General features: G+C 43.8%; 4 protein-coding genes and 1 long non-coding RNA gene across 9 annotated transcripts in view; 1 reads left to right on the forward strand and 4 right to left on the reverse strand.

The window, feature by feature from the left end:
* Positions 1 to 18,749: 18,749 nt before the first annotated feature.
* Positions 18,750 to 65,964, reverse strand: LOC145536637 (uncharacterized). The gene is made up of 3 exons (XR_014075941.1): positions 65,449 to 65,964; positions 54,936 to 55,060; positions 18,750 to 22,642 (listed from the first exon to the last, which is right to left on the reverse strand). It is a non-coding gene; the product is annotated as an uncharacterized LOC145536637 (long non-coding RNA).
* LOC145536632 (histone-lysine N-methyltransferase PRDM9-like) lies at positions 22,373 to 37,428 on the forward strand. Of its 2 annotated transcripts, none has more exons than XM_081566153.1 (11): positions 22,373 to 22,545; positions 23,422 to 23,520; positions 23,909 to 24,032; positions 24,341 to 24,448; positions 28,505 to 28,554; positions 30,579 to 30,735; positions 31,567 to 31,668; positions 31,885 to 32,156; positions 32,638 to 32,705; positions 33,827 to 34,020; positions 35,780 to 37,428. In XM_081566153.1, the coding sequence occupies exons 2-11, from the start codon at positions 23,446 to 23,448 to the stop codon at positions 36,994 to 36,996; spliced, it is 2,367 nt and encodes a 788-aa protein (XP_081422279.1). In that variant the 5' UTR covers positions 22,373 to 22,545; positions 23,422 to 23,445; the 3' UTR covers positions 36,997 to 37,428. The 2 variants fall into 2 exon arrangements, with proteins under 2 accessions (XP_081422279.1, XP_081422280.1); XM_081566154.1 differs by having other exon boundaries at positions 35,783 to 37,428.
* A 6,208-nt stretch (positions 65,965 to 72,172) lies between the features above and the next one.
* LOC145536634 (histone-lysine N-methyltransferase PRDM7-like) lies at positions 72,173 to 84,805 on the reverse strand. The gene is made up of 10 exons (XM_081566157.1): positions 84,643 to 84,805; positions 83,668 to 83,766; positions 83,156 to 83,279; positions 82,740 to 82,847; positions 78,634 to 78,683; positions 76,450 to 76,606; positions 75,517 to 75,618; positions 75,029 to 75,300; positions 74,480 to 74,547; positions 72,173 to 73,358 (listed from the first exon to the last, which is right to left on the reverse strand). Exons 2-10 carry the CDS (start codon positions 83,740 to 83,742, stop codon positions 73,112 to 73,114), a joined length of 1,203 nt encoding a protein of 400 aa, XP_081422283.1. The 5' UTR covers positions 83,743 to 83,766; positions 84,643 to 84,805; the 3' UTR covers positions 72,173 to 73,111.
* A 30,168-nt stretch (positions 84,806 to 114,973) lies between these two features.
* Positions 114,974 to 127,521, reverse strand: LOC145536635 (claudin-34-like). Of its 4 annotated transcripts, none has more exons than XM_081566159.1 (5): positions 127,301 to 127,521; positions 119,378 to 119,500; positions 118,796 to 119,118; positions 118,210 to 118,248; positions 114,974 to 115,841 (listed from the first exon to the last, which is right to left on the reverse strand). In XM_081566159.1, the coding sequence occupies exons 3-5, from the start codon at positions 118,936 to 118,938 to the stop codon at positions 115,154 to 115,156; spliced, it is 870 nt and encodes a 289-aa protein (XP_081422285.1). In that variant the 5' UTR covers positions 118,939 to 119,118; positions 119,378 to 119,500; positions 127,301 to 127,521; the 3' UTR covers positions 114,974 to 115,153. The 4 variants fall into 4 exon arrangements, with proteins under 4 accessions (XP_081422285.1, XP_081422284.1, XP_081422287.1 ...); XM_081566158.1 differs by adding an exon at positions 120,789 to 123,140 and having other exon boundaries at positions 118,796 to 119,500; positions 127,301 to 127,492; XM_081566161.1 differs by lacking the exon at positions 118,210 to 118,248 and having other exon boundaries at positions 127,301 to 127,501.
* Positions 127,522 to 143,580: 16,059 nt separating this feature from the next.
* The window catches only part of LOC145536506 (uncharacterized), a 2,271-nt gene continuing 1,672 nt past the window's right edge, over positions 143,581 to 144,179 (reverse strand). Inside the window, 1 exon segment of the mRNA XM_081565865.1 lies at positions 143,581 to 144,179. This exon segment is cut by the window's right edge and continues 111 nt beyond it. Coding sequence (XP_081421991.1) covers positions 143,581 to 144,179 — 599 coding nt within the window.

Consider the following 144,179-nt stretch of genomic DNA (forward strand, 5'->3'; position numbering starts at 1 on the left):
CACACATATGAGAGAATGCATCTAGAGTTTACGTCACATTCATAGTCATTCTTCTATTTCTCCACGAGAGGGCAGCAGAAGCACAGTAAATATTTATTCATACACACATATGAGAGAATGCATCTAGAGTTTACGTCACATTCATAGTCATTCTTCTATTTCTCCACGAGAGGGCAGCAGAAGCACAGTAAATATTTATTCATACACACATATGAGAATGCATCTAGAGTTTACGTCACATTCATAGTCATTCTTCTATTTCTCCACGAGAGGGCAGCAGAAGCACAGTAAATATTTATTCATACACACATATGAGAGAATGCATCTAGAGTTTACGTCACATTCATAGTCATTCTTCTATTTCTCCACGAGAGGGCAGCAGAAGCACAGTAAATATTTATTCATGCCCACATATACTCGGGAGAGTCCCTTGGACTGCAAGGTGCTCAAACCAGTCAATCCTAAAGGAAATCGGTCCTGAATATTCATTGGAAAGACTGATGCTGAAGCTGAAACTCCAATCCTTTGGCCACCTGAGTGCGGAGAATTGACTCTTTAGAAGAGACTCTGGTGCTGGGCAAGATTGAAGGCAGGAAGACAAGGGGATGACAGAGGATGAGATGGCTGGATGGCATTACCCACTCTACGAATATGAGTTTGAGCAGGCTCCAGGAGTTGGTGATGGACAGGCTCGCAAAGAGTAAGACTCGACTGAGGAACTGAACTGAGCTGACTGACATATACATAGAAAATTCTAATACAGTGTCAAAAGGGACACACTATGCCAACAGTGGTGTACTACACGTTTTCATAATACATCCAGAAAATAACCACAGATGAATACCTCTATGTATCGTTAAAAGGATACAAGAATCTGTACAACTACAACAATGCAGCCATTTGAGTCAACGTGCACGGACTGAGAGATGATCATATTAAGCTAAGTGAGTCAGACAGAGAAAGACAAACATGAAATGATATCACCTAAATAGTGGAATCCAAGATATGACACAAATGAACATCTGTATGAAACAGAAGCACACTCACAGACGTAGAGACAGACTTGTGGCTTCAGAGGCAGAGACAATTGGAGGAGCGATGGAGTAAGAGATTGGGGTTAAGAGATATAAACTTCAGTATATGAAATTGATGGGCAAGTTCCTACTGTAGAGCACACAGAACTATATTCAGTATCCTACGATCAATCGTAATGGAAAAGAATACATATGGGACTTCCTGGTGGTCCAGTGGTTAACTCCTCCACTGTTGGTGGGAATGTAAGTTGGTGCAGCCACTATGGAAAACAGTATGGAGGTTCCTCAGAAAAGTAAAACTAGAATTATCGTATGATCCAGAAATTCCATTCCTGGGCATAAACCCAGACAAAACTGTAACCTCCAAAGATACATGCACCCCGATATTCAGAGCAGCACTATTCACAGGAGCCAAAACAGAAACGCATCCTAAATGTCCACTGACAGATGAATGGATAGAGAGAAGTGGTACATATATAGAACAGAAGAGTACTCAGCCATAAAAACTGAAATGATGCCTTGTGCAGCAACATGGATGGACTGAGAGAATGTCAAACAAAGTGAAATAAGTCAGACAGAGAAAGACAAATAGCAGATGATACCACTTATATGTGGAATCTAAGTATGACACAAATGAACATATCTATGAAACAGAGACAGACTCATGGAAACAGCAAACAGACCTACGGTTTCCAAGAAGGAGGGGGGTGGGGAGGGAGGAGTAGGAGGGTGGGGTTAGCAGATGCAAACTATTCCATATGAGATGTATAAACAACAAGGTCCTACTGTAGAGCACAGGGAAGTATATTCAGAGTCCTATGATAAGCCATATTGGAAGAGAATAGAAAAAAGAATATATATGGGACTTCCCTGGTGGTCCAGTGGTTAAGACTCCACACTTCCACTGCAGGGGGTATGGGTTTAATCCCTGGCCAGGGAACTAATCCCACACACCCTGCAGCATATTAGAAAACAATAAGATTAAAGAAAAAAAATATATATATACATATATATACACACACACGCAATGTATATACACAAATATATGTATATAACTGAATCCCTTTGCTGTAAAGCAGAAATTAACACAGTATTGTATACTTCAGTAAAAAAAATTAACATGACTGGGATAAAAAGATTAGTATATTTCATTGTTTGTAAATTTTATATCCAAAGAAAAGTACTGTAAACAAATACAGCTGACCACTTCATGGCAGGCTTGCTGAAATACTTATGGAGGTGCATACTGATGTCTGAAATTTATCACCAAATACACCAAGGAATAAGATGGATTGATGGCTGGATAGTGGGATGGACAAATGGGTAGACACATGAGAAAGGAAGTATTGTAAAATAGTTACAGTAGAAGCTAGGTGGGAAGTCTTTGTGTATTAGCTAGAAAACATGTTCAACCTCGTTGAATGTTTGGAAATTTTTATAATAAAGTGTTGGGGAAAGTACAGAGCAAAGAGCAATGAAAACCACAAGCACACGAAGTACAATTTCAACTTTACAAATATGAGCTGAAAAAAGATGCAGAGGAGAGAGGCTAAAATATTGTGCACTCAATCACTCAGTCGTGTCTGGTTCTTTTGCAACTGAATCGACTGTAGCCCACCAGGCTCCTCTGTCCATAGGATACTCCAGGCAAGAATACTGGAGTGAGTTACCAATCCCTTCTCCAGGGGATCTTCCCGACCCAGGGATCTAACTCCTGTCTTCTGCATTGGCAGGTGGGTTCCTTACCACTGAGCCCCCAAGGAAGCCCCAAAATATGAACTGTAGTGAAACTAAACATGGCTTTTACTTACTTTTTCACACTCCGTGCACTGACCAAGTTCTTTTCCCAATATCCACAGACTACATTTTTCATAATAAAAGTAGCATCACCTTCCCTCTGGCCCAAGGGAGACAGGCCTGCCGGGCAGCATCATCGCCCTGCTTGTGCTCCCCTCCTCCTGACCCTGGCTCCGAGCACCTGCTGGGGCTCCCAGAGTCCTCCAATCACAGCTCGAGCTGTGTTCCTGTTGGCTTCACAGGGCTGACCAAGCCTATGGCTGACTCCTCTGTTTGGAGTCCCAGATGCAGCCCCATCCATCCTGGCTTCATCTTGGCCCATCTTGGAGCTACCCGCCTCCACTTCAGTTTTGTCTCTTATATTTGAGGGTAAAGTAAGAAGCTTATTGAAAAGTACATGTGGAAAGGCACCCAGGTGAACTCAGAGAGCGTTGCCTCCTCCCAATTCTTTTAACCCACACCCTGTAACGTCCTAGAGTTTTTGCCCGTTATTTAAATTTCTTATTTTATGTGATCATTGTCCAGGAGCTAAAAAAGGGAAAATTTACATAACTTTCTTTGCAGTAAAATTCCTGCATGGCTAATAAACAATAAACAAGGGATTATAAAATGACAACTGAGAAATATGTGGAAGATACCTGACAAAGGGCTCATTTACCTAATTTATGCAGAGTCCAAAGTTAAAATAAGAGACGAAAAATCTAATAGAAGACAAACATGAAGTAAACAAAGGGTACAAAGAAATACAAATTACCCAGAAAATACAAAAGAAAAATTACCAAAAACCAGGAAGAAATGTTGAACCAAACTGGGAATAACAGGAATGCAAACCAAAACAATAATGGAATACGACTTCTCACCATGCAAACTGCCAAAAGTTCAATGAGAAAGTTGAAAGATACCAAATTTTCCCTCCACACTGAGGATGAGGGTTTAGAAAACGAGTGCTCATGCATTGCTCTGAAAGCATAAAGTGATGCAACTTCCTGAAGGACAATTTGACAATAACTAGTCCATTCATAAATGCATGGAGCCACTTAGCAAGACCCTGTGTGGAATTTACACTGCAGAAATATTTATGCAAGTACACCAAACTTATATATATGTTATATATATATGATGGTTACTGCAATATTTATTTTCCCATCATCCTAGAAAATCGCTTTGGGACTCTTCCCCACACTGTCCTTCTCCCATGCAAGTTCCCATGATAGAACTGAGAACCCCTGTTAGATTAGTTTTGCCTCACCTAGAACATTGTATAAATGGAGCCCACAGCAGGTACACGTGTAGAAGCTTTACAATGTTGTGTTACTTTCTGCTGTACAGAAACGTAAATCAGCTGTGCCTATGTGTGTGTGTGTATATATCCCCCCTTGTTAAAATTTCTTTGCCATGTAGGTCACCACAGCGCATTGCGGACAGTTCCCTGTGCTACCCAGATGGTTCTCATTCATTCAGCTCAGCTCAGTTCAGTTCAGTCACTCAGTCGTGTCTGACTCTTTGCGATCCAATGGACTGCAGAAGGCCAGGCTTCCCTGTCCATCACCAACTCCCACAACGTACTCAAACTCATGTCTATAGTGTCAGTGATGCCATCCAACCATCTCATCCTCTGTCGTCCCCTCCTCCTTCCATCTTCAGTCTTTCCCAGCATCGGGGTCTTTTCAAATGAGTCAGTCCTTCGCATCAGGTGGCCAAAGTGTTGGACTTTTAGCTTCAGCATCAGTCCTTCCAATGAATATTCAGAACTGATTTCCTTTAGGGTGGAATGGTTGGATCTCCTTGCAGTCCAAGGGACTCTCAAGAGTCTTCTCCAACACCACAGTTCAAAAGCATCAATTCTTTGGTGCTCAGCTTTCTTTATAGTCCAACTCTCACATCCGTACATGTCTACTGGAAAAACCATAGCTTTGACTAGACAGACCTTTGTTGGCCAAGTAACGTTTCTGCTTTTTAATATGCTGTCTAGTTGGTCATAACATTCTCCCAAGGAGTAAGTGTATTTTCATTTAATGGCTGCGGTCACCATCTGCAGTGACTTTGGGGCCCCAAAAGATAAAGGGTGTCACTGTTTCCACTGTTTCCCCATCTATTTGCCATGAAGTAATGGGACCAGATGCCGTGATCTTCATTATCTTAGACTCTTAGCTTAGCTATCCTTAATTAGCACTCCTTATCTTAGCTCAGCTCTCCTTGGCTTAGCTCACCTTAGCCCTCCTTAGCAAAACTCTCCTTAGCTCAGCTCTCCTCAACTCAGCTCTCCATAGCTCTCCTTATCTAAGCTTTCCTTAGCTCAACTCTCCTTACCTTAGCCCTCCTTAGCTCTCCTTTCACAGTTCTAGTCAGCTCAGCTCTCTGTAGCTCTCCACAGCTCTCCTTAGCTCACCTCTCCATAGCTCAGCTCTCCTTAGCTCTCCATAACTCTCCTTAGCTTAGCCCTCCTTAGCTCAGCGCTCCTCAGCTCAGTTCTTCATAGCTCTCCTTAGCATAGCTCTCTTTAGCTCAGCTCGCCATAGCTCAGCCCTCCTTAGCTTAGCTCTCCTTAGGGTAGCTCAGCTGTCCTTAGCTCAGCCCCCTTTTTCTAGCTCTCCTTAGCGAAGCTCAGCATTCCTTAGCTCTCCTTAGCTTACCTCTTCTTAGCTTAGCTCTCTTTATCTTAGCTCTTATTAGCTCTCCTAGAGGGCTATGGAGAGCTAAGGAGAGCTGAGCTGAGCTGAGGAGGGCTAAGCTAAGGAGAGATGAGTTAAGGAGGGCTACGAGGGCTGAGCTTAGGGGAGCAGAGCTAAGGCGAGCCACTTAAGGAGAAGTGGCTTCCTTATGCAGGAGTAATTAAGTAAGTAATTACTTAAGGAGTAGTAATTAAGTAAGTAATTCCTTACTTAAGGAGAAGTAATTAAAGAGAGCTAAGGAGGGCTGAACTAAGGAGAGCTATGGACAGCTTAGCTAAGGAAAGCTAAGCTAACGAAAGGAGAGCTGAGTTAAGGAGAGCCACGCTCAGGAGAGCTAGGAGGGCTGAGCTTAGGGGAGCTGAGCTAAGGTGAGCTAAGCTAAGGAGAACTGAGCTATAGAGAGCTACAGAGAGCTAAGGTAAGGAGAAGTAATTAAGGAGAGCTATCCTAAGGAGGGCTGAGCTAAGGAGAGCTTAGCTAAGGAGAGCCAAGCTAATGATAGCTAAGCTAAGGAGAACTGAGCTAAGCAGGCTGAGCTAAGGAAAGCTGTGGAGAGCGAGCTGGGTAGGGCTAAGCTATGGAGAGCTACAGAGAGCTAAGCTAAGGAGAAGTAATTCAGGAGAGCTATCCTAAGGATGGCTGAGCTAAGGAGAGCTATGCTAGGGAGAGCTCAGCTAAGGAGAAATAATTGAGGAGAGCTCTCAAAGAAACAGAGGGAAACAATAGAAAGGCAAAGACTGGAGATCTCTACAATAAAATTAGAGATACCAAGGGAACATTTCATGCAAAGATGAGCACAATAAAGGACAGAAATGGGATGGATCTAACAGAAGCAGAAGATATTACGGAGAGGTGGCAAGAATACACAGAAGAACTATACAAAACAGATCTTCACGATCCAGATAATCATGATGGTGTGATCTCTCACCTAGAGCCAGAGCCAGACATCCTGGAATGTGAAGTCAAGTGGGCTTTAAGAAGCGTCACTATGAAAGAAGCTGGTGGAGGTGATGCAATTCCAGTTGAGCTATTTCAAATCCTAAAATCTGATGCTGTGAAAGTGTTGCACTCAACATGCCAGCAAATTTGGAAAACTCAGCAGTGGCCATAGGACTGCAAAAGGTCAGTTTTCATTCCAGTCCCAAAGAAAGGCAATGCCAAAGAATGCTCCAACTACCGCACAATTGCACTCATCTCACACGCTAGTAAAGTAATGCTCAAAATTCTCCAAGCCACACTTCAATAGTACGTGAACCATGAACTTCCAGATGTTTAAGCTGGATTCAGAAAAGGCAGAGGAACCAGAGATCAAATTGCAAACATCCGTTGGATCAACAAAAAAGCAAGCGAGTTCCAACAAAATATATACTTCTGCTTTATTGACTATGCCAAAGCCTTTGACTGTGTGGATTACAATAAACTGTGGAAAATTCTGAAAGAGATGGGAATTCCAGATCACCTCATCTGGCTCTTGAGAAATCTGTATGTAGGTCAGGAAGCAACAGTTAGAACTGCATGTAGAACAGCAGACTGGTTCCAAATAAGGTTCTATATCGTCACCCAGTTAATTTAACTTATATGCAGAGTGCTGCTGCTGCTGCTGCTAAGTCGCTTCAGTCGTGTCCGACTCTGTGCGACCCCATAGACGGCAGCCCCCCAGGCTCTGCCGTCCCTGGGATTCTCCAGGCAAGAACACTGGAGTGGGTTGCCATTTCCTTCTCCAATGCATGAAAGTGAAAAGTGAAAGTAAAGTCGCTCAGTCGTGTCTGACTCTTCGCGACCCCATGGACTGCAGCCTACCAGGGTACGTCATGATAAACGCCGGCCTGGATGAAGCACAAGCTGGAATCAAGATTGCTGGGAGAAATATCAATAATTTCAGATATGCAGATGACACCACCCATCTGTCAGAAAGCAAAGAAGAACTAAAGAACCTCTTGATGAAAGGGAAAGAGGAGAGTGAAAATGTTGGGTTAAACCTCAACATTCAGAAAACTAAGATCATGGCATCTGGTCCCATCACTTCATGGCAAATAGATGGGGAAATAGTGGAAACAGTTACACACTTTATTTTCTGGGGCTCCAAAATCACTGCAGATGGTGACTGCAGCCATGAAACTGAAAGATGCTTACTCCTTGGGAGAAATGTTATGACCAACCTAGACAGCATATTAAAAAGCAGAGACGTTACTTGGCCAACAAAAGTCTGTCTAGTCAAGGCTATAGTTTTTCCAGTAGTCATTTATGGATGTGAGATTTGGACCACAAAGAAAGCTGAGTGCCAAAGAATTGATGCTTTTGAACTGTGGTGTTGGAGAAGACTCTTGAGAGTCCCTTGGCCTGCAGGGAGATTCAACCAGTCCCTCCTAAAGGACATGAGTTCTGGACGTTCATTGGAATGACTGATGCTGAAGCTGGAACTCAATAGTTTAGCCACCTGATGAGAAGAACTGACTCCTTTCAAAAGACTCTGATGCTGGGAAAGATTGAAGGAGGGAGGAGAAGGGGACGCCAGAGGATGAGATGGTTGGATGGCATCGCTGACTCAACGGACATGAGTTTGAGTCAAGTCTGGGTGTTGCTGATGGACAGGGAGGCCCAGCACACTGCAGTCCATGGGGTCACAAAGAGTCGGACAAGACTGAGCAACTGAACTGACTGACTGAAGGAGAGCTGAGCTAAGCAAAGGAGAGCTAAGCTAATGAGAGGAGAGCTGTGTTAAGGAAAGCTAAGCTAAGGAGAGCTGAGCTAAGGAAAGCTATGGCGAGCCGAGCTAATGACAGCTATCCTAAGGAGGACTACACTAAGGAGAGCTAGGAGGGCTGAGCTTAGGGGAGCTGAGACAAGAGCTTGAGGAGAGCTACGGACAGCAGAGCTATGGAGGGCTAAGCTAAGGAGAGTGAAGGTAAGCAGAGTTGCGCTAGGACAGCTACACTAAGGAGAGATAAGGAGAGTGACGGGACACCAGGTTTGGTGGCTTCTCTGGCTCATCCTACTCTCATGTACAGCCAAGCATGACAAAAACTCTAAGACAACAGTAGCCATCCTAAAAGAGAGGGAATAAAAAGACCTTGCAGCATGGAGGCTTTTCTCTGTAACCTCAGCCTTCAAACTATCGCTGATGGACACCTGATATTCACAAGGCCGCCGGACTCGACATACCACTACCTTTCAACATGTCAGGGGAAACACATAAAAAAAAAACATACTAATAAAAACAAGCAAACAAACAAAAAGCCAAAACATAAACGGGACACACTCAGGAAGTAAACATCACTAGATAAATACAATTCAAGGGGCTTTCAAAAAACACAAACCCCATGAATAATGTTCAACAGGGTTTCTTATCAGAGATACGAAATCTAAACTGCTACGAGACATCTACTCTGAGCACTGGAAAAGGCCACCATTGAAAACGGTCCAGATCAGAAACGGTAGCTTAATATTAGTACCCAAACAAAAGTGAAATGGATTACACTCCTGGTAAGAAAAGTACAGTTAGCAAATGGTGTCGATGGTTAGAGGCCGAAAGGTGAAGGCTGGAGTAAACTTATTCCCACAAATACCTATTCATAATCCACATGGACCTCCTGTATCAGGAGACATGTCCTGAACAGATTCTAAAAACATAGCTGTGACAATAACTGCAGCTGAATACCTCCAGGTATCTGTGGAAGGGTAGGAGAATCTGTTTACCTGCAATAACTACAACGGTGTAAATAGTCTTAAATAAGAAATAAAAGTTTCACTTAAAGAGAAAACCTCAAAGGCTAAAGAGAGACAAGCTTTTGGTGGCTTCCAGTGTCTCATTTTACTCTCATTTACAACCAGGCCTGGGATAACCTCAGAGGCTGCTGTTACCATAGCAACAAGGGGAGGGAATGAAGAAATGCTGCCTCCTTGTGGACACTTTCTCCAACAGCAACCTTAAAATGCTTGCTGATGGCCACGCTATTCACAAGGGTGCTGAGCTCCAACCGATACCAACCCTTAACAAATTACCAGGGCTCACAGAGGGGAAGCAATGGCACCCCACTCCAGTACTCTTGCCTGGAAAATCCCATGGACGGAGGAGCCTGGTGGGCTGCAGTCCATGGGGTCGCTACGAGTCGGACACGACTGAGCGACTTCACTTTCACTTTTCCCTTTCATGCACTGGAGAAGGAAATGGCAACCCACTCCAGTGTTCTTGCCTGGAGAATCCCAGGGACGGCGGAGCCTGGTGGGCTGCCGTCTATGGGGTCGCACAGAGTCGGACACGACTGAAGCGACTTAGCAGCAGCAGCAGCAGCACAGAGGGGAAAAAATATAAAGTAAACACAGGAGAAGCTAACAGGTAGAGGAGATGAACAGGTAAACACAATTCCATGTTTCTTTTAAAAAGCACATGACAGTTTGCACATTAGGTGAATTCTAAGAGATACAAACATTGAAGTTGCGTGGACATTATCACCTCTGCCTGAGCATGGAACAAGGCCACTGTCAAAAGCTGGACATGGCGTCAATGGTAGAGTACCATTGCTACCGTGGACGCTTTAGGGTACTGATGGGATGGACCTGGTAAGAGCCATATGAGCACGACTAGAAACGTGCAGTCCCATGAGAGAAAAATAAATAAATAAAGAGGTAGAGACAGCATGATAAAACAGATCGCCTCCTGGAATATTTCAGAAACGAACAGATTTCAAACACCACACACCCCAAACCGGATCCCTTGGCACCATTCAGAACACTGAAGAGATGAAAGTAAAGATAGCGTACCTGGAGAGAGCAGTGGATAAACAAACGTGATGCAGGTCTAGAATGAATTTTGAATCAAGGATTGAAATACGAATGTAGGCCGTTGTTGTGGTCCTTTAATGGACCGGAACTTGGGGGTACAGAGTCGACCGATAAGAAAGTGAAAGAAGGAAGAAAAGAGGCTGAGCCGCATGAAGGGGACAGAGGAGAGAGAGGGAGAAGGTTGGGGGGAGAGACACGGGGACCAGTGCTCTGATGGAACAAAGGCATTTATTCAACATATTGTGGGCATATATATACTCGCTTACCAGATAGCCCTTTTTAGCAGAGATAGGGATCAAAAATCTAGCAAGTCATCTAGAAAGCCGGAGGCTAGAATTATTTTCTAGAGAGGGGGTTGTAAAAGTAACGTTACATATCAGAAAGGAGGAGACTTGTAAATGGCTGCTGTTCACCATATGGAATTTCCATACGAATGAGATACATGAATTTCTATTATCCCCAAAAGCCGGCTTGCCAGCTCTCTGGCACCTGTATTCAGGTGCTGTTAAGGAACATAGAATTCATGCAAGACTGAAAACAGCACACAGGAAGCCTCCTGTTAAATGTATCGTGACAGGCCGTCTTCAGAGATAGAGATAAATACAGACATCATCACACTGAGTGAAGGAGGGTTCATTCAAAGAAACATCATGGGATGCAATAGACAGGTGGGATACAAAAATTCAGAGCAGTGAGCAGCCACACAGAGGTGACGTGGACATCTAACCTGGCATGAAACGTATGGGCAGTAGAGGACCCTGGTGGATGGAAGGGATATATCTGGAGCTTGGTATTAATTTCTTCCCACAGATACATATAAAATAGAGAATCCATGCAAACCTACTTCAGCAAGAGTGGTAGACGAAACACACTCTAATAACATGTAGGTGAAAACAAGCACAGCTGAATACATCAAGTACTCTCAGTGCCACGGAACAGGAATCTGTACACATAAAAGAAATGCATCCTTGTCAATCAACTTAAATAGAATAGGGACTTTTACATAAAATAAAATCCAAAAGTGAGCAGTCCACCAGGTTTGATGGCATCCTCTGGATCTTTCTACTCTCATATACAACCAGGCCTGACCAAAACCCTCAGACGGAGCAGGCCATCCTAAAATAGGACAGAATACAGAAACCTTCCAGCGTGGAGGATTTGCTCTGAAACCGCAGCATGAAAACTATCACTGATGGACATCTGATATTCACAAGGCCGCTGGACTCGACATGACACCTACCCTTGAACACATCAGGGGTCACACACCCAAAATTAAATAAATAAATAAACACACACACACACACACACACAAAGCAAAACTGGAACAGTCTCAGGAAGAAAACATCACTAGGTAAATACAATTAAAGTGCTTTCAAAGAGCAAAAAGCCCATGAATAGTACTCCATAGGGTTTCTTATCAGAGATACAAAATCCAAAAGACCACGAGACATCGACACTGAGCACTGGAAAAGGCCACCACGGAAAACGGAACAAACCAGAAATGGTAGATTAACATTAGTCAGCGGGATCCTTTTATAGTAGTGAGGGCATATCAGTGGGAGGAGCCAGTATAAGAATCACTGTCCACGTGCCTTTATAGAAAAGAATTAGACAATATGACAGGGCCTTTCCACTCCTATGATACTTCAGAAATACACAGATTTTGAAAACCACACACCCCAGAGCATGCACTGCAGCAGGATTCCCAATGCCCAGAGATGAAACTAAAGAAAGTACATGGGGACGGAGAGATGAATGGATCAAGGAATGAAATATGGGTTCACGATGGAATATGACTCAGGCATTGAAACAAGGAAATAATGTCATTGTCAGAGGTACAGATAAGTGTGGTGATAATCAGGGTCAGTGAAGAAGGGCAGATGAGAGCTGTGTCATAATATTTACCTCTCAAATGGGACAGACAATATTGCTGGCAGTGAGTACCCCGACCAAGGTATAATGGATGCTCAGTGATGGGAACTCCATGATGCTTAGCAGAGGGGGTGGGTGAGAGGAAGGCTTGCTTTGCAAGGCTGAAATTCACGGATTCCCACAAATACCTGTCAAATACATAATCCACAGGGACCAACTTAGCAAGAGTGATGTACCACACACTTTCAGAGAGCAGGCCAGAGGAAATAAACACTGCTGAATGCCTCTGTGTATGGGTGTAAGGGAGCAAGAATCAGTACAGCCAAAACAAAGGCAACTCTGTACATCAGCTTCGTCCAACATGAAATATGAACTACAGTAAAACTGGGAAGGAAGGAGACACAAGCTTTGGGGGGGGGGCGGGCGGCGGGCTTCCTCTAGCGCATGCTAGTCTCCTTTACAACTGGAAATGGCACATACCTCTAAAGATGCAGTTACCATAGTAACAAGAGGAGGACCCGAAGGAATGCTGCCGCCTTGTGGCTGCTTTCTGGAGCAGCAACCTTCAATTTTGGCCTGATGGACACTGCCTATTCACAAGGCGGCCGGGCTCTAAATGACACCTACCTTTATGAATTGGCCGGGGGTCCCACACCAAAATAAAAACCAGAACAAACCACATGATCAGGAAGGACACTTCAACAGGTAAACACTTAGTTGATGCTTAGAAAGAAGCCTCCGGAAATGTGCTTCATTTGCTCTGTTATCAGTGATACGAAAAGTTAAACTGCAACACGATATCACTACTGAGAAATGAAACAGGCGACTATCCAAAACTCTACAGACAAGGAAGAGCAGAGCAGTATTAGTAAAGGGGACCCTTGGATGCCACTGGTGGGAGGTAAGTGGTCAGAGGCTTCATGAGCATGACTGTCAAAGGGCCTTGGAATCACAAAATGAGACAGATGATGTCATATGGCAGTTCCACTCCCAGGGAATTTGAGAAATCAACAGATGGTGGAAAACACTCGGCCAAACCCCCACCTGCACAAACATGCACTGCAGTAGCACTTACAACACCCAAGAGATGAAAGGAAAGAGAATCATTGGGTGCAGACGAAAGGAAAGAAATGGGACATAGAGACACAACAAAATATGACTCAGACATTATGAAAACGCAAAAAATGCCATTTTCAGGGATATGCAGAAATCTACAGAGAATCACAGTAAGTAAAGAAGGGTGGATTAAAGACATATCAAAACATATACCTTCCAGAAGGGATTAAAAAAACATATTGATGGCTGTGAGTACCCAAACAAAAGTGAAATGGACTTACACTCCTGGTAAGAAAATTACAGTTAGCAAAGGGTATCGGTGGGGGCAGGGCCGAAAGGTGAAGGCTGGAATAAACTTATACCCACAAATACGTATGCAATTCATAATCCACAAGGACCTCCTGTATCAAGAGACATGTGCTCCACTGATTCTAAAAGATAGCTGTGACAATAACCACAGTTGAATACCTCCAGGTATCTGTGGAAAGGAAGGAGAAACTGTTTCCCTGCAACAACTACAGTGGTGTAAATAGTCTTAAATAAGAAATAAAGTTTGACTTATAGAAAAAACTCAAAGAGTAAAGAGACAAAAAATTTGGTTGAGTCTTGTGTCTGCTTCTACTGGCATTTACAACCAGGCCAGGGATAACCTCAGAGGCTGCTGTTACCATAGTAACAAGAGGACGGAATGAAGAAATGCTGCCGCCGTGTGGACACTTTCTCCAACAGCAACCTTAAAATGCTTGCTGATGGCCACGCTATTCACAAGGGTGCTGAGCTCTAACCGATACCAACCCTTACCAAATAGCCAGGGCTCACAGAGGGGGAAAAAACTAAAGTAAACACAGGAGAAGCTAACAGGAAGAGGATATGAACAGGTAAACACAATTCCGCGTTTCTTTAGAAAAGCACACAATTTGCACACAGGATGAATTCTAAGAGATACAAACATCTAAGCTGCGAGGACATTATGACCTCTGCCTCAGCATTTAAAAAGGCTGCTGTCAAAAGCTGGACATGGCGTCAATGGCAGAGTAACACTGGTCCGGTGCACGCTTTAGGGTACTGGTGGGATGGACCTGGTGAGAGCCACTATGAGCATGACTAGAAGAGTGCAGTCCCATGAGAGAAAAACAAATACATAAAACGTAGAGACAGTATGATAAATCAGGTCCTCTCCTGGAATATTTCAGAAATGAACAGACTTCGAACACCACACACCCCAAACCGGGCCCCATGGCACCATTCACAACATCGAAGAGATGAAAATAGAGATAGCATACCTGGACAGAGGAATGGACAAAGAAATGTGATATAGGCCTAGAATGAATTTTGAATCAAGGATTGAAATCTGAAAGTAGGCCGTCTTCACAGGTAGAGATGAATCCAGAGATCATCACACTGAGTGAAGGAGGGTCGATTCAAGAAACATTATGGGATGCAACGGACAGGTGGGATACAAAAATCCAGAGCAGTGAGCACCCACACAGAGGTGACATGGCCATTCAACCTGGCAAGAAACTTATGAGTAGCAGAGGACCCTGGTGGTTGGAAGGGATATATCTGGAGCTTGACTTTTGGGTCTTCCCACAGATACATATAAAATACAGAATCCATGAAAACCTACTGCAAAGAGTGGTAGACCAAATATGTTCTAATAACATGTAGGTGAAAACAAGCACAGCTGAATACATCAAGTACTCTCAGTGCAACGGAACAAGAATCTGTACACGTAAAACAAATGCATCCTTGTCAATCAACTTAAATAGAATAGGAACCTTTACTTAAAATAATCCAAGAGCGAGGAGACACCAGGTTTGGTGGCATCCTCTGGCTCGTTCTACTCTACTGTACAACCAGCCCTGACAAAAACTCTCAGGCAGAGCAGGCCATCCTAAAATAGGAGGAAATAAAGAATCCTTGCAGCGTGGAGGCTTTTCTCTGTAACTGCAGCCTTGAAACAATCACTGATGGACATCTGATATTCACAAGGCCAATGGATTCAACATGACACCTACCCTTGAACGAGTCATGGGTCACACACCCAAAATTAAATAAACAAATAAATACAAACAAAGACACACACACAAAACAAGACTGGGACACTCTCAGGAAGAAACCATCAACAGGTCAATACAACTCAAAGTGCTTTCAAAACCGAAAAGCCCATGGATAGTTCCCAACAGGGCTTCTTATCAGAGATACCAAATCTAAACTGCCAAGAGACATCAACTCTGAGCAGTGGAAAAGGCCGCCATGGAAAACGGTCTAGACCAGAAAGGGTAGGTTAACATTAGTCAGGGGGGTCCTTTTATACTAGTGGGGGCATATCAGTGAAAGGAGCCAGTATTAGAATCACTGTCCACGTGCCTTTATAGGAAAAAAAGAGACAGAAAGTATAACATGGCCTCTCCACTCCTAGGACGCTTCAGAAATACTCAGATTTTGAAAACCACATGCAAGAGGGCATGCACTGCAGCAGCATTCTCAATCCCCAGAGATGAAAGTAAAGAAAGTACACAGGGATGGAGCAATGAATGGATCAAAGAATGTGATACGGGTTCATGATGGAATATGACTTCAGCATTGAAACAAGGAAATACTGTCATTGTCAGAGGCACAGGTAAGTGTGGTGATAATCAGAGTCAGTGAAGAAGGGCAGATTACAGACAGGTCACTTGATTTGCCTTTCAAATGGAACTGACAATATTGTCGGCAGTGAGTGCCCCAAGCGAGGTAAAATGGACACCCACCCAGTGCTGGGAATTCCCTGATGCTTAGCAAAGGCGTTGGGTGAGAGGAAGGCTTACATTGGAAGGCTGAAATTCACGGATTCCCACAAATGCCTGTCACATACATAATCCACAGGGACTGACTTAGCAAGAGTGATGTTCTACACACTTTCTGAGAGCAGGTTGGAGTAAATAACCACTGCCGAACGCCTCTGTGTATCGGTGTATGGGAGCCAGAATTGGTACAGATTCATCAAAGGATCACCTTTGTCAAACAAGACATACAAACTACAATAAAACTGAGAAGGAAGGAGGCACAAACTCCAGGAGTTAGTAACTGACAGGGAAGTGGGGCATGCTACAGTTCATGGGGTCCCAAAGTATTGGACACGGCTGAGCAATTGAATTGAAGTGACTGACACATACATATAAAATCCTAATACAGACTCAAAATGGACGTACTATCCCAAGAGTGGTGTTCAACACACGTTTTAATAATATACTCATGAAAATAACCACAGATGAATACCTCTATGTATGGTTAAAAGGATACAAGAATATGTACAGCTACTAAAATAAGGCCATTTGCGTCAACGTGCACGGACCAAGAGATGATCATACAGTGTGTCTCACAGAGAAAGACAAATACCAAGTGATATCATTTAAATGTGGAATCTAAGATATGACACAAATGAATATATGTTTGAAACAGAAGCACACTCATGGACATAGAGAACAGACTTGAGGCTTCCAAGGCAGAGAGAATTGGGGGAGCAATAGAGTAAGATATTGGTGTTAAGAGATATGAACTAGAGTATATGGAATGGATCGACATGTTCCCACTGTAGAGCACAGAGAAATATATTCAGTATCCTATGATAAATCATAGTGGAAAATAATATATATGGGAATTCCCTGGCAGTCCAGCGGTTAAGACTCCACACTTCCCCTGCAGTGGATACAGGTTAAAATCCTGGTCACAGAACTAATCCCACAGGCTGCACAGTGCAGCCGAAAAAAAAAAAAGATTAAATAAAAGAATGTGTGTGTGTGTGTATGTGTGTATATATATATATACACATATATGTGCATAACTGAATCACTTTTCTGTAAAGCAGACATTCACACAATGGTGTAAATCAAATATACTTAAGTTAAAAAGAAACACGACCGGGAAAAGAAAAGATTGCTTTATTTCATTGAATCTAAAGTTAAAATCCAAAGAAAATTGCTATAAACAAATACAGCTCACTACTTAATGGCAGGCTTGCTGAAATACTTATGGAGACACATATTGATGTCTGAAAATTACCACAAAAAGTGACAACGAAAAAGATGGACTGCTGATTGGAAACAGGGATGGACAAATGGATAGATAGGTGGCAAAGGAAGTATTGTAAAATGGCTACAAAACAAGCTGTCTACAAGAGACCCACCTCAAACCAAGGGACACATACAGAGTGAAAGTGAAGGGCTGAAAAAAGGTATTTCGTGCAAATGGAGACAAAAAGAAAGCAGGAGTAGCAATACTCATATCAGATAAAATAGACAGAAGTAAAGCCCGTGAAACGAGAAAATGAAGGCCAGGCCACTACACAATGATCAAAGGGTCAATCCAAGAAGAAGGTATAACAATTATAAATATATATGCACCCAACATAGGACCGCATCAATATGTAAGGGAAATGCTAACAAGTTTGAAAGGGGAAATTAACAGTAACGCAATCATAGTGGGAGACATTAATATCCCACTCACACGTATGGATAGATCAACCAATCATCTCCAAAATATACAAGCAGCTCATGCAGCTCAATAACAGAAAAATAAACGACCCAATCAAAAAGTGGGCCAAAGAACTAAACAGACATTTCTCCAAAGAAGAAATGCAGATGGCTAACAAACACATGAAAAGATGCTCAACATCACTCACTATGAGAGAAATGCAAATGAAAACCACAATGAAGTCCCATCTCACGCCAGTCAGAATGGAGGCCACCTAAAAGTCTACAAACAATAAATGCTGGAGAGGGTGTGGAGAAAAGGGAACCCTCTTACACTGTTGGTGGGAATGCAAACTAGTACAGCCACTATGGAGAACAGTATGAAGATTCCTTAAAAAAACTGGAACTAGTACTACCATACGACCCAGCAATCACACTACTGGGCAAACACACCAAGGAAACCAGAATTGAAGGAGACACCCATACCCCAATATGCATTGCAGCAGTGTTTACAATAGCTAGGACATGGAAGCAACCTAGATGTCCATTGGCAGACGAATGGATAAGAAAGTTGTAGTACATATACACAATGGAGTATTACTCAGCTATTAAAAAGAACACATCTGAGTCAGTTCTAATGAGGTGGATGAAACTGGAGCTTGTTATTCAGAGTGAAGTAAGTCAGAAAGAAAAACACCAAAACATTATCTTAACGCATATATATGGAATTTAGAAAGATGGTAACAATGACCCTATACACAAGAGCAAAAGAGACACAGATGTAAAGAACAGACTTTTGGACTCTGTGGGAGAAGGCGAGCGTGGGATGATATGACAGAATAGCATTGAAACATGTATATTATCATATGTGAAATAGATGACCAGTCCAAGTTCGATGCATGAAACAGGGCACCCAAAGCGGGTGTACTAGGACAACCCAGAGGGATGGGATCGGGAAGGATGGGATTGGGAGGGATGTGGGAGGGGGGTTCGGGACAGGGGGACACATGTACAACCGTGGCTGACTCATGTCAACATATTGCAAATATTGTAACGTAATCAACTGCCAATTAAAATAAGTAATTTTTTTTTTTTTAAGTAGCAAGTCGAGATACCTGGAGTAACAGGTAAGTTTGGCCTTGGAGTACAAAATGAAACAGGGCAAAGGTTAACAGAGTTGTGCAAAGGAAACGCACCGGTCATAGGAAACACCATCTTCCAACAACCCAAGAGAAGACTCTACACTCGGACATCACAAGATGGTCAATACTGAAATCTGATTGATTATGTTCTTTGCAGCCAAAGATGAAGAAGCTCTATACAGTCAGCGGAAACAAGACCGGGAGCTGACTGTGGTTCATATCATGAACTCCTTATTGCAAAATTCAGACTTCAGTTGAACAAAATAGGGAAAATCCCTAGGCCACTCAGGTATGACCTAAATCAAATCCTTATGATTATACAGTAGACGTGACAAGTAGATTCAAAGAGTTAGATCTGATAAACAGAGTGCCTGAAGAACTAAGGACGGAGGTTCCTAACATTGTACAGGAGGCCATGATCAAAACCATCCACCAAAGTGAAATGCGGAAAGGCAAAACACTTGTCTGAGGAGGCCTTACAAATAGCGGAGAAAAGAAGAGAAGCTAAAGGCAAAGGAGAAACGGAAAAAGATATACCCATCTGAATGCAGAGTTCCAAAGAACAGCAAGGAGATATAAGAAAAACCTCTTAAGTGAACAATGCAAAAAATAGTGGGAAACAATAGAATGGGAAAGACTAGAGATGCCTTTAAGAAAATTAGAGACACCAGGGGAACATTTCATGCAAAGATGGGCACAATAAAAGATAGAAATGGTATGGACCATTTCTGAAGCAGTAGATATTAAGAAGAAGTGGCAAGAATACACAAAAGAACTATGCAAAAGAGGTCTTAATGACCCAGATAACCACGATGGTGTTATCACTCACCTAGAGGCAGACATCCTGGGATGTGATGCCAAATGTGCCTTAGGAAGCATCAATATGAAGAAAGCTAGTGGAGGTGATGGAATTCCAACTGAGCTATTTCAAGGCCTAAAAGATAATGCTGTTAAAGTGCTGCACTCAATATGCCAGCAAATTTGGAAAACTCAGCAGTGATCACAGGAGCGGAAAAGGTCAGTTTTCATTCCAATCCCAAAGAAAGGCACTGCCAAAGAATGTTCAAACTCTTGCACAATTGCACTCATCTCACATGCTAACAAAGTAATGCTCAAAATTCTCCAATTGATGTTTCAACATATGTGAACCAAGACCTTCCAGATGTTCAAGCTGGATTTTGAAAAGGGAGAGGAACCAGAGATCAAATTGCCAACATCCAGTGGATCATAGAAGAAGCAAGAGAGTTCAGAAAAATATCTACTTCTTATTTATTGACCATGCCAAAGCCTTTGACTGTGTGGATCACAACAAACTGTTGGAAAATTCCCAAAACATGGGAATACCAGACCACCTTACCTGCCTCCTGAGAAATCTGTATGAATGTCAAGATGCAACAGTTAGGAGCAGACATGGAACAACAGACTGGTTCTAAATTGGGAAAGGTGTATACCAAGGCTGTATGTTGTCACCGTGTTTACTTATGTGCAGAGGAAATCATGCAAAATGTCGGGCTGGATGAAGCACAAGCTGGAATCAAGATTGCCCGGAGAACTATCAGTAACCTCAGATATGCAGATGATACCATACTTATGGAAGAAAGTGAAGCAGAACAAAACAGCCCCTTGATTAAAGTGAAAGAGGAAAGTTAAAAAGCTGGCTTAAAACTCAGCATTCAGAAAACGAAGATCATGTCAACTGGTCCCATCACTTCATGACAAATAGATGGGGAAACAATGGAAACAGTAACAGACTTTCTTTTCTTGGGCTCCAAAATCACTGCAGATGGTGACTGCAGCCATGAAATTCAAAGATGCTCGCTCCTTCGAAGGAAAGCTCTGACCAACCTAGACAGCATATTAAAAAGCAGAATCATTACTTTGCCGACAAAGGTCCGTCTAGTCAAAGCTATGGGTTTTTCAGTAGTCGTGTATGGATGTGAGAGTTGGACTATAAAGAAAGCTGAGTGCCGAAGAATTGATACCTTTGAACTGTGGTCTTGGAGAAGACTCTTGAGAGTCCCTTGGACAGCAAGGTGGACCCTTAATGAACATGTCTGTAAATTTAAAGTGTTAGTCACTCACTCATGTCTGACTTTTTGCAACCTCATGGACCACCAGGCTCCTCTGTCCATGGGATTCTCCAGGCAAGAATAGTGGAGTGCATTGCCACACCCTCCTCTGGGGATCTTCCCCACCTAGGGATTGAACCCGGATCTTCTGCTGTGGGCAGATTGCTTACCGTCTGAGCTACCACGGAAGCCTGAACATGCCTGTTCCCATAGATTAAAGCTTCCCCACCTTTGCGATTTAGAGGGACACTGCTCTGGAAAGCCGCATGGTGTTCTCCATAGTTCTGCAAGTAATGCACTTTTCCTTCCCATGAGGTTTGGCTGGGTTGTATCTTCTGGCTCAACACCCACCAAGAGGTAAACTCACTTTTCTGGTAACACTTCTCCATCCAGAGTCCGAATCACCACTAGATACTAATTCTACAGTCAGTCATCTTGCTTCCAATACATGGAAATCACCTTATTCTTCTGTGAGCAAATCGACCTAACGGCCAGAAACAGCGTCCCTGTGTTATCTTGTGAAGCCAGTAGGTGTCAAGCAAACTCAGCTCTGTGGATCCACTGTCCTCCAGCTCGATGCGTCGTTTTACAGAAAACACTTGCAAGACTTTGAGGTTTCATTTATACCTCATTTCTGAAGGCTTTTGATACCTACATTAAATACACAGATTACTCATCAGTGCCACTTCAACTTTGAGGTTAAAAATCCACCAAGTTTTTTCTAACATACCTATTCCATGCGTTACGTTTAAATCTTTGGCCATATGTTGTTTATCCTGTGTCTCATTAGAATTTGGAGAAGGCAATGGCACCCCACTGCAGTACTCTTGCCTGGAAAATCCCGTGGACGGAGGAGACTAGTAGACCATGTAGTAGTAGACTAGTAGTAGACCATGGGGTCGCTAAGAGTCGGACATGACTGAGCGACTTCACTTTCACTTTTCCCTTTCATGCACTGGAGAAGGAAATGGCAACCCACTCCAGTATTCTTGCCTGGAGAATCCTAGGGACGGCGGAGCCTGGTGGGCTGACGTCTATGGGGTCGCACAGAGTCGGACACGACTGAAGCGACTTAGCCACATTAGAATTTAGTTAATTTCACCGTTTTCCCCTGAAGAATGCAGTACTCACCCCATAGGAGTTTTTGCCAAAACTGGATTTGACAAGGTAGGGCACGGGTGGGCCTAGGAGAAAGTCCGGGAGCACGACTACCATCTGGTGGAGCCGAGATTCTAGTTGAGGGCACTGGAAGGAAACATCCAGCCTGAGGACAACCCGCCCACTTGAGGATACAGGCCTAAGAGGCAATGCCTGAAAACAAGCAAAAATGCCCAGGATGCATCTGCGCGATGGAGGCGTCTCGACAGACACGCCCCCTGAGCAGCCATTCCCCGAGCGGTTGGGTGGGGCCTCCTCTCGCCACACCCTCTCGACGCCTATTGGCAGGACTGCCTCCGTCACAAAGCTGATTGGTCGCTTGTGCCGCACAGGCTACAGGCTGGCTGCCCGCCCTTCACTTCGCCTCAGAGTGGGAGGACTCGCCGCCATGCCGCTCTGAACGAACCTCGGGCTGGGGTTGGCAGTGCCGCTGGACAGCTGGGAGACTGACCGGAACGCGCCCTGCACAACCATCATAAACCCTTACCGTGACTGCTTCAAATTCCAGGGTGAGAGGCCGCAAATCCCGTCCTCTTTGAAGAACCTGGGTCCTAACCTGAAGGGAGCTTGCGTCTCGTCAGCTTCAGGGACTACACGCCCCTTCACCTGCAGAAACACCGAATCCCCTAGTGCCGTGACCCTCAAATACCTAGAGTAACCCCAGTTCCCTTCAGCCTGAGGCACGCTCAAAATAGCACCCGCAGAGAGACCAAATTTCCTTAACCTCGGAGACCCTGAATACCTCAGCCTGGGAGCTCTTAAAACTCTTCGTCCTCAAGATGCCCACTGTCCCGCCTGTCAGAGACCTAAACCCCCTTAATAAGAAACCTCCGATTTCCTCAGCCTCAAAGATCCCAAGTTCTCTCACCCTGCACATTCTACATCAGCCGAAACACCCCCAGTCCCCTCTGTCTGAGTATCCCAGTTCCTTCAGCCCCTGTGTCCCAGATCGCAAGTGAAGCGACTTGTGCCTTAACCGTAGAACCCATGTTATGCCCAGATTTTTCCGAGTCCCCAGGCGGAGATCCTCAAAACCCTTCTTGGAGAAATATTCCCTCTCCTGCACTGGAACAGAGCCCTGATTTCAGCACGACCCCAGTCCAGCAGTTAGGGGCTTCCAGGTCTCCTCAGGACTCCCTCTGTCACCCACAGACATGTCCCTCCCAGTGCCTTTCCTCAGAAGGGCTGAATTGTAGGGGAACCATAGACACCAAATCTAGTTCACATTAGGCTGGCCTGTCATAGCTGGTCAGGATCCGTCCATCCCACTAACACCCTCACTCCGACTTTCTCCACACCTTCCTGCCCTGGACACTCCACCCAAGGAAGACAGACCAGGCTCTGGACAGTGGTCTGGGCTATCTCAGCATCTTCTTCTTCCACAGGCACCTTGGCATTGAGGCAGTCCCATGGCCACGATCCCGAGCAGGTCTCCAGAGGAGAGCACTGAGGGAGATGCTGGGAGAACAGAGTGGAAGCCCATGGTGAGGTGGCATAGCTGGGCTCTAAGCCAGCTTTATAAGAAGGACATGGCACCGGTCCCTGAAGGACCACAGACTGCTTGCCTCGGCAGCTTAGCGAACTTCTCTGTGAACGTACACAGGATGAGAATGCCTGGTCCTCTCTGAGAGGATGGGGTGGATTGGGACAAAACAGGACACTAGCATCATCAACTGCTCTGTGTCCAGGGAGAGTTAGGAAAATGCTCAGTGTTTGTTCAGTTAAGCAGGACACAGGCCGCAAGAACTGTCTCACAGAGACCATCCAGTAGCTTCAGGCTACTTACTCCCTGCACAAAAGGTGGAGGAGAAGTCAGCTCTAAGGTCTGACATATATTAGTAAGTCACTGATGGAATCTACTATTTTCCTTAGGCCAAAGATGCTTTCAAAGACATTTCCATATACTTCTCCAAGGAAGAATGGGCAGAGATGGCAGAATGGGAAAAAATCCGATACAGGAATGTGAAAAGGAACTACGAAACGCTGATTGCTATAGGTAACAGGAAGTGTTGGGTGCCTATGAGCCTGGGAAACATGAAACAGGTCTTCAGCCTCAGTGTTTACTTGGCCCTCTCTTAGGTGGCTTCATCTGCTCACAGTTCCCTTTTGTGTGGAGACAAACCTGGAGGAAATTTTTATTGTTTTGTACCAAAGTGGGGTTGACCCTGGCAGTGCAGAGCTCACCTCTTGCCTTGTTCTACCTTCTCCGAGCCCGTCCTACCGATTTCCCTGACTTTGTGACACTTTCCATTGCTTCTGTGCTTTGTGCCTCCTTCTTAAAACATATATTTTGCTGCTTTCCAGGTTTCAGAGCCATTCGACCAGCTTTCATGCATCACCGCAGGCAGGTCATCAAACCCCAGGCAGATGACACTGAGGATTCTGATGAAGAATGGACACCAAGGAAGCAAGGTGAGGGGCCAGGAGGACTTAGAGGTGTCAAGAAACCAGCCTGGGCTTAGGTCTCAACTGCATCTCAGCCATTAGCAAACAAAACATAATTTTCAGCATTCTGAAGTGGTTGTGGCCGAATATTGACATAAGCCTGAATGGAGGTGAAGGTATAGGTTTTCCAGTGTAACTCTCAGAAGTTTTATGTTTAAAATTTATCATTCTTTGTAAAAAGAATTATTTTTGCAAAACATCCTTAATGAAAGGCAATTAAACATACCTTAGACTATAAATTCACCAAAGAGATTTCTAATACTAATCTCATAATAATTCGGTTATTGGATTAAATCTCTTAGAAGAGGAAATGATCAGCATATTATGTCAAGATACATTATTTATGTGTGTATAAAAAGTACCCCCACATGATCTTCTTACCCTAAGGTGAAACTAATTCTTTGTTTTGATTCCTGGAAAGGGTTTGAGAGAACTATTTATTCTCCCTGATCTTTTCCACATTTCACTGATCAGAGACAGCATCAGGTAAATAAAAATTGAAGTACAATCATTATAAAATAGAAGTGAGCAGCTCACTTCCTCTTCCACTGCTCAGAGAGTTTAGAAGAGTTAATCTGCCTAGAGTAAACAATTTAGATAGTTCTAGGGCTCTCCATCTGTGGATTTCTGTTTTCCCAGATTTCTAAAAATGATTTATTTAGTTTTGGCTGCACTGGGTCTTCGTTGCTGTGCACGGGCTTTCTCTGGTTGTGGTGACTGGCTTCTTGCTGCAGACCACATGCAGGCTCAGTAGTTTGTGACACACAGCCTTAGTTGCCCCGCAGAAAGTGGAATCTTCCTGGACCAGCGATCAAACCTGTGTCCTCTGCATTGTCAGGCAGATTCTCATCCACTGTGCCACCAGGGAAGTCCATCTGTTCCCTTAGGTTATTAAAACTAGTGTAAGAAACATGAGAACCAAAGGTTTTGACATGAAGAGAGATTCTTCATAGGGAATAATACCCCATGGTTCACCGTGCCTCTACACATCTTTACCTTCTTAATTTATGAGTGTATGGTACACTATTGCTAACTATGTACACATTGCTCTACAGCAAATCTGTAGAACTTTTTCATCTTACAAGCCTGAAGCCCTACACCCATTTAGCAACAATTCTCCAATTCTTCCTCCTCACAGACCTTCCCAACCACGATTATATTTTATGTTTCCATAGATTTGATTAATTTAGATACCTCACAGAAGTGGAATCTTGAAATATTTGTCTTTTTCTGATTGGTTCACTTCACTTAGCATAATATCATCAAGGCCCATCTTTGATGTAGCATATGACAAAACTCTAATATTTTAAGGCTTCAAAACATTCCATTGTGTGCATGTGTATATAATATATAAAAGATATACATAACTTTTACCTGTTTATCCACCAATGAGCATTTAGATTGCTTCCACATCTTGCCAACTGGGAATAATGCGGCAGTGACCATAAATGTGCACATGATTTATTCAAGATCTCGCTTAACATTTTTATGGAAATATACTCGGGAGTTGGATTGCTAGATCATAGGGCAGTCCTAATTTTCTGAGGAAACGCCATACTGTTTTCTATAAAGCTTGCAAGATTTTACATTTCCAGCAACAGTGTATAAGGGTTCCAGTTTCTCCATATCCTTACCAAACTTGCTATTTTCTTTTTATTCATATTGGCCATCACAGAAGGTATGAGATAATTTCCATTGTAGTTTTAATTTCTATTTCCCTATTGATTAGTAATCTTGAACATCTTTTCATATGTTTGTTGGCCATTTGTGTATCTTCTTTGGAGAAATGTCTATTCAATTCCTTCTCCCACTGTGTTAGTCAGCTCAGGCTGCCATAGCAAACAGACTGCATAGCTTAAACCACAGAAATTTGTTCTCTCGCAATGCTGGAGCATAGAAGCTTGATATCAGGGTGCCATCGTGGTCAATCAGGTTTTCTTCCTGGCTTATACGTAGCCTTCATACTGGTGTATGCTTATTAACCCCTTATCAGATACATATTTTACAAATAATTTCTACTGTCCTGTAGGATGTCTTTTCACTTTGTTCCTTTGTTTCACTCTGTTCCTCTGTTTCACTCTGTCTCCTTTGCTGTACAGAGGTTTTAAGATTCATAGTCTCATTTGTCTATTTTTACTTCATTACTAATACTTGTGCACTTGATATCATATCTAAGAAATCATTGCTGATTCAATGTTGTGAAGCTTCACCCTTGTTTTTTTCCCTAAGAGTCTTATCAAGTCTTACATTTAGGTCTTTAATCCATTCTGAGTTGACTTTTCTTCATGATGTAAGATCTTCATTATTTTGCATATGGATATTTTGTTTCCCCAGTGCCACTCGTTACAGGGATTAAACTGTCCATGTTGTCTCGACACCCTTGATGAAGATCATTAGACCATGTATACAGGAGTTTATTTCTACCTGTCTATTCTTTTCCATTTATTGGTATGTCTGTCTTTATGCCAGTGGGCTTCCTCAGTGGCTCAGCAGGTGAAGAGTCTGCCTTCAATGCAGGAAACACAGGAGATGTGGGTTCAATCCATGAGTTAAGAAGATCCCCTGGAGAAGGAAATGGCAACCCCCTCCAGTATTCTTGCCTGAGAAATCCCCTGGACAAAGGAGCCTGGTGGGCTACAGTCTATAGGGTCGCAGAGAGTCAACATGACTGAGCAACTAAGCATGTGCTTTATGCCAAAACTACACTTTTTGGTTACTGTACCTTTGTGATATGTTCTGAAATCAGAGGCCTCCAGCTTTGCTGTTCTTTCTAAGATTGTTTTGCCTATTTAGGGTCCTCTGAGATTCCGTATTAACTCAAAGATGGATTTTCTATATCTGAAAAAAATTCCATTGGGATTTTAATAGGAATTGCATTGAATCTTTAAATTGCTTTAGGTAGTATGAACAGCTTAATAATAGTAAGTCTCCAAATCCATAAACGTGAGACACCTTTCTATTTACTTATGTCAGATTCCTTTCAGCAATACTTTGTAGTTTTCAATCTATAAGTCTTTCATCTCCTTATGTTTACTCCCAATTATTTCATTCTTTCTGATACTATTATAAATAAGATTATCGGGACTTCTCTGGTGGCCCAGTATCTTAGACTCCACACTCTCAGTGTGGAGAACTTGGGTTCAATCCCTGGTCAGGGAACTAGATCCCACATGCCACAACAAAGACCTGGCACAAATCAATAAATAAATATAATAAAAAAAAAACAACTTAGCTCGTGACTATAGCTTTAAAAAGTAAAACATAAATAGGATTGTTTTCTTATTTTCCTTTTTGGAATGGTCGTTCTTCATGCATGGAAAGATACTTGACTGTTGATTTTGTACCGTGCAACTTTCTGTGCAGGTTTTGTGTGTGTGTGTAATTTTAAAAACAAATACAATATTGTAAAGTCAAAAAATAGATAAATAAACCAATTTAAAATAAACAAAAAAATAAAAGCAAAAATAAAAATTTTCTGCACATAAAATCATGTCCTCTGTGAACAGACATAGTTTTACTTCTTTCCTTCCAAATGGAAGCCTTTGGTTTCCTTTTCTGATCTAATGCCCTGGCTAGAACTTTTAATATTATGTTGAATAGAAGTGTTGAGAATGGGCATCCTTGTCTTTTTTTCTTGATCTTAGAAGTTTTCAGCTTTTCACTGATGACTATGATGTTAGAGATAGACTTTTCATATATGACCTTTATTATATTGCAGTCACATCCTTCTATTTTTAATTTGTTGAGTATTTTTGTCATGAAAGTCTAGTAAATTTATTAGATACTTTATGGACATCAGATGAAGCACAGATGAAGTTTCACTTTTTTTTTTTAATGTTAATAAAGTTATGTAATGCTCCCAGTGGAAGTATAGGAGTTGATGATACAGAAATCACTTTCCATTCCTCCTTTGTAAATCCTCGTCCTTGACACTCTCTGGCTCAGAATTCTGTGTCCTTAATTAGAATGCCCAGAGTTTGGAAACATTTACCAACCAAAACACTGATTCTCATCATTTTTTAGGTAAACCTTCTGGGAAGGCCTTCAGAGGGCAGCACAGGAAACACCAGAAGGTGAGTATTTCCCAAATCCTGTTGACAAAAAGATCCTCCTCATGGATCCAGTCACAGGTGAGAATAGGAGAAAACACGGAGTTCCTGGAGACTGCTGCCTTCCTGTCCTGCATCTTTAGCACAATGTCTGATACCATCACCATCTTTATAGTTAGTAAGAACAGCAACAACAGTAGGCTGTTCTATTGTTACACTGTTTTCACAATATTTCAGACTTTGAGCATTTTATGTGAATAAATTTACTGAAACCTTAAAACATTCCTACAGTACCTATAAGTAGGTATATAGCTATCACCATTATAGATCAAGAAACTGAGGTACAAAAATGTTTGATTACATGCGTGAGATCACAGTATCACTGGTGGTACAAGCTAATCCAAAGCACCTTCTATAACCCCCTTACCAACTGGTTAGAACTTCCATAGTTCTATAAAGTTTCTTCATACATCTTTATATCATTCATCTGAGAGATGTTTTCAACCTCAGTTCTTTCGTGTTGTGCCAGTGAGGGATCTCGGACTAAGGGAAGCTTAAGGACATGTTGGGCAGTTTGTAGAGTGGACGGTCCAAGATGAAGAAGGTGGCATGATCCCTACCTCAGAGACTCCTACTCCAATAAGAGGAAGTAACTCACAGCCCTGACAAGCCTCAGGTTTATGACTCAAAAACAACAAATAAGAAAATAACTGAAGGACTTCACATAGGTTACCTGCTTTTGAGTAGAAACTCATCATCTGGACATGATTTCAAATGCTCATTCTTGTAGGAGGAAGTAACAAGTCCTTCCTCTGAGCTCTGATTAGACAACTCTCCTGTTTGGAATCGTTTGTTTAGCCTGACCCTGTTTTGTGAGCTTTGAGAGCGTAGCCCATACCCGTTAATTCTCAGAAGTCCAGGCCCAGCTCAAAGCACCCGAGGGCCCTCTGAATGTTTCGTCAATGAGTGACTCCACATGTAAACATTCATCTAAGAATAAGAAGGTCAAGGAATACTGAAGATAGTATTTGTGAGCTAGACTTCAAATATAGAGGCAGTTGAGGGGATATATTGATGGTAGGGATGTACGCTCACATTCATACTGTATTAAATAGCTCACACAACGATTTGTTGAAAGTTGTTAAATTTCATGTCAACTATAACATTAAGACGGAGAAAGCAATGGCACCCCACTCCAGTACTACCGCCTGGAAAATCCCATGGACGGAGGAGCCTGGTAGGCTGTAGTCCATGGGGTCGCTAAGAGTCAGACATGACTGAGCGACTTCACTTTCACTTTTCCTGTTCATGCACTGGAGGAGGAAATGGCAACCTACTCCAGTATTCTCGCCTGGAGAATCCCAGGGATGGCGGAGCCTGGTGGGCTGCTGTCTATGGGGTCGCACAGAGTCGGACACGACTGAAGCGACTTAGCAGCAGCAGCAACAGCATAACATTAAGAATTAGCATGTATACCAATTTATGGATCAGGAAACTGAGGAGAAGCAGCTAGTCGTACAGCCTTCTTCAAGGAGAATTGATGAGGCCAGCTACTTTAATTCCAAACATTGTCTCTAGGACGTGGCAACCTGCAACATTCTGCTCATTTTCTTTATTGTCTGAATGTGTTTTGTGGATCATCTTTTCTCTTCTCAAACTCACTGCTTTGTCACCTTATTTTCCAGATGTGTTTCGTCCCCTCTAATTTTCCCTACTTCCTTGTCCATCAAAGGTCCACTAATTAATAGGAAACCTCACGTATTTCTCTATGAGCCCTTACCCTCTTCCTTCCCTGACCTCCAGCTGTTCTCCCTGCCTTGCTCTCACTTTTATGCAGAAAGTTGAAGGGAAAGAACCTTAAGATGTGAATTCTAGTTTTGATTCACTACCCACTTAGGTCCTTTTTTTTACACTGCAGTGTTCAGACCCCGCCTCCACCAGGTATTTCCAACAATTGTCAAAGTATTAACTAAAGTCATCCATGTGAAAACACTTCATACAGTCCTAAAGAACTAAAGAAATCATGTTGTCTTTTACTCACATGGAAGAGAATGTCCAGGGGACCATTAAATAAGGGAAATAGTTTGAAGAAATTGTCGGGAGCAGCAAAATTGCTGAAGAAAAGTGGCTCCAAGCAGGCTCAGAAACCAGCGCCCCCTCCCAGAGAAGCAAGGACCCCTGGACAGCACCCCAGACACCAAGTCGGTAAGAGAAAAATTGGGGAGTTCCTCTAATTAGTTCCTCCAATCTCTATGGAAAAGCTAATAAGTATGGCCTAGGTGTGTGGTGTGGACTTTGGATAGGCGTGGGTTTAAGCTGGACTGATCTGAGACACGAAGTTAGCACTGAGGCCTTGGGAAAATCTTATACATTTTCTGAGGTCCTGATTGCTCATCTGTAAAGTGAAGATACGGATACAGAACTCATACAGAGTTTGGAAGCATTGCATTAAATGCAAAAGTGCTGACACCTACAAGTAGTTGAATAAATCCAGCTGTGATGATAGGGACCACGCCTTGTTAATATTTATACACAAACCTCTACTCAATGTCTTACGTGTCATGCCCTTAACATATATTTTCTGAGTACATGTGTCAGTGAACTATTTCCTAAGTAAGAAGGTTGGGAAGTTAAACCTACTAACGGGAACTGCAGGAAGCTAACACTGAACAGGGCATCTGCGCTCAGTGTGGAGCCTCAGTGTCCTGAACCAGTAGTTAAAGGGAGAAGAAACAAAGGATAGAGAAGGGACTTCCTGGTGGTTAAGTGGTTACGACTCTACACTTCCACTGCAGGAGGTGTAGGTTCCATTCCTGGTCAGGGAACTAAGATCCCACAAGCCGTGCAGCATGGCCAATAAATAAATAATGTACCATTAAAACATAAAAATACAAAAGTAAAAGTTTGAAAAATAAATGTGAAAAAGTTTTAACAAACTGTATAGATGGACAAGCAGGAGATCTCACACTTTCTGATAAAACAGGGACTAACTCCCCAGACCCATCCACCTTGCTTAGCTTCTGTTCTCCATCTTAGAACTCGGAAGAAAGGAGACTGAAGTGAAGAGGTACAGTCTACAAAAAAGAAAGGGCCATGTGCACAAAGAGATCAGCGAACCCCAGGATGATGACTACCTCTGTGAGTGACCCCACTGGCCCATTCATGGAGAAGGGGTTATGAGACCTTGGTACAATAACCTCACCTCACCATTTGGTCCCCCAGTCATCCCCTTCCTCTATGACTTGGGGTACAGGATCGAGGCCAAAGGCCGTGAGTGCCCCAGTTCTTTCTGAAGATCTTTACGACCAGCAACATCACTATACCTCCCCTCATCCCTGTTGCTCTCACCTCCAGATTGTGAGGAGTGTCAGAACTTCTTCATCGACAGCTGTGCTGCCCATGGGCCCCCAGTCTTTGTAAAGGACTCTCCAGTGGAAAAGGGGCATGTCAACCGCTCAGCCCTCACTCTGCCCCCTGGGTTAAGTATCAGAGTGTCGGGCATCCCTGAGGCTGGGCTCGGAGTGTGGAATGAGGCGTCCTATCTGCCGCCGGGCCTGCACTTTGGCCCCTACGAGGGCCAGATCACAGACAATGAAGAGGCCGCGAGCAGCGGATACGCCTGGGTGGTGAGAAATAACCCTCTTTCCCTGTCCTCTGGCCTCTAATCGCTTGTGTGTGATGGTGGGGGGTACTTCATGTTTACATGCAAGGACATCGATGGTGATGACATGGTCGGCAATGACACAGTCAGCCCTGTGTACTGTGTGCACTGGGCGTGGACACAGGACTTCTATCTAAAGGTCAGAGGAAGGTGGGAGACAGTGGTGCAGGCACACAAGACTTCTATCTAAAGAGGAGAGGAGAGGTGGGACACAGTGGTACAGGCATATAGAAGTGACTTGTGGAGCCCTTGCCTTCAATGTACCAATAGACTCAGACTTGAAATGATGATTAAGGCGCTTACTGTGTGGTCTGACTGGTGGTTGAATCCATGCAGGCTGAAGAGCACCAATGACAGCAGAGGGAAAATTCTTCTATTACTTCCTACCAAAAAATAAAATAAAATAAAATAGAGAAGAAAGCTTGTATCTCTTTTCTGACACTCAGGTCACCAAAGGGAGAAATAGCTACGAGTATGTGGATGGAAAGGACACATCTTTGAGCAACTGGATGAGGTGAGTGCAGGGAGTCTGCACTTTGTAGACATCGCTCCTCCCTCAAGTCCACACCCCTTTTCCTTCTCAGCCCGTCTCCCTCAAAAGCTTTCACATCTTTCCTCTTTTCCCTCCATATCATGCTCTTTCATTTCAAAAGACATTAGAAAGAAAGAAAGAAAAATATACCATGTGCCCTCAAAATATGTCTATATGTTCAACAAAACTGAGGTACTTGAAAACAACTTGAGGAGTCTAGATTCACCAGGGACACTTCAACTCACTTAACTGACACTTACCAAGCACTCTATGTCCCAGTTTAGACAGGGAACTTCGTTACTGAAGCAGATCACACAACCCATGTCCTTTTGGAGAACATACTGAAGACAGACATTAACCAATTGATTTTAGGAATAGTAACCTTAATTTTTCTATTTTTGAATAATGGCACAGTGCCAGGATAACCTAACATGGGAGACCTTGAGGCCATGTGGCCAACAGCCTCCCCAGGATTGGTTCCAGTGAGAAGTGGGCCGTCAGGCCTGAGAAGGAATGGGGGGCAGGATGGCCGTGAGCATGGCCGTTCTCTGAGGGCCTCTCGTTTCATCAGGGCAGGCAGAAAGTGATTCAAGTATTACTGCTCTGGGTCTCAGGCTATGTCAGAGCATTCTCCATGTTTCCATGGGAGGGGGTGGGCAAGTGAATAGGACCCTGGATACACGTGGTGAGATTGGAGAAAAGCCTCTGGAGAGAAGGCAGGCTGGGGTGAGTGCTGAGGGGTGTGTGCTAGCCTAGGAGCACCAAGTCCTGTGGAATGAAAGAGAACTTAATTTAGAGTTTAGAGGAGCTGGAAGTCACCAGTCTTACGGACAGTCCAGGTGGAGACAAGTCTGGAACTGGGCTCTGGACAATGGCTAATTAGGTAAGGAGAGAAAAGCATTCCAGCCAGGAAGAGGACCGGAAACAGGATCTGGAAATAGGAATTCACACACTCAGGTCGAAGGTGTGAACAGAAGGTCCCCATGAGGGGCGGTGGGAACCATGGCGGCCTCAGAGCCTGAAAGCAAGGAGCTGGGTGTGGTCCGACAGTGGAGGGGTCTCGTCACCTGTGGTTTCTTTCCCTTTCCCGGCCTTGACCCCAGGTATGTGAACTGTGCCCGGGATGACGAGGAGCAGAACCTGGTGGCCTTGCAGTATCACGGGCAGATCTTCTACCGAACCTGTCGGGTGGTCAGGCCGGGCTGTGAACTCCTGGTCTGGTATGGGGACGAGTATGGCGAGGAACTCGGCATCAAGCGGGACAGCAGGAGGAAGAGCAAGCTCAGGGCCAGAAGAGGTGAGCGCCGCCCCTCTTCCAGCACCCCACCCCATCCCGGGGAGCTTCCCTAGTCTGATTCTGAAGCGGAGTCCAAGCCAGTCTAAAGTCAGTCAATTAAAATGCCTCAGAATTTGATTCACTTCATAAGACTGTTAGGAAAAACATATTAAAAATATTAGTTCTAATTTTCAATATTTCATGCAAAAAATATGCAACATCACCTTCTGCTGAAAGGCTTAGAAGCAAAAAGCAAGTTTTCTAGCACCTACCAGCTCTCTCACCGTTACCAGTCTCTTCCTCATTTCCTCCGCATTTCTAAGGGACGTGCGTACAGTGATTTGCATTCAGTCACTGTTTCAGTTTGTTGTCATGTGAGTTCATACTCTGTGCCAGACGGGGCTCCATGCACTGAAACAGACAGAACCACTGCCTTGGGGGCAGCATGGGCTTCATGCTTCATACCAGACAGGGGCTGGGGCTCTGAGGAAAACCAGTGCAGGAAAAGTGCCTCGGATCAGCATGAGCAGAGAGTGGGGTGTGGCAGAGGATGGTGGGGCAGGGTCTCTGCAGAGATAACACCTGTGGGAAAGGATTCCAGGCAGGGGAGCAGCCAGTGCTGCAGCCTCAGGGCCGCGAAGAGAGGCCATGCCAGTGGTCTCAGGAGCAAGCACAGAGGGAGAGGAAGGAGGCTGGATGGAACACCGAAGCCTCAGCACCCGTGTCCATGTGCAGGCCCCAGGGGTCTTCCTGGGTGACACAGAACAACCGTGCGGCTATCAGCTGCAAGCGGCATGTTCTCTGTGCTAAGATGATGCTTCAGTTCATTTTTGGGAAGAGACAGCAGCAGGGAGTCCCCTCAGAGGTCAGTTCATTGCCAGACATGAGGGGAGAGTGGGCTGGGTGAAGATGCACGGGAGTGAGGCTGTGAGAGTCTGGCTGGAGATGTATTTTTAAGCAGGACTTCCTCGTGCATGTTAAATGGACTAAGACTGAGTGAAATAAAAGAGGTATGAATACTGGTGAGGCTTGAGAAAGGACATGCCTTTATTTTATGATCTATAGACAACTGAGAGAGGAGCAATCTGTGAACCAATTGGGGCAGCAGGAGCCAGAGACCTGTAGTCAGTGGGACCTGGGCCTCTTGGTCTCGTCCAGTCTCAAACCCACTTTCTGCAGAGTGGTTTCTTTGAAAGGCTGCTCTTTGAACAAGGAGCCTCAAATTCAGCTTTACTCACGCCTGCTCTAACCACCGCCTGTGCTGCCTCCCATATGCAGAGAGCTCCAGGCCAGGCGCCCCTAACTTAATAGACCCTTTCCCCTCATAGGGAGCCATTCAGGAAGATTCCACCTAAGTCATCAAGAGTCTTATCTCTCAGTAGGGTAAAATACCCGTGACCACCGTGACATGATTTTTCAGATACTTACACACAGGGAAAGGTCCCTGCAGATCCACCTCTATCAGGAGAGATGCTGCCTCTGATGCTACTGAAAGGTCCCTAGTCTGGGTGATATGTAGAAAAGGCCCTTGACGCAAGCTTCCTGGATTTCTGTAGATGTAAAGAGTAGAGGCCTGGGGTGCTGCAATTCATGGTGTCGCAAAGAGTCAGACACGACTGAGCTTCTGAAATGAACTGAAAGAGTAAGAATGGAATGGAAAGGTGGACTGTAAAGACACACTTGATGGGAGACAAATCGTGCACTGTCAACACTCAGGTGATTACTGGGGCAGGCTTTACCATGGCAAACCAACTACCTGACTAAAAGCTTCCTCTTTCAGCAGGACCAAAGTCCAAGATCCACCCATGTGCATCCTGCTCTTTGACCTTCTCCAGTCAGAAATTCCTCAGCCAACATGTCCAACGCAACCACCCCTCTCAGATTCTCCAGAGACCATCTGCAAGAGACCACCCCCAACCAGAAGATCCCTGCCCAGGCAATCAAAATCAGCAGCAGCAATATTCCAATCCACACAGCCCGAGTGACACACCAGAGGGTCAAGAGGCCAAGGAAAGGCCCCATCCTTTGCTGAAAGGCCCCAAACCTTGCATAAGGCTGAAGAGGATGTCAATGGCCTCTTCCTACTCACCCAAAGGACAAATGGGGGGTTCTGAGGTGCATGAGAGAATGACAGAAGAGCCCAGCACAAGCCAGAAACTGAATCCAGAGGACACAGGCAAATTATTCATGGGGGCAGGGGTCTCAGGTATTGTAAGAGTCAGGTATGGAGAGTATGGGCAAGGCTCCAAGGATAGGTCAAGTCTCATCACACATGAGAGGACACACACAGGGGAGAAGCCCTATGTTTGTGGGGAGTGTGGGCAAAGCTTCACTGTAAAGTCCAGTCTCACGAGACACCAGAGGACACACACAGGGGAGAAGCCCTATGTTTGTGGGGAGTGTGGGCAAAGCTTCAGTCAGAAGTACAATCTCAGCAGACACGAGAGAACACACGGAGGGGAGAAGCCCTATGTATGTGGGGACTGTGGGCAATGCTTCAGTCAGAAGACCCATCTCATCAAACACCAAAGGACACACACACGGGAGAAGCGCTATGTTTGTGGGGAGTGTGGGCAAAGTTCCTATGTGAAGTCCAGTCTCATAGCACACCAGAGGACACACACAGGGGAAAAGCCCTATGTTTGTGGGGAGTGTGGGCAAACATTCCATGTGAAGTCCAGTCTCAGGAGACACCAGAGAACACACACAGGGGAGAAGCCCTATGTTTGTGGGGAGTGTGGGCAAAGCTTCAGTCAGAAGTCCAATCTCAGCAGACACGAGAGAACACACGGAGGGGAGAAGCCCTATGTATGCGGGGAGTGTGGGCAAAGCTTCAGTCAGAAGACCCATCTCATCAAACACCAAAGGACACACACAGGGGAGAAGCCCTATGTTTGTGGGGAGTGTGGGCAAAGCTTCAGTCAGAAGTACAATCTCAGCAGACACCACAGGACACACACAGGGGAAAAGCCCTATGTTTGCAAGGAGTGTGAGTGAGTCTTGACCAATAAACCACATCCTAGCCACAGGAGGATTACTGCAGCCACCCCATGCCTCAGCTCTAAGGGGGCCTCAGAGCAGGTTTATGACCCATTACTGTCCCCAAGAGTATAAGGAGAGACTTCCCAGGTGGTCCAGTGGCTACAACTCCAATGCATAGACCCATGTTCAACACCTAATTGGGGAACTACCTCCCACATGCAGCAACTAAGACACAGTGCAGCCACGTAAATAAATACATAAACAAATATTTTAAAGAAACAGTGTGATGAGCACAGAAATAATTGATTAAATAGACCTTCCACTTTTATGACAGGAGAGGAGGCAGATAAACAGCAGACGGTTTCTTAAGTGTTCTGGAGATATTCATGCCAATTGCCTTCATGGTTTTTTGTACTCCTCTTCTAATAAATTTTGTCTCCAAGCAAATCTGAAGCCTAGGCTACGTACCATTCCCCCATTATTACTGACAGCAGTGGGGTCCAGTGGTAGCTGAACCCCTGGGATGGCATTATTCTGGAGCCAACTCAGTTAGCTCACTGGACAGTCACTTCCAGGGCCCAGGGAGAGGAATCTAGGGTCTGAGACAGACTCATCAGGGAAGAGGAAATTCTGGCTTTCTGGGAAGTGTGGCCTCTCCTCCTTATAGACCTAGACTCTCCTTTGGCCCCTCCTGGTTGCCCGCTGTCTTCCTCTGACTTCTGTAGCCTCAAAAGTGAAGGCCACGTGCATGTGTATGTGTGCAAGTGCGTGTGCCTCGCTCAGCCTGGGCCATCTGGTCTTCCTCACTCTGCCTTTGCCACTCCATCAGGGTCATCACAGCACCTGGGCTCCAGATTCGACCACAGGGGTCCCGTTCTCAGCCCTGCCCTCAGCAGCTGTGTGACATGGAGCAAGATGCTTAACCTCTCCTGTGTCTCTATTCTCATCTGTGATACAGGGTGGGGGCACCAGCGTTTTGGTCTGTTGCATAAGCACAGGCAGAATCTGGCAAAGGCTGGCTGAGGATGCAAGCCCTGCCATTGCTGTTATTTGTGGGGTTTTTAAATCTTTTTTTAATTTTTTAATTGGAGGATAATTGCTTTACAGAATTGTATTTTCTGCATGTCCTTCAGCCCCCACACCTTCCAGGTCTTCAGAGCTAGACGAGGAAGGGGCCGTTTAGGCACTTGGCTGCCCTGATGAGGACATGTGAGGTCAGGGATGCTAAGGGAGTGAGACCTCCCTTCCCACCACTGCCGTTTCTACTGAGCTGGGCAGCCCCAGAGCCCCTCCACACAGACAGGCAGTTGTGTGGCAGACAGGCAGTGCTGACAGTCGTCCACCCTGCCGACAAGAGAGCCTGGAGCCACATGTGCAGGAAACTCCTGTCTGGACCCCATCGCACCCCCACACGGGGCTTCCTCGAAGCCCGCACAGTGGCTTCTCTAATGCACAGGTCTTGTACGTGTCCCCACGTGCTTTGGTCAACGTTGTCGCGACCTTGAAATTCTTAACTATGGAATAGTTCATCCTTACACTTCCCTTTTATGAGTGAAGTCTGATGGACCATGGGGTGCGCTGTGAGCAGAGCAGATGCACACAGCACAGGCCCCACACAGGCTGCACGTGGGGACAAGGTGGACACAAAGCCCTCTCCCTCCCACCGGTGAGTGAAGGTGGTGACCGCACCAGGAAGCCACGCTTGCTTAGACCCAGAACTGAGTTCCAACACAGAGTGGAGGCAATGGCGTTCTTAAGAGTTGACCACACCTTCCCCTGTATGAATGTCCTCTGCTCTGTCCTGATCCTTCCAGAATGGGTTCAGGAGGCTGAAGTCCACCCGGTCTCCAGAAGACACCAAGGAGTGAGTGGGCCATAGGGCGGGGCGGGGTGTGTGTGGTAACTCCAGGACTGGGGGCAACGGCCCTCAGTTCCCTCCCTGTGCCAGGCTTGTGAAGTGTCTCTACATGAACCGTGTCAGTAATAACCACCCACTATTATTTTCTCATTTCTTTCATGCTTTCTTAAAGGAACACGTTTGTCTGTGGCTTGGTTTCCATACAGGAAGGGAAGCCATGTAAACTCCCCATCTTCCGTGGCTTGTGGCCGGGGCCACAGGAGAGAGAGAGAGTTAGGGGTGATGTAGGCACAGGGGCTTCAGCTGAAATACAGTGGGGACCCAGAAACTTTCAGGGGCTTCTCACCTTCACCCCCCATCAGAGCTGGGCCTGGAATCGCCTGGAAGCCTGGGCAGGTCAAAGCTTCTCCATTCCCTCCCCTCCCCTCCCCTCAAAAAGCTGGCTCCTTGGCCATCCCACAACACCCCCAAATCCCCCATCACCCACAGCTCTGCACAGGCCCTCCCTCACAGTAGTGGGACGACCTGCCCAGTGGCAGGGATGGTGTGTGACTCCAGAGCTGGGGTCTCAGCTGACCTTGAGCAAGGGGGCTGGTGCTTTACACACCCTCCCAGCCCAGGGGAGATGCCAGCAGCCACAAGCCATGATCTGAAGCAGAGTTGAGGGTGGGGGGAGTGTTGATGTGAGCTTTCTGAGGTCCCATCCTGTCCCCACGACAGTGGCCAGGCCTCACCTGACACCGTGACTGCCCTGCATGGGCACACAAGACAGCAGCAGTCACGGTGGCAGGACAACCAGCTGCCTCCACTACACGCTCCACTCTGACCACAGAGGCCCCACAGCTATACCTGCCCGACTTGGGCGCTGCTCTGCTTGGCTGTCAGGGCTCGGGGTCCCTGGGTGAGTAGGCGAGGGCAGAGGCCAAGCCTGTTTTCAGCCGCCAGACCCACCCTGGTCGCCAGAACCAAGAGCCCAACCAGTATCTGAAGCCAAGATGCCTTTGGGAGAATGACACCACAGACCCTGACCTCAGAGCTCAGACTCCTGAAAATTTACTAAACAGGTTGTTTTTAGTCTTTTTTTTTAAAGTAGGAGGTTGCCAGGAAGAGGGGGGGGAATGACTTCCTTGCTGGTGCAGTGGTTAAAAATCTGCCTGCCAATGCAGGAGACATGGGCTCAATCCCTGATCTGGGAAGATCCCACACGCTGTGGAGCAAATAAGCCTGTGCACAACTACTGCAGCCCAAGTGCCTAGAGCCCATGCTTCCCAACAAGAGAAGCCACAACAGTGAGAAGTTCAAGCACAGAAAGTAGAGAGTAGCCCCCACTCCCTACAACCAGATAAAAGCCCGCATAGCAACAAAGACCCAGCACAGCCAAAAATAAATAACTTTTTTTATTTTTAAATAGGATGCTGCAGCATTCCCTGCTGGTCCAGAGGCTAAGACTCTGAGCTCCCAACACAGGGGGGCCGGGTTCAATCCATGGTCAGGGCACTAGATCCCACATGCCGCAACTGAAGACTCTGTGTGCCACAACTAAGACCCAGCACAGCCAATTAAGTAAATATTTAAAAGTAGGAGGTGGGGCGGTCCTAAGATAGTGGAGGAATAGGAAGGGGAGACCACTTTCTTCCCCACAAATTCATCAAAAGATCATCTGAATGCTGAGCAACTTCCACAAATCAACTTCTGAACACTGGCAGAGGACACCAGGCACCCAGAAAGGCAGCCCATTCTCTTTGAAAGGAGGTAGGACAAAATATAACAGACAAAAAGAGAGACAGAAGAGTTAGGGAAGGAGACCTGTCCTGGGGAGGGAGTCGTGAAGGAGGAGAAGTTTCCAATCACCAGGAAACCCTCTCGCCAGCAGGTCTGTGGGGAGTTTTTGAATCGCAGAGGGCAACATAACTGGGAGGGGAAAAAAATTTCCACAGAATATGTGCCTTAACCACAACTCCCAGCGGAGAAATAGCCCAGACACTCACTCACATCTGCCACAGCAAGCATGAAAGGCGCGGGTTGCATGTTTAGGGTAAGGACCGGGCCTGAATGCCCTGAGGACAATCTGAGGGAGCTAAGGTGAGATAGCAACCCAAACTGTGGGATAGCCAGAGAGAGAGAGAACTTGCCTGTGAAAGCTCTAACCTAAGGCACAGTCTGGCCAGCTCACAGAACAAAGGACTGAGCGAACGCCAAAGGAGAGCTAGCTAGCTGCGGACTGGCCCCTCACCCCGCTGGAGGCAGAGAGGCAGGCAGGCGACAACCAGAGCTGGAAGGCGAGGGGCAATCTCGGCCCCAGAGACGGCATCCTCCACCAAACTGTGAGCAGGCTCCCAGTTGCTAACCACATCTTCCTGGGATCCTGGATGGTTGACATCTGCCAGGAGGGTCACAGCCTGAGATCAGCCCCCCAGAGGAGACATACGGCACACACGAGACAGTGCTCTTGTGGCACACACGGGACACCGAGCCGCCAGGACCAGGGAGGTGATTAAGACACATGGCCCACCTGGGACAGTGCGCTTGCCAAGCACCTGGTCGCCTGAGCTGCTCGGACCTGGGAAGGGCACAAAACGCAGGTCAAACCGAGTCTGTGCCTTTGTGGAGTACCAAAGAACCTGAACCTGAGCAGCTCAGACCTGGGAAGTGCACGAAATGCAGGGCCGGCTTTGGACAGTTCCCCTGCAGAGCAACCTGGAGCCTGAGCAGTGTAGACTGGGAAAGTACAGACCATTGTGAGCTGGGGCAAATGCCATGTGGTCCATACATCGTGAGCACTCCCCACACATGCCAGTGATATTTGTTTGCAGTGTTCCTCCCTCTCCACAACACAACTGAACAAGTGAGCCGAAATAAGTGACCACCTTCATTCCCTTGTGTCAGGGTGTTAAATTAGACACTGAAGAGACTTGGAAACAGAGGAATGTAAAATAAACAAAGAAGAGGGAGCCACTCTGGAAGTGACAGGTGCAGCAGATTAAAACCCTGTAGTTGGCATTGACTAAGCATTGGAAGGGGCCTATAGACCTTGAGAAGAAGTATAAGCTGGAACAAGGAACTATCTGAAACTGAACTGACCGACACTGCCAGCAGCAGCTCCAGAGAAATTCCTAGATATATTTTTACAACTATCATTTTTTGATTATTTTATTTTTAAGTTCTTTATTACTCCTTTAATTTTCATTTTTAAAACCTACTATTACCTTGCAAAAAAGACCCTATTTTTAAAGCAAATTTCACATATATTTTTTTACTAAGTTTTTGTTACTGATTTTGTTTTGTATTTTTAATACTGTATTTTTGAGAATGTAATCTTCAGTACCCATTCTTAGGGGTGTGATTACTAGCTTGATTGCTCTCTCCCCTTTGACTCTCCCTTTTCTCCCCCAAGTCACCTCTATCTCCTCCCTCCCCCTTCTCTTCTCTACTTAACTCTATGAATCTCTCTGGGTGTTCTGGGCTGTGGAGAACACTTAGGGAGCTGATTACTGGCTAGATTGCTATCTCCCCTTTTGACTGACCCTCCTCTCCTGGTCACCTCTGTCTCCCTCCTCCCTCTTCTCTTCTCCATATAACTCTGTGAACCTCTCTGGGTGTCCCTCACTGTGGAGAATCTTTTCACCATTAACCTAGATGTTTTATCATCAGTGCTGTATGGATGGAGAAGTCTTGAGGCTACTGTAAGAATAAGACTGAAAACCAGGGCCAGGAGGCTTAAATCCAAAACTTGAGAAAACCAGAGAACTCCTGACTCCAGGAAACATCAATCAACGAGAGCTCATCCAAAAGCCTCCATACCTAACCTGAAACAAAGCTCCACCCAAGAGCCAACAAGTTCCATAGCAAGACACACCATGCTAATTCTCCAGCAATGCAGGAACTAGCCCTGAGCATTAAAATACAGCCTGCCCAAAGTCACACCAAACCCATAGACACCTCAAAACTCACTACTGGACACTTCATTACACCCCAGAGAGAAGAGATCCAGCTCCACCCACCAGAACACCGATGTAGGCTTCCCTAACCAGGAAACCTTGACAAGCCACTCGTCCAACCCCACCCACAGGGAGGAACCGCCACAATAAAGGGTAACAACAGACTTCCAGCATACAGAAAGGCCACCCCAAACACAGCAATCTAAACAAAATGAAAAGGCAGAGAAATATTCAGCAAGTAAAGGAATGTGGTAAATGCCCACCAAACCAAACAAAAGAGGAGGAGATAGGGAGTCTGCCTGAAAAAGACTTCAGAATAATGATAGTAAAGATGCTCCAAAATCTTGACGACAGAATGGAGTTAAAGATAAATAGACTGGAGGCAAGGATTGAGAAGATGCAAGAAATGTTTAACAAGGACCTAGAAGAAATAAAAAAGTGTCAATCAATGATGAATGATGCAATAACTGAGATCAAAAGCACTCTGGAGGAAACCGACAGCAGAGTAACTGAGGCAGAAAATAGGATAAGTGAGGTGGAAGATAGAATGGTGGAAATACATGAAGCAGACAAGAAAAAAGAATTAAAAGAAATGCGAACAACCTCAGAGACCTCTGGGACAATGTTAAATGCCCCAACATTCGAATCACAGGAGTCCCAGAAGAAGAAGACAAAAAGAAAGGCCATGAGAAAATACTTGAGGAGATAATAGTTGAAAACTTCCCTAAAATGGGGAAGGAAATAGCCACCCAAGTCCAAGAAACCCAGAGGGCCCCAAACAGGATAAACCCAAGGCGAAACACCCTAAGGCACATATTCATCAAATTAACAAAGATCAAACACAAAGAACAAATACTAAAAGCAGCAAGGGAAAGCAACAAATAACATATAATGGATTCCCATAAGGATAACAGCTGATCTTGCAATGGAAACTCTTCAGGCCAGAAGGGAATGGCAGGACATACTTAAAGTGATGAAAGAGAACAACCTACAACCCAGATTACTGTACCCAAAAGGATCTCATTCAAATATGAAGGAGAAATCAAAAGCTTTACAGACAAGCAAAAGCTGAGAGATTTCAGCACCACCAAACCAGCTCTCCAACAAATGCTAAAGGATCTTCTCTAGGCAGGAAACAGAAAAGGTTTATAAACATGAACTCAAAACAACAAAGTAAATGGTAACGGGATCATACTTATCAATAATTACCTTAAATGTAAACGGGTTGAATGCCCCAACCAAAAGACAAAGACTGGCTGAATGGATACAAAAATAAGACCCCTATATATGCTGTCTACAAGAGACCCACCTTAAACCAAGGGACACATACAGACTGAAAGTGAAGAGCTGGAAAAAGATATTTCATGCAAATGGAGACTAAAAGAAAGCAGGCGTAGCAACACTCATATCACATAAAATAGACTTTGAAATAAAGGCCATGTAAAGAGACAAAGAGGACACTACATAATCATCAAAGGATCAATTCAAGAAGAAGATAAAACAATTATAAATATATATGCACCCAACGTAGGAGCATTGCAATATGTAAGGCAAATGCTAATAAATATGAAAGAGGAAATGAACAGTAACACAATAATAGTGGGAGATTTTAATACCAAACTCACAACTATGGATAGATCAACTAAACAGAAAATTAGCAACGAAACACAAACTTTAAATGATCCAATGGGCAATCAGATCTAATTGATATCTATAGGACATTTCACTCCAAAGCAATGAATTTCACCGCTTTCTCAAGTGCACACAGAACCTTCTCCAGGATAGATCACATCTTGGGCCATATATCTAGCCTTGGTAAATTCAAAAAAAATTGAAATCATTGCAAGCATCTTTTCTGATCATAATGTGGTAAGATTAGATGTCATCTATGGGGGGGGGATTTAAAACTACAAACACCCACTTCCAAAACCGCAAGATAAGACTCTACACATGGACATCACCAGATGGCCAAAACCGAAATCAGATTGATTATATTCTTTGCAGCCAAAGATGGAGAAGCAAAAACAAGACCAGGAGCTGACTGTGGCTCAGATCATGAACTCCTTATTGCCAAATTCTGACTCAAATTGAAGAAAGTGGGGAAAACCAGTAGACCGTTCAGGTATGACCTAAATCAATCCCTTATGATTATACAGTACAGGTGAGAAACAGATTTAAGGGACTAGATCTGATAGAATGCCTGATGAACTATGGACAGAGGTTCATGACACTGTACAGGAGACAGGGAGCAAGACCATCCCTAAGAACAAGAAATACAAAAAAGCTAAATGGCTGTTTGAGGAGGTCTTACAAATGCTGTGAAAAGAAGAGAAGCAAAAAGCAAAGGAGAAGAGGAAAGATACATGCATTTGAATACAGAATTCCAAAGAATAGCAAGGAGAAATAAGAAAGCCTTCCTCAGGGATCAGTGCAAAGAAATAGAGGAAAATGATAGAATGGGAAAGACTAGAGATCTCTTCAAGAAAATTAGAGACACCAAGGGAACATTTCATGCAAAGATGGGCACAATAATGGACAGAAATGGTATGGAACTAACAGAAGCAGAAGATATTAAGAAGAGGTGGCAAGAATACACAGAAAAACCACACAAAAAAGATCTTCATGATAACAACGATGGTGTGATCACTCATCTAGAGCCTGACATCTTGGAATGCAAAGTCAAGTGCGCCTTAGGAAGCCTCACTATGCACAAAGCTAGTGGAGGTGATGCAATTGCAGTTGAGCTATTTCAAATCCTAAAAGATGTTGCTGTGAACGTGCTGCACTAATATGCCAGCAAATTTGGAAAATTCAGCAGTGGCCACAGGACTCAAAAAGGTCAGTTTTCATTCCAATCCCGAAGAAAGGCAATGCCAAAGAATGCTCAAACTACCGCCCAATTGCACTCATCTCACAAGCTAGTAAAGTTATGCTCAAAATTCTCCAAGCCAGGCTTCAGCAATATGTGAACCATGAAAGTCCAGATGTTCAAGCTGGTTTTAGAAAGGGCAGAGGAACCAGAGATCAAATTGCCAACATCTGTTGGATCATCAAAAAAGCAAGAGAGTTCCAGAAAAACATCTGCTGCTGCTGCTAAGTTGCTTCAGTCGTGTCCGACTCTGTGTGACCCCATAGACGGCAGCCCACCAGGCTCCCCCATCTCTGCGATTCTCCAGGCAAGAACACTGGAGTGGGTTTCCATTTCCTTCTCCAATGCATGAAAGTGAAAAGTGAAAGCAAAGTCGCTCAGTCGTGTCCGACTGGTTGCAACCCCATGGACTGCAGCCTACCAGGCTCCTCCGTCCATGGGATTTTCCAGGCAAGAATACTGGAGTGGCTTGCCATTGCCTTCTCTGAGAAAAACATATATTTCTGCTTTATTGACTAAGCCAAAGCCTTTGACTGTGTGAATCAAAATAAACCTGGAAAATTCTGAAAGAGATGGTATACCAGACCATCTGACCTGCCTCTTGAGAAATCTGTATGCAGGTCAGGAAGCAACAGTAAGAACTGGACATGGAACAACAGACTGGTTCCAAATAGGAAAAGGAGTACATCAAGGCTGTATACTGTCACCCTGCTTATTTAACTTATATGCAGAGTACATCATGAGAAACGCTGGGCTGGAGGAAGCACAAGCTAGAATCAAGATTGCTGGGACAAATATTAGTAACCTCAGATATGCAGATGACACCACCCTTATGGCAGAAACTGAAGAACTAAAGAGCCTCTTGATGAAAGTGAAAGAGGAGAGTGAAAAAGTTGGCTTAAAGCTCAACATTCATAAAACTAAGATCATGGCATCCGGTCCCATCACTTCATGGCAAATAGATGGGGAAACAGTGGCTGACTATTTTTCTGGGCTCCAGAATCACTGCAGATGGTGATTGCAGCCATGAAATTAAAAGACGCCTACTCCTTGGAAGGAAAGTTATGACCAACCTACCCGGCATATTAAAAAGCAGAGACATTACTTTGCCAGCAAAGGTCCTTCCAGTCAAGGCTATGGTTTTTCCAGTAGTCATGTATGGATGTGAGAGTCAGACTATAAAGAAACCTGAGCACCAAAGAATGGATGCTTTTGAACTGTGGTGTTGGAGAAGACTCTTGAGAGTCCCTTGGACTGCAAGGAGATCCAACCAGTCCATCCTAAAGGAGATCAGTCCTGGGTGTTCATTGGAAGGACTGATGTTGAAGCTGAAACGCCAATACTTTGGCTATCTGATGCAAAGAGCTGACTCATTTGAAAAGACCCTGATGCTGGGAAAAATTGAGGGCAGGAGGAGAAGGGGACGACAGAGGATGAGATGGTTGGATGGCATCACCGACTCAACGGATATGAGTTTGGGTAAACTCCAGGAGTTGGTGGACAGGGAGGCCTGGTGTGCTGCGGTTCATGGGGTCGCAAAGAGTTGGACACGACTGAGTGACTGAACTGAACTGAGGGCTCTTTCCTTCTCTCTGCATCCCCTCCCTTCCCTGATTAGCACCTCTTCCAATCTGCCCTTTGGAGCTCCGGGTAGGTCATGGAGCCGGAAATCTATTCCCAACAAAGAAAAAGGGGACATGGGAAAGGCTTCTGTGCCCAGGAGCCCCACAGTGTTGCCCGATTTCACTACTAGGCCCTGACCCTACACTAACTATGGTCTTGAGCTGTCTGAGATGGCCTGAGCTTTCCCAAACTCTCCTTTTAACTCTCTCCCTAACTTAGGCCCTGATACTGGTCCTAATAAACACCCTGACAGTGTCCCTGGGACACTAAAGTGTCTTTCTCTAAGGTCTTCCAGTTTCTCGAGGCCCTGACACTCTTCCTAATTAATCCCTTAACTCCATCTTTAAGAGAAGGCCTGATGCCCTCCCTCACTCAGGCACTGATACTCTTACTAAGGCCTTGAAGAAGCCTCTATCTGAGGGCTGATACTGTCTGTAACCAATTCTCTGACTCTTTCCCTAACTAACATCCTCATTTTGCCTCTAAATAACACCCTGAGCCTCGTCCCAGTGTCCCGATGATGTCCCTAATAGCCCTCAATATGCCTACTTTTGCCATGATCCTGTCCATAACTAAGGCCCTGAATATGTACCGAAGTACGTCTCTGACGCTGTCCCTAACTAACACCCTGACGCTAGCCCTGTTAAGGTCCTGAGATGCTGCTAAGTAACAGCCTGAACTTCTTTAAGGCCCTCAAGTTATCTCTAACCGAAGCCTTGAAACTGTCTTTAACTAAGCCCCAGACACTGTCCCTAGCTAAGGGCTGAACTATATTTTATGAAGGCCCTAAGCCCGTCCCTAACCCTGACACTGCCCCTAATTGAGGCCATGATACTGTCCCTTATAGCCTAAGCTGTCACAAAATAACACCTTGATCCTATTACTAAGGCCCAGACTATGTCCCTAAGAAAGTCACAGAAGTACACCTAACTAACTGCCTGAACTATCTCTTACTCAGGCCATGAAGTTATCTCTGAGGTCCTAACACTGTCCTTAATTAAGGCCCTGTTGCTGGCCATAAGTAATGTCCTGCTGCTAAATCTGAGTCCCTGATACTCTTCCTGTTAGCCTTTGCCCTGCTAACAGAGTTTTGCCAAGAGAACGCACTGGTCATAGCAAGCACCCTCTTCCAACACTACGAGAGAAGACTCTACACAGGGACATCACCAGATGGTCAATACCGAAATCAGACTGATTACAACCTTTGCAGCCAAAGATGGAGAAGCTCTATACAGTCAGGAAAAACAAGACTGGGAGCTGACTGTGGCTCAGATCATGAACTCCTTATTGCCAAAATCACACATAAATTGAAGAAAGTATGGAAAACCACTAGACCATTCAGGTGTGACCTACATAAATCCCTTATGATTATCCAGTGGAAGTGACAAATAGATTCAAGGGATTAGATCTGATAGAGTGCCTGAAGAACTATGGATGGGGTTCATGACTTTGTGCAGAAAGCAGTGATCAAGACCATCCCCAAGAAAAAGAAATGTAAAAAGGCAAAATGGTTGTCTGAGGAGGCCTTACAAATAGATGAGGAAAGAAGAGAGGCTAAAGGCAAAGGAGAAATGGAAGATATACCCATGTGGATGCAAAGAATAGCAAGAAGAGGAAAGAAAGACTTCCTCAGTGATCAATGCATAGAAATAGAGGAAAACAATAGAATGGAAAAGACTAGAGATCTCTTCAAGAAAATTAGAGACACCAAGGGAATATTTCATGCAAAGGTGGGCTCAATAAAGGGCATAAATGGTATAAACCTAACAGAAGCAGAAGATATTAAGAAGAGGTGGCAAGAATACACAGAAAAACCACACAAAAAAGATCTTCATGATAACAACGATGGTGTGATCACTCATCTAGAGCCTGACATCTTGGAATGCAAAGTCAAGTGCGCCTTAGGAAGCCTCACTATGCACAAAGCTAGTGGAGGTGATGCAATTGCAGTTAAGCTATTTCAAATCCTAAAAGATGTTGCTGTGAACGTGCTGCACTCAATATGCCAGCAAATTTGGAAAACTCAGCAGTGGCCACAGGACTAGAAAAGGTCAGTTTTCAAATCAGGAAAGGAGTACGTCAAGGCTGTATATCATCACCCTGTTTATTTAACTTCTATTCAGAGTACATTATGCTAAATGCCAGGCTGGATGAAGCATAGTCTGGAATCAAGATTGCCGGGAGAAATATGAATAACCTCAGATACACAGATGACACCAGCCTTATGGCAGAAAGTGAAGAAGAACTAAAGAGCCTCTTGATGAAAGTGAAAGAGGAGAGTGAAAAGCTGGCTTAAAACTGAACATTTAGAAGAGTAAGATCATGGCATCTTGTCTCATCATTTCATGACAAATAGCTGGGGAAACAATGGAAACAGTGAGAGACTTTATTTTCTTGGACTCCAAAATCACTGCAGGTGGGGACTGCAGCCATGAAATTCAAAGACACTTGCTGCTTGGAAGAAAAGCTATGACCAACCTAGACAGCATATTAAAAAAGTAGAGACATTACTTTGCTGACAAAGTTCCATCGGGTCAAAGGTATGGTTTTTCCAGTAGTCGTGTACAGATGTGAGAGTTAGACTATAAAGAAAGCTGAGCACCGAAGAATTGATGCTTTGGAACTGTGGTGTTGGGGAAGACTCTTGAGAGTTCCTTGGAGTACAAGGAGATCACACCAGTCAATCCTAAAGGAAATCAGTCCTGAAGAGTCATTGGAAGGACTGATGCTGAAGCTGAAGCTCCAATACTTTGGCCAACTGATGCAAAGAACTGACTCATTTGAAAAGACCCTGATGCTGGGAAGGATTCATGGGAGGGGAAGAAGGGGATTACAGAGGATGAGATGGTTGGATGGCATCACCGACTCAACGGACATGAGTTTGAGCAAGCTCTGGGTGTTGGTGTTGGACAGGGAAGCCTGGCGTACTGCAGCCCATTGGGTCTCAAACTGTTGGACATGACTGAGCCACTTAACTGAACTGAAGCTCTCCCTAACTAAGGTCTTGATGATGACTTACCTAAGGCCCAGACACTGTCATTAATAACCTAACTCTTTCCCTATATAACACCCTAATTGTGGGCCTAACTCATGACCTGACAATGGTCCTATTTCCTTGATCCTGGTCCTTCATAAGGTCAAGAACATCCTCCTCACTAAGGCCTTGACACTGGCAGTAATAATGACCTGACTTTTCCCCTAAGTAACACCCTGATTTTGTCACTAACTAATGCGCTGACACTGGTTCTAACTACAGCTCTGATGCTGGTCCTATTGAAAGCCCTGAGATATCCCTAAGGAACAACCTTAACTGAAGCCTGGACACTGTCTCAGGCTTAGGCCTTGATGCTGTCCCTCACAGTCTAGTTCAGTTCAGTTCAGTCGCTCAGTCGTGGCCGACTCTTTGCGACCCTATAAACCACAGCACGCCAGGTCTCCCTGTCCATCATCAATTCCCGAAGTCCAGCCAAACCCACGCCCACTGAGTCGGTGATGCCATCCAACCATCTCATCCTCTGTCGTCACCTTCTTCTCCTGCCTTCAATCTTCCCCAGCACCAGGGTCTTTTCCAATGAGGCAGTTCTTTGCATCAGGTAGCCAAAGGATTGGAGTTTCAGCTTCAACATCAGTCCTTCCAGTGAACACTCAGGACTGATCTCTTTTAGGATGGACTGGTTGGATCTCCTTGCAGTCCAAGGGACTCTCAAGAGTCTTCTCCAACACCACAGTTCAAAAGCATCCATTCTTCAGCGCTAAGCTTTCTTTATAGTCCGACTCTCACATCCATACATGACTACGGGAAAAACCATAGCCTTGACTGGACGGACCTTTGCTGGCAAAGTAATGTCTCTGCTTTTTAATATGCTGTGTAGGTTGGTCATAACTTTCCTTCCAAGGAGTAGGCGTCTTTCAATTTCATGGCTGCAATCACCATCTGCAGTGATTCTGGAGCCCAGAAAAACAGTCAGCCACTGTTTCCCCATCTATTTGCCATGAAGTGATGGGACCGGATGCCATGATCTTAGTTTTCTGAATGTTGAGATTTAAGCCAACTTTTTCACTCTCCTCTTTCACTTTCATCAAGAGGCTCTTTAGTTCTTCTTCAGTTTCTGCCATAAGGGTGGTGTCATCTGCATATCTGAGGTTACTGATATTTCTCCCGGCAATCTTGATTCCAGCTTGTGCCTCCTCCAGCCCAGTGTTTCTCATGATGTACTCTGCATATAAGTTAAATAAGCAGGGTGACAGTATACAGCCTTGACGTACTCCTTTTCCTCTTTGGAACCAGTCTGTTGTTGCATGTCCAGTTCTAACCCTTGCTTCCTGACCTGCATACATGTTTCTCAAGAGGCAGGTCAGGTGGTCTGGTATTCCCATCTCTTTAAGAGTTTTCCACAGTTTATTGTGATCCACACAGTCAAAGGCTTTGGCATAGTCTATAAGGCAGAAATAAATGTTTTTCTGGAACTCTCTTGCTTTGTCGATGATCCAGCGGATGTTGGCAATTTGATCTCCGGTTCCTCCGCCTTTTCTCAAACCAGCTTGAACATCTGGAAGTTCACGGTTCACGTATTGCTGAAGCCTGGCTTGGAGAATGTTAAGCATTACTAGTGTGTGAGATGAGTGCAACTGTGTGGTAGTTTGAGCATTCTTTGGCATTGCTTTCTTTGAGATTGGAATGAAAACTGACCTTTTCCAGTCCTGTGGCCACTGCTGAGTTTTCCAAATTTGCTGGCATATTGAGGGCAGTAGTTTCCTATGCTGTCACTAAAGATCCCTCTGATCATGTCCATAACTAACGCCCTGAATATGTCCCTAAGAAAGTCTCTGAAGTGTCCCTAATGAACAGCCTGAAGTGACTTGCTAAGGCCCTCAAGTTATCTCTAAGGTCCTGACACTGTCTCTAAGGCCCTGATGCTGGCTCTAAGTAACGACCTGACACTGACCCTTACTAAGTCCTTGCCCAGGGAGTTGTCCCAGGCTGCTGGGCAGCTTTCTGTTTTCCTCATCTCTTGCCAGCTGCCTGCAATTGGCCAATCTAAGATTCTGTGATGGGGTGGTCCCACATAGGATGTGCCTGAGGAGGCTTACCTACAGGAGGATGGTCTCGGCCATTCCACCCTCCAAGGGACAGTGGCTCAGGGTGGGAATCTCTCAGCCAGTGTCTGACATCAGGTTCTGTGTCTGTATTTGGTGCAAAACCCTTGGAGTTACTTCATCAACATTTTAAAATGGATCTCCCCATCAGCATATTTATAAGATACATTTTTACTGAATTAAAATCCAGGAACAAATTTATTAGAATGAGCAGGAAGCCACAGGATGCCCCCCAATGATCTATTACTTGGAGGATTTTACAATTTTCATGAGAAAACACTCACTCTTATCACCCTTTAGGCATCAGCATGAGGTAGGAATCATCTGCATACTTTATTTATTCCTCTGATTATTACAGAACCTTTCCTTCAGGAAAAATCTCTGGGCTCTGCAGGATCTGTGAGTGGTGACTATCAGGTAAATCTGAGACTGAAAAGCAAGAGGAAAAGAGCAGGGGAGGAGATGAGAATTCTTGATGGAGAAGCAGGGGCATCCATGTTCCATCTCAACCTGTGAGTCTGAGTTAGTATCCAGTGAAAGGAAGGACCACCAGGACCTGGCCCCACTGGCCTTGTCACCTGGTGTGGGGACTGGAGACACCCAAACTGCCCTGGTCACTTTCAGGGGAATAAAAAGGTGGGAGAACACCACAGGAGCCATATTGGAACAGGTAACTGCTATGAAGTAAGATGCACTTTTCAAGAAAGTGGACGATGGTCTCTTGGTTCTCAAAGACTTGCAAAGACTCTGTGTTCTTCTGGAGACATGTTGAAGCCTCCAGTCTTTGAGGGCAGTGATGAGAAGGAACTGGGCTCAAAACCATCCGGCAATCACTCCTTGAGGGTGCTGAGGATGACCAGTGTCCAGCCCAAGGCTGTTGTGTGGCCTGAAACCCCCTTATCACCTGGGATGGAAGGGGCCCCATGGGCACCCCACTGGACCAGCGGGGTCTTGGCTTGTAGGCTACAGACCTTTATCAGGTACATGATCTGCAAACATCTTGTGCCGTTTTGGATGGCAGATCTTTTTCCTTACTCCTTTTGTGCACAACAGCTTTTGTTTTGAAGAAGTCTAATTCATCTCTTTTGTCATCTGTTGTTTGTGCTTTGGGTAGCAGATCTAAGAAATCATGGCCAAATCCAAGGTAATGAAGTTTTTCTCTCATGTTTTCTTCTATGGGGTGTATAATTTTGGTTCTTACATCTAGGCCTTTGATCCATTTTGAGTTGATTTTGTATAGCAAGGGAAGTAGGGGTCCAACTTTGTTCTTTTTCATGTGGGATCTGGTTGTCCCAGCACCTGTGCTAATTTTGGGGGGAAAATACTTGCAAATGTTGCCACCTAAAAGGTCTAATTTCCAAAATACACAAACAGCTCATGCATCTCAAAAAAAAAAAAAAAATCAAAAAATAGGCAGGTCTAAATAGACACTTCTCCAAAGACGACATACAGATGATCAACAGGCACATGAAAAGGCACTCCACACTGCTAATTAGAGCAATGCAAATCAAAACCACAATGAGCTATCACCTCATAGTCGTCAGAATGGCATCGATAATATGTCTACAAATAACAGATGCTGGTGAGGGGGTGGAGAAAACGAAATTTCCTACACTGTTGGTGGGAACTGGTGCAGCCACTGTGGGAAACAGTATGGAGGATCTTCAAAAAACTAAAAAGAGTGTTGCCATATGAATGAACAATCCCACTCCTGGGCGTATATCCAGACAAAGCTATAATTCAAAAAGCTACATTCACCACTATGTTCATAGCAGCACTATTCACAACAGCAAAGATGTGAAAGCAACCTACCTGTCCAACAACTGGTGAATGAATAAAGATGTGTGTGTGTGACTCGGTGTGTGTGTATCTATATATATATCTATCTATATCTATATGTATATATATATATATATATGTGAGTATCTCCCATGCACACGAGGTACACACATTATTTAACTTATTTGTGCAACTATGTGAAAGTAGTTAATATCACAAAACTGCATACTTAAAATGAATTAAATGGTTAATGCCATGTTTTGTATTTTTAATGACAATGAGAAAAAAGTGTAGTGGTCATAACTGTTACAACTTAAACAAATACTAAAAACGTCCTTAGTGAGAAAAGCCATACCATAAAAGGCCACCCAGATCCCAAAGTCATCTTGTCTGGTTTAAATCCATCAAGGCTGTCCAAATGAGGGGAAAACTCAGTAATGGTTCCAGGAAAAGAAAACTGGATCAGGATGGGAAAAGATATCTTCACACAGTTGGGACATCAGGTGAGAGTAGAAGTGGGCCTGTGTATTAAATTATAACACAGAATTCATGATTTCCTCATGGGGGGGGCTAGGTGTTGGGTCCTCAGGAGAGTGTCACTGTTTTGGGTAAAACACACTGAAAATTTTGTGTGAATTGGCAAATGTGAGTACTTTTTGCCATTATTAAAAGCTTTCTGTACATTTTAAATTAGCGGACAGTGAGTTAATTTTCAAAACAACCATGATAATACCATTCAAGAAATCAGGTAACACAGGCATCAAACTTTGTTATAGAGGCCAAGACTTACCAGACCAAGTTCAACCAAAGTTGTGACACTTATTTCCCTTGTAGGAGTCCATATGGTATTAGTACCAAGAGGCATCGTGGGAAGACGGTGTTAGTAGCCACTAAGTCGTGGGTCCTGTGGATGATCTGGATTGCAGGAGAAACAGTGAGATTTTAGCTTCACAATCTTTTACATTACTTCAAAAATATGTTAGAAGATAAATTCAGTAAAGTTGCAAAAATGGAATACCCACAAATCAATTTTCTTTACATACATGAATAACAAACCATCAAAAAAAAAAACTTACATGCAGAGTACATCATGAGAAATGCCAGGCTGAATGAAGCACAAGCTGCAATCAAGATTGCCAGGAGTAATATCAATAAACTCAGAGATGCAGACAACACCACCCTTATAGCAGAAAGTGAGAAGGAACTAAAGAGCCTCTTGATGAAAGTGAAAGAGGAGAGTGAAAAAGTAGGCTTAAAAGTCAACATTCAGAAAACGAAGATCATGGCATCCAGTTCCATCACTTCAAGGCAAATAGATGGGGAACCAGGGGAAACAGTGAGAGACTTTATTTTCTTGGACTTTATTTTACTGGAAGGACTGATGTTGAAGCTGAAACTCCAATACTTTGGCCACCTGATGCGAAGAGCTGACTCACCTGTAAAGACCCTGATGCTGGGAAAGATTGAGGGCAGGAGGAGAAGGGGACGACAAAGGATGAGATGGTTGGATGGCATCACCGAGTCAATGGGCATGAGTTTAGGTAAACTCCAGGAGTTTGTGATGGACGGGGAGGCCTGGCATGCAGCAGTTCATGGGGTCGCAAATAGTCGGACACGAACGAGCGACTGAACTGAACTGAACACAACACTGTTAATCAACTATACTTCAAGAAAAAGTAACATGACTGGGAAAAAAAGATTGGTATATTTCATTATATGTAAAGTTTATATCCAAAGAAAACTGCTGTAAACAAACATGGCTCACTTCTTAGTGGCAGGGTTGCTGAAATACTTATGCAGAGACATACTGATAACTGCAATTTACCAGAAAATGCACCAAGGAAAAAGGTCGATTGATGATTGGATAGAGGGATGGACAAATGGATAGATACGTGAAAAAGGAAGTATTGTAAAATGGTTACAAAACCAGACCCCTACACATGCTGTCTACAAGAGACCCACCTCAAACCAAGGGATGCATACAGAGTGAACATTAAGGGTTGGAAAAAGGTATGTCATGCAAATGGAAACCAAAAGAAAGCAGGAGTAGCAATACTCATATCAGATAAAATAGACTTTGAAAAGAAAAGCTGTGAAAAGAGACCAAGAAGGACACTACAAAATGATCAAAGGACATGGATCAATGATCCAGGACATGAAAGCAACCTAGATGTCCATCAGCAGACAGATGGATAAGACAGCTGTGGTACATATACACACTCAGCCATTAAAAAGAATACATTTGAAACAGTTCTAATGAGGTGGATGAAACTGGAGCCTATTATACAGAGTGAAGTAAGCCAGAAAGTAAAACACCAATACAATATACTAACACATATATATATGGAATTTAGAAAGATGGTAACGATAACCCTATATGCGAGACAGAAAAAGAGACACAGATGTATAGAACAGTCTTTTGGACTCTGTGGGAGAAGGCGAGGGTGGGATGATCTGAGAGAATGGCATTGAAACATGTATATTATCATATGTGAAACAGATCGCCAGTCCAGGTTTGATACATGAGACAGGGTGCTCAGGGCTGGTGCACTTGGATGACCCAGAGGGATGGGATGGGGAGGGAGGTGGGACGGGGGTTCAGGATGGGGAACACATGTAAACCCATGGCTGATTCATACGAATGTATGGGAAAAACCACTACAATATTGTAAAGTAATTAGCCGCCAACTAAAATACATAAATTAAAAAAAAATAATGATCAAAGGATCAAACCAAGAAGATATAACAATTATAAATATATATGCACCCAACATAGGAGAACCTCAGTATGTAAGGCAAATGCTAACAAGTAGGAAAGGGGAAATTAACAGTAACACAATAAGAGGAGAAGACTTTAATATGCCATTCACACCTGTGGAGAGATCAACCAAACAGAAAATTAGCAAGGAAACACAAACTTTAAATGATACAATGGACCAGTTAGACCGAATTGGTATCTATAGGACATTTCACCCCAAAACAATGAAATTCACCTGTTTCTCAAGGGCACACAGAACCTTCTCCAGGATAGATCACATCCTGGGCCATAAACCTAGCCTTGGTAAATTCAAAAAAAATTGAAATCATTCCACGCGTCTTTTCTGATCACAATGCATTAAGATTAGATGTCTACTTCAGGAAAAAAAAAACTATTAAAAATAAAAACATATGGAGGCTAAACAACATGCTTCTGAATAACCAACAAATAAGAGAAGAAATTAAAAAAGAAATCAAAATATGCATAGAAACAAATGAAAATGAAAACACAACAACCTAAATCCTATGCCATTCAGTAAAGCTGTGCTAAGGGGAAGGTTCATAGCAATAAGAGCTTACCTCAAGAAACGAGAGAAACATCAAATAAATGACTTAACTTTATACCTAAAGCAACTAGAAAAAGAAGAAATGAAGAACCCCGTGGTTAGTAGAAGGAGAGAAATCATAAAAATTAGGGCAGAAAGAAGTGAAAAAGAAACAAAGGAGATTATAGCAAAAATAAGCAAAACTAAAAGCTGGTTCTTTGAGAAGATAAATAAAATAGAAAAATCATTAGCCAGACTCATCAGGAAAAAAAGGGGAAGAATCAAATCAAGAAAATTAGAAATGCAAATGGAGAATTCACAACAGACAACACAGAAATACAAAGGATCATAAGAGACTACTATCAGCAGCTATAGGAAAATAAAATGGACAACTTGGAAGAAATGGACGAATTCTTAGAAAAGTATAACCTTCCAAAACTGAACCAAGGAAAAATAGAAAATCTTACCAGACCCATCAAAAGCACGGAAATTGAAACTGTAATAAAAAATCTTACAACAAAAAAAAAAAGCCCAGGACCAGATGGCTTCCCAGGTGAATTCTACCAACCATTTAAAGAGCTAACACCTATCCTACTCAAACTTTTCCAGAAAATTGCAGAAGGTAAACTCCCAAACTCGTTTTATGAGTCCCCCATCACCCCAATCACAAAACCAGACAAAGATGCCACAAAAAAAAAGAAAACTACAGGCCAATATCACTGACGAACATAGATGAAAAATCCTCAACAAAATTCTAGCAAACAGAATCCAACAACATATTCAAAAGATCAGGCATCAGGACCAAGTGGGCTTTATCCCAGGGATGCAAGGATTCTTCAGTATTTGCAAATCAATCAATGTGATAAATCGCACTAACAAAGTGAAAGATAAAAAACCATATGACTATTTCCATAGATGCAGAGAAAGCCTTTGACAAAATTGAACATGCATTCATGATAAAAACGCTCCAGAAAGCAGGCATAGAAGGAACACAACTCAACATAATAAAAGTCATATATGATAAAACCACAGCAAACATTATCCTCAAAGGTGAAAAATTTCAAGCATTTCCCCTAAAGTCAGGAACAAGACAAGGGTGCCCACTCTCACCACTACTATTCAACATATTATGGAAGGTTTAGCCATAGCAATCAGAGAAGAAAAAAAATTAAAGGGAATCCAAATTGGAAAAGAAGAAGTGAAACTCTCACTGTTTGCAGATGTCATGATCCACTACACAGAAAGCCCTAAAGACACCACCAGAAAATTACTAGAGCTAATCAATGAATATAGAAAAGTTGGAGGATATAAAATTAATACACAGAAACCCCTTACATTTCTATACACTAACAATGAGAAAATAGAAAGCAAAATCAAGGAATCAATCCCTTTCAGCATTGCAACGAAAAGAATGAAATAATTAGGAATAAAACTACCTAAAGAAACAAAAGACCTATATATAGAAAACGTTAAAACACTGATGAAAGAAACCAAAGATGACACAAATAGATGGAGAAATATACCAAGTTCATGGATCTGAAGAATAAATATAGTGAAAATGAGTATACTACCCAAAGCAATCTATAGATTCCATGCAATCCCTATCAAGGTATCAATGGTATTTTTCACAGAACGAGAACAAATAATTTCACAATGTGTATGGAAATAGAAAAATCTCAAATAGCCAAAGCAATCCTGAGAAAGAAGAATGGAAGAGGAGGAATCAATCTGCCTGACTTCAGACTATATTACAAAGCTACAGTCATCAAGACAGTATGGTACTGGCACAAAGGCAGAAATAGATCAATGGAAAAACATAGAAAGCCCAGAGATAAATCCACGCACCTACGGACACTTTATCTTTGACAAAGCATGCAAAAATGTACAATGGAGAAAAGACAGTCTCTTTAACAAGTGGTGCTTGGAAAACTGGTCTACCAAATGTTAAAGAAGGAAACTAGAACACTTTCTAACACCATACACAAAAATAAACTCAAAATGGATTAAAGATCCAAATGCAGGACTAGAAAACTATAAAATTTCTAGAGGAAAACATATCCAAAACACTCCCTTACCTAAATCACGGTAGGATCCTCTATGACACACTTCCCAGAGTAATGGAAATATAAGCAAAGTTAAACAAACAGGACCTAATTAAACTTAAAAGCTTTTGCACAACGAAGGAAACTATGAACAAAGTGAAAACACAGCCTTCAGAGTGGGAGAAAATAATAGCAAATGAAGCAACTGACAAAGAATTAATCTCAAATATATACAAGCAGCTTCACACCAGAAAAATAAATGACCCAATCAAAAAATGGGACAAAGAACTGAAGAGATGTTTCTCCAAAGAAGACATACAGATGGCTAACAAACACATGAAAAGATGCCCAAAATCACTCACTATCGGAGAGATGCAAATCATAACCACAATTAGGGATCATCTCCCACTGGTCAGAATGGCTGCTATCAAAAAGTCTACAAATAATAAATGCTGGAGGGGCTGCAGAGTATTGGAACCCTCTTACACTGCTGGTGCTAATGCAAACTAGAATGGCCACTGTGGAGAACAGTGTGGAGATTCCTTAAAAAACTGGAAATAGAATTGCCATACAATCCAGAAATCCCACTGCTGGGCCTACACACCGAGGAAACCAGAAATGAAAAAGACATATGTGCTCCAATGCTCATCGTAGCACTGCTTACAATAGTTAGGATATGGAAGCAACCTAGATGTCCTTCAGCATACAAATGGAAAAGAAAGCTGTGGTACATACACACAATAGAATATTACTCAGCTATTAAAAAGAATGTATTTGAATCAGTTCTAATGAGGTGGATGAAATTGGAGCCTATTTTACAGAGTGAAGTATGTCAGAAGGAAAAACACAAATAGAACATATTAATGCATATATATGGAAATTAGAAAGATGGTAATGATGACCACATATACGAGGCAGCAAAAGAGACAGAGATATAAAGAAGAGACTTTTGGACTCTGTGGGAGAAGGCCAGGGTGTGATGATTTGAGAGACTAGCTCTGAAACATGCATATTACCATATGTGAAATAGATCACCTGTCCAACTTTGATGCATGACACAGGGCACTCAAAGCTGGTGCACTGGGAAAACCCTGAGGGATGGGATGGGGAGGGAGGTGGGAGGGGTTTCAGGATGGGGAAGACATGTACACCCATGGCTGATTCAACTCAGTGTATGGCAAAAACCACCACAATACTGCAAAGTAAGTATCCTCCAATTAAAATAAATACATTAACTTAAAAGAAAAAGACCCATGTACATGCTGTCTACAAGCAATCCACTTCAGACCTAAAGACACATATAGACTGAAAGTGAGAGGATGGAAAATATACGCCATGCAAATGGGAATCAAAAGAAAGATGGAATAGCAATCCTCATATCAGGCCTTAAACTAAAGAAGGTTACAAGAGATAAGGAAGGACACTACATAATGATGAAGGGATCAATACAAGACGAAGACATAGCAATTGTAAATATCTATGCCCCCAACATAGGAGCACCTCAATACATACGACAAACACTAACAGACATTAAAAGAGAAATTGACAGGAAAACAATCACAGTCGACTTTAACACCCCACTCACACCAATGGATAGATCATGAAAACAGAAAATTCATCCAGAAACACATGTCTTAAATGATACATGAGATGAGATGAATCTCACTGATACCTGCAGGACATGCCATCCAAATGGAGAAGAATACACCTTCTTCTCAAGTGCACATGGAACATTCTCCAGGATAGACCACATCTTGGGTCCCAAATCAAACCTCAGTAAAATTAACAAAATTGAAATTGTATCAAGCATCTTCTCTGACCACAACATTATGAGACTAGATATCAATCGGAAGAAAAAAAACTGTAAGAAACACAAACACATGGAGATTAAACAACAGGTTTCTAAATAACCAACAGGTTACTGAGGAAATCAAAAATTTTCTAGAAAAAATTGACAATGAAAACACGGCAACTCAAAACCTATGTGATGTAGGAAAAGCAGTTCTAAGAGGGAAGTTTATAGCAATACAATCCTAACTCAAGAAACAACAAAAGGGGGAGAGTGGTGGGAGGGGGGTTCTGGAAGGGGAAAACATGTACACCCATGGTGGATTCATGTCAATGTATGGCAAAACAAATACAATATTGTAAAGTTAAAAAATAAAAAAAAATAAAAAAGAAACAAGAAAAGCATCGAATAGACAACCTCAATTGACTCCTAAAACAACTGATAAAGAACAAAAAAATTAGCAAAAATTAGTAGATGGAAAGAAATCATAAAGATCTGAGCAGAAATAAATGAAAAAGAAATGAAAGAAACAATAATAAAGATTAATAAAACTAAAAGCTGGTTCCTTGAGAAGATAAACAAACCTGAAAAACCTTTAGCCAGATCCATCAAGAAAAATAGAGAGAAGAATCAAATCAACAAACTTAGAAATGAAAAAGGAGAGGTTACAACAGAAAATGCAGAAATACAAAGGATTATAAGAGACTATTATGAATAACTCTATGGCAATAAAATGGATAACCTGGAAGAAATGGATGGATGCTTAGAATAGCTCAATGTTCCATGGCTGGACTAGGAAGAAATAGAAATTATGAACCACCCAATTACAAGCTCTAAATCGAAGTTGTGATCAAAAAATTCCCAAAAGATAAAAGCCCAGAACCAGATGGCTTCACAGGTGAAGTCTATCAAACATTCAGAGATGAGCAAATGCCTATCCTTCTAAAACTCTTTCAAAAAATTTCAGAAGAAGGAACACTTCCAAACTCATTCTATGAGGCCACCATCACCCTGATATGAAAACCAGACAAAGACAAGACCAAAAAAGAAAACCGCATGCCAATATCACTGATGAACATAGATGCAAAAAATCCTCAACAAAATTTTAGCAAACAGAATTCAACAACACATCAAAAAACCATGATCAAGTTGGGTTTATTCCAGGGATGCAAGGATTCTTTAATATTTGCAAATCAATCAATGTGACAGGCCATATTAACCAAAGGAAAGCTAAAAATCATATGATAACCCAAATAGATGCAGAAAAAGCCATTAAATTTAAAATTTTTAAATTATTAAATTAAAAATAAATAAAGTTTAAAAAGAAATAAACTAAAAAAGGAAAAAAGTTGAAATGACTCATATGTCCATCAACTGGTGATCAAATAAATAAAACATGCAATGCAAAATTATTTGGCCATCAAATGAATGGAGTTCTTATACAAGCTATAACATACTAGAGCTCTGAAATGATTATGTTAATAAAAGAAGCCAGGAACAAAAGGCTGCGTATTGTATTATTCCGTTCATGTGAATGCACATGTGCCAGATTAGGTAATTCTCTACAGACAGAAAATAGAGGAGTTAATGCCAGGGCCCAGATGAAGGGGAAAATGGAAAATGTCTGCCAACTGGAGAGCGTTTCCCATTGGAGTGATGAAAATATTCTAGAATGAGGCAGTGGCTATGTTTATTCAACCTATGAATAAGTTACAAATCAGTGAATTATGCAGCTTAACTGGTAAATTCATGGTACAGGTACAATATGTCAATAAATGAAATGTTTTTTTTTTTTAAATACTGAAATTAACTTCTACGTCCAGGAATATTATCCTTCAAAAACAAAGGAGAAGGAGATATTCTCATATGAACAAAAAATTGGGGAATTCATTCTCAGCAGATATCTTGTCTGTAAGAAATGTTAAAAGAAGTTATTTACACAGGATAAGATGATATTGAAGATAAACTGTGATTTAAGAAAGAGTGTTATGTTGAAGTTTGACAGAAAACAACAAAATTCTGGAAAGCAATTATCCTTCAATGAAAAATTAATTGAAAAAATAAATGAAGGCAAATTGAAATGAAGGTTTTTTTCCTTATTGTTAATTGGTAAAAGATAAATGCTTGTTTGGGCTTCTCCATCTTTGTTTTTCACTGATTATGAATCTTCATAATTAAAGTGGGTTTCATGTATACAAGATCTATTTTCACTCAGCGGTAAAGAATCCGCCTGCAACGCAGGAGCCATAGCAGACACGAATTCCATCTCTGGGTCAGGAAGATCCCCTGCAGGAAAGCATGGCAATCCACCCCAGTATTCTTGCCTGGAGAATCCCCGTGAACAGAGGAGACTGGTGGGCTTGGGGTGGCAAAGAGTTGGACACGACTCTGCAAGTAAACAACAGCAGACACATATTCCTAACAGAAACTCTGAAGATACTAGAAATAGATGAGAAAATTCTCAGCCTAAATAAGCAAAACAAACAAAAACCCTAGATAGTAGAGCTGAATTATAAAAGCTTTTAGGCAATAAAATTGTCTCCAAACAGTAGTGTAAACAGTGTGTTCCACACAAGAGAGAGGAGTAATTTTTAATACTCACTCAATAGAACAACATTCTAGTTAACATTCATAAATTAAAGGAAATAAAAATGTCAAGAAAATGAACATAGTACAAAATCTATTGATCATTTTATATCTAGTTAAGACTGTAAAACTGTAAGGGAATTAAAAAAAAAAAAAACATCTGTGAAAGTTTAAACGGCCCCCAGTGACAAGAGTTGGACACGACTGAGCGACTGAACTGAACTGAAGCAGCCCCAATGAAGGTAATTTTCTTTTCTTTTTTCCATAGTCTCAAAATAACTGACAATTAAGAATGAATTTCACTTTAAAACATATTTTTCAATTTCAGCAGGATATTCAAATATAAGATTTTTCAAGCTAAAAAAGTTTGTACCTTGTTGTGAATATTTTGTTTCATTGCTTTAGACATAAATAAAATCACATTGTGTGTCTTTACCTTGACCATCTTTGTGGTATCACTGTGCATTTAGAATCAATTGTTTGAACGTGGGGTGTGTGAATTTCTCGGGTCACCTACAGTTGAAGCCTAGCTTGAAGGATTTTGAGCATTACTTTGCTGGCATGTGAAATGAATGCAGTTGTGTGGTCGTTTGAACATTGTTTGGCATTGCCCTTCTTTGGGATTGAAATGAAAACTGACCTTTTCCAGTCCTGTGGCCACTGCCAAGTTTTCCAAACTGGCTGGTGTATTGAGTGCAGCACTTTAACAGCACCATCTTTTAGGATTTGAAATAGCTCAGCTGGAATTCAATCACCTCCACTAGCTTTGTTCCTACTGCTGCTTCCTAACACCCACTTGACTTTGCACACCAGGATGTCTGGCTCTAGGTGAGCGATCACACCATCATGGCTATCCAGGTGGTTAAGATCTTTTTTTACAGTTCTTCTGTGTATTCTTGCTACCTCTTCTCAATCTCTTCTGCTTTAGTTAGGCCCATAACGTTTCTGTCCTTTATCGTGCCTGTCTTTGCGTGAGATGTTCCCTTGGCATCTCTAATTTTCTTGAAGAGATCTCTAGCCTTTCTCATTCTATTGTTTTCCTCTGTGTCTTTGCTTTATTCAAATCCCTTGTGATTATACACTGGAAGTGACAAATAGATTCAAGGGTTAGATCTGGCACACAGAGTACCAGAAGACCTATGGACGGAGGTTCCTAACATTGTACAGGAGGTGGTGAGCAAAACCATCCACAAGAAAAAGAATTGCAAAAAGGCAAAGTGGTTGTCTGAGGAGGCCTTACAAATAGATGAGAAGAGAAAGACAAAGCAGACACGGAAAGATATAGCCACGTGAATGCAGAGTTCCGAAGAATAGCAAGGAGAAATAAGAAGGCCTTCTTAGGTGAGCCACCAGGGAAGCCCCTTATCTAATAAAAGGGATTTCTCAGTGGGATCGAAATGCACTCAGTCCCCTCCTATGGACAGTATGTCATAGTGCCTCCCCTTCCCCCAGCTGGGGGGTCACTGTCTGCTGCTCTCAGCGCCCAGGGGGAGGGGGCACCCCAGCCTCTCCCATGGGGAAGCCACAGACCCAAGAACCAGGTGTGTCTCCTTGAGGATGTGATTGTACAAATCATGCACTCACCTTTAATCATCACCTCACACCCTGCATTCGCCAAGAGACACACGGAAGACCGAGGAGACCATGGACCCTGCCACCTGGCCCCACCGCTGCAGTCACCCACATTCCGTGGACGGGCGGACAGATGACCAGCCCCGCAGGACAGGGCCGAGAAGAGCCTCCGCAACTCCCAGCTCCTCCGCTCGCCCCGAGGCGGCTTCCGGTTCAGGCTGGTGACGTCACAGGACGCGACTGAGAAGCAGCCTCCCAGCAATGCCCAGCTCCACACACACGCCGTCTGTCAGCCCCGAAGCAGCTTCCGGTTCAACCCAATGACGTCGCCAACAAACCCGTCGGCCCAGATGAAGTCGCCCGCGATGATGTTGGTGCAGCCGGCGGCCGACCCTGAGCACTGGCCCCGAACCCACGCGGCTAGGTAGGGGAGCCCCCGCAGGGTCAGATTCTCCAGGGACCAGGCCGGGTGGACGAGGACAAACTCCAGGTTCTCCATGAGGTTGATGCTGGCCATGAACAGCCTGCCTGGGACAAGAGACGGGCTGCTGTTCATGGTGCCGGCTGTAGGGTCAGCCACCCACGTGTGCGGTCACTAACCCACGGAGTCATGTGGCCAACCAACCCATGTGGTCACCAGCTCACATGGTCACCTGCCCACGTGGTCACTACCCCATGTGGTGATCCCTTCACGTGGCCACCAACCCACGTGGTCACCCACCCATGGGGTCACTAATCTGCGAGGTCATGTGGTCACCTGTCCACATGATTACCCACTCACACTGTCACCCGCCCATGCAGTCACCCACTCACCGGGTCAGCAACTCACATGGTAACCCACCCTGCAGTCAGCAACTCAAACCAGTCACCCACCCACACAGTCACCCACCCACGCAGTCACCAACCCACATGGTCTCCCGCCCATGTGACCAGTAACCCATGGGGTCACCTGCCCATGCAGTCACCAAGCTGTGCCATCACCCACCCAGACTCTGGCCTCCGCAGGGGTCAGAGCTTCAGATGTCCGACAGAGACCAGAGTTCAGACAGCAGGGGCTCACACAGGTGTTGAGTTAGGGGAACCCAGTGAGCCTTTCAGGGGGCTGGCGAGTTTGGGGGACCTAGTGAGCGTTTCAGGGGTCTGGTGAGTATCTGGGGGACCCAGTGAGCGTTTCAGGGAGCCGGCAAGTTTGGGGACCCAGTGAGCGTTTCAAGGGGCCAGCGAGTTTGGGGGACCCAGTGAGCATTTCAGGGGGCTGGCAAGTATCTGGGGCACCCAGTGAGCGTTTCAAGGGGCTGGCAAGTTTGGGGGGCCCAGTGAGCGTTTCAGGGGGCTGGCGAGTTTGGGGCACCCAGTGAGCGTTTCAGGGGGCTGGCGAGTTTGGGGGACCCAGTGAGCGTTTCAGGGGGCTGGCGAGTTTGGGGGACCCAGTGAGCGTTTCAGGGGGCTGGCGAGTATCTGGGGGACCCAGTGAGCATTTCAGGGGGCTGGCGAGTATCTGGGGGACCCAGTGAGCGTTTCAGGGGGCTGGTGAGTTTGAGGGACCCAGTGAGCGTTTCAGGGGGCTGGCGAGTATCTGGGGGACCCTGTGAGCATTTCAGGGAGCTGGTGAGTTTGGGATCCTGGGCAAAGGTCTAGGAGCCTGGTGTTCCTGAAGCCTGCTGACCATGCAGGGGACCGAGTGAGCAGGATGACAGGACCAGCTATGTGCTGGGTTTGCTGGCCCCGCATTGCTCCATCCATTCTTCACCTGAGAACTATTTCCTGATCGCCTCTGTGCCTGCCACCACCCACAGACGTGCGTGAGGTCACACAGGGCCTCTTCTGGTGTCTCACTGTGGACCCGCGGGGGCAGAACCTGACCTCACCTTCACGCGCCCCACCTGCTCACCTAAGTGGACTGAGAACGCAGAGGGCACGGCAGACCCATAGAAGGAAGCGCCCCATGGAGCAGAAGCCATCGGGGTGTGCAGGGGCACCCGGCTTGCTCCCTGGGGTGCTGTCCGAGGCCTCGAGGCTGGGTGGCACTACTGCTGAGCACTCCCAAATCTGCACTTAAGAAACCAGAGAGCTGGGGTTCACAGACAAGGAACAGAGGGTAGGTGACCCACAGGTATGTACCTGGGAGACGGGAGAGTGTCTTGCAAGTACAGGATTGGTGTTCACAGGCGATGAGACGTTATTCCTCCCATCACAGTCAACCCACCACCATTCAGGCCAGCACAAATGGGAGGATGAAGTGCTTGTGAAACACTGACCCGGATTCTGATGGATCAGAGGTCCAGGGATGTGGAGACAGGAGGGCTCATGTGTGGGCAGCTGACCTGTGTTATGGGGAGAGATGTGGACAGGACACCCAGTGGGCAGGTGACCTGTATTATGGGGACCTGTCTCCTCTGTGAGGAGAAGACAGACACACACCCACAGGTGTCCCCAGGATGGTGACACAGACGCACCAAAGGAGCCCTATGTGACGGAGCACACACATCCACAGGTGCTCCCCATGGTGCCGTGCTTGGGGTTCTGACATACTGTTTTGCTGTGTGTTCTACTTGCATCTCCTTGAATATGTGGATTAGAAAAGCGACTTTTATTCTGAAGGGTTATTGTGAAGAGGAAAGGGGACTATTACAGGAGGATAAGAGTCCTTCAGGGAGAAGGACTATTACTCTAGAGAGGGGATGGTTACATAGAGGTAGGACTTTAATTGTACGAGGGGCAATATTACTGTAGAGAGGTGACTAATATAGAGGGGAGATACAACAATAAATGGGGCTATGACCATGTAGGGGGGATGTTACTGTGGAGAAAGTGAAAGTCACTCAGTCCTGGCTGACTCTATACAGGCCAAGGAATCCTCCAGACCAGAATACTGGATTGGGTGGCCTTTCCCTTCTCCAGGGGATCTTCCCAACCCAGGGATTGAACCCAGGTCTCCCGCAGTGCAGGTGGATTCTTTACCAGCTCAGCCACCAGGGAAGCCCTACTGTGGACAGGGGACTCATAATAAAGGACGACCCTCACTGTAGTGGGGGACTATTACTGTGGAGGGGGAAAATTTATAATAGGGGGACTCTGATACTGTGGGGGCTGTTACAGTAGGAGAGAGACTATGCCAATACAGAGAACTATTATAATAAAGGGAACTATTACAATAGAGGGGGACCATTCTATAGAGGGGTACTATTACAGAAGAGGCAGAACTATTTATGAGGGAAGACTCTTACCATAGAGGGGGGCTCTTACATTAGAGGACTCTCACTGTTGAGAGAGGACTATTATAGTATATGTGAGACTATTATAGCAGAGAGTGGTCTGTCATTGTAGAGGGGGGACTATTACTGAACAGAGGGGACTACGACAAAGAGAGAGGGACTATTATAATAGAAGAGGACGATTACCTTGGGGGGGGCTATTATAATGAATGAGGGTCTATCACTGCAGACAGGGACTATTACAATAGAAAGGGACTACTGAAATTGAGGAAGACTATTACTATAGAGGGGGACTACTATGACAGAGAAGGCACTATTAATATAGAGTAGGGACAACAGAAAGGGACTATTAGTGTAGAGGGGAAACTATGACGATAGAGGCAGGACTGTTATAGTAGAAGGGGGACTTTGACTGTGGAAGGGGAATACTGACAACAGAGGGAGATTATTAGATGAGAGACTATTACCACAGAGACAGACTTATTACAATAGGGAGTGGACTATGACAGTAGAAGCGGACGTTTACTGTAGAGGGAGATTATAGCAACGGAGGACTTTTACTCTAGAAGGGGGATATTAGAGGCAGACTATTATAATTTAAGGGGATTACTACAATCAAGGAGAACTATTATTGCAGAGAGGGGACTATGACAGTACTACTGTAGAAAGGGAACTTTGACAATAGAGGGGGGACTATCACTATATAGAAGGACTATGACATTAGAGGGGGGGTTGTTTCAGTAGAGGAGAGATTTTTACTGCAGAGGGGGGGCTATTACAATAGAAAGTGAAGTATGACAATAGAGACAGGACTATTAGTGTATGGGATGGAAGACTATGACAATAAAGGAGAACTATTACTCTATTAGTTCTCTGATAGAGAACTGTTACCCTATAAGGGAAACTGTTACTATGACAATAGAGAGGAGCTAATACTGTAGAAGAGGAATTATTACTGCAGGGGGGGCTATGACAATAGAAGGGGAGTAATACAATTAAGGAGGACTATTATTACAGAGGGGGGACTATGACAGTAGAGGAGCACACTTACTGTAGAAGTGGAATTTTGAGAATAGAGGGCTATTACTCTAAACACTATGACATTAGTGTTGGTCGTTCAGTCGTGTCTGACTCTTTGTGACTCCATGGACTGACTGCATGGAGCCCGCCAAGCTCCTCTGTCCATGGGATTCTCCAAGCAAGAATACTGGAGTGGGTTGCCATGCCTTTCTCCAACTATGATATTAGAGGGGGCTATTACTATAGAAGGGGAACTATTACTGTAGAGGGGAGAGTATGACAATAGAAGGGGAGTATTACTATAGAGGGGGGACCATGACAACAGAAGGGAAATATTACTATAGAGAGGGGACCTTAAGAATAGAGACAACCCCTGTCCGTGGAGAGCAGTAAACACAAAAATAAAGGCCCAGGCATGTGTTTGCCATGAAAGGAGTCCTGATGGCATGTGGACCACAGGCCCTGACTCAGGAGGAGCTGTGAGGGGAGGCTTCTGCCCAGGCAGGGACAGTGGCTGCATTTGGGGCCGGGCAGGCGGAACCGGTGGGTCACAAGCCCATGTTCTGACTGGTCCTGGGAATGACCAGGTCAGCCCCGACTGATGATCCCAGGGAGGGAGTGGTCTGTGTGGCCAGGTTAGGGAAGTAAGGATCTGAGTCAAAGGGAGGGGTCTTTGCAGAAACTGTTTCCAGTACATGGTGGGTGAGGGAGGGGTTTCCTGGACCCTCAGATCACCTTCAATACCATGAACAGGGCTCTGTCCCCTCTCCCATGTGGAAAGACAAGCACAGAGGCTCGGGAGCAAGATCAGGGTCTGGGTGGGTGGACAAAAGTCTGCAGCCGCCACTCAGAAGTCATGGTTCATGTCTCCAGGTGATTGTGTTTTAAACCATCTCCTTGCATGATGGGATGGCCACGCTTGGCCCTACATGGGTAAAGACTCTATAGTGTTTTTACTCCTGTGTCCCCGCCCCACCAGGACACCCACCCATAATAGCAGAGAGGGGACACCCAGACCCTGACTGGAGGCATTCCCCGCTTCTTAGCTGCTCAGGTGGGTGCTTCCTCCTGGGAGCCTGTCCAATCACTTTTACTGCAGCAACACCCATCAGATGGAGTGAACGCCTCTGGGGAGTGAAGGGGGTGTGACCTAGTGCCTGGGTTCCATCGCCCCTGGGATGGAAGCCCCCATACCTGGAGACCCCACAGGCTCAACTGGGTCCCCTTACAGCCCCAAGAGGAGGGGGACCCTCTGGAGGGGGACGCCAGCTCTAGCCTCAGGGAGAACAGACTTGAGCTGCTGGGGTCTGTCTGTTGGTCCCTGTCTCCCCCCTCCCTTGCTCCCCCTCAAACCCTCACTTTACCTCCTGTGTCTCTCTCTCCCCTCGCTCTGCCTCTGTCTGTCTCTCTTCATGTCTCTGTCCATTTCTCTCTGTGGCTCAGTCTGTCTGTCTCTAGAGCTCTTCTCCCCTCTCCAGAACCCCATCCTCCTTTCTCTTGGAGAGAAGTCTGCAGTTTCCCATTTCTCAGACTTATAAGGGGATGGACACACGTCCACTCCAGGCAGGAGAGGGCTGACCTCTGGCATCAGTCACTCAGAATTCCCAACCAACATGCGTTTCTGAACTCACACCTGTACCCCTGCCCCCTGGGGTGTCTCCTGGAGTTTGGCTAAACCATGTCCCTGACACGTCTTTCCCTGTGTCCAGTTTTGCGGTGTCCAGTCCATTCTCTTGGCTGCTGGCCAAGGCACTGAATGTCTCACTCTGGCCTTGGCCCCCGGTTCCCCCACCACAGAACCCAATGACCCTTGGGGTCTGGAGATTCCATCCTGGGCCTCAGTGTGCATGTACCCTGCTGGCCTGGCACACTCCCTGGAGTACAGACCTCACACAATATTATAAGCACTGCTCTCTGCTGCTGTGCACGCACACCCATGCAAATCCGTGCACACACAGACCCTGAACACATGCACACAGGCATGTTGTGCACCTGTACCTACAGGAGCGTGTACACACACATGCACATACACACACCAGAGCAACGCCATGGCTCCGCACTGCCACTCAGGAGAGGCTGGGTCCCTTGAGAGCAGGCGCCATGCTTTATGTCTTTGTGTCGCAGGACCCCCCAACCCGTCTGTAGAGTGGCTGTGCTGAGGGAAGCCCCCACCCACGCCCCTCTGTCTCTCACTACGAGCTCACCTGCCAGCCCATCGGAGGGCGAGTCTGGGAGATCTGGGGGAGGAAATGGGGCTTTTCATACTTAAAACAGGACGTGCAGAAGACCCACTGCTGGCAGTGTGGAGGCTTGTTCAAAGAGCAGCCTTTCAAAGAAACCACTCTACAGGAAGTGGGTTTGAGACTGGATGAGACCAAGAGGTCCAGGTCCCACTGACTACAGGTCTCTGGCTCCTGCTGCCCCAATTGGTTCACAGATTGCTCCTCTCTCAGTTGTCTATAGATCATAAAATAAAGGCATGTCCTTTCTCAAGCCTCACAAGTATTCATACCTCTTTTATTTCACTCAGTCTTAGTCCATTTAACATGCACGAGGAAGTCCTGCTTAAAAATACATCTCCAGCCAGACTCTCACAGCCTCACTCCCGTGCATCTTCACCCAGCCCACTCTCCCCTCATGTCTGGCAATGAACTGACCTCTGAGGGGACTCCCTGCTGCTGTCTCTTCCCAAAAATGAACTGAAGCATCATCTTAGCACAGAGAACATGCCGCTTGCAGCTGATAGCCGCACGGTTGTTCTGTGTCACCCAGGAAGACCCCTGGGGCCTGCACATGGACACGGGCGCTGAGGCTTCGGTGTTCCATCCAGCCTCCTTCCTCTCCCTCTGTGCTTGCTCCTGAGACCACTGGCATGGCCTCTCTTCGCGGCCCTGAGGCTGCAGCACTGGCTGCTCCCCTGCCTGGAATCCTTTCCCACAGGTGTTATCTCTGCAGAGACCCTGCCCCACCATCCTCTGCCACACCCCACTCTCTGCTCATGCTGATCCGAGGCACTTTTCCTGCACTAGTTTTCCTCAGAGCCCCAGCCCCTGTCTGGTATGAAGCCCATGCTGCCCCCAAGGCAGTGGTTCTGTCTGTTTCAGTGCATGGAGCCCCGTCTGGCACAGAGTATGAACTCACATGACAACAAACTGAAACAGTGACTGAATGCAAATCACTGTACGCACGTCCCTTAGAAATGGGAGGAAATGAGGAAGAGACTGGTAACGGTGAGAGAGCTGGTAGGTGCTAGAAAACTTGCTTTTTGCTTCTAAGCCTTTCAGCAGAAGGTGATGTTGCATATTTTTTGCATGAAATATTGAAAATTAGAACTAATATTTTTAATATGTTTTTGCTAACAGTCTTATGAAGTGAATCAAATTCTGAGGCATTTTAATTGACTGACTTTAGACTGGCTTGGACTCCGCTTCAGAATCAGACTAGGGAAGCTCCCCGGGATGGGGTGGGGTGCTGGAAGAGGGGCGGCGCTCACCTCTTCTGGCCCTGAGCTTGCTCTTCCTCCTGCTGTCCCGCTTGATGCCGAGTTCCTCGCCATACTCGTCCCCATACCAGACCAGGAGTTCACAGCCCGGCCTGACCACCCGACAGGTTCGGTAGAAGATCTGCCCGTGATACTGCAAGGCCACCAGGTTCTGCTCCTCGTCATCCCGGGCACAGTTCACATACCTGGGGTCAAGGCCGGGAAAGGGAAAGAAACCACAGGTGACGAGACCCCTCCACTGTCGGACCACACCCAGCTCCTTGCTTTCAGGCTCTGAGGCCGCCATGGTTCCCACCGCCCCTCATGGGGACCTTCTGTTCACACCTTCGACCTGAGTGTGTGAATTCCTATTTCCAGATCCTGTTTCCGGTCCTCTTCCTGGCTGGAATGCTTTTCTCTCCTTACCTAATTAGCCATTGTCCAGAGCCCAGTTCCAGACTTGTCTCCACCTGGACTGTCCGTAAGACTGGTGACTTCCAGCTCCTCTAAACTCTAAATTAAGTTCTCTTTCATTCCACAGGACTTGGTGCTCCTAGGCTAGCACACACCCCTCAGCACTCACCCCAGCCTGCCTTCTCTCCAGAGGCTTTTCTCCAATCTCACCACGTGTATCCAGGGTCCTATTCACTTGCCCACCCCCTCCCATGGAAACATGGAGAATGCTCTGACATAGCCTGAGACCCAGAGCAGTAATACTTGAATCACTTTCTGCCTGCCCTGATGAAACGAGAGGCCCTCAGAGAACGGCCATGCTCACGGCCATCCTGCCCCCCATTCCTTCTCAGGCCTGACGGCCCACTTCTCACTGGAACCAATCCTGGGGAGGCTGTTGGCCACATGGCCTCAAGGTCTCCCATGTTAGGTTATCCTGGCACTGTGCCATTATTCAAAAATAGAAAAATTAAGGTTACTATTCCTAAAATCAATTGGTTAATGTCTGTCTTCAGTATGTTCTCCAAAAGGACATGGGTTGTGTGATCTGCTTCAGTAACGAAGTTCCCTGTCTAAACTGGGACATAGAGTGCTTGGTAAGTGTCAGTTAAGTGAGTTGAAGTGTCCCTGGTGAATCTAGACTCCTCAAGTTGTTTTCAAGTACCTCAGTTTTGTTGAACATATAGACATATTTTGAGGGCACATGGTATATTTTTCTTTCTTTCTTTCTAATGTCTTTTGAAATGAAAGAGCATGATATGGAGGGAAAAGAGGAAAGATGTGAAAGCTTTTGAGGGAGACGGGCTGAGAAGGAAAAGGGGTGTGGACTTGAGGGAGGAGCGATGTCTACAAAGTGCAGACTCCCTGCACTCACCTCATCCAGTTGCTCAAAGATGTGTCCTTTCCATCCACATACTCGTAGCTATTTCTCCCTTTGGTGACCTGAGTGTCAGAAAAGAGATACAAGCTTTCTTCTCTATTTTATTTTATTTTATTTTTTGGTAGGAAGTAATAGAAGAATTTTCCCTCTGCTGTCATTGGTGCTCTTCAGCCTGCATGGATTCAACCACCAGTCAGACCACACAGTAAGCTCCTTAATCATCATTTCAAGTCTGAGTCTATTGGTACATTGAAGGCAAGGGCTCCACAAGTCACTTCTATATGCCTGTACCACTGTTTCCCACCTCTCCTCTCCTCTTTAGATAGAAGTCTTGTGTGCCTGCACCACTGTCTCCCACCTTCCTCTGACCTTTAGATAGAAGTCCTGTGTCCACGCCCAGTGCACACAGTACACAGGGCTGACTGTGTCACTGCCGACCATGTCATCACCATCCATGTCCTTGCATGTAAACATGAAGTACCCCCCACCATCACACACAAGCGATTAGAGGCCAGAGGACAGGGAAAGAGGGTTATTTCTCACCACCCAGGCATATCCGCTCCTGGCGGTGTCTTCATCATCTGTGATCTGGCCCTCGTAGGGGCCAAAGTGCAGGCCCGGCGGCAGATAGGATGTCTCATTCCACACTCCGAGCCCAGCCTCAGGGATGCCCGACACTCTGATACTTAACCCAGGGGGCAGAGTGAGGGCTGAGCGGTTGACATGCCCCTTTTCCACTGCAGAGTCCTTTACAAAGACTGGGGGCCCGTGGGCAGCACAGCTGTCGATGAAGAAGTTCTGACACTCCTCACAATCTGGAGGTGAGAGCAACAGGGATGAGGGGAGGTATAGTGATGTTGCTGGTCGTAAAGATCTTCAGAAAGAACTGGGGCACTCACGGCCTTTGGCCTCGATCCTGTACCCCAAGTCATAGAGGAAGGGGATGACTGGGGGACCAAATGGTGAGGTGAGGTTATTGTACCAAGGTCTCATAACCCCTTCTCCATGAATGGGCCAGTGGGGTCACTCACAGAGGTAGTCATCATCCTGGGGTTCGCTGATCTCTTTGTGCACATGGCCCTTTCTTTTTTGTAGACTGTACCTCTTCACTTCAGTCTCCTTTCTTCCGAGTTCTAAGATGGAGAACAGAAGCTAAGCAAGGTGGATGGGTCTGGGGAGTTAGTCCCTGTTTTATCAGAAAGTGTGAGATCTCCTGCTTGTCCATCTATACAGTTTGTTAAAACTTTTTCACATTTATTTTTCAAACTTTTACTTTTGTATTTTTATGTTTTAATGGTACATTATTTATTTATTGGCCATGCTGCACGGCTTGTGGGATCTTAGTTCCCTGACCAGGAATGGAACCTACACCTCCTGCAGTGGAAGTGTAGAGTCGTAACCACTTAACCACCAGGAAGTCCCTTCTCTATCCTTTGTTTCTTCTGCCTTTAACTACTGGTTCAGGACACTGAGGCTCCACACTGAGCACAGATGCCCTGTTCAGTGTTAGCTTCCTGCAGTTCCCGTTAGTAGGTTTAACTTCCCAACCTTCTTACTTAGGAAATAGTTCACTGACACATGTACTCAGAAAATATATGTTAAGGGCATGACACGTAAGACATTGAGTAGAGGTTTGTGTATAAATATTAACAAGGCGTGGTCCCTATCATCACAGCTGGATTTATTCAACTACTTGTAGGTGTCAGCACTTTTGCATTTAATGCAATGCTTCCAAACTCTGTATGAGTTCTGTATCCGTATCTTCACTTTACAGATGAGCAATCAGGACCTCAGAAAATGTATAAGATTTTCCCAAGGCCTCAGTGCTAACTTCGTGTCTCAGATCAGTCCAGCTTAAACCCACGCCTATCCAAAGTCCACACCACACACCTAGGCCATACTTATTAGCTTTTCCATAGAGATTGGAGGAACTAATTAGAGGAACTCCCCAATTTTTCTCTTACCGACTTGGTGTCTGGGGTGCTGTCCAGGGGTCCTTGCTTCTCTGGGAGGGGGCGCTGGTTTCTGAGCCTGCTTGGAGCCACTTTTCTTCAGCAATTTTGCTGCTCCCGACAATTTCTTCAAACTATTTCCCTTATTTAATGGTCCCCTGGACATTCTCTTCCATGTGAGTAAAAGACAACATGCATTTCTTTAGTTCTTTAGGACTGTATGAAGTGTTTTCACATGGATGACTTTAGTTAATACTTTGACAATTGTTGGAAATACCTGGTGGAGGCGGGGTCTGAACACTGCAGTGTAAAAAAAAGGACCTAAGTGGGTAGTGAATCAAAACTAGAATTCACATCTTAAGGTTCTTTCCCTTCAACTTTCTGCATAAAAGTGAGAGCAAGGCAGGGAGAACAGCTGGAGGTCAGGGAAGGAAGAGGGTAAGGGCTCATAGAGAAATACGTGAGGTTTCCTATTAATTAGTGGACCTTTGATGGACAAGGAAGTAGGGAAAATTACAGAGGGGACGAAACACATCTGGAAAATAAGGTGACAAAGCAGTGAGTTTGAGAAGAGAAAAGATGATCCACAAAACACATTCAGACAATAAAGAAAATGAGCAGAATGTTGCAGGTTGCCACGTCCTAGAGACAATGTTTGGAATTAAAGTAGCTGGCCTCATCAATTCTCCTTGAAGAAGGCTGTACGACTAGCTGCTTCTCCTCAGTTTCCTGATCCATAAATTGGTATACATGCTAATTCTTAATGTTATGCTGTTGCTGCTGCTGCTAAGTCGCTTCAGTCGTGTCCGACTCTGTGCGACCCCATAGACAGCAGCCCACCAGGCTCCGCCATCCCTGGGATTCTCCAGGCGAGAATACTGGAGTAGGTTGCCATTTCCTCCTCCAGTGCATGAACAGGAAAAGTGAAAGTGAAGTCGCTCAGTCATGTCTGACTCTTAGCGACCCCATGGACTACAGCCTACCAGGCTCCTCCGTCCATGGGATTTTCCAGGCAGTAGTACTGGAGTGGGGTGCCATTGCTTTCTCCGTCTTAATGTTATAGTTGACATGAAATTTAATAACTTTCAACAAATCGTTGTGTGAGCTGTTTAATACAGTATGAATGTGAGCGTACATCCCTACCATCAATATATCCCCTCAACTGCCTCTATATTTGAAGTCTAGCTCACAAATACTATCTTCAGTATTCCTTGACCTTCTTATTCTTAGATGAATGTTTACATGTGGAGTCACTCATTGACGAAACATTCAGAGGGCCCTCGGGTGCTTTGAGCTGGGCCTGGACTTCTGAGAATTAACGGGTATGGGCTACGCTCTCAAAGCTCACAAAACAGGGTCAGGCTAAACAAACGATTCCAAACAGGAGAGTTGTCTAATCAGAGCTCAGAGGAAGGACTTGTTACTTCCTCCTACAAGAATGAGCATTTGAAATCATGTCCAGATGATGAGTTTCTACTCAAAAGCAGGTAACCTATGTGAAGTCCTTCAGTTATTTTCTTATTTGTTGTTTTTGAGTCATAAACCTGAGGCTTGTCAGGGCTGTGAGTTACTTCCTCTTATTGGAGTAGGAGTCTCTGAGGTAGGGATCATGCCACCTTCTTCATCTTGGACCGTCCACTCTACAAACTGCCCAACATGTCCTTAAGCTTCCCTTAGTCCGAGATCCCTCACTGGCACAACACGAAAGAACTGAGGTTGAAAACATCTCTCAGATGAATGATATAAAGATGTATGAAGAAACTTTATAGAACTATGGAAGTTCTAACCAGTTGGTAAGGGGGTTATAGAAGGTGCTTTGGATTAGCTTGTACCACCAGTGATACTGTGATCTCACGCATGTAATCAAACATTTTTGTACCTCAGTTTCTTGATCTATAATGGTGATAGCTATATACCTACTTATAGGTACTGTAGGAATGTTTTAAGGTTTCAGTAAATTTATTCACATAAAATGCTCAAAGTCTGAAATATTGTGAAAACAGTGTAACAATAGAACAGCCTACTGTTGTTGCTGTTCTTACTAACTATAAAGATGGTGATGGTATCAGACATTGTGCTAAAGATGCAGGACAGGAAGGCAGCAGTCTCCAGGAACTCCGTGTTTTCTCCTATTCTCACCTGTGACTGGATCCATGAGGAGGATCTTTTTGTCAACAGGATTTGGGAAATACTCACCTTCTGGTGTTTCCTGTGCTGCCCTCTGAAGGCCTTCCCAGAAGGTTTACCTAAAAAATGATGAGAATCAGTGTTTTGGTTGGTAAATGTTTCCAAACTCTGGGCATTCTAATTAAGGACACAGAATTCTGAGCCAGAGAGTGTCAAGGACGAGGATTTACAAAGGAGGAATGGAAAGTGATTTCTGTATCATCAACTCCTATACTTCCACTGGGAGCATTACATAACTTTATTAACATTAAAAAAAAAAAGTGAAACTTCATCTGTGCTTCATCTGATGTCCATAAAGTATCTAATAAATTTACTAGACTTTCATGACAAAAATACTCAACAAATTAAAAATAGAAGGATGTGACTGCAATATAATAAAGGTCATATATGAAAAGTCTATCTCTAACATCATAGTCATCAGTGAAAAGCTGAAAACTTCTAAGATCAAGAAAAAAAGACAAGGATGCCCATTCTCAACACTTCTATTCAACATAATATTAAAAGTTCTAGCCAGGGCATTAGATCAGAAAAGGAAACCAAAGGCTTCCATTTGGAAGGAAAGAAGTAAAACTATGTCTGTTCACAGAGGACATGATTTTATGTGCAGAAAATTTTTATTTTTGCTTTTATTTTTTTGTTTATTTTAAATTGGTTTATTTATCTATTTTTTGACTTTACAATATTGTATTTGTTTTTAAAATTACACACACACACAAAACCTGCACAGAAAGTTGCACGGTACAAAATCAACAGTCAAGTATCTTTCCATGCATGAAGAACGACCATTCCAAAAAGGAAAATAAGAAAACAATCCTATTTATGTTTTACTTTTTAAAGCTATAGTCACGAGCTAAGTTGTTTTTTTTTTATTATATTTATTTATTGATTTGTGCCAGGTCTTTGTTGTGGCATGTGGGATCTAGTTCCCTGACCAGGGATTGAACCCAAGTTCTCCACACTGAGAGTGTGGAGTCTAAGATACTGGGCCACCAGAGAAGTCCCGATAATCTTATTTATAATAGTATCAGAAAGAATGAAATAATTGGGAGTAAACATAAGGAGATGAAAGACTTATAGATTGAAAACTACAAAGTATTGCTGAAAGGAATCTGACATAAGTAAATAGAAAGGTGTCTCACGTTTATGGATTTGGAGACTTACTATTATTAAGCTGTTCATACTACCTAAAGCAATTTAAAGATTCAATGCAATTCCTATTAAAATCCCAATGGAATTTTTTTCAGATATAGAAAATCCATCTTTGAGTTAATACGGAATCTCAGAGGACCCTAAATAGGCAAAACAATCTTAGAAAGAACAGCAAAGCTGGAGGCCTCTGATTTCAGAACATATCACAAAGGTACAGTAACCAAAAAGTGTAGTTTTGGCATAAAGCACATGCTTAGTTGCTCAGTCATGTTGACTCTCTGCGACCCTATAGACTGTAGCCCACCAGGCTCCTTTGTCCAGGGGATTTCTCAGGCAAGAATACTGGAGGGGGTTGCCATTTCCTTCTCCAGGGGATCTTCTTAACTCATGGATTGAACCCACATCTCCTGTGTTTCCTGCATTGAAGGCAGACTCTTCACCTGCTGAGCCACTGAGGAAGCCCACTGGCATAAAGACAGACATACCAATAAATGGAAAAGAATAGACAGGTAGAAATAAACTCCTGTATACATGGTCTAATGATCTTCATCAAGGGTGTCGAGACAACATGGACAGTTTAATCCCTGTAACGAGTGGCACTGGGGAAACAAAATATCCATATGCAAAATAATGAAGATCTTACATCATGAAGAAAAGTCAACTCAGAATGGATTAAAGACCTAAATGTAAGACTTGATAAGACTCTTAGGGAAAAAAACAAGGGTGAAGCTTCACAACATTGAATCAGCAATGATTTCTTAGATATGATATCAAGTGCACAAGTATTAGTAATGAAGTAAAAATAGACAAATGAGACTATGAATCTTAAAACCTCTGTACAGCAAAGGAGACAGAGTGAAACAGAGGAACAGAGTGAAACAAAGGAACAAAGTGAAAAGACATCCTACAGGACAGTAGAAATTATTTGTAAAATATGTATCTGATAAGGGGTTAATAAGCATACACCAGTATGAAGGCTACGTATAAGCCAGGAAGAAAACCTGATTGACCACGATGGCACCCTGATATCAAGCTTCTATGCTCCAGCATTGCGAGAGAACAAATTTCTGTGGTTTAAGCTATGCAGTCTGTTTGCTATGGCAGCCTGAGCTGACTAACACAGTGGGAGAAGGAATTGAATAGACATTTCTCCAAAGAAGATACACAAATGGCCAACAAACATATGAAAAGATGTTCAAGATTACTAATCAATAGGGAAATAGAAATTAAAACTACAATGGAAATTATCTCATACCTTCTGTGATGGCCAATATGAATAAAAAGAAAATAGCAAGTTTGGTAAGGATATGGAGAAACTGGAACCCTTATACACTGTTGCTGGAAATGTAAAATCTTGCAAGCTTTATAGAAAACAGTATGGCGTTTCCTCAGAAAATTAGGACTGCCCTATGATCTAGCAATCCAACTCCCGAGTATATTTCCATAAAAATGTTAAGCGAGATCTTGAATAAATCATGTGCACATTTATGGTCACTGCCGCATTATTCCCAGTTGGCAAGATGTGGAAGCAATCTAAATGCTCATTGGTGGATAAACAGGTAAAAGTTATGTATATCTTTTATATATTATATACACATGCACACAATGGAATGTTTTGAAGCCTTAAAATATTAGAGTTTTGTCATATGCTACATCAAAGATGGGCCTTGATGATATTATGCTAAGTGAAGTGAACCAATCAGAAAAAGACAAATATTTCAAGATTCCACTTCTGTGAGGTATCTAAATTAATCAAATCTATGGAAACATAAAATATAATCGTGGTTGGGAAGGTCTGTGAGGAGGAAGAATTGGAGAATTGTTGCTAAATGGGTGTAGGGCTTCAGGCTTGTAAGATGAAAAAGTTCTACAGATTTGCTGTAGAGCAATGTGTACATAGTTAGCAATAGTGTACCATACACTCATAAATTAAGAAGGCAAAGATGTGTAGAGGCACGGTGAACCATGGGGTATTATTCCCTATGAAGAATCTCTCTTCATGTCAAAACCTTTGGTTCTCATGTTTCTTACACTAGTTTTAATAACCTAAGGGAACAGATGGACTTCCCTGGTGGCACAGTGGATGAGAATCTGCCTGACAATGCAGAGGACACAGGTTTGATCGCTGGTCCAGGAAGATTCCACTTTCTGCGGGGCAACTAAGCCTGTGTGTCACAAACTACTGAGCCTGCATGTGGTCTGCAGCAAGAAGCCAGTCACCACAACCAGAGAAAGCCCGTGCACAGCAACGAAGACCCAGTGCAGCCAAAACTAAATAAATCATTTTTAGAAATCTGGGAAAACAGAAATCCACAGATGGAGAGCCCTAGAACTATCTAAATTGTTTACTCTAGGCAGATTAACTCTTCTAAACTCTCTGAGCAGTGGAAGAGGAAGTGAGCTGCTCACTTCTATTTTATAATGATTGTACTTCAATTTTTATTTACCTGATGCTGTCTCTGATCAGTGAAATGTGGAAAAGATCAGGGAGAATAAATAGTTCTCTCAAACCCTTTCCAGGAATCAAAACAAAGAATTAGTTTCACCTTAGGGTAAGAAGATCATGTGGGGGTACTTTTTATACACACATAAATAATGTATCTTGACATAATATGCTGATCATTTCCTCTTCTAAGAGATTTAATCCAATAACCGAATTATTATGAGATTAGTATTAGAAATCTCTTTGGTGAATTTATAGTCTAAGGTATGTTTAATTGCCTTTCATTAAGGATGTTTTGCAAAAATAATTCTTTTTACAAAGAATGATAAATTTTAAACATAAAACTTCTGAGAGTTACACTGGAAAACCTATACCTTCACCTCCATTCAGGCTTATGTCAATATTCGGCCACAACCACTTCAGAATGCTGAAAATTATGTTTTGTTTGCTAATGGCTGAGATGCAGTTGAGACCTAAGCCCAGGCTGGTTTCTTGACACCTCTAAGTCCTCCTGGCCCCTCACCTTGCTTCCTTGGTGTCCATTCTTCATCAGAATCCTCAGTGTCATCTGCCTGGGGTTTGATGACCTGCCTGCGGTGATGCATGAAAGCTGGTCGAATGGCTCTGAAACCTGGAAAGCAGCAAAATATATGTTTTAAGAAGGAGGCACAAAGCACAGAAGCAATGGAAAGTGTCACAAAGTCAGGGAAATCGGTAGGACGGGCTCGGAGAAGGTAGAACAAGGCAAGAGGTGAGCTCTGCACTGCCAGGGTCAACCCCACTTTGGTACAAAACAATAAAAATTTCCTCCAGGTTTGTCTCCACACAAAAGGGAACTGTGAGCAGATGAAGCCACCTAAGAGAGGGCCAAGTAAACACTGAGGCTGAAGACCTGTTTCATGTTTCCCAGGCTCATAGGCACCCAACACTTCCTGTTACCTATAGCAATCAGCGTTTCGTAGTTCCTTTTCACATTCCTGTATCGGATTTTTTCCCATTCTGCCATCTCTGCCCATTCTTCCTTGGAGAAGTATATGGAAATGTCTTTGAAAGCATCTTTGGCCTAAGGAAAATAGTAGATTCCATCAGTGACTTACTAATATATGTCAGACCTTAGAGCTGACTTCTCCTCCACCTTTTGTGCAGGGAGTAAGTAGCCTGAAGCTACTGGATGGTCTCTGTGAGACAGTTCTTGCGGCCTGTGTCCTGCTTAACTGAACAAACACTGAGCATTTTCCCAACTCTCCCTGGACACAGAGCAGTTGATGATGCTAGTGTCCTGTTTTGTCCCAATCCACCCCATCCTCTCAGAGAGGACCAGGCATTCTCATCCTGTGTACGTTCACAGAGAAGTTCGCTAAGCTGCCGAGGCAAGCAGTCTGTGGTCCTTCAGGGACCGGTGCCATGTCCTTCTTATAAAGCTGGCTTAGAGCCCAGCTATGCCACCTCACCATGGGCTTCCACTCTGTTCTCCCAGCATCTCCCTCAGTGCTCTCCTCTGGAGACCTGCTCGGGATCGTGGCCATGGGACTGCCTCAATGCCAAGGTGCCTGTGGAAGAAGAAGATGCTGAGATAGCCCAGACCACTGTCCAGAGCCTGGTCTGTCTTCCTTGGGTGGAGTGTCCAGGGCAGGAAGGTGTGGAGAAAGTCGGAGTGAGGGTGTTAGTGGGATGGACGGATCCTGACCAGCTATGACAGGCCAGCCTAATGTGAACTAGATTTGGTGTCTATGGTTCCCCTACAATTCAGCCCTTCTGAGGAAAGGCACTGGGAGGGACATGTCTGTGGGTGACAGAGGGAGTCCTGAGGAGACCTGGAAGCCCCTAACTGCTGGACTGGGGTCGTGCTGAAATCAGGGCTCTGTTCCAGTGCAGGAGAGGGAATATTTCTCCAAGAAGGGTTTTGAGGATCTCCGCCTGGGGACTCGGAAAAATCTGGGCATAACATGGGTTCTACGGTTAAGGCACAAGTCGCTTCACTTGCGATCTGGGACACAGGGGCTGAAGGAACTGGGATACTCAGACAGAGGGGACTGGGGGTGTTTCGGCTGATGTAGAATGTGCAGGGTGAGAGAACTTGGGATCTTTGAGGCTGAGGAAATCGGAGGTTTCTTATTAAGGGGGTTTAGGTCTCTGACAGGCGGGACAGTGGGCATCTTGAGGACGAAGAGTTTTAAGAGCTCCCAGGCTGAGGTATTCAGGGTCTCCGAGGTTAAGGAAATTTGGTCTCTCTGCGGGTGCTATTTTGAGCGTGCCTCAGGCTGAAGGGAACTGGGGTTACTCTAGGTATTTGAGGGTCACGGCACTAGGGGATTCGGTGTTTCTGCAGGTGAAGGGGCGTGTAGTCCCTGAAGCTGACGAGACGCAAGCTCCCTTCAGGTTAGGACCCAGGTTCTTCAAAGAGGACGGGATTTGCGGCCTCTCACCCTGGAATTTGAAGCAGTCACGGTAAGGGTTTATGATGGTTGTGCAGGGCGCGTTCCGGTCAGTCTCCCAGCTGTCCAGCGGCACTGCCAACCCCAGCCCGAGGTTCGTTCAGAGCGGCATGGCGGCGAGTCCTCCCACTCTGAGGCGAAGTGAAGGGCGGGCAGCCAGCCTGTAGCCTGTGCGGCACAAGCGACCAATCAGCTTTGTGACGGAGGCAGTCCTGCCAATAGGCGTCGAGAGGGTGTGGCGAGAGGAGGCCCCACCCAACCGCTCGGGGAATGGCTGCTCAGGGGGCGTGTCTGTCGAGACGCCTCCATCGCGCAGATGCATCCTGGGCATTTTTGCTTGTTTTCAGGCATTGCCTCTTAGGCCTGTATCCTCAAGTGGGCGGGTTGTCCTCAGGCTGGATGTTTCCTTCCAGTGCCCTCAACTAGAATCTCGGCTCCACCAGATGGTAGTCGTGCTCCCGGACTTTCTCCTAGGCCCACCCGTGCCCTACCTTGTCAAATCCAGTTTTGGCAAAAACTCCTATGGGGTGAGTACTGCATTCTTCAGGGGAAAACGGTGAAATTAACTAAATTCTAATGTGGCTAAGTCGCTTCAGTCGTGTCCGACTCTGTGCGACCCCATAGACGTCAGCCCACCAGGCTCCGCCGTCCCTAGGATTCTCCAGGCAAGAATACTGGAGTGGGTTGCCATTTCCTTCTCCAGTGCATGAAAGGGAAAAGTGAAAGTGAAGTCGCTCAGTCATGTCCGACTCTTAGCGACCCCATGGTCTACTACTAGTCTACTACTACATGGTCTACTAGTCTCCTCCGTCCACGGGATTTTCCAGGCAAGAGTACTGCAGTGGGGTGCCATTGCCTTCTCCAAATTCTAATGAGACACAGGATAAACAACATATGGCCAAAGATTTAAACGTAACGCATGGAATAGGTATGTTAGAAAAAACTTGGTGGATTTTTAACCTCAAAGTTGAAGTGGCACTGATGAGTAATCTGTGTATTTAATGTAGGTATCAAAAGCCTTCAGAAATGAGGTATAAATGAAACCTCAAAGTCTTGCAAGTGTTTTCTGTAAAACGACGCATCGAGCTGGAGGACAGTGGATCCACAGAGCTGAGTTTGCTTGACACCTACTGGCTTCACAAGATAACACAGGGACGCTGTTTCTGGCCGTTAGGTCGATTTGCTCACAGAAGAATAAGGTGATTTCCATGTATTGGAAGCAAGATGACTGACTGTAGAATTAGTATCTAGTGGTGATTCGGACTCTGGATGGAGAAGTGTTACCAGAAAAGTGAGTTTACCTCTTGGTGGGTGTTGAGCCAGAAGATACAACCCAGCCAAACCTCATGGGAAGGAAAAGTGCATTACTTGCAGAACTATGGAGAACACCATGCGGCTTTCCAGAGCAGTGTCCCTCTAAATCGCAAAGGTGGGGAAGCTTTAATCTATGGGAACAGGCATGTTCAGGCTTCCGTGGTAGCTCAGACGGTAAGCAATCTGCCCACAGCAGAAGATCCGGGTTCAATCCCTAGGTGGGGAAGATCCCCAGAGGAGGGTGTGGCAATGCACTCCACTATTCTTGCCTGGAGAATCCCATGGACAGAGGAGCCTGGTGGTCCATGAGGTTGCAAAAAGTCAGACATGAGTGAGTGACTAACACTTTAAATTTACAGACATGTTCATTAAGGGTCCACCTTGCTGTCCAAGGGACTCTCAAGAGTCTTCTCCAAGACCACAGTTCAAAGGTATCAATTCTTCGGCACTCAGCTTTCTTTATAGTCCAACTCTCACATCCATACACGACTACTGAAAAACCCATAGCTTTGACTAGACGGACCTTTGTCGGCAAAGTAATGATTCTGCTTTTTAATATGCTGTCTAGGTTGGTCAGAGCTTTCCTTCGAAGGAGCGAGCATCTTTGAATTTCATGGCTGCAGTCACCATCTGCAGTGATTTTGGAGCCCAAGAAAAGAAAGTCTGTTACTGTTTCCATTGTTTCCCCATCTATTTGTCATGAAGTGATGGGACCAGTTGACATGATCTTCGTTTTCTGAATGCTGAGTTTTAAGCCAGCTTTTTAACTTTCCTCTTTCACTTTAATCAAGGGGCTGTTTTGTTCTGCTTCACTTTCTTCCATAAGTATGGTATCATCTGCATATCTGAGGTTACTGATAGTTCTCCGGGCAATCTTGATTCCAGCTTGTGCTTCATCCAGCCCGACATTTTGCATGATTTCCTCTGCACATAAGTAAACACGGTGACAACATACAGCCTTGGTATACACCTTTCCCAATTTAGAACCAGTCTGTTGTTCCATGTCTGCTCCTAACTGTTGCATCTTGACATTCATACAGATTTCTCAGGAGGCAGGTAAGGTGGTCTGGTATTCCCATGTTTTGGGAATTTTCCAACAGTTTGTTGTGATCCACACAGTCAAAGGCTTTGGCATGGTCAATAAATAAGAAGTAGATATTTTTCTGAACTCTCTTGCTTCTTCTATGATCCACTGGATGTTGGCAATTTGATCTCTGGTTCCTCTCCCTTTTCAAAATCCAGCTTGAACATCTGGAAGGTCTTGGTTCACATATGTTGAAACATCAATTGGAGAATTTTGAGCATTACTTTGTTAGCATGTGAGATGAGTGCAATTGTGCAAGAGTTTGAACATTCTTTGGCAGTGCCTTTCTTTGGGATTGGAATGAAAACTGACCTTTTCCGCTCCTGTGATCACTGCTGAGTTTTCCAAATTTGCTGGCATATTGAGTGCAGCACTTTAACAGCATTATCTTTTAGGCCTTGAAATAGCTCAGTTGGAATTCCATCACCTCCACTAGCTTTCTTCATATTGATGCTTCCTAAGGCACATTTGGCATCACATCCCAGGATGTCTGCCTCTAGGTGAGTGATAACACCATCGTGGTTATCTGGGTCATTAAGACCTCTTTTGCATAGTTCTTTTGTGTATTCTTGCCACTTCTTCTTAATATCTACTGCTTCAGAAATGGTCCATACCATTTCTATCTTTTATTGTGCCCATCTTTGCATGAAATGTTCCCCTGGTGTCTCTAATTTTCTTAAAGGCATCTCTAGTCTTTCCCATTCTATTGTTTCCCACTATTTTTTGCATTGTTCACTTAAGAGGTTTTTCTTATATCTCCTTGCTGTTCTTTGGAACTCTGCATTCAGATGGGTATATCTTTTTCCGTTTCTCCTTTGCCTTTAGCTTCTCTTCTTTTCTCCGCTATTTGTAAGGCCTCCTCAGACAAGTGTTTTGCCTTTCCGCATTTCACTTTGGTGGATGGTTTTGATCATGGCCTCCTGTACAATGTTAGGAACCTCCGTCCTTAGTTCTTCAGGCACTCTGTTTATCAGATCTAACTCTTTGAATCTACTTGTCACGTCTACTGTATAATCATAAGGATTTGATTTAGGTCATACCTGAGTGGCCTAGGGATTTTCCCTATTTTGTTCAACTGAAGTCTGAATTTTGCAATAAGGAGTTCATGATATGAACCACAGTCAGCTCCCGGTCTTGTTTCCGCTGACTGTATAGAGCTTCTTCATCTTTGGCTGCAAAGAACATAATCAATCAGATTTCAGTATTGACCATCTTGTGATGTCCGAGTGTAGAGTCTTCTCTTGGGTTGTTGGAAGATGGTGTTTCCTATGACCGGTGCGTTTCCTTTGCACAACTCTGTTAACCTTTGCCCTGTTTCATTTTGTACTCCAAGGCCAAACTTACCTGTTACTCCAGGTATCTCGACTTGCTACTTAAAAAAAAAAAAATTACTTATTTTAATTGGCAGTTGATTACGTTACAATATTTGCAATATGTTGACATGAGTCAGCCACGGTTGTACATGTGTCCCCCTGTCCCGAACCCCCCTCCCACATCCCTCCCAATCCCATCCTTCCCGATCCCATCCCTCTGGGTTGTCCTAGTACACCCGCTTTGAGTGCCCTGTTTCATGCATCGAACTTGGACTGGTCATCTATTTCACATATGATAATATACATGTTTCAATGCTATTCTGTCATATCATCCCACGCTCGCCTTCTCCCACAGAGTCCAAAAGTCTGTTCTTTACATCTGTGTCTCTTTTGCTCTTGTGTATAGGGTCATTGTTACCATCTTTCTAAATTCCATATATATGCGTTAAGATAATGTTTTGGTGTTTTTCTTTCTGACTTACTTCACTCTGAATAACAAGCTCCAGTTTCATCCACCTCATTAGAACTGACTCAGATGTGTTCTTTTTAATAGCTGAGTAATACTCCATTGTGTATATGTACTACAACTTTCTTATCCATTCGTCTGCCAATGGACATCTAGGTTGCTTCCATGTCCTAGCTATTGTAAACACTGCTGCAATGCATATTGGGGTATGGGTGTCTCCTTCAATTCTGGTTTCCTTGGTGTGTTTGCCCAGTAGTGTGATTGCTGGGTCGTATGGTAGTTCTAGTTCCAGTTTTTTTAAGGAATCTTCATACTGTTCTCCATAGTGGCTGTACTAGTTTGCATTCCCACCAACAGTGTAAGAGGGTTCCCTTTTCTCCACACCCTCTCCAGCATTTATTGTTTGTAGACTTTTAGGTGGCCTCCATTCTGACTGGCGTGAGATGGGACTTCATTGTGGTTTTCATTTGCATTTCTCTCATAGTGAGTGATGTTGAGCATCTTTTCATGTGTTTGTTAGCCATCTGCATTTCTTCTTTGGAGAAATGTCTGTTTAGTTCTTTGGCCCACTTTTTGATTGGGTCGTTTATTTTTCTGTTATTGAGCTGCATGAGCTGCTTGTATATTTTGGAGATGATTGGTTGATCTATCCATACGTGTGAGTGGGATATTAATGTCTCCCACTATGATTGCGTTACTGTTAATTTCCCCTTTCAAACTTGTTAGCATTTCCCTTACATATTGATGCGGTCCTATGTTGGGTGCATATATATTTATAATTGTTATACCTTCTTCTTGGATTGACCCTTTGATCATTGTGTAGTGGCCTGGCCTTCATTTTCTCGTTTCACGGGCTTTACTTCTGTCTATTTTATCTGATATGAGTATTGCTACTCCTGCTTTCTTTTTGTCTCCATTTGCACGAAATACCTTTTTTCAGCCCTTCACTTTCACTCTGTATGTGTCCCTTGGTTTGAGGTGGGTCTCTTGTAGACAGCTTGTTTTGTAGCCATTTTACAATACTTCCTTTGCCACCTATCTATCCATTTGTCCATCCCTGTTTCCAATCAGCAGTCCATCTTTTCCCTTGTCGCCTTTTGTGGTAATTTTCAGACATCAATATGTGTCTCCATAAGTATTTCAGCAAGCCTGCCATTAAGTAGTGAGCTGTATTTGTTTATAGCAATTTTCTTTGGATTTTAACTTTAGATTCAATGAAATAAAGCAATCTTTTCTTTTCCCGGTCGTGTTTCTTTTTAACTTAAGTATATTTGATTTACACCATTGTGTGAATGTCTGCTTTACAGAAAAGTGATTCAGTTATGCACATATATGTGTATATATATATATACACACATACACACACACACACATTCTTTTATTTAATCTTTTTTTTTTTTTCGGCTGCACTGTGCAGCCTGTGGGATTAGTTCTGTGACCAGGATTTTAACCTGTATCCACTGCAGGGGAAGTGTGGAGTCTTAACCGCTGGACTGCCAGGGAATTCCCATATATATTATTTTCCACTATGATTTATCATAGGATACTGAATATATTTCTCTGTGCTCTACAGTGGGAACATGTCGATCCATTCCATATACTCTAGTTCATATCTCTTAATACCAATATCTTACTCTATTGCTCCCCCAATTCTCTCTGCCTTGGAAGCCTCAAATCTGTTCTCTATGTCCATGAGTGTGCTTCTGTTTCAAACATATATTCATTTGTGTCATATCTTAGATTCCACATTTAAATGATATCACTTGGTATTTGTCTTTCTCTGTGAGACACACTGTATGATCATCTCTTGGTCCGTGCACGTTGACGCAAATGGCCTTATTTTAGTAGCTGTACATATTCTTGTATCCTTTTAACCATACATAGAGGTATTCATCTGTGGTTATTTTCATGAGTATATTATTAAAACGTGTGTTGAACACCACTCTTGGGATAGTACGTCCATTTTGAGTCTGTATTAGGATTTTATATGTATGTGTCAGTCACTTCAATTCAATTGCTCAGCCGTGTCCAATACTTTGGGACCCCATGAACTGTAGCATGCCCCACTTCCCTGTCAGTTACTAACTCCTGGAGTTTGTGCCTCCTTCCTTCTCAGTTTTATTGTAGTTTGTATGTCTTGTTTGACGAAGGTGATCCTTTGATGAATCTGTACCGATTCTGGCTCCCATACACCGATACACAGAGGCGTTCGGCAGTGGTTATTTACTCCAACCTGCTCTCAGAAAGTGTGTAGAACATCACTCTTGCCTAGTCAGTCCCTGTGGATTATGTATGTGACAGGCATTTGTGGGAATCCGTGAATTTCAGCCTTCCAATGTAAGCCTTCCTCTCACCCAACGCCTTTGCTAAGCATCAGGGAATTCCCAGCACTGGGTGGGTGTCCATTTTACCTCGCTTGGGGCACTCACTGCCGGCAATATTGTCAGTTCCATTTGAAAGGCAAATCAAGTGACCTGTCTGTAATCTGCCCTTCTTCACTGACTCTGATTATCACCACACTTACCTGTGCCTCTGACAATGACAGTATTTCCTTGTTTCAATGCTGAAGTCATATTCCATCATGAACCCGTATCACATTCTTTGATCCATTCATTGCTCCATCCCTGTGTACTTTCTTTACTTTCATCTCTGGGGATTGAGAATGCTGCTGCAGTGCATGCCCTCTTGCATGTGGTTTTCAAAATCTGAGTATTTCTGAAGTGTCCTAGGAGTGGAGAGGCCATGTTATACTTTCTGTCTCTTTTTTTCCTATAAAGGCACGTGGACAGTGATTCTTATACTGGCTCCTTTCACTGATATGCCCCCACTAGTATAAAAGGACCCCCCTGACTAATGTTAACCTACTCTTTCTGGTCTAGACCGTTTTCCATGGCGGCCTTTTCCACTGCTCAGAGTTGATGTCTCTTGGCAGTTTAGATTTGGTATCTCTGATAAGAAGCCCTGTTGGGAACTATCCATGGGCTTTTCGGTTTTGAAAGCACTTTGAGTTGTATTGACCTGTTGATGGTTTCTTCCTGAGAGTGTCCCAGTCTTGTTTTGTGTGTGTGTCTTTGTTTGTATTTATTTGTTTATTTAATTTTGGGTGTGTGACCCATGACTCGTTCAAGGGTAGGTGTCATGTTGAATCCATTGGCCTTGTGAATATCAGATGTCCATCAGCGATTGTTTCAAGGCTGCAGTTACAGAGAAAAGCCTCCACGCTGCAAGGATTCTTTATTTCCTCCTATTTTAGGATGGCCTGCTCTGCCTGAGAGTTTTTGTCAGGGCTGGTTGTGCAGTAGAGTCGAACGAGCCAGAGGATGCCACCAAACCTGGTGTCTCCTCGCTCTTGGATTATTTTAAGTAAAAGTTCCTATTCTATTTAAGTTGATTGACAAGGATGCATTTGTTTTACGTGTACAGATTCTTGTTCCGTTGCACTGAGAGTACTTGATGTATTCAGCTGTGCTTGTTTTCACCTACATGTTATTAGAACATATTTGGTCTACCACTCTTTGCAGTAGGTTTTCATGGATTCTGTATTTTATATGTATCTGTGGGAAGACCCAAAAGTCAAGCTCCAGATATATCCCTTCCAACCACCAGGGTCCTCTGCTACCCATAAGTTTCTTGCCAGGTTGAATGGCCATGTCACCTCTGTGTGGGTGCTCACTGCTCTGGATTTTTGTATCCCACCTGTCCGTTGCATCCCATAATGTTTCTTGAATCGACCCTCCTTCACTCAGTGTGATGATCTCTGGATTCATCTCTACCTGTGAAGACGGCCTACTTTCAGATTTCAATCCTTGATTCAAAATTCATTCTAGGCCTATATCACATTTCTTTATCCATTCCTCTGTCCAGGTATGCTATCTCTATTTTCATCTCTTCGATGTTGTGAATGGTGCCATGGGGCCCGGTTTGGGGTGTGTGGTGTTCGAAGTCTGTTCATTTCTGAAATATTCCAGGAGAGGACCTGATTTATCATACTGTCTCTACGTTTTATGTATTTGTTTTTCTCTCATGGGACTGCACTCTTCTAGTCATGCTCATAGTGGCTCTCACCAGGTCCATCCCACCAGTACCCTAAAGCGTGCACCGGACCAGTGTTACTCTGCCATTGACGCCATGTCCAGCTTTTGACAGCAGCCTTTTTAAATGCTGAGGCAGAGGTCATAATGTCCTCGCAGCTTAGATGTTTGTATCTCTTAGAATTCATCCTGTGTGCAAATTGTGTGCTTTTCTAAAGAAACGCGGAATTGTGTTTACCTGTTCATATCCTCTTCCTGTTAGCTTCTCCTGTGTTTACTTTAGTTTTTTCCCCCTCTGTGAGCCCTGGCTATTTGGTAAGGGTTGGTATCGGTTAGAGCTCAGCACCCTTGTGAATAGCGTGGCCATCAGCAAGCATTTTAAGGTTGCTGTTGGAGAAAGTGTCCACACGGCGGCAGCATTTCTTCATTCCGTCCTCTTGTTACTATGGTAACAGCAGCCTCTGAGGTTATCCCTGGCCTGGTTGTAAATGCCAGTAGAAGCAGACACAAGACTCAACCAAATTTTTTGTCTCTTTACTCTTTGAGTTTTTTCTATAAGTCAAACTTTATTTCTTATTTAAGACTATTTACACCACTGTAGTTGTTGCAGGGAAACAGTTTCTCCTTCCTTTCCACAGATACCTGGAGGTATTCAACTGTGGTTATTGTCACAGCTATCTTTTAGAATCAGTGGAGCACATGTCTCTTGATACAGGAGGTCCTTGTGGATTATGAATTGCATACGTATTTGTGGGTATAAGTTTATTCCAGCCTTCACCTTTCGGCCCTGCCCCCACCGATACCCTTTGCTAACTGTAATTTTCTTACCAGGAGTGTAAGTCCATTTCACTTTTGTTTGGGTACTCACAGCCATCAATATGTTTTTTTAATCCCTTCTGGAAGGTATATGTTTTGATATGTCTTTAATCCACCCTTCTTTACTTACTGTGATTCTCTGTAGATTTCTGCATATCCCTGAAAATGGCATTTTTTGCGTTTTCATAATGTCTGAGTCATATTTTGTTGTGTCTCTATGTCCCATTTCTTTCCTTTCGTCTGCACCCAATGATTCTCTTTCCTTTCATCTCTTGGGTGTTGTAAGTGCTACTGCAGTGCATGTTTGTGCAGGTGGGGGTTTGGCCGAGTGTTTTCCACGATCTGTTGATTTCTCAAATTCCCTGGGAGTGGAACTGCCATATGACATCATCTGTCTCATTTTGTGATTCCAAGGCCCTTTGACAGTCATGCTCATGAAGCCTCTGACCACTTACCTCCCACCAGTGGCATCCAAGGGTCCCCTTTACTAATACTGCTCTGCTCTTCCTTGTCTGTAGAGTTTTGGATAGTCGCCTGTTTCATTTCTCAGTAGTGATATCGTGTTGCAGTTTAACTTTTCGTATCACTGATAACAGAGCAAATGAAGCACATTTCCGGAGGCTTCTTTCTAAGCATCAACTAAGTGTTTACCTGTTGAAGTGTCCTTCCTGATCATGTGGTTTGTTCTGGTTTTTATTTTGGTGTGGGACCCCCGGCCAATTCATAAAGGTAGGTGTCATTTAGAGCCCGGCCGCCTTGTGAATAGGCAGTGTCCATCAGGCCAAAATTGAAGGTTGCTGCTCCAGAAAGCAGCCACAAGGCGGCAGCATTCCTTCGGGTCCTCCTCTTGTTACTATGGTAACTGCATCTTTAGAGGTATGTGCCATTTCCAGTTGTAAAGGAGACTAGCATGCGCTAGAGGAAGCCCGCCGCCCGCCCCCTCCCCCCCCCAAAGCTTGTGTCTCCTTCCTTCCCAGTTTTACTGTAGTTCATATTTCATGTTGGACGAAGCTGATGTACAGAGTTGCCTTTGTTTTGGCTGTACTGATTCTTGCTGCCTTACACCCATACACAGAGGCATTCAGCAGTGTTTATTTCCTCTGGCCTGCTCTCTGAAAGTGTGTGGTACATCACTCTTGCTAAGTTGGTCCCTGTGGATTATGTATTTGACAGGTATTTGTGGGAATCCGTGAATTTCAGCCTTGCAAAGCAAGCCTTCCTCTCACCCACCCCCTCTGCTAAGCATCATGGAGTTCCCATCACTGAGCATCCATTATACCTTGGTCGGGGTACTCACTGCCAGCAATATTGTCTGTCCCATTTGAGAGGTAAATATTATGACACAGCTCTCATCTGCCCTTCTTCACTGACCCTGATTATCACCACACTTATCTGTACCTCTGACAATGACATTATTTCCTTGTTTCAATGCCTGAGTCATATTCCATCGTGAACCCATATTTCATTCCTTGATCCATTCATCTCTCCGTCCCCATGTACTTTCTTTAGTTTCATCTCTGGGCATTGGGAATCCTGCTGCAGTGCATGCTCTGGGGTGTGTGGTTTTCAAAATCTGTGTATTTCTGAAGTATCATAGGAGTGGAAAGGCCCTGTCATATTGTCTAATTCTTTTCTATAAAGGCACGTGGACAGTGATTCTTATACTGGCTCCTCCCACTGATATGCCCTCACTACTATAAAAGGATCCCGCTGACTAATGTTAATCTACCATTTCTGGTTTGTTCCGTTTTCCGTGGTGGCCTTTTCCAGTGCTCAGTGTCGATGTCTCGTGGTCTTTTGGATTTTGTATCTCTGATAAGAAACCCTATGGAGTACTATTCATGGGCTTTTTGCTCTTTGAAAGCACTTTAATTGTATTTACCTAGTGATGTTTTCTTCCTGAGACTGTTCCAGTTTTGCTTTGTGTGTGTGTGTGTGTGTGTGTTTATTTATTTATTTAATTTTGGGTGTGTGACCCCTGATGTGTTCAAGGGTAGGTGTCATGTCGAGTCCAGCGGCCTTGTGAATATCAGATGTCCATCAGTGATAGTTTTCATGCTGCGGTTTCAGAGCAAATCCTCCACGCTGGAAGGTTTCTGTATTCTGTCCTATTTTAGGATGGCCTGCTCCGTCTGAGGGTTTTGGTCAGGCCTGGTTGTATATGAGAGTAGAAAGATCCAGAGGATGCCATCAAACCTGGTGGACTGCTCACTTTTGGATTTTATTTTATGTAAAAGTCCCTATTCTATTTAAGTTGATTGACAAGGATGCATTTCTTTTATGTGTACAGATTCCTGTTCCGTGGCACTGAGAGTACTTGATGTATTCAGCTGTGCTTGTTTTCACCTACATGTTATTAGAGTGTGTTTCGTCTACCACTCTTGCTGAAGTAGGTTTGCATGGATTCTCTATTTTATATGTATCTGTGGGAAGAAATTAATACCAAGCTCCAGATATATCCCTTCCATCCACCAGCGTCCTCTACTGCCCATACGTTTCATGCCAGGTTGGATGTCCACGTCACCTCTGTGTGGCTGCTCACTGCTCTGAATTTTTGTATCCCACCTGTCTATTGCATCCCATGATGTTTCTTTGAATGAACCCTCCTTCACTCAGTGTGATGATGTCTGTATTTATCTCTATCTCTGAAGACGGCCTGTCACGATACATTTAACAGGAGGCTTCCTGTGTGCTGTTTTCAGTCTTGCATGAATTCTATGTTCCTTAACAGCACCTGAATACAGGTGCCAGAGAGCTGGCAAGCCGGCTTTTGGGGATAATAGAAATTCATGTATCTCATTCGTATGGAAATTCCATATGGTGAACAGCAGCCATTTACAAGTCTCCTCCTTTCTGATATGTAACGTTACTTTTACAACCCCCTCTCTAGAAAATAATTCTAGCCTCCGGCTTTCTAGATGACTTGCTAGATTTTTGATCCCTATCTCTGCTAAAAAGGGCTATCTGGTAAGCGAGTATATATATGCCCACAATATGTTGAATAAATGCCTTTGTTCCATCAGAGCACTGGTCCCCGTGTCTCTCCCCCCAACCTTCTCCCTCTCTCTCCTCTGTCCCCTTCATGCGGCTCAGCCTCTTTTCTTCCTTCTTTCACTTTCTTATCGGTCGACTCTGTACCCCCAAGTTCCGGTCCATTAAAGGACCACAACAACGGCCTACATTCGTATTTCAATCCTTGATTCAAAATTCATTCTAGACCTGCATCACGTTTGTTTATCCACTGCTCTCTCCAGGTACGCTATCTTTACTTTCATCTCTTCAGTGTTCTGAATGGTGCCAAGGGATCCGGTTTGGGGTGTGTGGTGTTTGAAATCTGTTCGTTTCTGAAATATTCCAGGAGGCGATCTGTTTTATCATGCTGTCTCTACCTCTTTATTTATTTATTTTTCTCTCATGGGACTGCACGTTTCTAGTCGTGCTCATATGGCTCTTACCAGGTCCATCCCATCAGTACCCTAAAGCGTCCACTGTAGCAATGGTACTCTACCATTGACGCCATGTCCAGCTTTTGACAGTGGCCTTGTTCCATGCTCAGGCAGAGGTGATAATGTCCACGCAACTTCAATGTTTGTATCTCTTAGAATTCACCTAATGTGCAAACTGTCATGTGCTTTTTAAAAGAAACATGGAATTGTGTTTACCTGTTCATCTCCTCTACCTGTTAGCTTCTCCTGTGTTTACTTTATATTTTTTCCCCTCTGTGCTGCTGCTGCTGCTGCTAAGTCGCTTCAGTCGTGTCCGACTCTGTGCGACCCCATAGACGGCAGCCCACCAGGCTCCGCCGTCCCTGGGATTCTCCAGGCAAGAACACTGGAGTGGGTTGCCATTTCCTTCTCCAGTGCATGAAAGGGAAAAGTGAAAGTGAAGTCGCTCAGTCGTGTCCGACTCGTAGCGACCCCATGGACTGCAGCCCACCAGGCTCCTCCGTCCATGGGATTTTCCAGGCAAGAGTACTGGAGTGGGGTGCCATTGCTTCCCCTCTGTGAGCCCTGGTAATTTGTTAAGGGTTGGTATCGGTTGGAGCTCAGCACCCTTGTGAATAGCGTGGCCATCAGCAAGCATTTTAAGGTTGCTGTTGGAGAAAGTGTCCACAAGGAGGCAGCATTTCTTCATTCCCTCCCCTTGTTGCTATGGTAACAGCAGCCTCTGAGGTTATCCCAGGCCTGGTTGTAAATGAGAGTAAAATGAGACACTGGAAGCCACCAAAAGCTTGTCTCTCTTTAGCCTTTGAGGTTTTCTCTTTAAGTGAAACTTTTATTTCTTATTTAAGACTATTTACACCGTTGTAGTTATTGCAGGTAAACAGATTCTCCTACCCTTCCACAGATACCTGGAGGTATTCAGCTGCAGTTATTGTCACAGCTATGTTTTTAGAATCTGTTGAGGACATGTCTCCTGATACAGGAGGTCCATGTGGATTATGAATAGGTATTTGTGGGAATAAGTTTACTCCAGCCTTCACCTTTCGGCCTCTAACCATCGACACCATTTGCTAACTGTACTTTTCTTACCAGGAGTGTAATCCATTTCACTTTTGTTTGGGTACTAATATTAAGCTACCGTTTCTGATCTGGACCGTTTTCAATGGTGGCCTTTTCCAGTGCTCAGAGTAGATGTCTCGTAGCAGTTTAGATTTCGTATCTCTGATAAGAAACCCTGTTGAACATTATTCATGGGGTTTGTGTTTTTTGAAAGCCCCTTGAATTGTATTTATCTAGTGATGTTTACTTCCTGAGTGTGTCCCGTTTATGTTTTGGCTTTTTGTTTGTTTGCTTGTTTTTATTAGTATGTTTTTTTTTTTTATGTGTTTCCCCTGACATGTTGAAAGGTAGTGGTATGTCGAGTCCGGCGGCCTTGTGAATATCAGGTGTCCATCAGCGATAGTTTGAAGGCTGAGGTTACAGAGAAAAGCCTCCATGCTGCAAGGTCTTTTTATTCCCTCTCTTTTAGGATGGCTACTGTTGTCTTAGAGTTTTTGTCATGCTTGGCTGTACATGAGAGTAGGATGAGCCAGAGAAGCCACCAAACCTGGTGTCCCGTCACTCTCCTTATCTCTCCTTAGTGTAGCTGTCCTAGCGCAACTCTGCTTACCTTCACTCTCCTTAGCTTAGCCCTCCATAGCTCTGCTGTCCGTAGCTCTCCTCAAGCTCTTGTCTCAGCTCCCCTAAGCTCAGCCCTCCTAGCTCTCCTTAGTGTAGTCCTCCTTAGGATAGCTGTCATTAGCTCGGCTCGCCATAGCTTTCCTTAGCTCAGCTCTGCTTAGCTTAGCTTTCCTTAACACAGCTCTCCTCTCATTAGCTTAGCTCTCCTTTGCTTAGCTCAGCTCTCCTTCAGTCAGTCAGTTCAGTTGCTCAGTCTTGTCCGACTCTTTGTGACCCCATGGACTGCAGTGTGCTGGGCCTCCCTGTCCATCAGCAACACCCAGACTTGACTCAAACTCATGTCCGTTGAGTCAGCGATGCCATCCAACCATCTCATCCTCTGGCGTCCCCTTCTCCTCCCTCCTTCAATCTTTCCCAGCATCAGCGTCTTTTGAAAGGAGTCAGTTCTTCTCATCAGGTGGCTAAACTATTGAGTTCCAGCTTCAGCATCAGTCATTCCAATGAACGTCCAGAACTCATGTCCTTTAGGAGGGACTGGTTGAATCTCCCTGCAGGCCAAGGGACTCTCAAGAGTCTTCTCCAACACCACAGTTCAAAAGCATCAATTCTTTGGCACTCAGCTTTCTTTGTGGTCCAACTCTCACATCCATAAATGACTACTGGAAAAACTATAGCCTTGACTAGACAGACTTTTGTTGGCCAAGTAACGTCTCTGCTTTTTAATATGCTGTCTACGTTGGTCATAACATTTCTCCCAAGGAGTAAGCATCTTTCAGTTTCATGGCTGCAGTCACCATCTGCAGTGATTTTGGAGCCCCAGAAAATAAAGTGTGTAACTGTTTCCACTATTTCCCCATCTATTTGCCATGAAGTGATGGGACCAGATGCCATGATCTTAGTTTTCTGAATGTTGAGGTTTAACCCAACATTTTCACTCTCCTCTTTCCCTTTCATCAAGAGGTTCTTTAGTTCTTCTTTGCTTTCTGACAGATGGGTGGTGTCATCTGCATATCTGAAATTATTGATATTTCTCCCAGCAATCTTGATTCCAGCTTGTGCTTCATCCAGGCCGGCGTTTATCATGACGTACCCTGGTAGGCTGCAGTCCATGGGGTCGCGAAGAGTCAGACACGACTGAGCGACTTTACTTTCACTTTTCACTTTCATGCATTGGAGAAGGAAATGGCAACCCACTCCAGTGTTCTTGCCTGGAGAATCCCAGGGACGGCAGAGCCTGGGGGGCTGCCGTCTATGGGGTCGCACAGAGTCGGACACGACTGAAGCGACTTAGCAGCAGCAGCAGCAGCAGCAGCACTCTGCATATAAGTTAAATTAACTGGGTGACGATATAGAACCTTATTTGGAACCAGTCTGCCGTTCTACATGCAGTTCTAACTGTTGCTTCCTGACCTACATACAGATTTCTCAAGAGCCAGATGAGGTGATCTGGTATTCCCATCTCTTTCAGAATTTTCCACAGTTTATTGTAATCCACACAGTCAAAGGCTTTGGCATAGTCAATAAAGCAGAAGTATATATTTTGTTGGAACTCGCTTGCTTTTTTGTTGATCCAATGGATGTTTGCAATTTGATCTCTGGTTCCTCTGCCTTTTCTGAATCCAGCTTAAACATCTGGAAGTTCATGGTTCACGTACTATTGAAGTGTGGCTTGGAGAATTTTGAGCATTACTTTACTAGCGTGTGAGATGAGTGCAATTGTGCAGTAGTTGGAGCATTCTTTGGCATTGCCTTTCTTTGGGACTGGAATGAAAACTGACCTTTTGCAGTCCTATGGCCACTGCTGAGTTTTCCAAATTTGCTGGCATGTTGAGTGCAACACTTTCACAGCATCAGATTTTAGGATTTGAAATAGCTCAACTGGAATTGCATCACCTCCACCAGCTTCTTTCATAGTGACGCTTCTTAAAGCCCACTTGACTTCACATTCCAGGATGTCTGGCTCTGGCTCTAGGTGAGAGATCACACCATCATGATTATCTGGATCGTGAAGATCTGTTTTGTATAGTTCTTCTGTGTATTCTTGCCACCTCTCCGTAATATCTTCTGCTTCTGTTAGATCCATCCCATTTCTGTCCTTTATTGTGCTCATCTTTGCATGAAATGTTCCCTTGGTATCTCTAATTTTATTGTAGAGATCTCCAGTCTTTGCCTTTCTATTGTTTCCCTCTGTTTCTTTGAGAGCTCTCCTCAATTATTTCTCCTTAGCTGAGCTCTCCCTAGCATAGCTCTCCTTAGCTCAGCCATCCTTAGGATAGCTCTCCTGAATTACTTCTCCTTAGCTTAGCTCTCTGTAGCTCTCCATAGCTTAGCCCTACCCAGCTCGCTCTCCACAGCTTTCCTTAGCTCAGCCTGCTTAGCTCAGTTCTCCTTAGCTTAGCTATCATTAGCTTGGCTCTCCTTAGCTAAGCTCTCCTTAGCTCAGCCCTCCTTAGGATAGCTCTCCTTAATTACTTCTCCTTACCTTAGCTCTCTGTAGCTCTCTATAGCTCAGTTCTCCTTAGCTTAGCTCACCTTAGCTCAGCTCCCCTAAGCTCAGCCCTCCTAGCTCTCCTGAGCGTGGCTCTCCTTAACTCAGCTCTCCTTTCGTTAGCTTAGCTTTCCTTAGCTAAGCTGTCCATAGCTCTCCTTAGTTCAGCCCTCCTTAGCTCTCTTTAATTACTTCTCCTTAAGTAAGGAATTACTTACTTAATTACTACTCCTTAAGTAATTACTTACTTAATTACTCCTGCATAAGGAAGCCACTTCTCCTTAAGTGGCTCGCCTTAGCTCTGCTCCCCTAAGCTCAGCCCTCGTAGCCCTCCTTAACTCATCTCTCCTTAGCTTAGCCCTCCTCAGCTCAGCTCAGCTCTCCTTAGCTCTCCATAGCCCTCTAGGAGAGCTAATAAGAGCTAAGATAAAGAGAGCTAAGCTAAGAAGAGGTAAGCTAAGGAGAGCTAAGGAATGCTGAGCTTCGCTAAGGAGAGCTAGAAAAAGGGGGCTGAGCTAAGGACAGCTGAGCTACCCTAAGGAGAGCTAAGCTAAGGAGGGCTGAGCTATGGCGAGCTGAGCTAAAGAGAGCTATGCTAAGGAGAGCTATGAAGAACTGAGCTGAGGAGCGCTGAGCTAAGGAGGGCTAAGCTAAGGAGAGTTATGGAGAGCTAAGGAGAGCTGAGCTATGGAGAGGTGAGCTAAGGAGAGCTGTGGAGAGCTACAGAGAGCTGAGCTGACTAGAACTGTGAAAGGAGAGCTAAGGAGGGCTAAGGTAAGGAGAGTTGAGCTAAGGAAAGCTTAGATAAGGAGAGCTATGGAGAGCTGAGTTGAGGAGAGCTGAGCTAAGGAGAGTTTTGCTAAGGAGGGCTAAGGTGAGCTAAGCCAAGGAGAGCTGAGCTAAGATAAGGAGTGCTAATTAAGGATAGCTAAGCTAAGAGTCTAAGATAATGAAGATCACGGCATCTGGTCCCATTACTTCATGGCAAATAGATGGGGAAACAGTGGAAACAGTGACACCCTTTATCTTTTGGGGCCCCAAAGTCACTGCAGATGGTGACCGCAGCCATTAAATGAAAATACACTTACTCCTTGGGAGAATGTTATGACCAACTAGACAGCATATTAAAAAGCAGAAACGTTACTTGGCCAACAAAGGTCTGTCTAGTCAAAGCTATGGTTTTTCCAGTAGACATGTACGGATGTGAGAGTTGGACTATAAAGAAAGCTGAGCACCAAAGAATTGATGCTTTTGAACTGTGGTGTTGGAGAAGACTCTTGAGAGTCCCTTGGACTGCAAGGAGATCCAACCAGTCCCTCCTAAAGGAGATCAGTCCTGAATGTTCATTGGAAGGACTGATGCAGAAGCTGAAACTCCAATACTTTGGCAACCTGATGTGAAGAAATGACGCATTTGAAAAGACCCTGATGATGGGAAAGGCTGAAGGAGGGAGGAGAAGGGGACGCCAGAGGATGAGATGGTTGGATGGCATCACCGACTCCATGGACATGAGTTTGAGTAAACTCCGGGAGTTGGTGATGGACAGGGAGGCCCAGCACACTGCAGTCCATGGGGTCGCAAAGAGTCGGACACGACTGAGCGACTGAACTGAACTGAATTGAACTCGTCGATTGTAGCACTTAATGTTTGTGTTTCCTTTTAAATTTTCTGTTTGGTTGATCTGTCCATAGGTGTGAGTGGGGTGTTAAAGTCTCCGAGTATTATTGTGTTACTGTTACTTTCCCCTTTCCTACTTGTTAGCATTTGCCTTACGTATTGAGGCACTCCTATGTGGGGTGCATATGTATTTATAACTGCTGTATCTTCTTGGACTGATCCTTTGATCATTATGTAGTGTCCTTGTCTCTTTTCACGGCCTTTATTTCAAAGTCTATTTAATCTGATAAGAGAATTGCTACTCCTGCTTTCTTTTGGTGTCCATTTGCACGGAACATCCTTTTCCAGCCCTTCCTTTTGACTCTGTATGTGTCCCTTGGTGAGAGGTGGGTCTCTTGTAGACAGCATATATAGGGGTCTGGTTTTGTAACCATCTTACAATACTTCCTTTGTCACCCATCTATCCATTTGTCCATCCCTCTTTGCAATCAACAGTCCATCTTTTTCCTTGGAGCATTTTGTGGTGAATTGCAGACATGAGTATGTGTCTCCTTAAGTATTTCAGCAAGCCTGCCATTAAGTAGTGAGCCGTGGTTGTTTAGAGCAATTTTCTTTGGATATAAACTTTACATACAATGAAATATTCCGATCTTTTTTTTTCCCAGTCATGTTACTTTTTAACTGAAGTATGCCTGATTTGCGATGTTGTGTTAATTTCTGCTTTACAGAAAAGTGATTCGGTTATGCACATACATGTCTGTATATACACTGTGTATGTGTGTACATTCTTCTATTTAGTCTTTTTTCTTTTGTCTACACTGTGTGGCATGTGGGGTTAGTGCCCTGACCCGGGATTCAACGTGCATCCCCTCAAGTGTAAGTGTGTGGTCCTAATCACTGGGCTTCCAGGGAAGCCCCATATGTATTCTTTTCCATTATGGTTTATCATAGGGTCTGAATATAGTTCTCTGTGCTGTACAGCAGGAACTTGTCTATGCATTCCATCTACTCTAGTTTATATCTCTTAACTCCAATCTCTTCCCCCATCCCTCCCCCAATGCTCTCTGCCTTGGAAGCCACAAGTCTGTTCTCTATGTCCATCAGTGTGTTTCTGTTTCATACATATGTTCATTTGTGTCATATCTTCGATTTCACGTTTAAGTGATATTTGGTGTTTATCTTTCTCTGTGTGATGCACTTCACTTAGAATGATCATCTCTCAGTCCATGCATGGTGCCTCAAATGGCCTTATTGTTGTAGCTGTACAGATTCGTGGATCCTTTTAACCATACATAGAGGTATTCATCTGTGGTTATTTTTACGAATATATTATTAAAATGTATTTAGTAGACCACTCTTGGTATCGTATGTCCATTTTGAGGCTGTCTTAGGATTTTATATGTATATATCAGTCAGTTCAGTTCAGTCGCGTCTGACTCTGTTCAACCCCATGAACTGCAGCACGCCAGACTTCCGTGTCCATCACCAACTCCCGGAGCTTGCTCAAACTCAGGTCCATCAAGTGGGTGATGCCATCCAACCACCTCATCCTCTATCGTCCCTTTCTTCTCCTGCCTTCAGTATTTCCCAGCATCAGAGTCTTTTCCAGTGAGTGAGTCCTTCGCATCAGGTGGCCAAAGTATTGGAGTTTCAGCTTCAGCATCACTCCTTCCAATGAATATTCAGGACTGATTTCCTTTAGGATTGACCGTTTTGATCTCTTTGCAGTCCAAAGGACTCTCCAGAGTATATGTGGGTTAGAATAAATATTTATTGTGCTTATGCTCCCCTCTGGTGGAGAACTAGAAGAATGCTTGTGAATGCAATTTATAAAATCCAGATGTATTCTCTCATATGTATGTATGAATAAATATTTACTGTGCTTTTGCTGCCCCCTCGTGAAGAAATAGAAGAATATGTATGAATGTAATTTATAAAATCCAGATGCATTCTGCACGTGTTGGAAAATATACTGTACAGCTTTATTAAAAATTGATACATGCTCCTGACAGAAAACGTAAAGTTGCCAGAAAAATACAACGTAAGAAAAAAAATCACCCATGATGTCACTTTACCATTGGCTCAGAATTCTGAGTTCCTAGGATGGGGAGATGAGGGTGTGCTTCTTTCTTTAGCATAAAATCATTTCTGCTATCTGAATTCTAACATACAACTTGGTTCTGATACTTGCTCCTTTGCTTATATTTAAGCATTACTTTTACAAACACCTAGTAATTTGATCCCCTGTTTAGAGCCTGTTTGCTTCAAGATTTTGTTTTTCTGTTTTTCCTCTTTTGCTATGATTAAAAAAAATGTTGAATATCTTGGCTACGGTAAAGAGTGCTACAATGAAGATTGGAGTGCATGCATCTTTTGGAATTAAGGTTTTCTCCAGGAATATGCCCACCCGTGAGGTGCTGGGTCATATGGTAATTCTTTTGTTAGTTTTTTAAGGAGCTGCCCTACCGTTCACCATAGTGGCTCTACCAGTCTACATGCCCGCCGACAGAGCAGGAGGCTTCCCTTTTCTCCACACACTCTCCAGAAATTATTGTTTGTAGAATTTTTGATGCTGGCTCTTCTGACTGGTGTGAAGTAATACCTCATTGTAGTTTTGATGTGCATGTCTCTAATAATTAGTGATGTTGAGCATCTTTTCATGGGTTTTTTGCCCATCTGCATGTCTTCTTTGGAAAAATGTCTATTTAGATCTGCCCCAATTTTTGATTGAGTTTTGTTTTGTTTTGTTTTACACGGGCCTACATGAGCTGTTTGTATATTTTGGGGAATAACGCCTTGATAACTGATGAGGTTCGTGAGATTGTACAGCAGGCAGTGATCAAGATCATCTCCAAATAAAAGAAATGCAAAAGGCCAAATGGTTCTCTGAGGAGGCCTTAAAAACAGCTGAGAAAACAAGAGAAGCAAAAGGCAAAGGAGAAAAGGAAAGATATACCCATCTGAATGCAGAGTTCCAAAGAATAGCAGGGAGAGATAAGAAACCCTTCCCCAGCGATCAATGCAAAGAAATAGAGGAAAACAATAGAATGGGAAAGACAAGAGATCACTTCAAGAAAATTAGAGACACCAAGGGAACATTTCATGCAAAGATGAGCACAATAAAGGACAGAAAATGTATGGACCTAAGAGAAACAGAAGATATTAAGAAGAGGTGGCAAGAATACACAGAACTATGCAAGAAAGATCTACATGACCCAGATAACCACGAGCGTGTGATCACTCACCTAGAGCCAGACATCCTGGAATGTGAAGTCAAGTGGGCCTTAGGAAGCATCACGACGAACAAAGCTAGTGGAGGTGATGGAATTCCAGTTGAGTTATTTCAAATCCTGAAAGATGATGCTGTGAAAGTGCTGCACTCAATATGCCAGCAAATCTAGAAATCTCAGCAGGGGCCACAGGACTGGAAAAGGTCAGTTTTCATTCTAATCCCAAAGAAAGGCAATGCCAAAGAATGCTCAAACTACTACACAACTGCACTCATCTCAAACGCTGGTAAACTAGTGCTCAAAATTCTCCAAGCCATGCTTCAATAGTACATGAACTGTGAACTTACAGATGTTCAAGCTGCATTTGTAAAAGGCAGAGGAACCAGAGATCAAATTGCCAACATCCCCTGGATCATCGAAAAAGCAAGAGTTCCAGGAAAACATCTACTTTTGCTTTGTTGACTATGCCAAAGCCTTTGACTGTGCGGATCACAATAAACTGGAAAATTCTTCAAAAGATGGGAATACCAGACATGCCTCCTGAGAAATCTGTATGCAGGTCAAAAGAAACAGTTAGAACTGGACATGGAACGACAGACTGGTTCCGAATCGGGAAAGGAGGACATCAAGGCTGTATATTGTCACCCTGCTTATTTAACTTATATGCAATGTACATCATGTGTAATGCCACGCTGGACGAAGCACAAGCTGGAATCAAGATTGCTGGCAGAAATATCAATAACCTCATATATGCAGATGACACCAGCCTTATATCAGAAAGCGAGGAACTAAAGAGCCTCTTGATGAAACTGAAAGAGGAGAGTGAAAAAGTTGGCTTAAAGCTCCACATTCAGAAAACTAATATCATGGTATCCGGTCCCATCACTTCATGGCAAATTGATGGGGAAACAGTGAGAGACTTTATTTTGGGTCTTCAGAATCACTGCAGATGGTGACTGCAGCCATGAAATTAAAAGATGCATGCTCCTTGGAAGAAAAGCTATGACCAAACTAGACAGCATATTAAAAATCAGAGACATTACTTTGCCAACAAAGGTCCGTCTAGTCAAAGCTATGTTGTTGTTGTTTTTTTCCAGTGGTCATGTATGGCTGTGAGATTTGGACTGTAAAAAAGCTGAGCACCGAAGGCCAGATGCTTTTGAACTGTGGTGTTTCAGAAGATTCTTGAGAGTCCCTTGGACTGCAAGGAGATCCAACCATTCCACCCTAAAGGAAATCAGTTCTGAATATTCATTGGAAGGACTGATGCTGAAGCTAAAAGTCCAACACTTTGGCCACCTGATGCGAAGGACTGACTCATTTGAAAAGACCCCGATGCTGGGAAAGACTGAAGATGGAAGGAGGAGGGGACGACAGAGGATGAGATGGTTGGATGGCATCACTGACATGATAGACATGAGTTTGAGTACGTTGTGGGAGTTGGTGATGGACAGGGAAGCCTGGCCTTCTGCAGTCCATTGGATCGCAAAGAGTCAGACACGACTGAGTGACTGAACTGAACTGAGCTGAGCTGAATGAATGAGAACCATCTGGGTAGCACAGGGAACTGTCCGCAATGCGCTGTGGTGACCTACATGGCAAAGAAATTTTAACAAGGGGGGATATATACACACACACACATAGGCACAGCTGATTTACGTTTCTGTACAGCAGAAAGTAACACAACATTGTAAAGCTTCTACACGTGTACCTGCTGTGGGCTCCATTTATACGATGTTCTAGGTGAGGCAAAACTAATCTAACAGGGGTTCTCAGTTCTATCATGGGAACTTGCATGGGAGAAGGACAGTGTGGGGAAGAGTCCCAAAGCGATTTTCTAGGATGATGGGAAAATAAATATTGCAGTAACCATCATATATATATACATATATATAAGTTTGGTGTACTTGCATAAATATTTCTGCAGTGTAAATTCCACACAGGGTCTTGCTAAGTGGCTCCATGCATTTATGAATGGACTAGTTATTGTCAAATTGTCCTTCAGGAAGTTGCATCACTTTATGCTTTCAGAGCAATGCATGAGCACTCGTTTTCTAAACCCTCATCTTCAGTTTGGAGGGAAAATTTGGTATCTTTCAACTTTCTCATTGAACTTTTGGCAGTTTGCATGGTGAGAAGTCGTATTCCATTATTGTTTTGGTTTGCATTCCTGTTATTCCCAGTTTGGTTCAACATTTCTTCCTGGTTTTTGGTAATTTTTCTTTTGTATTTTCTGGGTAATTTGTATTTCTTTGTACCCTTTGTTTACTTCATGTTTGTCTTCTATTAGATTTTTCGTCTCTTATTTTAACTTTGGACTCTGCATAAATTAGGTAAATGAGCCCTTTGTCAGGTATCTTCCACATATTTCTCAGTTGTCATTTTATAATCCCTTGTTTATTGTTTATTAGCCATGCAGGAATTTTACTGCAAAGAAAGTTATGTAAATTTTCCCTTTTTTAGCTCCTGGACAATGATCACATAAAATAAGAAATTTAAATAACGGGCAAAAACTCTAGGACGTTACAGGGTGTGGGTTAAAAGAATTGGGAGGAGGCAACGCTCTCTGAGTTCACCTGGGTGCCTTTCCACATGTACTTTTCAATAAGCTTCTTACTTTACCCTCAAATATAAGAGACAAAACTGAAGTGGAGGCGGGTAGCTCCAAGATGGGCCAAGATGAAGCCAGGATGGATGGGGCTGCATCTGGGACTCCAAACAGAGGAGTCAGCCATAGGCTTGGTCAGCCCTGTGAAGCCAACAGGAACACAGCTCGAGCTGTGATTGGAGGACTCTGGGAGCCCCAGCAGGTGCTCGGAGCCAGGGTCAGGAGGAGGGGAGCACAAGCAGGGCGATGATGCTGCCCGGCAGGCCTGTCTCCCTTGGGCCAGAGGGAAGGTGATGCTACTTTTATTATGAAAAATGTAGTCTGTGGATATTGGGAAAAGAACTTGGTCAGTGCACGGAGTGTGAAAAAGTAAGTAAAAGCCATGTTTAGTTTCACTACAGTTCATATTTTGGGGCTTCCTTGGGGGCTCAGTGGTAAGGAACCCACCTGCCAATGCAGAAGACAGGAGTTAGATCCCTGGGTCGGGAAGATCCCCTGGAGAAGGGATTGGTAACTCACTCCAGTATTCTTGCCTGGAGTATCCTATGGACAGAGGAGCCTGGTGGGCTACAGTCGATTCAGTTGCAAAAGAACCAGACACGACTGAGTGATTGAGTGCACAATATTTTAGCCTCTCTCCTCTGCATCTTTTTTCAGCTCATATTTGTAAAGTTGAAATTGTACTTCGTGTGCTTGTGGTTTTCATTGCTCTTTGCTCTGTACTTTCCCCAACACTTTATTATAAAAATTTCCAAACATTCAACGAGGTTGAACATGTTTTCTAGCTAATACACAAAGACTTCCCACCTAGCTTCTACTGTAACTATTTTACAATACTTCCTTTCTCATGTGTCTACCCATTTGTCCATCCCACTATCCAGCCATCAATCCATCTTATTCCTTGGTGTATTTGGTGATAAATTTCAGACATCAGTATGCACCTCCATAAGTATTTCAGCAAGCCTGCCATGAAGTGGTCAGCTGTATTTGTTTACAGTACTTTTCTTTGGATATAAAATTTACAAACAATGAAATATACTAATCTTTTTATCCCAGTCATGTTAATTTTTTTTACTGAAGTATACAATACTGTGTTAATTTCTGCTTTACAGCAAAGGGATTCAGTTATATACATATATTTGTGTATATACATTGCGTGTGTGTGTATATATATGTATATATATATTTTTTTTCTTTAATCTTATTGTTTTCTAATATGCTGCAGGGTGTGTGGGATTAGTTCCCTGGCCAGGGATTAAACCCATACCCCCTGCAGTGGAAGTGTGGAGTCTTAACCACTGGACCACCAGGGAAGTCCCATATATATTCTTTTTTCTATTCTCTTCCAATATGGCTTATCATAGGACACTGAATATACTTCCCTGTGCTCTACAGTAGGACCTTGTTGTTTATACATCTCATATGGAATAGTTTGCATCTGCTAACCCCACCCTCCTACTCCTCCCTCCCCACCCCCCTCCTTCTTGGAAACCGTAGGTCTGTTTGCTGTTTCCATGAGTCTGTCTCTGTTTCATAGATACGTTCATTTGTGTCATACTTAGATTCCACATATAAGTGGTATCATCTGCTATTTGTCTTTCTCTGTCTGACTTATTTCACTTTGTTTGACATTCTCTCAGTCCATCCATGTTGCTGCACAAGGCATCATTTCAGTTTTTATGGCTGAGTACTCTTCTGTTCTATATATGTACCACTTCTCTCTATCCATTCATCTGTCAGTGGACATTTAGGATGCGTTTCTGTTTTGGCTCCTGTGAATAGTGCTGCTCTGAATATCGGGGTGCATGTATCTTTGGAGGTTACAGTTTTGTCTGGGTTTATGCCCAGGAATGGAATTTCTGGATCATACGATAATTCTAGTTTTACTTTTCTGAGGAACCTCCATACTGTTTTCCATAGTGGCTGCACCAACTTACATTCCCACCAACAGTGGAGGAGTTAACCACTGGACCACCAGGAAGTCCCATATGTATTCTTTTCCATTACGATTGATCGTAGGATACTGAATATAGTTCTGTGTGCTCTACAGTAGGAACTTGCCCATCAATTTCATATACTGAAGTTTATATCTCTTAACCCCAATCTCTTACTCCATCGCTCCTCCAATTGTCTCTGCCTCTGAAGCCACAAGTCTGTCTCTACGTCTGTGAGTGTGCTTCTGTTTCATACAGATGTTCATTTGTGTCATATCTTGGATTCCACTATTTAGGTGATATCATTTCATGTTTGTCTTTCTCTGTCTGACTCACTTAGCTTAATATGATCATCTCTCAGTCCGTGCACGTTGACTCAAATGGCTGCATTGTTGTAGTTGTACAGATTCTTGTATCCTTTTAACGATACATAGAGGTATTCATCTGTGGTTATTTTCTGGATGTATTATGAAAACGTGTAGTACACCACTGTTGGCATAGTGTGTCCCTTTTGACACTGTATTAGAATTTTCTATGTATATGTCAGTCAGCTCAGTTCAGTTCCTCAGTCGAGTCTTACTCTTTGCGAGCCTGTCCATCACCAACTCCTGGAGCCTGCTCAAACTCACATTCGTAGAGTGGGTAATGCCATCCAGCCATCTCATCCTCTGTCGTCCCCTTGTCTTCCTGCCTTCAATCTTGCCCAGCACCAGAGTCTCTTCTAAAGAGTCAATTCTCCGCACTCAGGTGGCCAAAGGATTGGAGTTTCAGCTTCAGCATCAGTCTTTCCAATGAATATTCAGGACCGATTTCCTTTAGGATTGACTGGTTTGAGCACCTTGCAGTCCAAGGGACTCTCCCGAGTATATGTGGGCATGAATAAATATTTACTGTGCTTCTGCTGCCCTCTCGTGGAGAAATAGAAGAATGACTATGAATGTGACGTAAACTCTAGATGCATTCTCTCATATGTGTGTATGAATAAATATTTACTGTGCTTCTGCTGCCCTCTCGTGGAGAAATAGAAGAATGACTATGAATGTGACGTAAACTCTAGATGCATTCTCTCATATGTGTGTATGAATAAATATTTACTGTGCTTCTGCTGCCCTCTCGTGGAGAAATAGAAGAATGACTATGAATGTGACGTAAACTCTAGATGCATTCTCTCATATGTGTGTATGAATAAATATTTACTGTGCTTCTGCTGCCCTCTCGTGGTGAAATAGAAGAATGCTTATGAGTGTAATTTATAAAACGCAGAGGTCTTCTTTACATGTTGAAAAAATACTGCATAAGTTGATTAAAAATTAATGCATGCTCATAACAGAAAACATAAAGCTGTTGGAAAAATACAAAGAAAGAAAAAAATCATCCATGATCTCAGCTGACCATTGCCTCAGAATTCTGAGTTCCTGGGATGGGGAGATAAAAAAAAAAAAAGATGACAGTGTGCTACTTCTTTTATTATAAATCATTTTTTCCGCTGTTCGAATGCTATCATAGGACTTGGTCCTGATACGTGATCCTTGCTTTGTTCACTCATCTTTAAGCCTCTACTTTTACAAATACCTAGTAATTTGAACCCCTGTATAGACTGCTTGCTTTAAGTTTTTGTTTTGTTGTTTTTTTCCCATTTCTGCTATGATTAAAAAATGTTGCATGTCTTGTCTATGACAAATAGTGCTGCAGTGAACTTTAGGGTGGACGTATCTTTTGGAATTAAGGTTTTCTCCAGGGATACACACAGGAGTGGGATTTCTGGGTCACATGGTAATTCTATTTTTACTTTTTAAAGGAGCTGCCATGCTGTTCACCAGTATTGTAAAATGGTTACAAAATCAGACCCCTATATACGCTGTCTACAAGGGAGCCACCTCAAAACAAGGGACACATACAGACTGAAAGTGAAGGGCTGGAAAAAGGTATTTCGTGCAAATGAAGACCAAAAGAAAGCAGGAGGAGCAATATTCATATCAGATAAAATAGAGTTTAAAATAAAGGCCGTGAAATGAGACAAAGAAGGAGGCTTCATAAGGATCAAAGGATCAATCCAAGAAGATATAACAGTTTTAAATATATATGCACCCAACATAGGAGCACCAGAATACATAAGTCAAATGATAACAAGTATGAAAGGGGAAATTAACAATAACACAATAATAGTGGGAGACTTTAATACCCCACTCACACCTATGGACAGATCAACTAAACAGAAAATTATCAAGGAAACACAAACTTTAAATGATACAATGGACCAGTTAGACCTAATTGATATCTATAGGAAACTTCACCCCAAAACAATGACGTTCACCTTTTTCTCAAGGGCACACGGAATATTCTCCAGGATAGATCACATCCTGGGCCATAAATCTAGCCTTGGTAAATTCAAAAACATCGAAATCACTTCAAGCATCTTTTCTGATCACAATGCAGTAAGATTAGATGTCAACTACCAGAGGAAAAAAAAAAAAACTATTAAAAACACAAACACATGGAGGCTAAGCAACACGCTTCTGAATAATCAACAAATAACAGAAGAAATCAAAAAAGAAATGAAAATATGCATAGAAACAAATGAAAATGAAAACACGATAACCCAAAACCTGTGGGATTCAGTAAAAGCCGTGCTATGGGGAAGGTGCATAGCAATACAAGCTTACCTCAAGAAACAAGAGAAACATCAAATAAATAACCTAACTCTGCAGCTAAAGCAACTGAAAAAAGAAGAAATGAAGAACCCCAGGGTTAGTAGAAGGAAAGAAATCATAAAAATTAGGGCAGAAATAAATGAAAAAGAAACAAAGGAGACCATAGCCAAAATCAGCAAAACTAAAAGCTGGTTCTTTGAGAAGATAAATAAAATAGACAAATCATTAGCCAGACTCATCAAGAAAAAAAGGGAGAAGAATCAAATGAACTAAATCAGAAATTGAAATGGAGAAATCACAGCAGACAACACAGACATACAAAGGATCATAGGAGACTACTATCAGCAGCTATACGACAATAAAATGGACAACATGGAAGAAACGGACGAATACTAAGAAAAGTATAACCTTCCAAAACTGAACCAGGAAGAAATAGAAAATCTTAACAGACCCATCACAAGCATGGAAATCAAAACGGTAATCACAAATTCTCCAACAAACAAAAGCCCAGGACCAGACGGCTTCACAGGTGAATTCTACCACAAATTGAGAGAAGAGCTAATACCTATCACACCTATCCTAGTCAAACTCTTCCAGAAAATTGCAGGGGAAGGTAAATTGCCAAACTCATTCTATGAGGCCACCGTCACTCTGATACCAATACCAGACAAAGATGCCACAAGAAAGGAAAACTACAGGTCGATATCACTGATGAAAATAGATGAAACATGCTCAACAAAATTCTAGCATCCCAGCTAATAAATACAGTAAAACTGTTCATGCCTGAAACTCACCTCTTGTAATCCTTAGTGCAATAATTGATTGAAACACAGACCATCAGGAGATGACGCGGTTAGATGGAAATGGGATGAAACAGAAAAAGGAGCATACTTTCCCCTAGTGATCCACCCGTGGATCTTAGCATCCATACAAGCAGCAGTTACTGTCATCCACCACTTTTGAAATATTCTCCCTCAAAAATCTGACCCCACATCTCAGCCTTGGCAGGTCACACATTTCAGAGAAGATAATTGACCTATTTCAAGTCAAAATCATTTTCTTAAAGGGCAGAGGGCGTACAGTGGGGGAGGGCTTTAGATTAAGACCTAAGAGGCAGTGTGAGTGCCTTGGGGGGGGGGAGTATAGAATTATTTTCGAGGCATTTAAAATTTCTAATATTTGATACTATTAAATAATTCTTAAATGTTTTTTACAAACATGGTTATGCGAGGAAACATCCGTCTGTTAGTAATACTGGAGTAATATTGATGAGTGTCAAATATTGGGAAGGGATGAAGGGACTCGACGTCTGGGATTTGCTTTAAAATCTTTTGGAAAAAGAAAAAGAGATTGAAAGAGAGGAAGAAAGAGAGAAAGCTAGTAGGGCAGAATCTTGGTAAGTGTTGAGTCTGGAAGTGGGTGTTGGGGGATTCCTTATACGTTTCTACTTGGAAACATCTTGGAGAATTTTACATGCTAAAGAGATGTAATTATGATGTCACAGGACATAACGTTGGTTGTTTTTAGCAGAAGTTTAGGAGGGAGATTTGATCATCTCAGAAGCTTTTTTCCACACGTGATGTTTCGAGTATTATTTATTTCACAATACTTAAAATGCAGATCCAATAAGACCATCTGGCAGCTGGGTAAGATTTTTCATGCAATTTATTCAACCAAGTAGTCAATGAATCAAATTCAGGCAGAAGGTAACGGCCATTTTCTGCCCCAATCTACTTTCGTCCTGGTCTTGAGAGTCCTTGCACCTATTTGACAAAGCATCCTGGTCATATTCCCATGTAAACTCCTGGGGATGTGGGGTTTGGAAAGTCATTGCAGTGAGGGATTATAGATTTCTGCACGCGCAGGATGGATTCGGGTCTCGAAGGGGGAATTGTAAGAAAAGGAAACCAAACCACCTAAAAACATCATGCAAGCAGCGATAGATGCTACAAGGACGGCACTACCGAGCTGCTGCGTATCTGGCTTGGTGGAGATGTTGAAAGATGGTGGGAAGGAAATTCCCTCTTTGTGTACCACCACGTAGTAATTCCAGACGATGGCAATCGTGACACAAGCACTGGCCGCTGTGTTGAGAAGTCCTGCAATAACAAATGGATTGAGGGCGTTGTCCTTCCATGGAAGTCTCAGGTACACTCGCCGAAGTGCAAAGGTGAGGGAGACTTTGCCCCCAAACCCTAGAAAGCTGGCGAGCAGGAAGAGGTTTTGCGCAAAGCAGATATCGCGAGGCAGGTAAGAATCAAGGTAGCGGTAATGGTGACACTCAGTGGCTCTGTTGACGGTGTTGGTGTGTTGGAATACACAGACTCTCCACATCCCCACGGAGGCCAGGTCCCGGGGGAAGAGCGACGTGTCGTTGATGTGCCACACTCGCCACTCCACCAGGCCCATGGCCATGGTGCAGAGGATCCAGCCGATGGTGGCTACAGAGAGCCCTACCAGTTGGCGTTTGGTGTTACTGGGGATCAACGGCAGGGCGACCTCATTCTCACGGGAACTGCAAACGAATACAGGGCATCATGAGAGTGGGACCCTTGTACCTGGAATAGCCCCCCATGGTTATAGTCGAAGGGAAGACGCTATGTGTAAGAGGGAAGTGCTGTGTTTGAAAGAAGTGCTATCTTTGAGAATGGAGACTCTAGAGGCTCCACTGGTGGGAGTGCTGACCCAGCACACTTTGCCAAGGGCCATCGGGTAGCGTTTACTGAAAGCCTTCAAATGCACAAACCTTCAAATACACAGGCCCACTGCCAGGCATTTGTTCAAGGACATAACGAAGACTGGCTGAAAAGCTTTCACCACCAAGATGGTCGACACAGCCACATTTGTAATATTGACAAATGGGAAATGACTTCGAGTCCAACAAGAGAGCTTGGTTACATAATGGATGCTAGCTCCATACAAGGGAGCTGTGTGCCAGCATTCGGAATAGAACTGGACTGGTATGCGGTGTGATATACCGTGTGTCTGCCTCTGTTCAAGGTTCATCCATGTTGTAGCTTGTGTGAGTACTGGGCAGCTTTGACCCCCCAGAGTAGTATTCACGTGTAGGGATGCACCACAGATTGTTGACTCACTCCTCAGTGTTTGGACATCAGGATTGGCCCCGGGTTTAGACTATTATGAATAAAGCTGCTGTAAACCCTTCTATCCAAAACCTGGGGTGAGGGTGTGTTCTCGTTTTCCTCATGTAGATACCCAGGACTGGGATTTACTTCCCTGGTGGCTTAGATGGTAAAGCGTCTTGCTTACAATGCGGAAGACCTGGGTTCGATCCCTGGGTCGGGAAGATCCTCTGGAGAAGGCGATGGCACCCCACTCCAGTACTCTTGCCTGGAAAATCCCATGGACGGAGGAGACTGGTAGGCTACAGTCCATGGGGCCGCAAAGAGTCAGACACGACTGAGCGACTTCACTTCACTTCACTTCACAGCAAATGTATGTTTCACTTTTTAGAAAGTTCTAAATTGTTTTCCCAAAGGGCTATACCATTTTATATCCGCACCAGACATGTATGAAGTCTGCACTTTCTATCTTCTCCAACACGTTGGTACATGTAGTCATTTTGATTATGGCCATTCTAGTTGCCATTAAAACAAAATGTGACCAACCGGAGGAGGAAGATACTCACAATATATCAGACACTAAGAGCATATTACAAAACAGAATGTGTAACGTAATCAGGGATGAGACTAGAACTGGAAGTCTAGATGCTCAGTGAGTAAGAGACATTTTGAACTGGGTTAGAAGGGCTAAGGAGTTTTGAAAGCTACCTGTATTGTGAAGAATCAGATAGACATTAATAGGAAAGAGCACGTAATAATCCAAGTGGAGAGCTCAATGAATTATCAACAGGCCCATACCCACACTCAGCGAAGAAAGACATACATTATCACCACTTCCTTATGTCTTTATATTTGCTCATCTCAGAATACATCTCCCCAAACATTCTGCCTGATTTTCAACAGGGAAATCATGCAGTAAGCATTCCTGTGTGATAGGCTTCTTTCCCTCACTGTGTTTATGACCTCAGATTGCCTCTTTTAATGATGTCTGGCTGTTCAACAGAGATGAGCCTGATTTGTTGAAAGAAAAAAATACTTCATTAACGTGAAGCAATGGAGGATTAATTCTGGCAGAAAAATGCGCTCATACCCAGTGAGCAGTAAGGTGATTCATTCACCATAAGCCTCTGCAGCTGTGAAGGTGTAAGACTATCTAGTAACATGGAAAAACATTCCACCCCTAGAAAATGTTTAGAGCAGTGGTACCCCACCTTTGTGGCACCAGACGTGGTTTCATGGGGGGTGGGGGGGATCATTCAAACGCATTGCATTTACTGTGCAGTATTGTTTCTGTTATTATGATATCAGCTCTACCTCTGATCATCAGGCATTAGATCCTAGAGGTTGAGGACCCCTGGCTTAGAGGACCGTTCTTCTTTTAGAACCAAATGCACAAAGAATGCAGAGAGGAAATGCCCTGAAAGCCCAAGCCTGGCCTAGAGAAGCTGCCTAATCAGTGTTTGTAAAATGGAAAGTTAAATAGGAGGCAAACAAAGGACTGTGTTTTACAAGTTTACTTCTAGTTACGTTGTTACCTACAGCAGATATCTTTCTATCTTCAGTATCTGTGTTAGAATCATCTGTTTTCTTTTTACTTGACCTGGCTAAAGACATCTCACACCTGATGAAATACTACTTCACACTCAACAGGATGGTTCCTAACAAAAAACACCAAAAGTAGCAAGTATTGGCCAGGATGTGGAGAAACCAGAACCTTTGTGTTTTGCTGGTGGGACTATGAACTGGTATGGCTGCTGTGGGAAACAGTACCGGGATTCCTCAAAACAAACAAAGACTTACCGTGTGATACAGGAATTTCTCTTCTGGGTAGATGCACACCTGCAGAAAAAGCAGGGACTTAAACAGACACTGGTACGCCCATGTTTGTAACAGCATTATTCACAATAGCTAAGCTGTGGCGGGGTGGGGGTGGGGGCCGATTCTCCATCCATGGAGGAACAAACATGGAGACAACATGTGGTCGATCCATATAACAGGGCATTTCTCAGTCTTCGGATGGAAGGAAATTTGGACACACGTTACATAAAGGATGAACCTTGGAGACTAATTATGCTGAGAGAAATAAGCCAGGTAGGGAGAGACAAATACTGAAAGATTTCACTTTTCACAGGACCCAGACTAGTCCAATTCACAGACACAGAAAATAAAAGAGCGGTTACCAGGGGCTGGGTGAGGCAGGAAGGGGTAGGTAGTGCTCGACGGTGACAAAAGCTGTAGCCTGGGGAGAGGGATGGTGGTAACAGTTGCTCAACACTGTGAATATCCTTAATGCCGCTGAGCTGTACGCTTAAAAACAGTGACACCATAACCCGTGTCTGTTTAACCACAAGACGCACACAGCAAGAAAACCAGAGCATCTACTAACCGGACTCTTCCCGAAGTGTCTGGGATCGAGGACAGTGAGCTCAGAGGCACAGAACTGCCAACGGAAAACCAGTCCCACTCCACCATCTTCTGCTCAGCGTGGCAGGCTCCTTTCTCCAGGGGGAGAGGGGCTCTCGCCGCCATAGTCAGTGGGGCTGGCCCGGGAGGCCAAGGCCCTCTCCTGGGACTCGCAGTCACCGCATTCCACACCCAGTGTACGCATCTCCAGCATTCTCAGTTGCTAGGTCACGGACGCCATGGCGGCCTCTCTGTTGCTGACGGTGGCATGCCCTCTTCACCTGCTCTCCTCTGTGTCTCCTGGCCCTATGCCAGAGGGCAGTATGTTTACTCCAAGGACCTAAGAGTGCACTTTTAAGACCTGTGTGCCTGCTTCAGGCATTGCCCCCTCATCCCTTTCTCTTGTCCCCCAGACGTGGTACCTACCCCATCTCACCTGGAGTTAATGACATTTTTTCTTAAGGCGATGGCAACCTATACACACAGGCGTTAGCAGCAGTCGTGCCCACATTGGGGAGACGGAGTCGGGACAGACCAACGACAAGAAACACATTAGGAAACATACCCTTAGTTCATGGGAAACACCCCCTTCCTGTTGAGTCTTGGATCACAGATGGTCCACGGGAGTATGGCGGTACGGACTAGATAAGGTAGCTGCTAAGATAGGGGAGAGCTTCAGATGGGACTTCTGTAAGAAATGAGACATCGTGTCAATGAGCGAGCAGTGAGGACTACATTTCACATAGAAGCCAAAACTCCTCTGGAATCCTCTGTGTACAATGTTTCTGTAACAAATTCATCCCAAGGAAATGAGCAGAGAAATTACAAACATGTCAGTGAAACACACATACCCAATGAGCTTTATAACTGAACTTACAATGGGGACAAATAGGGAGAAGAAAACCCAGGCAGAGAATATGTACAATAAACTATTTTATAACCTTACAATGGGACAAAACACAACAACTCCACCTTAGGAAGAATAAAGAAGGAAAAACTTGCTAGTACTGCTAAATAAAAAGCTGATTTCAAAAATACATAGTTAAAAATGCTGGAGAGGATGTGGAGAAAAGGGTATCCTCCAACCCTGTTGGAGGAAGTGTAAATTTGTGCAGCCACTATGGAGAAGAGTAAAGAGGTTTCTCAAAAAACTAAATACAGAATTACTATTCGATCTAGCATCCCACTGCTGGGAATATACCCAGAAATTCAGAAAGATGCATGCACCCCTATGTTCACAGCAGCGCTACACACAATAGCCAAGACATGGAAACAACCTAAAGTCCAGAGAGAGATGAATGGGCAAACATGACGTGGTGCCTATTTAATGGAATACTATCGAGCCGTAAAAAAAAGAATGAAACATTGCAGCAATGTGGATGGACCTAGAGGTTATCATGGGCTTCCCAGGTGACTCAGTGGTAAAGAATCCACCTGCAATGCAGGAGAGCCAGGTTTGATCCCTGGGTTGGGAAGATCCCCTGGAGAAGGGACTGGCTACCTACTCCAGGATTCTTGCCTGGGAAAGCCCATGGACAGAGAAGCCCAGTGGGCTACAGGGCATGGGGCTGCAAAAGAGTCGGGCATGACTCAGTGACTACGCAACAACAAAGAGACTATCATACTAAGTGAAATAAGTCAGACAGAAAAAGACAAATACCATACGCTATCGCTTCTACGTGGAAGCCAGTTCAGTTCAGTCACTAGTTGTGTCCGACTTTTTGTGACCCCATGGACTGCAGCATGCCAGGCTTCCCTTTCCATCACCACCCCCTGGAGCTTGCTCAAACGCATGTTCATTGAGTCAGTGATGCCATCCAACCATCTCATCCTCTGTCATCCCCTTCTCCTCCTGCCTTGCTCTCCTGATTTGATGTCCTTGCAAGCCAAGGGACTCTCAAGAGTCTTCTCCAACACCATAGTTTAAAAAGCATCAGTTCTTTGGCACTCAGATTTCTTTATAGTCCAACTCTCACCTCCAAACATGACTACTGGAAGAACCATAGCTTTGACTAGACCTTTGTTGGCAGAGTAACTTCTCTTTGATCTTTTTAATTTGCTGTCTAGGTTGGTCATCGCTTTTCTTTCAAGGAGCAAGTGTCTTTTGATTTCATGGCTGCAGTCACCATCTGCAGTGATTTTGGAGCCCAGGAAAATAAAGTCTCCCACTGTTTCCATTGTTTACCCAACTATTTGCCATGAAGTGATGGGACCAGATGCCATGCTCTTAGGATTTTGAATGTTTTTTCACTCTCCTCTTTCACTTTCACCAAGAGGCTCCTTAGTTCCTCTTCGCTTTTGCCATAAGAGTGGTATCATCTGCATATCTGGGGTAGGAGCCAGGATATGGCACAAATGAAGCTATCTGTAAAACATACAAGACTCATAGAGAACAGACTTGTGGTTGCCAAGGTGGAGGGAGGATGGATTGACGGCAGTAGGGGATCGGTAGATACAAACTCCTGCATTTAGAATAGATGAAAAACAAGGTACTACTGCAGAATGCAGGGAGCTATATTCAGTATCCTTTAGAACAGCAGCCTCTGCAGTTATCCCAGGCCTGCTTGTAAATGAGAGCAAAATGAGGCACAGGGAGTCACCGAAAGCTTTTGTCTCTTGAGGCTTTGAGGTTTTTCTTTAAGTGAAACTTTATTTTTAATTTAAGACTATTGACACCACTTTAGTTGTTGCAGGGAAACAGTTTCTCGTTCCCTTCCACACATACCTGGAGGTGTTCAGCTGCAGTTATTGTCACAGCTATGTTTTTGGAATCTGTTGAGCACATGTCTCTTGATACAGGAGGTCCATGTGGATTATGAATTGCATAGGTATTTGTGGGTATCAGTTTATTCCAGCCTTCACCTTTCAGCCACTGACCCAACAATACCCTTTGCTAACCGTAATTTCCTTAGCAGGAGTGTCAGTCAATTTCACTTTTGTTTGGGTACTCATCACCATCAATATTTTTTAATCCCCTCCGGAAGGTATATGATGTGATATCTCTTTAATCTGCCCTTCTTTACTTCCTGTGATCTGCTCTAGATTTCTGTGTATCCCTGAAAATGACATTTTTTTTTGCATTTTCCTAATGTCGGAGTCATATTTTGTTGTGAACGTCTGTCACATTTCTGTCTCTTTTCTTCTGCACCCAACTCTTTCCTTTCATCTCTTGGGCCTTGTGAATGCTGCTGCAGTGCATGTTTGTGGGGGTGGGGGTGTTGGCGTGTGTTTTCCACGATCGGTTGGTTTCTCAAATCCTCTGGGAGTGGAACTGCCCCATGACATGATAGAAATATGTGAAAAAGACCCGAGCCAACAGTTTATAAGACAGATGTAGCACTGGCCACTCACTTTATTCAGTTCAGTTCAGTAGCTCAGTCGTGTCCGACTCTTTGCGACCCCATGAATTGCAGCACACCAGGCCTCCCTGTCCATCACCAACTCCTGGAGTTTACCCAAACCCATGTCCATCGAGTCGGTGATGCCATCCAACCATCTCATCCTCTGCCGTCTCCTTCTCCTCCTGCCCCCAATCCTTCCCAGCATTAGGGTCCTTTCCAATAAGTCAACTCTTCACATGAGGTGGCCAAAGTATTGGAGTTTCAGCTTCAGCATCAGTCCTTCCAATGAACACCCAGGACTGATATCCTTTAGGATGGACTGGTTGGATCTTCTTACAGTCCAAGGGACTCTCAAGAGTCTTCTCCAGCACCACAGTTCAAAAGCATCAATTTTTCGGCGCTCAGCTTTTTTCACCATCCAACTCTCACATCCATACATGACCACTGGAAAAACCATAGCCTTGACTAGACGGACCTTTGTTGGCAAAGTAATGTCTCCGCTTTTAAATATGCTGTCTAGGTTGGTGATAACCTTCCTTCCAAGGAGTAAGCGTCTTTTAATTTCATGGCTGCAATCACCATCAGCAGTGATTTTGGAGCCCCAAAAAGTAAAGTCTGACACTGTTTCCACCGTTTCCCCATCTATTTCCCATGAAGTGATGGGACCAGATGCCATGATCTTAGTTTTCCGAACGTTGAGCTTTAAGCCAACTTTTTCACTCTCCTCTTTCACTTTCATCAAGAGGCTCTTTAGTTCTTCTTCGCTTTCTGCCAAAAGGGTGGTGTCATCTGCATATCTGAGGTTATTGATACTTCTCCCGGCAATCTTGATTCCAGCTTGTGTTTCTTCCAGCCCAGCGTTTCTCATGATGTACTCTGCATATAAGTTAAATAAGCAGGGTGACAATATACAGCCTTGACGTACTCCTTTTCCTATTTGGAACCAGTCTGTTGTTCCATGTCCAGTTCTAACTGTTGCTTCCTGACCTGAGAAAGACATGTTTAAAAGACATGAGCAGCCAATTGACAAAAAGGATATGGAACTATACCCTAACCACAATAAAAAGATATTTAATCTCACTAAGGTAAGAACAATCATATTAAAATTCCCTTGAGAAATCAAACTGACTCAGAAGTTGCATAGATTTTAGAAACTACAGACACAGACATTAACATACTTGGAATAACTGTGTTTTGTATGGTCTAAAATTAAGTAGAGACATGGAAATCATAAAATCGTTCCAATTTCATCTTATAGATAACTATAGATAACTTATAGAAAACTCTAGTGTCAGATGACAAACACAGTGGATAGAATAAATGACAGATTAGATAGTGCAGCAGGAGAAAATTGTGCACTTGAAGAGGTAGCAATAGAAAGTGTCTAGAATGAAGCACAGACTACACCAATATATACAAAGTATGGCACAGCATCATCTGTTGATTTTTGTCCCCCTGAGAATGCAGCATTGGTTAAACATTTGAAAATCAGTCTGTGTAATTCAACTTACTAAAGAACTAAAAGTGAAACACAGTAGGGTCATCTTGATAAATGCTGAAGGTAATTTCATAAAATCTAATATCTGTTCCTGGGTTGAGAAGATCCCCTGGAGGAGGGCATGGCAACCCACTTCAGTATTTTTTAATTAATTAATTTATTTTAGTTGGAGGCTAATTACTTTGCAAGTATTCTTGCCTGGAGAATCACCAAGGCCTGAGGAACCTGTGGGGTTTATACTCCATGGGGTCACAAAGAGCTGGACACAACTGAGCGACTGAGCACATTCTGTAAAAAATACTCTTAGCAAACTAGAAACAGAAAACTTCCCCAACCTGATGAAGGTAATAAACTGTATAAATAACATCACACTTTATTGTAGAACACTGAGTGTTTTACTTCTAAGATCAGAATCAACAAAAAGATGTCCACTCTCATTATATTGAATTTCTGTCCATGAAATTTTAGAAAATGATAGAGAAGTTATTCAGTTTGGAAAATAAGAATTAAACTGTTTTTATTGGTCAGCAACATCTATGTAGAATATCCAGTGAAATCTACAGCAACAGCAGAATATCTAAAACAGCATGGAGTAGGTCATATGCCTAGGAGCAGGTCATATGGTGATTATATTTGTAGTTTTTTAAGGAGCTTCAGTACTGTTCAACATAGTGGTGGTACCAATTTATGCTCACCGACAGTGCAAGAGGGCTCCCTTTTCTCCACACCCTCTCCAAATTATTGCTTGTAGAATTTTTGCTGGTGGCTATTTAGAGTGGTGTGAAGTAATACCTTATTGTAGTTTTCATTTCCATTTCTCTAATAACTAGTGATGTTGAGCATTTTTTCAAGTGTTTGTTGGCCATCTGTATGTCTTCTTTGGAAAAATGTCTATTTACATGTGTCCGTTTATTGATCAATTTTTTTTTATACTGGGCTACACATGCCGTTTGTATATTTTAGAGAATAATGCCTTGATAACTAATGAGAACTATCTGTGTAGCACAGGTAACTATCCTCAATGCTCTTTGGTAACCTAAATGGGAAGGAAGCTTAAAAAGGATGCACACCTGATTTACTTTGCTGTACACCAGGAAATAACACAACATTGTAAAGCAACTACATGTGTTCCTACTGTAGGCTCCATTTATAGAAAATTCTAGATGAGGCAAAACTAATCTATACTGATAGAATAGAGAGCAGGTGTTGCATGGGGGAAGGGCACTGTGGGGAAGGGGCCCAAGAGATTTTCTAGGATGATGGGAAAAATATTGCAGTGAACATCATACATATAATTTTGGTGAAACTGCATAAATACTTCTGCAATGTAAATTGCAAACAAGGTCTTGCTAAGTGGCTCCATGCATTTATAAATTTACTAGATACTGTCAAATTGTCCTTCAGAAAGTTGCATCACTTTATGCTTTCACAATAATGCATGAGCTCTCATTTTCCACCCTCTCATCCTCAATCTGGAGGAGACATATGATATCACTCAACGCTTTCATTGAACTTTTGGTGATTTGCATTGTGAGAAATCGTATTCCATTACTGTTTTGGTTTGCATTTCTTTTATTACCAATGAGGTTCAACATTTCCTCCTGTTTTCTGGTAATTTTTCTTATTTTTCTTCTGAGTAATTTGTATTTCTTTGTTTCCTTTTTTACTTCATGTTTGTCTTCTATTGGGTTTTTCCTCTTCTTATTTTAACTTTTGAACTCTGCATAAATAGGTCAATGCCTCCTTTGTCAGCTATCTTACAAATATTTCTCAATTGTCATTTTATAATTCCTTGTTTATTATGTATTTATCCGTGCAGGAATTTGTTTACAAAGTGTAAATTTTCCCTTTTCACCTACTGGACAAAGATCACTTAAATTAATAAATTTAAATAACCAAGAAAACTCCAGGGATCCAGAGGGTGTAGACTGAAAGATTGCAGGGAGGGGGGTCAACTCTCTCTGAGTTCATCTGAATGCCTTTCCTCATGCACTTTTCAATAAACAATTTACTTTTCCCATATATATATATATATATATAGACAGAGAGAGAAAAAATGAAGTGGAGGCAGGTAGTGCCATGATGGGCCAAGATGAAGCCAGGACGGGTGGGGCTGCATCTGGGACACCAAAAAGAGGAGTCAGCCATAGGATTGGTCAGCCCTGTGAAGCCAATGGGACACGTCTCTAGAGCTGTAATTGGAGGACTCTGGGAGCCCCAGCAGGTGCTGAAAGCCAAGATCACCAGGAGGGTGATCAATTTTTCCCAGCATCAGGGTCTTTTCGAATGAGTCAGCTCTTTGCATCAGATGGCCAAAGTATTGGAGTTTCAGCTTCAGCATCAGTCCTTCCAATGAACACCCAGGACCGATCTCCTTTAGGATGGACTGGTTGGCTCTCCTTGCAGTCCAAGGGACTCTCAAGAGTCTTCTCCAACACCACAGTTCAAAAGCATACATTCTTCGGCGCTCAGCTTTCTCTATAGTCCAACTCTCACATCCATACATGACTACTGGAAAAACCATAGCCTTGACTAGATGGACCTTTGTCAGCAAAGTAATGTCTCTGCTTTTTAATATGCTGTGTAGGTTAGTCATAACTTTCCTTCCAAGGAGTAAACGTCTTTTAATTTCATGGCTGCAATCACCATCTGCAGTGATTCTGGAGCCCAGAAAATTAGTCAGCCACTGTTTCCCCATCTATCTGCCATGAAGTGATGGGACTGGATGCCATGATCTTAGTTTTCTGAATGTTGAGATTTAAGCCAACATTTTCACTCTCCTCTTTCACTTTCATCAAGAGGCTCTTTAGTTCTTTATTTTCTGCCATAAGGGTGGTGTCATCTGCATATCTGAGGTTACTGATATTTCCCCCAGATACTCACCAGCCCCCTGAAACGCTCACTGGGTCCCCCAAACTCGCCGGCTCCCTGAAAGGCTCACTGGGTTCCCCTAACTCAACACCTGTGTGAGCCCCTGCTGTCTGAACTCTGGTCTCTGTCAGACATCTGAAGCTCTGACCCCTGTGGAGGTCAGAGTCTGGGTCGGTGATGGCACAGCTTGGTGACTGCATGGGCAGGTGACCCCATGGGTTAGTGGTCTCATGGGCGGTGACTGCGTGGGTGGGTGACCCCATGGGTTACTGGTCACATGGGCGGGAGACCATGTGGGTTGGTGACCGCGTGGGTGGGTGACCATGTGGGTGGGTGACTGGTTTGAGTTGCTGACTGCAGGGTGGGTTACCATGTGAGTTGCTGACCCGGTGAGTGGGTGACTGCATGGGCGGGTGACAGTGTGAGTGGGTAATCATGTGGACAGGTGACCACATGACCTCGCAGATTAGTGACCCCATGGGTGGGTGACCACGTGGGTTGGTGGCCACGTGAAGGGATCACCACATGGGGTAGTGACCACGTGGGCAGGTGACCATGTGAGCTGGTGACCTCAGGGGTTGGTTGGCCACATGACTCCGTGGGTTAGTGACCGCACACGTGGGTGGCTGACCCTACAGCCGGCACCATGAACAGCAGCCCGTCTCTTGTCCCAGGCAGGCTGTTCATGGCCAGCATCAACCTCACGGAGAACCTGGAGTTTGTCCTCGTCCACCCGGCCTGGTCCCTGGAGAATCTGACCCTGCGGGGGCTCCCCTACCTAGCCGCGTGGGTTCGGGGCCAGTGCTCGGGGTCGGCTGCCGGCTGCACCAACATCATCGCGGGCGACTTCATCTGGGCCGACGGGTTTGTTGGCGACGTCATTGGGTTGAACCGGAAGCTGCTTCGGGGCTGACAGACGGCGTGTGTGTGGAGCTGGGCATTGCTGGGAGGCTGCTTCTCAGTCGCGTCCTGTGACGTCACCAGCCTGAACCGGAAGCCGCCTCGGGGCGAGCGGAGGAGCTGGGCATTGCGGAGGCTCTTCTCGGCCCTGTCCTGCGGGGCTGGTCGTCCGTCCGCCCGTCCACGGAATGTGGGTGACTGCAGCGGTGGGGCCAGGTGGCAGGGTCCATGGTCTCCTCGGTCTTCCGTGTGTCTCTTGGCGAATGCAGGGTGTGAGGTGATGATTAAAGGTGAGTGCATGATTTGTACAATCACATCCTCAAGGAGACACACCTGGTTCTTGGGTCTGTGGCTTCCCCATGGGAGAGGCTGGGGTGCCCCCTCCCCCTGGGCGCTGAGAGCAGCAGACAGTGATCCCCCAGCTGGGGGAAGGGGAGGCACTATGACATACTGTCCATAGGAGGGGACTGAGTGCATTTCGATCTCACTGAGAAATCCCTTTTATTAGATAAGGGGCTTCCCTGGTGGCTCACCTAAGAAGGCCTTCTTATTTCTCCCTGCTATTCTTCGGAACTCTGCATTCACGTGGCTATATCTCTCCGTGTCTGCTTTGTCTTTCTCTTCTCATCTATTTGTAAGGCCTCCTCAGACAACCACTTTGCCTTTTTGCAATTCTTTTTCTTGTGGATGGTTTTGATCACCACCTCCTGTACAATGTTAGGAACCTCCGTCCATAGGTCTTCTGGTACTCTGTGTGCCAGATCTAACCCTTGAATCTATTTGTCACTTCCAGTGTATAATCACAAGGGATTAGAATAAAGCAAAGACACAGAGGAAAACAATAGAATGAGAAAGGCTAGAGATCTCTTCAAGAAAATTAGAGATGCCAAGGGAACATCTCATGCAAAGACAGGCACGATAAAGGACAGAAACGTTATGGGCCTAATTAAAGCAGGAGAGATTGAGAAGAGGTAGCAAGAATACACAGAAGAACTGTAAAAAAAGATCTTAACCACCTGGATAGCCATGATGGTGTGATCGCTCACCTAGAGCCAGACATCCTGGAGTGCAAAGTCAAGTTGGTGTTAGGAAGCAGCAGTAGGAACAAAACTAGTGGAGGTGATTGAATTCCAGCTGAGCTATCTCAAATCGTAAAAGATGGTGCTGTTAAAGTGCTGCACTCAATACGCCAGCCATTTTGGAAAACTTGGCAGTGGCCACAAGACTGGAAAAGGTCAGTTTTCATTTCAATCCCAAAGAAGGGCAATGCCAAACAATGTTCAAACGACCACACAACTGCATTCATTTAACATGCCAGCAAAGTAATGCTCAAAATCCTTCAAGCTAGGCTTCAACAGTATGTGACCTGAGAACTTCACACACCCGACATTCAAACAGTTGATTCTAAATGCACAGTGATACCACAAAGATGGTCAAGGTAAAGACACACAATGTGGTTTTATTTATGTCTAAAGCAGTGAAACAAAATATTCACTGCAAGGTACAAGCTTTTTTAGCTTGAAAAATCTTATATTTGAATATCCTGCTGAAATTGAAAAATATGTTTTAAAGTGAAATTCATTCTTAATTGTCAGTTATTTTGAGACTATGGAAAAAAGAAAATAAAATTACCTTCATTGGGGCTGCTTCAGTTCAGTTCAGTCACTCAGTCATGTCCAACTCTTTTCATTGGGGGCTGTTTAAACTTTCACAGATATTGTTTCTTAAAAATTCCCTTACAGTTTTACAGTCTTAACTAGATATAAAATGATCAATAGATTTTGTACTATGTTAGTTTTCTTGACGTTTTTATTTCCTTTAATTTATGAATGTTAACTAGAATGTTGTTCTATTGAGTGAGTATTAAAAATTACTCCTCTCTCTTGTATGGAACACACTGTTTACACTACTGTTTGGAGACAATTTTATTGCCTAAAAGCTTTTATAATTCAGCTCTACTATCTAGGGTTTTTGTTTGTTTTGCTTTATTTAGGCTGAGAATTTTCTCATCTATTTCTAGTATCTTCAGAGTTTCTGTTAGGAATATGTGTCTGCTGTTGTTTACTTGCAGAGTCGTGTCCAACTCTTTGCCACCCCAAGCCCACCAGTCTCCTCTGTTCACGGGGATTCTCCAGGCAAGAATACTGGAGTGGGTTGCCATGCTTTCCTGCAGGGGATCTTCCTGACCCAGAGATGGAATTCGTGTCTGCTATGGCTCCTGCGTTGCGGGCGGATTCTTTACCACTGAGTGAAAATAGATCTTGTATACATGAAACCCACTTTAATTATGAAGATTCATAATCAGTGAAAAGCAAAGATGGAGAAGCCCAAACAAGCATTTATCTTTTACCAATTAATAATAAGAAAAAACCTTCATTTCAATTTGCCTTCATTTATTTTTTCAATTAATTTTTCATTGAAGGATAATTGCTTTCCAGAATTTTGTTGTTTTCTGTCAAACTTCAACATAACACTCTTTCTTAACTCATAGTTTATCTGCGATATCATCTTATCCTGTGTAAATAACTTCTTTTAACTTTTCCTACCGACAAGATATCTGCTGAGAATGAATTCCCCAATTTTTTGTTCATATGAGAGTATCTCCTTCTCCTTTGTTTTTGAAGGAAAATATTCCTGGATGTAGAAGTTAATTTCAGTTTTTTAAAAAAAAAACATTTCATTTATTGACATGTTGTACCTGTACCATGAATTTACCAGTTAAGCTGCATAATTCACTGTTTTGTAACTTATTCATTGGTTGAATAACCATAACCACTGCCTCATTCTAGAATATTTTCATCACTCCAATGGGAAACACTCTCTAGTTGGCAGACATTTTCCATTTTCCCCTTCATCTGGGCCCTGGCATTAACTCCTCTATTTTCTGTCTGTAGAGAATTACCTAATCTGGCACATGTGCATTCACATGAATGGAATAATACAATACGCAGCCTTTTGTTCCTGGCTTCTTTTAATTAACATAATCATTTCAGAGCTCTAGTATGTTATAGCTTGTATAAGAACTCCATTCATTTGATGGCCAAATAATTTTGCATTGCATGTTTTATTTATTTGATCACCAGTTGATGGACATATGAGTCATTTCATCTTTTTTCCTTTTTTTAGATTATTTCTTTTTAAACTTTATTTATTTTTAATTTAATAATTTAAAAATTTTAAATTTAATGGCTTTTTCTGCATCTATTTGGGTTATCATATGATTTTTAGCTTTCCTTTGGTTAATATGTTCTGTCACATTGATTGATTTGCAAATATTTAAGAATCCTTGCATCCCTGGAATAAACCCAACTTGATCATGGTTTTTTGATGTGTTGTTGAATTCCGTTTGCTAAAATTTTGTTGCGGATTTTTTGCATCTATGTTCATCAGTGATATCGGCATGTGGTTTTCTTTTTTGGTCTTGTCTTTGTCTGGTTTTCATATCAGGGTGATGGTGGCCTCATGGAATGAGTTTGGAAGTGTTCCTTCTTCTGAAATTTTTTGAAAGAGTTTTAGAAGGATAGGCATTTGCTCATCTCTGAATGTTTGATAGACTTCACCTGTGAAGCCATCTGGTCCTGGGCTTTTGTCTTTTGGGAATTTTTTGATCACAACTTCGATTTAGAGCTTGTAATTGGGTGGTTAATAATTTCTATTTCTTCCTTGTTCAGTCTTAGAAGATTGAGCTATTCTAAGCATCCATCCATTTCTTCCGGGTTATCCATTTTATTGCCATAGAGTTGTTAATAATAGTCTCTTATAATCCTTTGTATTTCTGCATTTTCTGTTGTAACCTCTCCTTTTTCATTTCTAAGTTTGTTGATTTGATTCTTCTCTCTATTTTTCTTGATGGGTCTTGCTAAAGGTTTGTCAGGTTTGTTTATCTTTTCGAGGAACCAGCTTTTAGTTTTATTAATCTTTATTATTGTTTCTTTCATTTCTTTTCCATTTATTTCTGCTCAGATCTTTATGATTTCTTTCCATCTACTAATTTTTGCTAATTTTTTTGTTCTTTATCAGTTGTTTTAGGAGTCAATTGAGGTTGTCTATTCGATGCTTTTCTTGTTTCTTTTTTTTTTTATTTTTTTAACTTTACAATATTGTATTTGTTTTGCCATACATTGACATGAATCCACCATGGGTGTACATGTTTTCCCCTTCCAGAACCCCCCTCCCACCACCCTCCCCCTTTTCTTGTTTCTTGAGTTAGGATTGTATTGCTATAAACTTCCCTCTTAGAACTGCTTTTCCTATATCACACAGGTTTTGAGTTGCCGTGTTTTCATTGTCATTTTTTTCTACAAAATTTTTGATTTCCTCAGTAACCTGTTGGTTATTTAGAAACCTGTTGTTTAATCTCCATGTGTTTGTGTTTCTTACACTTTTTTTCTTCTGATTGATATCTAGTCTCATAATGTTGTGGTCAGAGAAGGTGCTTGATAGAATTTCAATTTTGTTAATTTTACTGAGGTTTGATTTGGGACCCAAGATGTGGTCTATCCTGGAGAATGTTCCATGTGCACTTGAGAAGAAGGTGTATTCTTCTCCATTTGGATGGCATGTCCTGCAGGTATCAGTGAGATTCATCTCATCTCATGTATCATTTAAGACATGTGTTTCTGGATGAATTTTCTGTTTTCATGATCTATCCATTGGTGTGAGTGGGGTGTTAAAGTCGACTGTGATTGTTTTCCTGTCAATTTCTCTTTTAATGTCTGTTAGTGTTTGTCGTATGTATTGAGGTGCTCCTATGTTGGGGGCATAGATATTTACAATTGCTATGTCTTCGTCTTGTATTGATCCCTTCATCATTATGTAGTGTCCTTCCTTATCTCTTGTAACCTTCTTTAGTTTAAGGCCTGATATGAGGATTGCTATTCCATCTTTCTTTTGATTCCCATTTGCATGGCGTATATTTTCCATCCTCTCACTTTCAGTCTATATGTGTCTTTAGGTCTGAAGTGGATTGCTTGTAGACAGCATGTACATGGGTCTTTTTCTTTTAAGTTAATGTATTTATTTTAATTGGAGGATACTTACTTTGCAGTATTGTGGTGGTTTTTGCCATACACTGAGTTGAATCAGCCATGGGTGTACATGTCTTCCCCATCCTGAAACCCCTCCCACCTCCCTCCCCATCCCATCCCTCAGGGTTTTCCCAGTGCACCAGCTTTGAGTGCCCTGTGTCATGCATCAAAGTTGGACAGGTGATCTATTTCACATATGGTAATATGCATGTTTCAGAGCTAGTCTCTCAAATCATCACACCCTGGCCTTCTCCCACAGAGTTCAAAAGTCTCTTCTTTATATCTCTGTCTCTTTTGCTGCCTCGTATATGTGGTCATCATTACCATCTTTCTAATTTCCATATATATGCATTAATATGTTCTATTGGTGTTTTTCCTTCTGACATACTTCACTCTGTAAAATAGGCTCTAATTTCATCCACCTCATTAGAACTGATTCAAATACATTCTTTTTAATAGCTGAGTAATATTCCATTGTGTATATGTACCAAATCTTTCTTTTCCATTTGTATGCTGAAGGACATCTAGGTTGCTTCCATATCCTAACTATTGTAAACAGTGCTGCGATAGCATTGGAGCACACGTGGCTTTTTCAGTTCTGGTTTCCTCAGTGTGTAGGCCCAGCAGTGGGATTTCTGGATTGTATGGCAATTCTATTTCCAGTTTTTTAAGGAATCTCCACACTGTTCTCCACAGTGGCCATTCTAGTTTGCATTCGCACCAGCAGTGTAAGAGGGTTCCAATACTCTGCAGCCCCTCCAGCATTTATTATTTGTAGACTTTTTGATAGCAGCCATTCTGACCAGTGGGAGATGATCCCCAATTGTGGTTATGATTTGCATCTCTCCGATAGTGAGTGATTTTGGGCATCTTTTCATGTGTTTGATAGCCATCTGTATGTCTTCTTTGGAGAAACATCTCTTCAGTTCTTTGTCCCATTTTTTGATTGGGTCATTTATTTTTCTGGTGTGAAGCTGCTTGTATATATTTGAGATCAATTCTTTGTCAGTTGCTTCGTTTGCTATTATTTTCTCCCACTCTGAAGGCTGTGTTTTCACTTTGTTCATAGTTTCCTTTGTTGTGCAAAAGCTTTTAAGTTTAATTAGGTCCTGTTTGTTTAACTTTGCTTATATTTCCATTACTCTGGGAGGTGTGTCATAGAGGATCCTACCGTGATTTAGGTAAGGGAGTGTTTTGGGTATGTTTTCCTCTAGAAATTTTATAGTTTTCTAGTCCTGCATTTGGATCTTTAATCCATTTTGAGTTTATTTTTGTGTATGGTGTTAGAAAGTATTCTAGTTTCCTTCTTTAACATTTGGTAGACCAGTTTTCCCAGCACCACTTGTTAAAGAGACTGTCTTTTCTCCATTGTACATTTTTGCATGCTTTGTCAAAGATAAGGTGTCCATAGGTCCGTGGATTTATCTCTGGGCTTTCTGTGTTTTTCCATTGATCTATTTCTGTCTTTGTGCCAGTACCATACTGTCTTGATGACTGTAGCTTTGTAGTATAGTCTGAAGTCAGGCAGATTGATTCCTCCTCTTCCATTCTTCTTCCTCAGGATTGCTTTGGCTATTTGAGATTTTTCTATTTCCATACACATTGTGAAATTATTTGTTCTCGTTCTGTGAAAAATACCATTGATACCTTGATAGGGATTTCGTGGAATCTATAGATTGCTTTGGGTAGTATACTCATTTTCACTATATTTATTCTTCAGATCCATGAACATGGTATATTTCTCCATCTATTTGTGTCATTTTTGGTTTCTTTCATCAGTGTTTTAACGTTTTCTATATATAGGTCTTTTGTTTCTTTGGGTAGTTTTATTCCTAATTATTTCATTCTTTTCATTGCAATGCTGAAAGGGATTGATTCCTTGATTTTGCTTTCTATTTTCTCATTGTTAGTGTATAGAAATGTAAGGGGTTTCTGTGTATTAATTTTATATCCTCCAACTTTTCTATATTCATTGATTAGCTCTAGTAATTTTCTGGTGGTGTCTTTAGGGCTTTCTGTGTAGTGGATCATGACATCTGCAAACAGTGAGAGTTTCACTTCTTCTTTTCCAATTTGGATTCCCTTTAATTTTTTTTCTTCTCTGATTGCTATGGCTAAACCTTCCATAATATGTTGAATAGTAGTGGTGAGAGTGGGCACCCTTGTCTTGTTCCTGACTTTAGGGGAAATGCTTGAAATTTTTCACCTTTGAGGATAATGTTTGCTGTGGTTTTATCATATATGACTTTTATTATGTTGAGTTGTGTTCCTTCTATGCCTGCTTTTTATCATAAATGCATGTTGAATTTTGTCAAAGGCTTTCTCTGCATCTCTGGAAATAATCATATGGTTTTTATCTTTCAGTTTGTTAGTGCAATTTATCACATTGATTGATTTGCAAATACTGAAGAATCCTTGCATCCCTGGGATAAAGCCCACTTGGTCCTGATGCCTGATCTTTTGAATATGTTGTTGGATTCTGTTTGCTAGAATTTTGTTGATGTTTTTTCATCTATGTTCGTCAGTGATATTGGCCTGTAGTTTTCTTTTTTTGTGGCATCTTTGTCTGGTTTTGCGATTAGGGTGATGGGGGTCTCATAAAACGAGTTTGGGAGTTTACCTTCTGCAATTTTCTGGAAAAGTTTGAGTAGGATAGGTGTTAGCTCTTTAAATGGTTGGTAGAATTCACCTGGGAAGCCATCTGGTCCTGGGCTTTTTTTTTTTTTGTTCTAAGATTTTTTATTACAGTTTCAATTTCCGTGCTTTTGAGGGGTCTGGTAAGATTTTCTATTTTTTCTTGGTTCAATTTTGGAAGGTTATACTTTTCTAAGAATTCGTCCATTTCTTCCAAGTTGTCCATTTTATTTTCCTATAGCTGCTGATAGTAGTCTCTTATGATCCTTTGTATTTCTGTGTTGTCTGTTGTGAATTCTCCATTTGCATTTCTAATTTTCTTGATTTGATTCTTCCCCTTTTTTCCCTGATGAGTCTGGCTAATGATTTTTCTATTTTATTTATCTTCTCAAAGAACCAGCTTTTAGTTTTGCTTATTTTTGCTATAATCTCCTTTGTTTCTTTCTCACTTCTTTCTGCCCTAATTTTTATGATTTCTCTCCTTCTACTAACCACGGGGTTCTTCATTTCTTCTTTTTCTAGTTGCTTTAGGTATAAAGTTAAGTCATTTATTTGATGTTTCTCTCGTTTCTTGAGGTAAGCTCTTATTGCTATGAACCTTCCCCTTAGCACAGCTTTACTGAATGGCATAGGATTTGGGTTGTTGTGTTTTCATTTTCATTTGTTTCTATGCATATTTTGATTTCTTTTTTAATTTCTTCTCTTATTTGTTGGTTATTCAGAAGCATGTTGTTTAGCCTCCATATGTTTTTATTTTTAATAGTTTTTTTTTTTCCTGAAGTAGACATCTAATCTTAATGCATTGTGATCAGAAAAGATGCGTGGAACGATTTAAATTTTTTTTTGAATTTACCAAGACTAGGTTTATGGCCCAGGATGTGATCTATCCTGGAGAAGGTTCTGTGTGCACTTGAGAAACAGGTGAATTTCATTGCTTTGGAGTGAAATGTCCTATAGATATCAATTAGATCTGATTGCCCATTGGATCATTTAAAGTTTGTGTTTCGTTGCTAATTTTCTGTTTAGTTGATCTATCCATAGTTGTGAGTTTGGTATTAAAATCTCCCACTATTATTGTGTTACTGTTCATTTCCTCTTTCATATTTATTAGCATTTGCCTTACATATTGCAATGCTCCTACGTTGGGTGCATATATATTTATAATTGTTTTATCTTCTTCTTGAATTGATCCTTTGATGATTATGTAGTGTCCTCTTTGTCTCTTTACATGGCCTTTATTTCAAAGTCTATTTTATGTGATATGAGTGTTGCTACGCCTGCTTTCTTTTAGTCTCCATTTGCATGAAATATCTTTTTCCAGCCCTTCACTTTCAGTGTGTATGTGTCCCTTGGTTTAAGATGGGTCTCTTGTAGACAGCATATATAGGGGTCTTATTTTTGTATCCATTCAGCCAGTCTTTGTCTTTTGGTTGGGGCATTCAACCCGTTTACATTTAAGGTAATTATTGATAAGTATGATCCCGTTACCATTTACTTTGTTGTTTTGAGTTCATGTTTATAAACCTTTTCTGTTTCCTGCCTAGAGAAGATCCTTTAGCATTTGTTGGAGAGCTGGTTTGGTGGTGCTGAAATCTCTCAGCTTTTGCTTGTCTGTAAAGCTTTTGATTTCTCCTTCATATTTGAATGAGATCCTTTTGGGTACAGTAATCTGGGTTGTAGGTTGTTCTCTTTCATCACTTTAAGTATGTCCTGCCATTCCCTTCTGGCCTGAAGAGTTTCCATTGCAAGATCAGCTGTTATCCTTATGGGAATCCATTATATGTTATTTGTTGCTTTCCCTTGCTGCTTTTAGTATTTGTTCTTTGTGTTTGATCTTTGTTAATTTGATGAATATGTGCCTTAGGGTGTTTCGCCTTGGGTTTATCCTGTTTGGGGCCCTCTGGGTTTCTTGGACTTGGGTGGCTATTTCCTTCCCCATTTTAGGGAAGTTTTCAACTATTATCTCCTCAAGTATTTTCTCATGGCCTTTCTTTTTGTCTTCTTCTTCTGGGACTCCTGTGATTCGAATGTTGGGGCATTTAACATTGTCCCAGAGGTCTCTGAGGTTGTTCGCATTTCTTTTAATTCTTTTTTCTTGTCTGCTTCATGTATTTCCACCATTCTATCTTCCACCTCACTTATCCTATTTTCTGCCTCAGTTACTCTGCTGTTGGTTCCCTCCAGAGTGCTTTTGATCTCAGTTATTGCATCATTCATCATTGATTGACACTTTTTTATTTCTTCTAGGTCCTTGTTAAACATTTCTTGCATCTTCTCAATCCTTGCCTCCAGTCTATTTAACTCCATTTTGTCGTCAAGATTTTGGATCATCTTTACTATCATTATTCTGAAGTCTTTTTCAGGCAGACTCCCTATCTCCTCCTCTTTTGTTTGGTTTGGTGGGTATTTACCACATTCCTTTACTTGCTGAATATTTCTCTGCCTTTTCATTTTGTTTAGATTGCTGTGTTTGGGGTGGCCTTTCTGTATGCTGGAAGTCTGTTGTTACCCTTTATTGTGGCGGTTCCTCCCTGTGGGTGGGGTTGGACGAGTGGCTTGTCAAGGTTTCCTGGTTAGGGAAGCCTACATCGGTGTTCTGGTGGGTGGAGCTGGATCTCTCCTCTCTGGGGTGTAATGAAGTGTCCAGTAGTGAGTTTTGAGGTGTCTATGGGTTTGGTGTGACTTTGGGCAGGCTGTATTTTAATGCTCAGGGCTAGTTCCTGCATTGCTGGAGAATTAGCATGGTGTGTCTTGCTATGGAACTTGTTGGCTCTTGGGTGGAGCTTTGTTTCAGGTTAGGTATGGAGGCTTTTGGATGAGCTCTCGTTGATTGATGTTTCCTGGAGTCAGGAGTTCTCTGGTTTTCTCAAGTTTTGGATTTAAGCCTCCTGGCCCTGGTTTTCAGTCTTATTCTTACAGTAGCCTCAAGACTTCTCCATCCATACAGCACTGATGATAAAACATCTAGGTTAATGGTGAAAAGATTCTCCACAGTGAGGGACACCCAGAGAGGTTCACAGAGTTATATGGAGAAGAGAAGAGGGAGGAGGGAGACAGAGGTGACCAGGAGAGGAGGGTCAGTCAAAAGGGGAGATAGCAATCTAGCCAGTAATCAGCTCCCTAAGTGTTCTCCACAGCCCAGAACACCCAGAGAGATTCATAGAGTTAAGTAGAGAAGAGAAGGGGGAGGGAGGAGATAGAGGTGACTTGGGGGAGAAAAGGGAGAGTCAAAGGGGAGAGAGCAATCAAGCAAGTAATCACACCTCTAAGTAAGAATGGGTACTGAAGATTAGATTCTTAAAGGTACACAATTGGTAACAAATACCAAGAAGCAAAGATTAAAAATCTAGAGTAGAGGTTAGATTCTCAAAAATACAGTATTAAAAATACAAAACAAAATCAGTAACAAAAACTTATTAAAAAATATGTGAAATTTGCTTTAAAAATAGGGTCTTTTTTGCAAGGTAATAGTAGGTTTTAAAAATGAAAATTAAAGGAGTAATAAAGAACTTAAAAATAAAATAATCAAAAAATGATAGTTGTAAAAATATATCTAGGAATTTCTCTGGAGCTGCTGCTGGCAGTGTTGGTCAGTTCAGTTTCAGATAGTTCCTTGTTCCAGCTTATACTTCTTCTCAAGGTCTATAGGCCCCTTCCAATGCTTAGTCAATGCCAACTACAGGGTTTTAATCTGCTGCACCTGTCACTTCCAGAGCGGCTCCCTCTTCTTTGTTTATTTTACCTTCCTCTGTTTGCAAGTCTCTTCAGTGTCTAATTTAACACCCTGACACAAGGGAATGAAGGTGGTCACTTATTTCGGCTCACTTGTTCAGTTGTGTTGTGGAGAGGGAGGAACACTGCAAACAAATATCACTGGCGTGTGTGGGGAGTGCTCACAATGTATGGACCACATGGCATTTGCCCCAGCTCACAATGGCCTGTACCTTCCCAGTCTACACTGCTCAGGCTTCAGGTTGCTCTGCAGGGGAACTGTCCAAAGCTGGCCCTGCATTTCGTGCACTTCCCAGGTCTGAGCTGCTCAGGTTCAGGTTCTTTGGTACTCCACAAAGGCACAGACTCGGTTGGACCTGCGTTTTGTGCCCTTCCCAGGTCCGAGCAGCTCAGGCGACCAGGTGCTTGGCAAGTGCACTGTCCCATGTGGGCCATGTGTCTTAATCACCTCCCTGGTCCTGGCTGCTCAGTGTCCCATGTGCGCCACAAGAGCGCTTTCTCGGGTGTGCCGTATGTCTCCTCTGTCGGGCTGATCTCAGGCTGTGACCCTCCTGGCAGATGTCAACCATCCAGGATCCCAGGAAGATGTGGTTAGCAACTGGGAGCCTACTCAGAGTTTGGTGGAGGATGCCGTCTCTGGGGCCGAGATTGCCCCTCGCCTTCCAGCTCTGGTTGTCGCCCGCCTGCCTCTCTGCCTCCAGCGGGGTGAGGGGCCAGTCCGCAGCTAGCTAGCTCTCCTTTGGTGTTCGCTCAGTCCTTTGTTCTGTGAGCTGGCCAGACTGTGCCTTAAGTTAGAGCTTTCACAGGCAAGTTCTTTCTCTGGCTATCCCTCAGTTTGGGTTTCTATCTCACCTTAGCTCCCTCAGATTGTCCTCAGGGCATTCAGGCCCAGTCCTTACCCTAAACATGCAACCCGTGCCTTTCCTGCTTGCTGTGGCAGATGTGAGTGAGTGTCTGGGCTATTTCTCCGCTGGGAGTTGTGGTTAAGGCACATATTCTGTGGAATTTTTTTCCCCCCTCCCAGTTGTGTTGCCCTCTGTGATTCCAAAACTCCCCACAGACCTGCTGGCGAGAGGGTTTTCTGGTGATTGGAAACTTCTCCTCCTTCACGACTCCCTCCCCAGGACAGGTCTCCTTCCCTAACTCTTCTGTCTCTCTTTTTGTCTGTTATATTTTGTCCTACCTCCTTTCAAAGAGAATGGGCTGCCTTTCTGGGTGCCTGGTGTCCTCCGCCAGTGTTCAGAAGTTGATTTGTGGAAGTTGCTCAGCATTCAGATGATCTTTTGATGAATTTGTGGGGAAGAAAGTGGTCTCCCCTTCCTATTCCTCCACTATCTTAGGACTGCCCCACCTCCTACTTTTAAATATTTACTTAATTGGCTGTGCTGGGTCTTAGTTGTGGCACACAGAGTCTTCAGTTGCGGCATGTGGGATCTAGTGCCCTGACCATGGATTGAACCTGCCCCCCCTGTGTTGGGAGCTCAGAGTCTTAGCCTCTGGACCAGCTGGGAATGCTGCAGCATCCTATTTAAAAATAAAAAAGTTATTTATTTTTGGCTGTGCTGGGTCTTTGTTGCTATGCGGGCTTTCATCTGGTTGTAGGGAGTGGGGGCTACTCTCTACTTTCTGTGCTTGAACTTCTCACTGTTGTGGCTTCTCTTGTTGGGAAGCATGGGCTCTAGGCACTTGGGCTGCAGTAGTTGTGCACAGGCTTAGTTGCTCCACAGCGTGTGGGATCTTCTCAGATCAGAGATTGAACCCATGTCTCTGGAATTGGCAGGCAGATTTTTAACCACTGCACCAGCAAGGAAGTCATTCCCCTCCTGTTCCTACCAACCTCCTACTTTAAAAAAAAGACTAAAAACAACCTGTTTAGTAAATTTTCAGGAGTCTGAGCTCTGAGGTCAGGGTCTGTGGTGTCATTCTCCCAAAGGCATCTCGGCTTCAGATACTGGTTGGGCTCTTGGTTCTGGCGACCAGGGTGGGTCTGGCGGCTGAAAACAGGCTTGGCCTCTGCCCTCGCCTACTCACCCAGGGACCCCGAGCCCTGACAGCCAAGCAGAGCAGCGCCCAAGTCGGGCAGGTATAGCTGTGGGGCCTCTGTGGTCAGAGTGGAGCGTGTAGTGGAGGCAGCTGGTTGTCCTGCCACCGTGACTGCTGCTGTCTTGTGTGCCCATGCAGGGCAGTCACGGTGTCAGGTGAGGCCTGGCCACTGTTGTGGGGACAGGATGGGACCTCAGACAGCTCACCTCAACACGCCCCCCACCCTCAACTCTGCTTCAGATCATGGCTTGTGGCTGCTGGCATCTCCCCTGGGCTGGGAGGGTGTGTAAAGCACCAGCCCCCTTGCTCAAGGTCAGCTGAGAACCCAGCTCTGGGGTCACACACCATCCCTGCCACTGTGCAGGTCGTCCCACTTCTGTGAGGGAGGGCTTGTGCAGAGCTGTGGGTGATGGGTGATTTGGGGGTGTTGTGGGATGGCCAAGGAGCCAGCTTTTTGAGGGATGGGAGAGAATGGAGAAGCTTTGACCTGCCCAGGCTTCCAGGCGATACCAGGCCCAGCTCTGGTGCGGGGGTGAAGGTGAGAAGCCCCTGCAAGTTCTGGGTCCCCACCGTATTTCAGCTGAAGCCCCTGTGCCTACATCACCCCTAACTCTCTCTCTCTCCTGTGGCCCCGGCCACAAGCCACGGAAGATGGGGAGTTTACGTGGCTTCCCTTCCTGTAGCGAAACCAAGCCACAGACAAACGTGTTCCTTTAAAAAAGCACGAAAGAAATGAGAAAATAATAGTGGGTGGTTATTACTGACACGGTTCATGTAGAGACACTTCACAAGCCTGGCACAGGGAGGGAACTGAGGGCCGTTGCCCTCAGTCCTGGAGTTACCACCCTCCCTGCCCCACCCCATGGCCCACTCACCCCTTGGTGTCTTCTGGAGACGGGGTGGACTTCAGCCTCCTGAACCCATTCTGGAAGGATCAGGACAGAGCAGAGGACATTCATACAGGGGAAGGTGTGGTCAACTCTTAAGAACGCCATTGCCTCCACTCTGTTGGAACTCAGTTCTGGGTCTAAGCAAGCGTGGCTTCCTGGTGCGGTCACCACCTTCACTCACCGGTGGGAGGGAGAGGGCTTTGTGTCCACCTTGTCCCCACGTGCAGCCTGTGTGGGGCCTGTGCTGTGTGCATCTGCTCTGCTCACAGCGCACCCCATGGTCCATCAGACTTCACTCATAAAAGGGAAGTGTAAGGATGAACTATTCCATAGTTAAGAATTTCAAGGTCACGACAGCATTGACCAAAGCACATGGGCACAGGTACAAGACCCGTGCATTAGAGAAGCCACTGTGCGGGCTTCGAGGAAGCCCCCTGTGGGGGTGGTATGGGGTCCGGACAGGAGTTTCCTGCACATGCGGCTCCAGGCTCTCTTGTCGGCAGGGTGGACGACTGTCAGCACTGCCTGTCTGCCACACAACTGCCTGTCTGTGTGGAGGGGCTCTGGGGCTGCCCAGCTCAGTAGAAACGGCAGTGGTGGGAAGGGAGGTCTCACTCCCTTAGCATCCCTGACCTCACATGTCCTCATCAGGGCAGCCAAGTGCCTAAACGGCCCCTTCCTCGTCTAGCTCTGAAGACCTGGAAGGTGTGGGGGCTGAAGGACATGCAGAAAATACAATTCTGTAAAGCAATTATCCTCCAATTAAAAAATTAAAAAAAGATTAAAAAACCCCACAAATAACAGCAATGGCGGGGCTTTCATCCTCAGCCAGCCTTTGCCAGATTCTGCCTGTGTTTATGCAACAGACCAAAACGCTGGTGCCCCCACCCTGTATCACAGATAAGAATAGAGACACAGGAGAGGTTGAGCATCTTGCTCCATGTCACACAGCTGCTGAGGGCAGGGCTGAGAACGGGACCCCTGTGGTCGAATCTGGAGCCCAGATGCTGTGATGACCCTGATGGAGTGGCAAAGGCAGAGTGAGGAAGACCAGATGGCCCAGGCTGAGCGAGGCACACGCACTTGCACACATACACATGCACGTGGCCTTCACTTATGAGGCTACAGAAGTCAGAGGAAGACAGCGGGCAACCAGGAGGGGCCAAAGGAGAGTCTAGGTCTATAAGGAGGAGAGGCCACACTTCCCAGAAAGCCAGAATTTCCTCTTCCCTGATGAGTCTGTCTCAGACCCTAGATTCCTCTCCCTGGGCCCTGGAAGTGACTGTCCAGTGAGCTAACTGAGTTGGCTCCAGAATAATGCCATCCCAGGGGTTCAGCTACCACTGGACCCCACTGCTGTCAGTAATAATGGGGGAATGGTACGTAGCCTAGGCTTCAGATTTGCTTGGAGACAAAATTTATTAGAAGAGGAGTACAAAAAACCATGAAGGCAATTGGCATGAATATCTCCAGAACACTTAAGAAACCGTCTGCTGTTTATCTGCCTCCTCTCCTGTCATAAAAGTGGAAGGTCTATTTAATCAATTATTTCTGTGCTCATCACACTGTTTCTTTAAAATATTTGTTTATGTATTTATTTACGTGGCTGCACTGTGTCTTAGTTGCTGCATGTGGGAGGTAGTTCCCCAATTAGGTGTTGAACATGGGTCTATGCATTGGAGTTGTAGCCACTGGACCACCTGGGAAGTCTCTCCTTATACTCTTGGGGACAGTAATGGGTCATAAACCTGCTCTGAGGCCCCCTTAGAGCTGAGGCATGGGGTGGCTGCAGTAATCCTCCTGTGGCTAGGATGTGGTTTATTGGTCAAGACTCACTCACACTCCTTGCAAACATAGGGCTTTTCCCCTGTGTGTGTCCTGTGGTGTCTGCTGAGATTGTACTTCTGACTGAAGCTTTGCCCACACTCCCCACAAACATAGGGCTTCTCCCCTGTGTGTGTCCTTTGGTGTTTGATGAGATGGGTCTTCTGACTGAAGCTTTGCCCACACTCCCCGCATACATAGGGCTTCTCCCCTCCGTGTGTTCTCTCGTGTCTGCTGAGATTGGACTTCTGACTGAAGCTTTGCCCACACTCCCCACAAACATAGGGCTTCTCCCCTGTGTGTGTTCTCTGGTGTCTCCTGAGACTGGACTTCACATGGAATGTTTGCCCACACTCCCCACAAACATAGGGCTTTTCCCCTGTGTGTGTCCTCTGGTGTGCTATGAGACTGGACTTCACATAGGAACTTTGCCCACACTCCCCACAAACATAGCGCTTCTCCCGTGTGTGTGTCCTTTGGTGTTTGATGAGATGGGTCTTCTGACTGAAGCATTGCCCACAGTCCCCACATACATAGGGCTTCTCCCCTCCGTGTGTTCTCTCGTGTCTGCTGAGATTGTACTTCTGACTGAAGCTTTGCCCACACT

This window comes from Giraffa tippelskirchi, chromosome X (genome assembly GCF_054371585.1).
Source record: "Giraffa tippelskirchi isolate mGirTip1 chromosome X, T2T-mGirTip1v1.2.pri, whole genome shotgun sequence".
Taxonomy (NCBI): Eukaryota; Metazoa; Chordata; class Mammalia; order Artiodactyla; family Giraffidae; genus Giraffa; species Giraffa tippelskirchi.

Bases quoted from the DNA above. Each gene is read 5' to 3' on its own strand.
- LOC145536632 (XM_081566153.1), top strand. From the start codon at position 23,446: ATGGCCACGATCCCGAGCAGGTCTCCAGAGGAGAGCACTGAGGGAGAT. The intron at 24,033-24,340 runs GTAACAGGAAGT...GCTGCTTTCCAG, and splicing joins CGAAACGCTGATTGCTATAG to GTTTCAGAGCCATTCGACCA. The intron at 32,157-32,637 runs GTGAGAAATAAC...TCTGACACTCAG, and splicing joins GCAGCGGATACGCCTGGGTG to GTCACCAAAGGGAGAAATAG.
- LOC145536634 (XM_081566157.1), bottom strand. From the start codon at position 83,742: ATGGCCACGATCCCGAGCAGGTCTCCAGAGGAGAGCACTGAGGGAGAT. The intron at 82,848-83,155 runs GTAACAGGAAGT...GCTGCTTTCCAG, and splicing joins CGAAACGCTGATTGCTATAG to GTTTCAGAGCCATTCGACCA. The intron at 73,359-74,479 runs GTGAGTGCAGGG...CCTTGACCCCAG, and splicing joins TCTTTGAGCAACTGGATGAG to GTATGTGAACTGTGCCCGGG.
- LOC145536635 (XM_081566159.1), bottom strand. From the start codon at position 118,938: ATGGCGGCGAGAGCCCCTCTCCCCCTGGAGAAAGGAGCCTGCCACGCT. The intron at 118,249-118,795 runs GTTAGTAGATGC...CTTTTTCTGCAG, and splicing joins GACACTTCGGGAAGAGTCCG to GTGTGCATCTACCCAGAAGA. The intron at 115,842-118,209 runs GTAAGTCTTTGT...ATTCGTTTGCAG, and splicing joins AGAAATTCCTGTATCACACG to TTCCCGTGAGAATGAGGTCG.